At 44.3% G+C, this 144179-nt stretch overlaps 5 protein-coding genes and 2 long non-coding RNA genes across 12 annotated transcripts; 5 read left to right on the top strand and 2 right to left on the bottom strand.

Moving 5' to 3' along the window:
- The first annotated feature begins 6616 nt into the window (after positions 1–6616).
- Positions 6617–11211, top strand: LOC140461090 (probable G-protein coupled receptor 139). The gene is made up of 3 exons (XM_072555866.1): positions 6617–6762; positions 8629–8729; positions 10316–11211. Exons 1-3 carry the CDS (start codon positions 6617–6619, stop codon positions 11209–11211), a joined length of 1143 nt encoding a protein of 380 aa, XP_072411967.1.
- Positions 11212–23615: 12404 nt separating this feature from the next.
- On the bottom strand, positions 23616–87078 carry LOC140461091 (uncharacterized). Its single transcript, XM_072555867.1, has 7 exons — positions 86694–87078; positions 83622–83731; positions 71268–72349; positions 34236–34425; positions 32532–32628; positions 27566–27630; positions 23616–27471 (listed from the first exon to the last, which is right to left on the bottom strand). Exons 3-7 carry the CDS (start codon positions 72256–72258, stop codon positions 26478–26480), a joined length of 2337 nt encoding a protein of 778 aa, XP_072411968.1. The 5' UTR covers positions 72259–72349; positions 83622–83731; positions 86694–87078; the 3' UTR covers positions 23616–26477.
- LOC140460203 (uncharacterized) lies at positions 42710–50084 on the top strand. 2 transcript variants are annotated; one of them, XM_072554615.1, is made up of 2 exons: positions 42710–42837; positions 44635–50084. In XM_072554615.1, the coding sequence occupies exon 2, from the start codon at positions 44972–44974 to the stop codon at positions 45896–45898; it is 927 nt and encodes a 308-aa protein (XP_072410716.1). In that variant the 5' UTR covers positions 42710–42837; positions 44635–44971; the 3' UTR covers positions 45899–50084. The 2 variants fall into 2 exon arrangements, with proteins under 2 accessions (XP_072410716.1, XP_072410717.1); XM_072554616.1 differs by having other exon boundaries at positions 42721–42937.
- On the bottom strand, positions 56932–60256 carry LOC140460201 (uncharacterized). Of its 2 annotated transcripts, none has more exons than XM_072554610.1 (2): positions 60160–60256; positions 56932–59617 (listed from the first exon to the last, which is right to left on the bottom strand). In XM_072554610.1, exon 2 carries the CDS (start codon positions 59262–59264, stop codon positions 58116–58118), a length of 1149 nt encoding a protein of 382 aa, XP_072410711.1. In that variant the 5' UTR covers positions 59265–59617; positions 60160–60256; the 3' UTR covers positions 56932–58115. The 2 variants fall into 2 exon arrangements, with proteins under 2 accessions (XP_072410711.1, XP_072410712.1); XM_072554611.1 differs by lacking the exon at positions 60160–60256 and adding an exon at positions 59739–60147.
- On the top strand, positions 62486–66918 carry LOC140460207 (uncharacterized). The gene is made up of 2 exons (XR_011953910.1): positions 62486–62548; positions 66589–66918. It is a non-coding gene; the product is annotated as an uncharacterized lncRNA (long non-coding RNA).
- Positions 87079–87265: 187 nt separating the features above from the next.
- On the top strand, positions 87266–99768 carry LOC140460206 (uncharacterized). 2 transcript variants are annotated; one of them, XR_011953908.1, is made up of 3 exons: positions 87266–87443; positions 95869–95934; positions 97166–99768. It is a non-coding gene; the product is annotated as an uncharacterized lncRNA (long non-coding RNA). The 2 variants fall into 2 exon arrangements; XR_011953909.1 differs by having other exon boundaries at positions 98900–99768.
- A 2840-nt stretch (positions 99769–102608) lies between these two features.
- LOC140460204 (uncharacterized) lies at positions 102609–115473 on the top strand. 3 transcript variants are annotated; one of them, XM_072554618.1, is made up of 4 exons: positions 102609–102717; positions 103039–103148; positions 106086–106310; positions 114368–115473. In XM_072554618.1, exon 4 carries the CDS (start codon positions 114458–114460, stop codon positions 115184–115186), a length of 729 nt encoding a protein of 242 aa, XP_072410719.1. In that variant the 5' UTR covers positions 102609–102717; positions 103039–103148; positions 106086–106310; positions 114368–114457; the 3' UTR covers positions 115187–115473. The 3 variants fall into 3 exon arrangements, with proteins under 3 accessions (XP_072410719.1, XP_072410718.1, XP_072410720.1); XM_072554617.1 differs by lacking the exon at positions 106086–106310; XM_072554619.1 differs by lacking the exons at positions 102609–102717; positions 103039–103148; positions 106086–106310 and adding an exon at positions 103170–103242.
- The last annotated feature ends 28706 nt before the right edge of the window (positions 115474–144179 follow it).

A 144179-nucleotide genomic window follows, 5' to 3' on the forward strand; every position in this document is an offset into this window, starting at 1 on the left:
GAGTGGTCGTTTGAAATGTAACCTTTATTTCTATTGGGAGCGAACATTAAATTGACCTGGAGAAAGTCAATTACGGAGACATGGGTAGAACAGGGACAGGATTGGTTGTTGCAGGTTCTAGGGTTTAAATGTTTTAGTAGGGTCAGAGGTGGGGGTAAAAGAGGGGGAGGTGTGACATTGCTTGTCAAAGATAGTATTACAGCGGTGGAAAGGATGATGGATGAAGACTCGCCATCTGAGGTAGTTTGGGCTGAGGTTAGGAACAGGAAAGGTGAGGTCACCCTGTTAGGAGTTTTCTACAGGCCTCCTAATAGTCCGAGAGACGTAGAAGAAAGGATTGCGAGGATGATTCAGTAGAAGAGTGAAAGTAATAGGGTGGTTGTTATGGGGGACTTTAACTTTCCAGATATTGACTGGGAAAGCTATAGCTCGAGTTCATTAGATGGGTCGGTGTTTGTCCAATGTGTGCAGGAGTGTTTCCTGACACAATATGTAGACAGGCCAACAAGAGGTGAGGCCATACTGGATTTGGTTCTGAGTAATGAACCAGGCCAGGTGTTAGAATTGGAGGTAGGTGAGCACTTTGGGGACAGTGACCACAATTCAGTGACTTTTACTCTAGCGATGGAGAGGGAAAAGTGTGAACTGCAGGGCAAGATTTATAGCTGGTGGCAGCGAAATTATGATGCGGTGAGGCACGACTTAGGATGCATGGCTTGGAAAAGTAGGCTTCAAGGCAAGGGTGCAATTGTTGTAGAGCTTGTTCAAGGAGCAACTATTGAGTGTCCTTGATAAGTATGTACCTGTCAGGCAAGGAGGAAAGGGTCGTGTGAGGGAGCCGTGGTTTAATAAGGAATTGGAATCCCTTGTTAAATGGAAGAGGACGGCCTGTGTAAAGATGAGGCGTGAATGTTCAATTGGGGCGATTGAGAGTTATAAGGTATCCAGGAAGGATCTGAAGAGAGAGCTAAGAGCAGCAAGGAGGGGACATGAAAAGTCCTTAGTTGGTAGGATTAGGAAAAACCCAAAGGCTTTCTCTAGGTATGTCAGGAATAAAAGAATGACTAGGGTAGGAATAGGTCCAATCAAGGATAGTAGTGGGAAGTTGCGTGTGGAGGCTGAAGAGATTGGGGAGACACTGAATGAATAATTTTGGTCAGTATTCACTCAAGAACAGGACATTGTTGCCAATGTGAATACTGAGTCACAATTAATTAGAAGGGACGGCTTTGAGGGATGTAGGGAAGAGGTGTTGGAAATTCTGGAAAGGGTGAAAATAGATAAGTCCCCTGGACCTGATGGCATTTATCCTAGGATTCTCTGGGAAGCAAGGGAGGAGACTGCAGAGCCATTGGCCTTGATTTTTATGTCCTCGTTGTCTAAGGAATAGTTCAAGAAGACTGGAGGATCGCAAAGGTTCCCTTGTTCAAGAAGGGGATTAGGGATATCTCTGGTAACTATAGGCCGGTGAGTCTCACTTCTGTTGTGGGCAAAGTCTTAGAGAGAATTGTAAGGGATAGGATTTATGAACATCTGGATAGGAATAATGTGATCAAGGATAGTCAGCATGGTTTTGTGAAGGGCAGGTCGTGCCTCACAAACCTTATTGAATTCTTTGAGAAGGTGACTAAGTAGGTAGACGAGGGTAAAGCTGTAGATGTGGTGTATATGGATTTTAGTAAGTCGTTTCATAAGGTTCCCCATGGTAGTCTACTGCAAAAAGTACGGAGGTATGGCATTGAGGGTGAGTTGGAGGTTTGGATTAGGAATTGGCTGGCTGGAAGAAGACGAGGGTAGTAGTTGATGGCAAAGGTTCATCTTGGAGTGCTGTTACTAGCGGTGTTCCGCAAGGATCTGTTTTGGGACCATTGCTGTTTGTCATTTTTATAATTGACCTGGAGGAGGGGCTAGAAGGTTGGATGAGCAAGTTTGCGGATGATACGAAAGTCGGTGGAGTTGTTGACAGTGAGCAAGGATGTGTCAGGTTACAGTGGGATATAGATAAGTTGCAGAGCTAGGCAGAAAGGTGGCAAATGGAGTTCAATGTAGGTAAGTGTGAGGTGATTCACTTTGTAAGAGTAACAAAAAGATGGATTACTGGGCTAGTGGTCGGATACTTGGTAGTGTGGATGACCAGAGGGATCTTGGTGTCCATGTACACAGATCTCTGAAAGTTGCCACCCAGGTAAATAGTGCAGTGAAGAAGGCATATAGCGTACTGGCTTTTATTGGTAGAGGAATTGATTTCCGGAGTCCTGAGGTCATGTTGCAGTTGTATAAGACTCTGGTGCGGCAGCATCTGGAGTATTGTGTGCAGGTTTGGTCGCCATACTATAGGAGGCTGTGGAGGCACTGGAACGGGTGCAGAGGAGGTTTACCAGGATGTTGCCTGGTATGGTAGGAAGATCGTATGAGGAAAGGCTGAGGCACTTGGGGTTGTTTTCATTGGAGAAAAGAAGGTTTAGGGATGACTTGATAGAGGTGTACAAGATGATTAGGGGTTTAGATAGGGTTGACCATGAGAACCTTTTTTCCACATATGGAGTCAGCTATTACGAGGGGACATTGCATTAAAGTAAGGGGTGGTAGGACAGATGTTAGGGGTAGATTATTTACTCAGCGAGTCGTGAGTTCATGGAATGCCCTGCCAGTAGCAGTGTTGGACTCTCCCTCTTTTGGGGCATTTAAACGGGCATTGGATAGGCATATGGAGGATAGTGGGCTAGTGTAGGTTAGGTGGGCTTGGATCGACGCAACATCGAGGGCCAAAGGGTCTGTACTGCGCTGTATTTTTCTATGTTTCTATGTTCTATGACTGCAGATGCTGAAGATCAGAGCTGAAAATGCATTGCTGGAAAAGCGCAGCAGGTCAGGCAGCATCCAAGAAGCAGGAGAATCAACGTTTCGGTCATGAGCCCTTCTTCAGGAATGAGGAAAGTGTGTCCAGCAGGCTAAGGTAAAAGGTAGGGAGGAGGGACTTGGGGGAGGGGCGTTGGAAATACGGGAATTAGGGTAGGGGCGTTGGAAATGCGATAGGTGGAAGGAGGTCAAGGTGAGGGTGACAGGCCGGAGTCGGGGTGGGGGCGAAGAGGTCAGGAAGAAGATTGCAGGTTAGGAAGGTGGTACTGAGTTCGAGGGTTGGGACTGAGACAAGGTAGGGGGAGGGGAAATGAGGAAACTGGAGAAATCTGAGTTCATCCCTTGTGGTTAAATCGACCCGAACGATTTGAGAGCACTTGTCATTCTGACTTAACATCAGCGATCTTGGATTTTTTAAAAATTACACATTTTCCTATTCCGAAATATAGTGTCATTTCTAAGTATTTTTCCTCTTGTCGCTCAATCAGGCCTGTTTATTTACATTTTTATTTTAAAAGTACATTCAGTGATTGGAAACTCGTCTGTCACAACTTTTGGAACATTCCGAACTGTGTCAGAAAGTCTCCAAACGTTCAATTCACTATTCAGACCTAGCGATACAATCGATCTATCGCAATTTCTGTGACATCTCTAAATTTCCATTTATGACATCTGCAAGAAGAGTTCTCAAAACTGACGTGCATGTCTGAATATTGTCCTCGACGGTCACATATTCGAGGTTATGGTTGCACCTATGCGTTTTGTGATCTGTGTTTATTGTTGTGGTTCTGTTCGCCGAGCTGGGAACTTGTGTTGCAAACGTTTCGTCCCCTATCTAGGTGACATCCTCAGTGCTTGGGAGCCTCCTGTGAAGCGCTTCTGTGATGTTTCCTCCGGCATTTATAGTGGCTTGTCTCTGCCGCTTCCGGTAGTCAGTTCCAGCTGTTCAGGCCAATATACCGGCCACTGCAGCGGACAGCTGGAACTGACAACCGGAAGCGGCAGAGACAGGCCACTATAAATGCCGGACGAAACATCACAGAAGCGCTTCACAGGAGGCTCCCAAGCACTGAGGATGTCAACCAAACAGGGGACGAAACGTTTGCAACACAAATTCCCAGCTCGGCGAACAGAACCACAACAACGAGCACCCGAGCTACAAATCTTCTCTCAAACTTTGAAAATCTGTGTTTATTTTGTTTTACCCACAATTCTTCAACCAGCTATGAGCATCTGCCACATGCCCCTTCATTTCTGCATCAGACCTCCAATTCATTCTTCCTTTTTTCATTTAAAAGAACGTTTCTAATAACTTAGAATTTACTTATTCATTGCATTCATTACTGTATCAAATTCCCTCTTGGTTTTTATCTTTGTGAGACGAACAGAAACAATGATCTTCCGTTTTACTTTAGTTGACTAACTTTTTTTAACATTTGATAGTTCCTCGACGTCATTTACTCCTCCAACTCTGTGAGTGTTCTCAATGAGCCATGCCAGTCACCTTGTGATACCTTCCAGTGATACGGAATTATCCAGTTGCCCAAAACCGTATTCAGCCCTTGAATTGTATAGGTTCAGGTAGAAATAGACATGTTCTGCGTGGAGAAGTTGGCCGAAAATAAATATGGGTATTACAGAAGCTTGCATTTTCATTTGCTTGATTTGAAGGGAAATTTAAAGCCAAATAATAATTATGTAATGAGAAAAAAACGCATATATTATCGTGATGCTTGTGTTTTTATCCATTGTGTCCTCATTGTCGTTCTTCTTACAGAAAAATCGCTTCAATTTACTGACAACTCTCCCTAAAAAATTAAAGAACGCTTTTGTTCATTGCTTCATTTGATAGCCATGGGATCATATCCATTTTAGCAAAATAGTTTTAGTAGAGACGTGAACAATACTGGGATGTTTATAACAGAGGCAACAAAAACACATATTTGTAGAAGTCTTGCCTTAAACATGCAGGGCGCTTATGAAACCATGCCATACTAATGTATTTCGTTGACAACTGAGTATGAATCCTTGCAATCACGAATTGTTGTATTGTCAAAGTTCTCCAGGGAAAGTATTCTTCAGCTTCAGGTTCCTCTGTTGAGAGTGAGAGAAAAAATGAAGTAGTGATTTCATATTTATAACCAGTAGTTGATCATAAAGAAAGCGAATGACAATCGTACCAATTAAATTCATTGTGATGTACGGCACTGAAACAGATCAGCCTCGACGATGCCAAACACTTAGCCTATGTAAATCTGGTTCCATTTGCCAGCATTTGGTCCGTTTATACACAAACTCTTCCTATTCATAGAAACACGCAGATGCCTTTTAAAAGTAATTCTACCAGCCTCCATCTCATTCCATACACGCACCACCCTTTGTGTGGAAAAGCTGCACCTTAGGTCACTATTCAATCTTTCCCCTCTCACTTTAAAACTATGTCTTCCAGTTATGGACTCCCCCAACGCAAGGGTTGGACCTTTTCTCTGTACCCTATCCATTCCCATCATGATTTCATAAATCTCCAGTTTGGCAATAGGGTTTGTTTCCATGCTGTACCCCTATATGACTCAATGATCCCTCAGCTTCCGACAGTCCAGGGAGATTAGGCCTAACAAATTCAAACTCTTTCTGTAGGTCAAACCATCCAACCTTGACAATATCTTTATAATTTTTACGAAACTTTTTAACTTGCACATTATTCTGCATGTCGATATTTCAGGAATATTGTTTTCCATAGACGATCAAAATATTTAAAATTCATGATGTTCCGGGATTTTGCACAATGAAGCATTTGTTAATAAAGTTTGTTTGGTGTTGTGACATTCACATTGCACACTATTTTATAACTCAAGAAAAATCACTGCGAGTCTTGGACTCTGTATCTGTAGAAATGAATTAACGCACATAGGCATTAGTGAGTTTTGAGAAGATTTGTAGCTCAGATTGAGGTTTTGGATGCAGGTTTGCTCGCTGAGCTGGAAGGTTCATTTCAAGAGAGATGATTAATCACTCTACTAGTTAACGTCGCCAGTGGGCCTCCCGGCGAATCACTGATGATAATTCCTGCTTTCTATTTATATGTTTGGGTTTCTTTGGGTTGGTGATGTCATTTCATATGGTGACATCATTTCCTGTTGTGATGTCATTGCCTGTTCTTTGTTTCAGGGGGTGGTAGATGGGGTCTAACTTAATGTGTTTGTTGATAGAGTTCCAGTTGGAATGCCATGCTTCTAGGAATTCTGGTGTGTGACTGGAACGAGAAGCATGGAATTCCAACCGAAACTCTATCACCAAACACATTGAGTTAGACCACATCCACCACACCCTCAGAAAAAGAACAGGAAATGAAATCACCACACGAAATGACATCACCACAGGAAATGACATCACCAACCCAGAGTAACCCAAATATGTAAGTAGAAAGCAGGAATTATAAGCAGTGCTTCCCGGAGGCCCACTGAAGATGTTATGTAGTAGGGTGATGAAACAACTGGAAATGAACCTTCCAGGTCAGCGAGCAAACCTACATCCACTTTGGCATTGCTGCCAATAATCAATAACGTCAGTTTCCGCTTCGACTTCTTAACTCCACCTCCTCCCAAACTTTGCCACTCATTTTCGCCTACATTTCACATTGACCCACTCTTGGTTCTCATTTTGGGATTAGATTGTCTTCAATATCCAGCGCAAATTTAATTACAAACCTGTCAGACAATAACGGGAAAAAGCCACTTACTGACACAGACGCAAAAAAATGTCGATGCAAGAAGAAAACAAAGAAGGGAAGTACAGTGCAACGTTCAACAAGATGAAAGATGACAACTTCTCGTTTGCGTATTTGTCACTTCTCATAACCCCAATACTCGTGGTGAATATGTTTGTGTGTTTTCCTTTGGACGTGTAAATGTGGTTCACTTCCTCATTATGTTGCAATTAAGATGGAAAGAATTTATCAGTGGCTCAGATCGGGTAGGTCGGGAGCAAAGTCCCCCTTACTAAACGGGTCGACAACAGGCCATGGATTTTTAAGTTAAGAAGCAACAGTTTCAAAAGGGATTTGAGGAAACAAACTCTCCCAAAGGTCGTTGGGGATGCAGAACTCATTGCACACAGTGAAGGCAAGAAACTTGAAAATGTTAAAAAGTGTTTAGATGCGTACTGAATCGCAACAGCACACAAGGCAATCGGCCAAAATGGTGAAGATGGGTCCACAACAAGTAAATGTTTGATGCTGACGTTAAAATGATTGATTGAAGTGTTTTCCTTAATGGGCCCGTGGACATAAAATTACATTACCTTAGCTAAATTCCTCCGCTATCAATAGCCTGAGTGTTACCATTGAACAGAAGCTGAAATGGATATACCATTGAAATACTGAGGTTTCAAAAGCAGATCAGAGATTAGAAGCCCTTGCAGGGAGCAATTTACCTACTGATTCACCAAAGACGTTGAACTGGATGCATGTCAAAAGATTATGATGAAATAATCTCCACTTTCTTCGATAGCTCGCAGAGCACACGTCAAATTTATATAGCATTCAGAACAAAGCAGACTAGCTAATCCCACGTTGCACAGTAGCAGTTGTATCTGAAGACTCGAAATGTCAACTCGTTCCCTCTCTACATATACAGCAAGACCTGGTGAGTTTCTTCAGCACTATCTGTTTTCTTTCAGACTTCCAGCCGTCGACAAAGTGCAATCCAGAAGTTCATCAGGTCTCTTCCGAGTTCAGACTCCAAACCAACGATCACTTCCATCCAGAAGGACAAGGGCAGCGGGTACATGGGAACACCACAAACTGTGTGTTCCCATCCAATCTATATTTGCTATCTCGACTCCGAAACATTTCGCCATTACTTCAGTGTTGGTGAGTGGAGATCCTCAAACTCCCGCTGTCAGAGTTTTGGCAGAGTATTAACATAAAATATATTGCCATGGTTCCTCATCACCTTCTCACTGACAAATAGGGATGATTGATAATAAATGTTGGTTAGGTTAGCGACACGCATGCACCGTGGAGCAAACCTGTCTTCTTGCTCTTATCACCAAACGTATGTAGGTTTTATCTTTACAGTGGCCATGATTCGTTTCCTTGCACATGGTGCTGTTATATTTAAGTCGTATCTCAGTACGTACTCCCATTTGGAGCATGGACTGAGATGTTTTCGTCTTTATACTTTTGGCTGAGCCTTTCTCCATTGTTCCTACACGAGAATCATTCTCCAAAGTTCTAATGCACTTTCTGTGTGTGTGGCTTGGTCGGAGACACAAAGTTTTTCAAATATTTCTATTTTGCAGGAGTGGTTGCATTGTGTTCCACATTTGCGTTTTACACACTACCATTCAGAATTGTTCAATGATAAATATTATACATATGATAACGTCACAAACAAATAAATTACAGGAACGAACCTGATCCCCTCATTTACAGAATAATTAAGCACCAAGCCGAAAAGATGAGAAGGGGCAATATCAGGATAGTAATAGGACCTCCAGTCAGCATCTCCTATCAGACACTCCAGTTGTTAGATATACTATAAATGGATTTGGAAGAATAGCCTAAACATTCGTTGCGAGCAGTCTGGTAAAAAAAGAAAATGGAATTACTCATTTGCCAATGTTGCAAAAAGAAGTTTCATAACTGTGTGTTAATCTGTTTATTGAACTGCAACTGCGCTGCATGATGCAATTTAGATTCTCTCTGAAGACTCTCAGGTAGAATAAATAAGAGGCGCTTTGAAACTGTTGTACAATTGAATTGTGCAGCTTGGAGAATTTCATTAGTTTTGAAAGGACCATGCACGGGCCAGTGAAAGGATTGTTTTATGCCATTTGCTACCCCATTATCGCTGCTGTTGGTTTCCCAGGTAAGAAATGTGTGGCAAACGAAGTTTGAATTTATGTATAAATCTCCTCAAATCTTATCCATTTCTTTTGATAACTAGGTTGGATATTATTCTCTTAGATTCAATCCTCTCTAGATGGGAATGGACAGAAACTGGATCATGAAGTGGTATTATCATACACTTCTTACTGCGTGTTGTATGCTATTTTATTGCATAAGGGTGAAATGAAGTGCATTGCTTGTGCTTGAATCAATAGGAAATGCAAGATTACATCCAAAGTTTTCTATTGCACATTTCATCAACAAAAGTTTCTGAGATTATGTTAATACTGAAGAGTGTCTACAGCATTGTCTGAATAATCATATGTTACATTGTTTGGTATTGAATTTTATTCTGAAATAGTATAACGTTGAATCATGTTGTAGCAATGTATAAAAGTGCAGTTTCTGGCACTGATCTGTTTGTGTTAACATTGACGTGGAGAACAAGTGAGAAGAAAGCTGAATCATGGAGAAAGATGAAAGAGGCAATTGGACTACCCCAGCTCTTATTGCCTATATATTGAAGATTGAATGACTACAGCACAATAATCACGTTGGATAACATTATATATATATTATATTATATTATATTATACACAATTCTTTGCGGTGAAAATTGCAATGCGAACTCGAAAATGGTTTAACTATTCTAGAGTCTTGTGTTGTTTTTGGGCAGTCTCTAAAGTCTTAAGAATTAATTGTAGAAAAGTTACATGAAGGTGAAATAAGAAGATAATAGATTTCCATCTCTTCATAAATTGTCTGATAATGTTAGCTTTTGTGCATTTGGCATTTATTTTTGATACTTGTGTTATTTATCCTTCCACAAGTTATGATGATTACTGTCAAGGGATTTTAGAAAGACAATTGATGTAGAACTTCGCAAAGAGACTTTGGGCAAAAGAAAAGATCACAATTAAAAATGTTTGGAGTTAAGGAATGTCCTGAAGGAAGACATGAGAAGTGCTAGAGAAAGGAAGTTCCACAGTTTGGGACATCAACAGCAAAAGGCACAGCAGGAGTGATTAACATCGGGCTTAAAAATGGTTGGGATGCAGTTATTTCGAGATAAATTATGGTAACAGCATGTGAGTTCCTAATCTATGCGGCTTTTTAATTATTAGCGATGAGCTTATTAAAGCTGAGAAATTACAGGCCCTGTGCTAATGTACCTCAGCTAACTTAGATTTTCAAAGAATAAGTCTAGGTATGGAGACGGGATGTGTCACATGATTTAACTCTTACATTATTGTGGATAACTCGTCACTGGAATTAAGCCAGAGACCGAAGAACAGCATTGGTAGAGGCAGGCGCTGACTGCAATGTTCCTGATATTGCCAAATGTTTACTTCAGCATGAAATGCTGAACAAATACAAATTACTTTTGCTTAGTTGGAGGCTGGAGAGAACACAGGCTCGGACAAGGAGGGTTTCAGTGTCGGTTGGCTGAAGCAGTTGCTGATGTTTGAACTCAACTGGGCAACATCCAACTGATAAAAGTGCATGTGATGTAAAGTATAGGTATTATAATTTATATTGTACAAGTAAACTTTATGTTTGTCACAGCCAACTTGGTGTCAATTATAATACTATCCCGAGGACGATGTGGGCTCTCCAGATGTGTAACCTACTATCTAGTGGCAATAGCTGTGTCCGATTTTTTGGTCATCATCACTGGGTGCATCCTAAATCGGATCAGCCGCATCTACTTTATTTACAGTGTATTGTCCACTACCTCTGTATGCAAACTGAGCACAATCCTGGCCCGCTGCAGCCGAGAGGGCTCAGTCTGGCTGACTGTGGCCTTCACTATCGACCGTTTTGTGTCCATCTGCTGCCAAAGCCTGAAGATTGGATACTGCACCGTGAAAATTGCGTCGCTGCTCATTGGAATGATCTGTATCCTGAGTTGTGTCAAAAACTTCCCTTTGTACAATATCCTCAAACCTTTATATATTCTGAATGGTCTACCCTGGTTATGTGACATCAAATCCATCTTTTTTACTTTACCTGCCTGGCAGGCCTATGATTGGATGGAACACATTTTAACTCCCATTCTCCCTTTTCTCCTCATTCTGCTGCTTAATGCCTTGACTGTACGACATATCCTGGCCGCCAGCAAAGCAAGGAAGAAACTTCGAAACGTTCAGTGTGGTAGAGACCCAGAGGTGGAAAATCGCAGGAGATCCATCATCCTGCTCTTTGCCATCTCAGTCAGCTTCCTGCTGCTGTGGGCCACCGAAGTGGGACATTTCTTCCTCGCGCGTTTTAAAGGTGATACAGACTTCAACGGCCTGGATTTCCAAAATGTCGACTACATCTTGCAAGAAACCAATAACATGTTCCAGCTACTTAGTTCCTGCAACAACGTACTCATTTATGCAGTATCTCAGAGTAGGTTCCGCAGGGAGATCCAGACGATTCTCATGTGTCCTCTCACCATACTCGCAGTAAAATTTTAGGGAGACTTCCTCACACTGCTTAGCTTCATATTTGTGCAGCACTTACTCTTCAGTCAAGAAATAGTCAGTTTAATCTATGTTCCTTCCTTCCTTCCTTCTTTCCTTCCTCCCTGTTCATGACCGTACTTCATGGTGAATAAAGTATATTTTCTGGGAAAAAGTGTGGCATATCCAGGAAAATGTCTAAACTCATTCAATTCCTCGAAGGTCATCGAGTTGCTCACAGTTTTGTAGCAGCATGTAAATTATTCTCTCCCCTTTGAAACCCAAAATACGTTATCGTGTAACATAGGTCAGGATACAGAATACCTATTTGCCTTTTTTTAAAAAAGCAATACTCTCGACAAACTGTGTCACAACACAATTAATAAAAAAATGAACAAATTTCACTAATGCGATGTGATATACTGTAATAAAGGCAACATCTGATGCATTAATTGCAGAGACATGACCTAATAAACAAAATTGGTCTACTTTACTTCATAGCAAATCGAGTTGGAGACTCACGTTAGTTAAAGATAGGCACACTCAACGACTGAAACTGTGTCATGTGTGAAAAAAGCGAAAGCTGGTCCTTAGCTACTGACAAATAAGGGAGAGATCAGTAATAAAATTCATAATTAGTAAATACGTTGATAATGGTGTTTGCTCAAGCTTAAAACAAACAATAAAACAAACTAGAGGTCCAAAGTACTTTCTGATCATTTGTGACCGATATATAATGACATTCAGTCTCTAAAATGCTCGATATCTCTTAGCATGTGTTCCTGGCACACTGCCGAACCAGTTACACTGGAAACTTTGTTCATAATCTTCTTCACTTTTGACAATGTATTTGGATCATGAAGTGCAATGATTCCCTGAGCTCACCAAGTCCCGATTGTTTTCATGCCCGTAATTTACATATAAGTATTTATCTTCCGTGTACCATCATACGAAGTAAACAGTCAAGGCATAAGGAGTCAGATTTTCCAAGGAATACCAATTCATACAGCTTGCCACTAAGAAAATTCTTTGAAAAAAAAGAAGAGTTGATAAGGCATTACTAATGGGAAATTCCGCTCAGGCCTTGTTCAGAATGGCAGAGCAGTATTTCAAATCATATTGCGCCTGTATTTCACAGTAGTCAGCTGCTACAATCTGAAAGGTAAGGGTCCAGACAGTTACTTTGACAACTCCTCTCTGACGAGAAGCATATAACATATTTATGATAAGGCTGTTGTAATCGTATCCCTCACTGTGAGCTTAAAGGCCGAAGTTCAACTCCGAGATGCTCAGGTGGTCCTACTCTAGAGGTGTGGAATAACACCTCTGAATAGGATGATTCGAGAAAACATTTAAAAATTGAGAAAGAATGTTGGAAGGTTTGCATGGAGATGATGATCTAGAATCAGTCACTTGATGTAGACATAGGGCCAGTGAGCAGTTTGAGGTTAAAGTTCAAAGTTGCCCAACACATAGAGGCACAGGTCACTCCAGTTTTAGTTGTAAGGAAATACATGACGTTCAATATCGTCATGTAAATTCATCTCTAAATTCGGCATTTACACCTTCAATACACTTTGAGGCAGCAATGTGTATTATGTACGTGATACACTACAGGAATGCCAGAAGGCCTGCCTCTTCATAACCTTCCATACCAAGGCCTCTACCATCCGAAAGAATTCCAGATACTGTGAATGAGAGACAAAAATGAAAACTGCTGGGGAAACTCTGCAGGTCCAGCCGCATCTGTGTAGAGAAATCAGGGTTAACATTTCCGGTCGAGTGACCCTTCCTCAGATACTCCCAGACTTGCTGAGGTCTTCCAGCAGTTTCCACTTTTGCCTGTACTTTCCAATTGGTTTAGGCTAGCAAAACGTTGCAAATTCCCCCTCCAAGAAACTCACTGTCTTCACTTGAAGTCAGATTATTAATGTTGGTGGGACAAAATTAATGACAGCTCTAAATTATGGCGATGCCAGCGACGCTCACACCATATGATTGAACCAAGGAAACAATTATCTGCACTGTTTCTTTCAGTTACGAGTGTTAATAATGGAGCAGCAAAGCACATTAAACTGATACAACTCCTACAGTCTCATTAATTGGCGCACAGCTCAGATGTACTCACCTTTCACTTAACAAATTTCATAGTTTAAAATTGTGTTTTATTTCCAAGAGCCTGATGTCTTCACCTTCTATTTTGAATTTGTTCTGATTCTCCTTAGCTTATATATCCCAATCTATACTCTTACCTTTGGAGACCGTAGGTTGTAACGAGTCTATGTTCACTGGTGACCCTATTCATCCTGCCTGTCAGTTTCATATCTGTATGTAGTGCTCAGTACTGATTTCAGTATGTTGAAGTATCAGAGTGCGCTTTTTCAGAGCTGATGTGAAGATGAAGCTGTGACAACAAGAACGTACTCATCTCTGCTGGAGTTATCAGTTTAACCACAAAATGGATTGAGTGATCATCCTTCCAGACCTTTGTATTCTGCGGAATGTTTTCTCTGCTGGTCCAGGAGGAAATTCTGTGACAGTTGATTCAGTATTAATGAGAATTCTTCTCTGCCTTTTCGTTGAACGCGCGAGAGTGCGCTTTGATTTGTAGTTGCACTTATTGTTGTGAATCTGCCAACGCTAAAATTCAAAACTCTTGGTGTGAAAAGAAACGACATTGAGGCTGCGTTTCAGCTGAGTGGTTGCTGGTTTAGCCCCAGTCTGACAACTGCCTTCAGAACACATGGAACGGGAGAAACTCCAAAATCTCGGAGGCCTCATCAGTGTACAATTAGAGTCGAAGAATCATAGAGGTGTACAGCATAGAAACAGACCCTTCGGTTGACCAGAAATCCCAACCCAATCTAGTCCCACCTGCCAGCACCCGGCCCATATCCCTCCAAACCCTTCCTATTCATTTACCCATTTAAATGCCTCTTAAATGTTGCAATTGTACCAGCCTCAACCACTTCCTCTGGCAGCTCATTCCATACATGTACCACCCTCTGTGTGAAAATGTTGTCCCTTAGGTCTTTTTTCTATCTTTCCCCTCTCACCCTTAACCTATGCCTCCAGTTCTGGATTCCCCGACACCAGGGAAATGATTTTGCTTATTTATCCAACCCATGCCCCTCATAATTTTGTAAACCTCTATCAGTTCACCCCTCAGCCTCCAACGCTCCAGGGAAAACAGTCCCAGCATGTTCAGCCTCTTCCTATAGCTCAATCTTCCAACCCTGGCAACATCCCTGTAAATCTTTTCTGAATCCTTTCAAGCTTCACAACATTTTCCCAATAGGAAGGAGAGCAGAATTGCATGCAATATTCCAACAGTGGCCTAAACAATGTCCTGTACATCCGCAACATGACTTCCCAGCTCCTGTACTCAATACTCTGACCAATAAAAGAAAGCATACCAAATGCCTTCTTCACTATCCTACCTACCTGGGACTCCACTTTCAAGGAGCTATGAACCTGCACTCCAAGGTCTCTTTGTTCAGCTACACTCCCTAGGACCTTACCATTAAGTGTATAAGTCCTGCTAATATTTGTTTTCCCAAAATGCAGCACTTCGCATTTATCTGAATTAAACTCCATCTGCCACTTCTCAGCCCATTGGCCCATCTGGTCAAGATCCTGTTGTAATCTGAGGTAACCCTGTTCGCTGTCCATTACACCTCCAATTTTGGTGTCATCTGCAAACTTACTAACTGTACCTCTTATGCTCGCATCCAAATCATTTATGTAAATGACAACAAGTAGAGGACCCAGCACCGATCTTTGTGGCACTCCACTGGTCACAGGCCTCCAGTCTGAAAAACAACCCTCCACCACCACCCTCTGTCTTCTACCTTTGAGCCAGTTCTGTATCCAAATCGCTAGTTCTGTCTGTATTCCATGAGATCTAACCTTGCAAATCAGTCTCCCATGGGGAACCTTGTCAAACGCATTACTGAAGTCCATATAGATCACATCTACCACTCTGCCCTCATCAATCACTTTGTTACTTCCTCGAAAACTCAAAAATGTTTGTGAGACATGATTTCCCACGCACAAAGCCATGTTGACTATCCCTAATCAGTCCTTGCTTTTCCAAATACATGTACATCCTGTCCCTCAGGATTCCCTCCAACAACTTGCCCACCACTGACGTCAGGTCAGTGGCCTGTAGTTCTCTGGCTTGTCCTTACCACCCTTCTTAAACAATGGCACCACATTTGCCAACCTCCAGTCTTCTGGCACCTCATCTGTGACTATCGATGACACAAATATCTCAGCAAGAGGCCCAGCAATCACGTCTCTAGCTTCCCATAGAGTTCTCGGGTACACCTGATCAGGTCCTGGGGATTTATCCACCTTTATGAATTTCAAGACATCCAGCATTTCTTCCTCTGTAATTTGGACATTTTGCAATGTGTCACCATCTATTTCCCTAAGTCTATATCTTCCATATCCTTTTCCACAGTAAATACTGATGCAAAATACTCATTTAGTATCTCCCCTTTTTTTCTGTGGCTCCACACAAATGCCGCCTTGCTGACCTTTGAGAGGCCCTACTTTCTCCCTAGTTACCCCTTTGTCCTTAATGTATTTGTAAAACCCCTTTGGATTCTCCTTAATTCTATTCGCCAAATCTATCTCATGTCCCCTTTTTGCCCTCCTGATTTCCCTCTTAAGTAAGTTCCTACTGCCTCTATACTCTTCCAAGGATTCACTCGATCTATCCTGTCTCTGCCTCACGTATGCTTCCTTCTTTTTCTTAACCAAACCCTCAATTTCTTTAGTCATCCAGTATTCCCTGTACCTACCAGATTTTCCTTTCATTCTAACAGGAATATACTTTATCTGGATTCTCCTTATTACATTTCTGAAGGCTTCCCATTTTCCAGCCGTCCCTTTACCTGTGAACATCTGCCCCAATCAGCTTTCGAAAGTTCTTGCCTAATACCGTCAAAATTGGCCTTTCTCCAATTTAGAATTATCCCTATGTCTTTTGTAGGTGGAATTAGGCACAGCACTATCGGACGCCTATGCATAAAGAAAGCATAGTATCATGACCTAAATACACAAGCACACACAGAGATAGGCAAATATATATACACACACACATACACAGAGAGAGAGAGAGAGAGGGAGGGAGAGAGATAACCTTACTTCAGACATAGTCGAAGGTTTGATATGCTTTAGTGATATTCATACACAGGCAAATGGGGACGAGCAATAATTGTTGGCTGAGACAGCAAAAGACATGTCCGAAGCATAAATAAAAAAGTATAACTGCATTGGTGAGGAGGAGTAATCTTGGTTGAAATTTAAGTGAGCGCCGTTTGTGCTCATTGTATAGAACGCACAAACTGTTAAACTAAAGCAGAAAGTATGACAGCTCAACAAGAACTGACAAATAACAAAACACTTAAACCCACACGCACAAACCTTAGACATACAACCACATGCACACTCGTTCATTTAAAGTCAGCCTACTCACGCATTGCTACAGATAAGATTAGATTACTCACAGTGTGGAAACAGGCCCTTCGGCCCAACAAGTCCACACCGCTCTGCGGAAGCGCAACCCACCCAAACCCCTACATTTACCCCTTACCGAACACTACGGGCAATTTAGCATGGCTAATTCACCTGGCCTGCACATCTTTGGACTGTGGGAGGAAACCGGAGCACCCGGATGAAACCCACGCAGACACGGGGAGAACGTGCAAACTTCACACAGTCAGTTGAACCCGGGTCTCTGGCGCTGTGAGGCAGCAGTGCTAACCACTGTGCCACCGTGCCACGCAAAGACTAGGCAGGGAGCAGATGATGAATGCAAAGGGACTGAGGTGCATTTGTTTTAACACAAGAAGTGTAGTAGGTAAGGCAGATGAACAGGACTTGGATTGGTACCTGGAGGTATGATGGTATTGCTATTATGGAGACATGGCTGAGGGAGGACATGATTGCCAACAAAGTATCCCAGGATATAGTTGCTTCAGGCGAGATGGAGAAAGAGGCAAAAGGAGTGGACGAGTTGCATTACTGGCCAGAGAGGATATCACAGCTGTGCAGAAGAAGGATATGAGCACCACCAGTCTGAAAATCAACCCTCCACCACCACTCTCTGTCTTCTACCTTTGAGCCAGTTCTGTATCCAAATGGCTAGTTCTCCCTGGATTCCATGAGATCTCACCTTGCTAATCAGTCTCCCATGGGGAACCTTGTCGAACGCCTTACTGAAGTCCATATAGACCACATCTACTGCTCTGCCCTCATCAATCTTCTTTGTTACTTCTTCAAAAAACTCAATCAAGTTTGTGAGACATGATTTCCAACACACAAAGCCATATTGACTATCCCTAATCAGTCCTTGCCTTTCCAAATACATATACATCCTGTCCCTTAGTTTCTTCATCTCTTGAACTGCATTTGATGGAGATCTGCTGAGAATGCCTGACCAGCAAATTTGATTTTGAAATGCGTAAGAAGATGACACTCAGAAGGCAATATGAACAAAGCTCAGTAATGGGAAAGATGCAGTAAAAATGCTTGGATTATACTACAGGCCTCCAAGCAGTAAGCATGAGATAGAGATAGAAATATGCAAGTAGATTCTTGAAAGATATAGGAACAACAAAGTGGTGGTGAAAGGAGATTGTAGTTTTCCCAACATTGCCTGGGATTAATTCATTGTTAGAGGTCGAGATGGAGCAGAAGTTTTAAGGACCATCCAGGAGTGACTTCGAGAACAGTTAAAAGTCAAGCTCTGGCCCTGGTATTGGAGGAACGAGCCCAGCCAGGTGGTTGATGTTTCCTTCGGGGATTACTTTGGGAATAGTGATCACAATTCCGTAAGTTTTAGAATACTCTTGGATAATGATGAGAGTGGTCCTAAAGGAAGAGTACTAAATTGACGGAAGGCCAACCACACCAAAATTTGGCAACAGCTGGTGAATGTGGATTGGGAGCAGCTGTTTGAAGGTATGTGGGCATTTGATATGCGGGAGGCCTTTAAAGAGAGATTAATTAGATTTCAGGACGGACATGTCTGTGAAATTGAGGGATAGAAGTGGCAAGATTCGGGAACCCTGGGTGACAGGTGAAATCGGAGACTAGCTAAGAGGAAAAAGGAAGCATGCATAAGGGCTAGGCAACTGAAGACAGACGAAGCTTTGGACAAATACCAGGAATGTAGGACCAAACTGAAATGAGGAATCAAGAGGTCTAAAACGGGTCATGAAATATCTTTAGCAAACAGGTTTAAGGGAAATCTCAAAGCCTTTTATTCATATGTAAGGAACAAGAGGGTAACTAGAGGAAGGTTTGGCCCATTCAAAGACAAAGGAGGAAAGTTATGCGTGGAGTCATCGAAAATTGGTGTGATTCTTAATGAGTACGTTGTATTGGTTATTCAGCGAAGAGAAGAACGTGACGAATATTGAGGGTAGGGACAGATGTTTGATTATTCTAACTCAAGTTAGCATAAGAAGGAACAGGTGTTGGGTATTTTAAAAGGCATCAAGGTGGACAAGACCCCAGGTCCAGCTGGGATCTATCCCAGATTACTGAGGGAAGCGAGAGAGGAAATTTCTGGGGCCTTAACACATATATTTGCAGCACCCTTGAACACGGGTGAGGTCCTGGAGGACTGGTGAATTGCTAATGTTGTCCCTTTGTTTAAGAAGGGCAGCAAGTGTGATCTAAGTAACCATTGACCAGTGAGCCTGACGTCAGTGGTAGTGAAGTTGCTGGAGAAGTTATTGAGGGATAGGATTTATTCCCATTTGGAAGAAAATAGACTTATCGGTGACAGGCAACATGATTTTGTGCAGGGATGGTTATGTCTTACCAATTTAATAGAATTGAATAGAAGTGAGAAAGTTGATTGATGAGGGAAGGGCCATAGATGCCACATACATGGTCTTCATTAAAACGTTTGATATGTTTTCGCATGGTAGGCTGATGGAGAAAGTGAAGTCACATGGGGTCCAGGGACGTGTCAGCTAGACGGATAAAAAACTAGTTAGGCAACAGGAGACAGAGAGTAGTACAAGAAGGGAGTTTCTCAAAATGGAGATGTGTGACCAGTAGTGTTCCACAGGGATCCGTGCTGGGACTACTGATGTTTGTGAAAAACGCAAATGATCTGGAGGAAGGTATAGGTGGTCTGATTAGCAAGTTTGCAGATGACACTAAGATTGGTGGAGTAGCTGATAATGAAAGGCACTATCAGAGAATACAGCAGAATATAGATAGATTGGAGAGTTGGGCAGAGAAATGGCAGGTGGAGTTCAATCCGAGCAAATGTGAGCTGATGCATTTTAGAAGATCCAATTCAAGAGCGAAATATATGGTAAATGGAAAAGCCTTGACGAAAATTGATGGACAGAGAGATATGGGTGTTCAGGTCCATTGTACCTTGAAGGTGGCAACGCAGGTCAATAGAGTGGTCAAGAAGGCTTAGCGCATGCTTTCCTTCATCAGACAGGATATTGAGTACAAGAGTTGGCAGGTCATGTTGCGGTTGTATAAGACTTTGGTTAGGCGATATTTAGAATAGCGCATACAGTTCTGGTCGCCACATTACCAAAAAGATGTGGATGCTTTGGAGAGGGTGGAGAGTGGGTTCACCCGGATGTCGCCTGGCGTGGAAGGCGCCAGCTATATAAAAAAGGTTGCGTAGATTCGGATTATATTCATGAGAACGACGAAGGTTGAGGGGGAACCCGATGGAGTTTGACAAAATCATGAGAGGTACAGATGGGGTGGATCGTAAGAAGTTTTTCTTCCCAGAGTGGAGGACTCAATTACTAGGGGTCACGAGTTCAAAATGAGAGGGGAAAAGTTTACAGGAGATATGTAAAGGGTGATGGATGCCTGGAACACGTTGCCAGCAGAGGTGGTAGAGTTAGGGATGATAGCGTTTATTAAGACGTATCTAGACAGATGCATGAATGGGCAGGGAGCAGAGGAATACAGGTCCTTAGGAAATAAGTGACAGGTTTACATCACGGATCTGAACAGCGCAGGCTTGGAGGACGGAAGGCCCAGTTCCCGAGCTCTAATTTTCTCTGTTCTTTGCACAAATATTTAAAAACACACATACACTTACATCACAAATTCTTCACAGAAATGGAGATATGCATGACATTTACGCCCAGGCACAGAGAGGAAAAGAACTGAGAATTTGACAGACTTTGGCCACAGAAACTGCGGGGGGAAAACATTCAGCAGACATTTCAAAAACCTTTAAATAAAGTAACTGGTCAACCTTCTGAGCGTCGTCTTACACATTTCGAAATCAAATTTGCTTGTCAGACATTCTAAGCAGATCTCCATCAAGTGCACTTCAAGAGATGAAGAAACAAGCAAACACTAATCTGAAGTCAAAATTAAAGATAAGCAACCAATATTCCCCTTGCCAGCAACAGATCATTCACGATGAACAAAAAAATCGATTTTCCAAATTAAAAGAGAAATTTACAACACATAGCAGGACAAGCCAAAATGCATAATTGCTAATATATCTTGCACCTACGCTCACAGGTTTCAAATGTCTGCACAATTAAATTCGAAGATCACATTCTGACATTAAATATTCATGCAACATAATACTGTTATTATTCTAAAGAAGACTAAACACGCTGAATGGGTTTTTAAAAACTATATTGTAATGATATTTTGCCAAATATCTAACCAATCAACCTTTTATTCGTGTTCCAGCACAGATTAATAAATGAACAATATCATTTTAACATCAATATACAATTGCTCTACAAATTTGCCATCATGCCATCTAATGTCACGTAATATGACAATATTAGGACAATCACCTGATGAAGGAGCGTCGCTTCGAAAGCTAGTGTGCTTCCAATTAAACCTGTTGGACTATAACCTGGTGTTGTGTGATTTTTAACTATGACAATATACGTATTAAATGTGTTGAAATCTCTTACAATCAGAGAGCGTGGAATGCTGGAAAAGAAATTAGTCTGCTAATGAAAGGGAAGAAATTAAATTCATGCAGATTTACAACACAAAAATAAAATAACTAACTTACGATTCATTTCTTACCCAGTGCACTCATAAAGGTGAAAATAGAATGGAAATGGTAAATAAGAGCCCGTTGCCTGGTCCTATATTTTTAAAGCCATTTCTGAAGCTTCATGTTTTAGCTCAGTGACACATTCCAATCAGTCCTAAGTTATTTTAAATGAGAACCACCAGAAGGACTATTAAGGTACAGCATGTAGGTCAGTTACAGGTCCGTAAACAACTCACTGTTTCATGCCTTCCATTTCTCGAACTGACATGAGAAGCAATTAATTGTATTTGTGAATGATTTGTTCACTGCGAATTTTATATTCGTCCCACAACAAAACAGTTATTTTAACTGTTTCATCTCATTTCTGCAGCGTTCCGAATTACTCCATGCTTATAAGTGCCAGGTTATTTAACCGATTTGGCATACTGATGAGAGTTTCAGTTTATGTTGTTTTACTATTGCACAAATACTTTAAAACATTTACAGTTGAACTATTGAACATTCTTGTTGACTAACATGAGAAGGCGTCTCATAAGGAGGAAGTGAGTTCGGCAGATGCTGGAGATCAGAATCGAGAATGTGGTGCTGGAAAAGCACACAGCAGGTCAAGCAGCATCCGGCGAGCAGGAGAATCGACGTTGTCAGACGAGGGGCTTATGCCCGAAACGTCGATGCTTCTTCCTCCTTATCTCATATGGAACTGACTCGTTGGTGAAAGTGATTTGTTTCTATTCCTATGCCTTATCGTTCTTTGGTTGAAGTTCCTCCCGTCCCTCTGAGATGTAGTTCACGTCATTTCCTACTGACCCGGGGGAGTATGCAGCCAAAAAAAGCTCGTGAACCGGAATACAATCATCAGAGTCTAAATAAATGTTTTTATATTTATACAGCAGAGTTTGAAATGAAGTTTTTTTAAATCTGGAAGCACAGTCGTTTTGACGCATTTAGCATTCTTTTTTCTTAAAAATTCCTTTGTATCAAAACGGAGTGGACTGCGATTATACTGAAATCTCTTTCACCTATCAGTTACGTTTTTCTTTAAAGTGATGACAATGTAGATAGCAAGGCCAAGATTTGTTGAACGTTCTTAAGTACACTTAAGAAACACGTACTGCACTGCCTCCCTGGTCCGCTTAAATCATTACAATTGGTAGAGAATAGGATATTTGCATCTCGGTTTTACGTTTAAATGTTATTAGTGTGGGTAGTAAGTTAGCAAGAGACGTAAACAGATTTCAAAGGGATATAAAGAGGGTAAGAAAATGGGAAATAAATTCATAGACCTATTCAAAATAAGGCGAGAATAAAGTAGACTTTTCCAGTGGCAAAACAACCAGAAAGAATAGCATACATTCCAATTTTCAGAAATTATAAGATATTGATTTGATTGGAGCAATCTGAAGGGTATGTCATTCAAACCATCCAGCCTGCTCTCATTTACCTCAATGCCACTTTTCTGCACCATCTTCTTGTAATTTGATGTCATTAGTCCGAAGACATTTATCGATTTAAACCTCAAAGTCCTCTGAGATAGATACTTCGAAAGATGCACTACTTTCTGAGTGAAGAAATTCTTCATAACCTCTATGTAAATTGGCTTTTGACTCATCCCAAGATTAAGTCCACAGCTACATGAACCCCCAGGGAGTTGAAACAGCCTCCAACCATCACGCCTTGTAATGATTTTGCAAGGACCAACAAAATCGCTTCTATTTTCATGGAACACTCGAGAATACAAATTGAGTTTCAGAAAACTTTATAGCATGTTTAGACGTTGGTCATTATTTCAGGAACAATTAAGTACCCATGAAAGGTATCTTGAAGTATTAAGCATCATAGCCACACAGCATGATGAAAAACGAGAGTGGGAAACTGAAACATCATGAGGGAGAAGGAAAGAGAGAATGGGAATGTAAGAGTTGGAGTCATAGAAACAAGGGGAGTAGGAGCTGTATTTGGGGATACTCAGAGACAACGAATGACTAGAAAATGAAGAGTTATACGAATAGATTTGCTCAGTTGAAAATCTCGATAAAAGTCTATGCAGACTTCATCATGCAAGCTATGGTCTTCAGACATAACTATGTGGTTGTGTACCATCCATTTATTGTTTCAAAGTTGATGGTGTGAACATCATATGAAAGCTTCCATCCAGACCGTTTCTTCCTCTGCAGGTGATTATGAAGATCAGTACAGCAGGGTTCTTTCTGATCTACATTCCCCACAGAAGTTCCCTCCACCCTCTTAATGTATTAGTAATGTTGATGAAGAAAGGAAAGTGTGCAACATGCACTCACATGCACACACTCACATGTTGACATTCAGTCTCTCTCCCCCTCTCTCACACACAAATACACACACACAAACAAATAAGTCTATGGGGTGAATTTGCATTTGAATTATATTTGCATTCTATTTTTGCAGAAAAAGCACAACAGCTGTAGGCAGCCAATCCATATAACATTTTATAAATTCCCACTTTAGAAACAGTAACAGTCTGACTCAAGATTGGGATACAGATAGTCTCTAACCTCACACCTTTAATACATCTGAGCCGATATGTCACATGTTTTAAATAAAATGTTATCTCAAGAATGTGACTTAAGAGAAGCTCTGAGATATACATATTAATGAACCAAAACCTGCAAGCCATTCTAAAAGATGAAAGACTTAACAGCAATCTAGGTTTGTTCAATATATTATATTCATTGCATGACACTGATCTTTTCGTACAAATCCTGCATCCTATGATCCTCCTCCACTAGCTACCCGATGAAAGAGCAGTGATCTGAAAGCTAGTACTTCCAAATAAACCTGTTGGACTATGACCTGGGGTTGCGTGATTTTTAACCTTGTTCACTTCCTATCGGTTTACGCAGCCTCACTTTAATTTGAAACACCATCACTTAACAAAAATCAGTTACAAGTGGCACCTTTAAGCTCAATTTCCCACTTCTTTTCAAATGCAGGATACTTTTAGAAACCAGCAGAGCGAGATAGATATGTTGAGTGAGTAGTGAGATGTAGCAATAGATTTTTTTTTATTTGACACATGCGATAGTGGGCGTTGTTGCCTCCCATTAAAGTGATGTGTCAAAAACATTGTTGTGGTCTGGTACCACACTTGGACTTTAATGAACCAGGTGAGAGTGAGAGCTTCCTTTACTAAAGGACATTAGTGAATCAGATGACTTTCCTTTCCTAACAACTGATTTGTGGTCATCATTAATTCTTAATGCCATTTATTTTGAATGGGGACATTTGTGGGGTCACGAGGATTTTCGTGTGGGGATTAATTACTGGAGGTGGTGTGCTTTGGCAATTTGGGACATGCGTTAAGCTTGCAACAAGCGAAACTGTGGGAAAATGAAGTGTTAGGGAAGAGAGAAAATGTACTTAAGACAACTAGGAATCTGAGGAATTGCTTATTAGGAAGGGAAGCTAATGTATTAGAATGCTCAGTGGTCTGGTTGAAAGAGGGACTACCTTGGCATGTGTGAATTTAATGAGAAGCAACTTTCCTGCTCTCATCCTCACAAAAACTCCACCAGTGCAGAACAAGGGGGAAGGGAGCATCCAGAGACGTGACAACAGTTTACAAAGGGCGTTTTTTGTTTTAAATAGTTGACAGAACTTTCTTCAGGTGCTCTAGAAACGTATTCTGAGCTACACATAGATGAAGACATTGTTGGAGGAACTAAATATCTGAAACGGGTTGGTCATCGCCTGGAATATGTACTGCAGGTCACTGAATTCCAGTCCATCAAAGTAACTCTGAACTTAAAGCCTCAGGCAGATGAAGTATCTAACAAAACAGGCCCATAGAATGAGGTAGCCGTGAGATGGGAAATTGCGCAACAATGGACCTCATGCACTTACCAACGTCTGCGTATTTTCACTTCTCAACACTCCAGAGCCTCCTGTGGGCTCCATTGGCCACTAGGATGTGTTTTATGTTAGGACATTGAGCAGCACCTGTAACCATACACATCACTACCACCACCTCTGGCAGTTCATCCCACACCCCCTACACCACCATTTCCATGAATAGGTTGCCCCTCAGGTCCCTTCTAATTCTTCCCCATCCCACCTTAAATCTGTGCTCTCTAGTTTTAGTCTGCACGACTCTGGGAAAAAATGCCTTGTTGAATCGCTCTATTCATTCTCCTCATCATTTTACAAACTTCTATTTATAATGTTCTCTAGACTGAATTGCAATTGGCACAATGGTGTTGCGAATTTGGGCCGAACATCCTGTCCCGACTCAGAATATTGTGTATACTATAATGTTCAGTTAAAAAAAAGTGCAAATCACCACAGGAAATGACAGCACCAACCCAAAGAAACCCAGACAAATAAACATAAAGCAGGAATCATCAACAGTTCTTTCTCCTGAGGCTCACTGAAGATGTTACTTTGTATGGTGCCATGACATCTGAAAAATGAACCTTCCAGCTCAGCGAGCAGGGAAGCAATCAACCAAAGGGTTAATAGGAACTGAAATTATGAGAGATGCAGAAGACGTAGTTCGATAACACCATAAGAAATAGGAGCAGAAATTAGGCCACTCAGCCCATCATGTCTACTCCATCATTCAATCATGGCTAATACATTTCTCAACACCATTCTCCAGCTTTCTCCCCTCAACCCTTGACACTCAAGAAGATATCTATCTCAGTCCTAAGTATATTCACTGACCTAGACCCCACAGGCTTCTGTGGTGATGAATTCCACAGATTCACCACTACCTGGTTAATTAAGTTTCTCCTTAACTCCGTTTTAAAAAGGACGTCACTTTACTGAGAGGCAACTTTCTCACACAGAGTGGTAGCTGGAATGAGCTGCCAGAGGAAGTGGTGGAGGCTAGTACAATTGAAAGGCAACTGGATGGGTATATGAATAGGAAGGGTTTGGAGGGGTATGGGGCATGTGCGGGCAGGTGGGACTAGAGTGGGTTGGGATATCTGGTCAGCATGGATGAGTTGGGCTGTTACTGTGCTGTACATCTCTCTGACTATATTAAAGACTTTATTAAAGTCAATATAAAATGGCCAATGACAAAGGTTCATTCCTTAGTGTGAGAGTTCTTTCTGAATTTGCAGATGTGTTAGAAAACTGCAAAGCCTTTTACTCAAGCACAGCACGTGATTGGGATCCACCTAGAGTCATTTTACTGGAGTGTTTACAGTTCAAAGTCACGTCCCACATACAGAACAAGTGAATGGTCTCTCCATAAGCTGGTGTATCAGCAGGTGAGTTGACTGAGTGAATGTTTGTCCCCAGTGTGAGCTCGCTGGTGTTTCAGCAGGTTGGAGGATTGAGTAAACCTCTTCCCACAATTGGAGCAGGTGAATGGCTTCTCCCTCCCATGAATTCGCTGGTGTATGAGCAGAATGGTTGACTGAGCAAATGCTTTCCCACAATCCAAGCAGATGAATGGTTTTTCTCCAGTATGTACTCGCTGGTGTATCAGCAGTTTAGAAGAGCAATTGAATGCTTTTCCACATTCAGAACAGGAGAATCTTCTATCCCCAGTGTGAATTCTTTGGTGTATCAGCAGATTAGACGAGCAATTGAACGCTTTCCCACATTCAGAACAGGGGAATGGTTTCTCCCCAGTGTGAATTCGCTGGTGTATCACCAGATTAGATGAGCGACTGAATCCTTTTCCACACACAGAGCAGATGAATGGCCTCTCCCCAGTGTGAACTCGCTGGTGTTTCAGTAGACTGGACGATGAAGTGAATCCCTTACCGCAGTCAGAGCAAATGAATGGTTTCTCCCCAGTGTGAAGTCGCTGGTGTATCTGCAAACTAGATGACCGAGCAAATGCTTTGCCACACACTGAGCAGGTAAATGGTCTCTCTCCAGTGTGAACCCGCTGGTGTATCTGCAGGTGGGATGAGAGAATGAACCCCTTCCCACAATCAGAGCAAGTGAATGGTTTCTCCCCAGTGTGAATTCGCTGATGCATACGCAGGCTGGATGACTGAGTGAATGCTTTCCCACACACCGAGCAGGTGAATGGCCTATCCCCAGTATGAACTCGCTGGTGCACCTGCAGGCTGGATGACTGAGTGAATCCCATCCCACAATCAGAGCAGGTGAATGGCTTCTCCCCAGTGTGACTGCGTTGGTGAGTTTTCAGCTGGGAAGGGTAAAGAAATCCCTTCCCACAATCCGCACATTTCCACAGGCTCCCCCCAGTGTGACTGCGTCGACGTTTGGTCATCTCAGGTTAGATTTCACAGACTGTCCCACACACAGACGATGTGTTCTTCCCCGGTGAGAATGGTGCTTTTTCTTCGATGTTCAAAATCCTGAGATAATTACGTTGCGATAAACAGAGTGACTGCCAGATTTGGATGTGGTTTCATTTGAAGCCTGCAATTGTCAACCTTTCAAAAACAAAACAGATGTATTAGAAAAAAAAGAAGAAAACACAGGGTTGTGAAACTGATAGCAAAAGAACCTGGTCAGTTGCGGAGATGATACGGAGGCATTATCATTAAAACTGAACTGGTTCCCAGATCATCTTCAGGGAAAGGAATCGGTCAGTGTTTACTCAAAACAGAAAGCCACAGAGGAAGGAGGGGCATGCACGAAAGGTAGGCATTTTATAGATTTAGAACTCAAGCCTTTTACTGATTTCTCCCCGTACTCGTCAATCCCTCCGAAGGGTTAATAACAAGAGCAGAGTTCATTGAAAGTGGAGTTGCAGGAAAACAGATTGGTGAAGATAGCATTAGCAATGCTTGCTTTTGTCAGTCAGTGCATTGAGTAAGAGTTGGGACCTCGTGCTGTGGCTGTGTTAGTCATTTGTAAGGCCGATTTTGGAATACTGCGTTCAGTTCAGGTCTCCTTGCTGTAGAAAATATGTTTCTAAACCTGAAAGCATTCAGCAAAGATTTACAATTTTGTTGCTGGGATTGGAGAGCTGAAACATACAGAGATGCTGAATCGGCTGGGGCTTTTTTTCTTTGGAATGTCAGAGGTGGAGAAATGACCTGAGAGAGGTTTATAAGGTCATGAGTGACATGCAACGGATAGATAGCCAAGGACTTTCTTTCCTCAGGGTAAGGGAGTTCAAAACTAGCTGACATAGGCTTAAGGTGAGGGGGTAAAAAATGATTTGAAAGGGACCTGTGGGGCAATCTTTTCACACAGAGGGTGGTGCCTGTATAAAATGAGCTACCGGGGATGTAGTGGAGACAGGCACAACTGCAAAATTTAAAAGGCATCTGGATGGGGACATGAAGAGGAATATTTCGAGGGATCTGAGCCAGATGTTAGCAAATGGAACAAGATCTGTCTAACATATTTGGCTGGCACGGACAACTTGAACCAAAACGTCTGTTCATTTGCTGCATACCTACAAAATTAAGTGCTTAAACAAAATGGTGGCAAATCAGAAAATGCTGAAGACATTCAGCAGGTCTGCCAGTATCTGAAATAGTAACAGATGTAGGAACAATTGCAACCTTTTAGAAATGTTTAGTTGGTCATACAAGGCACTGCAATAAGTTACATGCTGAATGCCAGCAAATGCGAATAGACAAAATTGGTGCTTGATGACCAGCATGGATACCATGGGGATATTGCATTCAACAATTTTGTATCCGAGACCCTGAACCAATTTTGTCCCATGTAGCTCTGTGCCTCTCTATTTTAGCAAGCAGGCAGGAATGGCAAGCAATGAAGGATGCAAATGATACTTTGGCCTTCATAATGACAGTTTTTGACTAGTGGAAGAGGGTATCTTTCTGTAAGGGCTTTGGGTGAGCCCACACCTGGAGTATAGTGTGCATCTTTCTTCTTTCCCAAGGAAGGATGCCCAGTCCATTGAGAGAGAATAAAGAATGTTCACCAGACGTATCCCTGAGGCTTCAGGACTGATATACAAAGAAAAAAATCTAAAACTTGTTTAATCCTTCTTTCTTTTGTCTCTTTGAACTGCTGACTATATCAATAACTAACTGTAACTCACATTTCCTGATCTGAATCTGACCATCTAAGCCTACACTTTAGTTCCCACTTGCCTGCTATAACACATTAAAATCACCCCAACGTTATGAGCAAAAGCCCCCCAAGAGGAGATTTGTTCCATCTCTGCCTGGAGATAATGGATTAGGCTATACAAGAACCAACTCCCACAAAAACAGCCCAATGCCACCAGAATCTAAACTCTTCTGTTACATTATTTGTGCAGCCTTGCATTCATCTGATCTGTCCTCTTATTCCTACTCTTGCTAGATCTGGCACTGGGAGAAAGTCTGACATTATTCTATTTGAGGTTGGGTATTCAATGAATCTCCCATCTTCTGATATTCAGCTTTCACGTCCTCATCCCTTTGTTTATCTGTGTTGTTGGTACCTACGTGTTCCACAGCTCCTGGCTATTCACCCTCCAGCTCCAGAATGGCCAGCAGCTGCTACATGATATCCCAGATGCTGGTGCTAGAGATCTGACATACCACAGAAGTGCCTGTCTGTATCTCTGACTATTGAATCCTCTGTCACTCTAGACTTGCCATCCTTTTTCCTTCCCTTCTGTGCCGCAGACCAAATGTGGTGCCATGAAGGTGGCTGCTGCGAATTTCCCGAGGCCATCCCCAACCACTGGGGTGGCACGGTGGCACAGTGGTTAGCACTGCTGCCTCACAGCGCCAGAGGCCCAGGTTCAATTCCCGCCTCAGGCGACTGACTGTGTGGAGTTTGCACGTTCTCCCCGTGTCTGCGTGGGTTTCCTCCGGGTGCTCCGGTTTCCTCCCACAGTCCAAAGATGCGCAGGTCAGGTGAATTAGCCATGCTAAATTTCCCGTAGTGTTAGGTAAGGGGTAAATGTAGGAGTATGGGTGGGTTGCACTTCGGCGGGTCGGCGTGGACTTGTTGGGCCGAAGAGCCTGTTTCCACACTGTAATCTAATCTAATCACTCCCAACAGTAGCAAAAGCAGTATATCTATTTGACAGGAGGATGACTACTGGGTATTCCTGCACTTCCTTCCTGTGCATTTTACTTTACCTAATGGTCACCTATTCCTTTCAGCCTGTATAATTCTCACTTTGCTGCCCACGACATTCTCAGTGTGGCAGATGCTCCACAGTGTGTCCACCCACAGCTCCAGCTCTGAAAAGTGGTTGGCCAGCAGCTGTAGATGTACACACTTCCTGCATGTGTAGCAGTCAGTAACGCCAGAAGCTTCCGTTAAATCCCAGATTGTGCAATAGGTACATTCTAGAGGTCTGGGGTTTCCTGTCATTGCTTCCCTGTAAATTAACATAGTTACTCCCATTAAGAGAATTTAATTGAACAAAAGGCCTTCCTTCATTTTAAGTATTTCTATTAAAACTGAAAGCCCCTGCTTTTACAGAAGCTGATATATTATATTTCAAACCTGTGAGAAAATACTTATCACTTACCAATTGGATCTTTCCATTGGGACTGTGTCACTTTCTGAATGACCCAAACTGAGCAGGAGCACCGCACTCAATCTTTCAGCTGCGCCTTCTCCCTGTCTCGCCTCCCTCTCTGTTGTCATCCAAATCCAAAACACTCTCATTGAGCCAAGGAGTACTCAAAGTGAAGCCTTGTCATTTTCATTACCTGCTCACACCCTACATAGACTTCAGACTCCTTTACTGTTCCAAAGCACCTGAACAGCAGATCAGGGAGCAGCACCTCATCTTTCAGTTCATCCCTTTATAACCCTTCAGACTCAACATGGACTTCAGCAAGTTCAGGATTGATAAAGATTTGTCAGGATCTGGAAGATTCCACTTGAAAGGGTGCTGGAATTTAAGTCCATAAGGAATTTTAAAAGAAAGTCTATAGGTATTTACAAATGAAGAATTTATAGAATCATAGAATCCCTAGTGAGGAAACAAGCCCTTCTGCCCAACAAGTCCATAACAACCCTCCAAACAGCATCCCATCCAAAACCATTTCCTTGCCCTACTACTCTACATTTCCCCTGTTGGTTTGCTCAGCAAGTTTGCAGATGACACAAAGATTAGTGGAGTAGCAGAAAGCATAAGGGACTGTCAGAGAATACAGGAGAATATAGATAGACTGGAGAGTTGGGCAGAAAAGTGGCAGATGGCTTTCAATCCAGACAAATGTGAGGTGATGCATTTAGGCAAGTCTAATTCTAGAGCAAATTATACAATGAATGGAAGAGCCTTGGAAAAGGTTGATGGGCAGAGAGATCTGGGAGTGCAGGTCCATTGTACCCTGAAGGTTGCTGCACAGCTGGATAGAATGGTCAAGAAGCCATTTAGTATGCTTGCCTTCATCGGACAGGGTATTGAGTATAAGAGCTGTTAAGTCATGTTAAAATTGTACAAGACATTGGTTCGGCTGCATTTAGAATATTGTGTAGAGTTCTGGTCACCACATTACCAAAGGGATGTGGAAGCTTTGGAGAGGGTGCAGAGAAGGTTTATGAGGATGTTGTCTGGTATGGAAGCTGCTAGCTATGAAGAGGTTGAGTAGGTTGGGTTTATTTTCACTAGAAAAAAGAAAGGAGATTGAGGGGGGGACCTGATTGAGGTTTACAAAATCATGAAGGGGAGAGACAGGGTGGATAGAGACAAGCTTTCTCCCCAAGGTGAAGGTTTCAATAACCAGAGGTCATGCTTTCAAGGTGAGAGGTGGAAAGTTTAAGGGGGAACACGCGGCAAGTACTTCATACAGAGGGTGGTGGGCACTTGGAACACATTGCCAGCAGAGGTGGTAGAGGCAGGCACGGTGGTTTCATTTAAGATGCATCTGGACAGTTGCATGCGTAGGTGGGGAGTAGAGGGTTACAAATGCTTTGGAATTGATCGACAAGTTTAGACAGTCCATTTGGATCGGCTCAGGCTTGAAGGGCCTGTTCCTGGGCTGTAAATTTTCTTTGTTCTTTCCCCTGACAAATACACCTAACCTACACATCACTGAACACTTTGGGAGTTTAGCATGGCCAACTCACCAAACCTGGACATCTTTGGATTGCGGAAGGAAACTTGAAGCACCCAGAGGAAACCCACGCAGACACGGGGAGAATCTGCAAACTCCACACAGACAGCCACCGAAGGCAGGAATCGAGCCTGGGTCCCTGACGCTGTGAGACAGCAGTGCTAACCAGACCCACGGTCCCTCCCCGCCAACCCCCTCCCCTCCCCTCTCAAATCAAAAGTTTCTTTTCTCAGCTACAGGGCCCAGAATTGAGCATATGCCCTAAGACAAATTTGAATGTCTTGCTGATTTGGAGTTAGACATATCAAAGATGTTTTCCTGCAGCCCAGAACAGAACAAACCTTTTTTCCTTCCACAGTTAAATGCCAGTGATATTCACATCCCAATGGGTGGGCTGACAGATCTTGTTTTGAGATCCCATTACTCTCAATCAACATTCTGTAAAATGAATTCACAAAACAAAAATCACTGTCAGTTTCAGCACAGACACCTACAAAAGACATGCACTTCTCCTGGTTTCATTTTGCAGTCTCAATGCTCTTCCTCAAATCGCCCCGCCCTGACCCCGGAAGCATGCGCGTGCGCACTGCTGCATCTTGCCCCTAATAAAAATGGCCGCACCACGCCGGGGCCTATAACAACCGGAGACCAGCAGCCCGTTCCCGTTCGCTGCAAACGCGTGACCGGGAGTTTCTAATTTGGATCTTGCGACCTACGCTGGCTGTTCGTAGAACCGCACAGCCCGAACTGACTCGATTTTCCTCTCGGTGTCCGCTGTAACTCCTGCTTTTCCGTATCCGCCTCCTGTAGTCAGTCAGACGCCAATGACGGTGGCGCTGCCCCGGCATCCTTACCCATCACGCGCCGTCCTTCCCGCCCTGCCCCCTCATTCACCCCCATTGGTTGGAGGGCTAGCTGCTTCCCCTCCTATTGGTCGGTGACGCGCCGTCAATCAGCCGGGCCCCGTTGTGAAATGAGTGGTGGGATCCACCCTCCCTCTGTGTCCACCTCTGACACTTTCCTTCCCGCCCTGCCCCCTCATTCACCCCTATTGGTTGGAGGGCTAGCTGCTTCCAATTGGTCCGCCAGCCCGCTTGCTTCCCCTCCTATTGGTCAGTGACGCGCCGTCAATCAGCCTGAGACCGGCAACTCAGAAACTTAGCTAACATCCTGGGGCCTTGGGTTCAAACCCCACCAATGGCAGATGGTGGAATTTGAGTCAGGATAGAATCGGGGATGAAGGGTCTAATGATGATCATGAAATCATTGCTGATTGTCAAGAAAAAACCCATTTGGGTTCACTAATGTCCTTTCGACAAGGAAACGTCATCCTTACCTGGTCTGGCCTACATATGACTCCAGACCCACAGCGATACGGTTCGCTCTTAACAGCCCGATGGGCAAGACGTGCTGGCCCGTGCGGTGACACCCTCATCCTGTGAGTGAGTGTACCAGACCAGCAGGAGGCACTAGAACACATGCAAGGGGGTGGAACAGTAAGATCGGGCAGCACGGTGGCACAGTGGTTAGCACTGCTACCTCATAGCGCCAGAGATCCGGGTTCAATTCCCGCCTCAGGTGACTGTGTGGAGTTTGCACATTCTCCCCTTGTCTTCTCTGGTTTCCTTTTGGTGCTCCGGTTTCCTCCCACAGTCCAAAAATGCGCAGGTCAAGTAAATTGGCCATGCTAAATTGCCTGTAGTGTTGGTGTAGGGGTCTGGGTGGGTTGCGCTTCGGCAGGTCAACGTGGACTTGTTGGGCCGTAGGGCCTGTTTCCACACTGTAAGTAATCTAAGAAAAAGCTGTTGGACTATAACCTGGTGTTGTGTGATTTTTAGTTTTATTCACTACAAAGCCATGGACCCCCATGGCTACCTTCTCTACAATTCGTCACATCGCACATCCTGAAAGGAATCCATCTCATTCTCCCAGTTCCTTCACCTATGTCGCATCTATTCAGGTGATCCCACCTTCCAAAACTGATGTGGCTTGCTTCTTCTGTGATGATGTTTTCCCACCCACTGTGGTTTACCTAGCACCAGTACTTTTGCCTTTGCCCCTTCTCATCTCTCATAACAGCATGATCGGGCTCCCCGTCCTCATTTTTCATCCTTGGCTTAGCACTTATATCTTTTGCAGACCAGCTGTTGGAGGTATTCATCGACATCTTCAAACTCTCCTTCCCACATGCTGAAATCATCACCTGTTTCAAAAAGACCGCCATCATTCCAGTAACTAAGAAAGAATGCAATGTACATTAATGACCACTGCCGAGTGGCTTTGACCCCATAATCCTGAAGTGCTTCAAGAGGCTGGTCACAGCCCAGATCAACTATCGTCTCCTAACCTGCCTCAATCCCTTGCAACTTGCCTACCAGTATAACAGGTCCAAAGCAGACACCATTTCCCCAACCCTGAACTCATCCCTGGAACATTTGGATGACAAAGACACTTATATTAACCTCCTGCTCATTGACTACAGCGCCACCTTCAATTCTACTATCCCCTCCAGACTGATTTCAAACTTCCAAGACCTAGGTCTCAGCTGTAGCTCTGCAATCAGATTCTCAGATTCCTGACCCATAGACCATAGTAAAGAGAGACAACTGCAACTCCTCCACAATAACACCCAGCACTGGTACCTACACTCCCCACCTGAGTCACCCCAAGGATGTGTTCTCAGTCCCCTAACGTATTCTCTGTACACCCATGGCCTGGTTACAAAATTCTGAAAAAACACCATCTACAAGTTTCCTGACAACACCACCGTGGTAGGATGGATATCAAATTACGATGAGTCAGAATAGGGGGCTTGGTGACGTGATGAAATGATAACCTATTTCTCAATGTCAGCACAAGAGAACTGACCATTGACTTCAAAAAGAACATAGAAGAACATGCACCCGTCTACATCAATCGAACAGAGGTTGAAAGAGTTGAGAGCATTGAGTTCCTAGGTGTAACCATAACTGACAACCTGTCCTGGACGTTGTAGGTCAATGGTCAAGAAGGCACAACAATGCCTCTTCTTCCTCAGGCAGCTCAGGAAATTTGGCATAACCACCAATCTTTACAGATGCACCCGAGAGAGCACGTCAACTGGATGCATAATAGTTTGGTGTGGCAACTGCTCATCCTAGGACAGTTGGACACTGCAGAAGGTTGTGTGCACACCCCAGACCATCACAGAAGCAAACCTCCCATCCATGGACTCCATTTACACCTCTCGTTGCCGCAGGAAGGCTGACAACATCATTCAAGATCCCTCTCACCCCAGTCATGCTCTCCTAAAACCTTTTCTGTCAGGTAGAAAATACAGAAGCTTGAATGCAAGTACCAGCAGGTTCAAGAACAGCTTCTTCAATGCTGTTATCAAACTGATGAATGGACTTTATTATTTCAAATTAGGTTGATCTTGTTAATGTTGATCTTGCCTCATGCGCGTCCTGTATATCTGGTAGTGCCTGAATGCGTCACTCTGTCCAAGCATTTTTTTTAATGGTATGAACTGTATGTACTGCTTGCATAAAAGCTTTTCAGTGTACGTCGGTACAAGTGACAATAAATCAAATTGTCATCTTCTTTATTTTTTGGCATTTATATTCTGCGTTGTGGTTTATTATTCTGCGTTTTAAGATGGCACTGGAAAGTGGCGATATTATGCGATAATTTTCATTGCATTTTGTGACAAAATACATGCTCCAATAAATATAGCAAATCTCATTTAATGAAGAGATACAGATTTCTAGCTAGTAATGGATTGAAGGATTACAGAAAATGGGCAGGAAAGTCCAGTTGAGGCTGAGTTAAAGTCAATCATCATCATATTAAATGGTGGAGCAGGCTCCAGGGGCTAATTTGTCTCCTCCTGCTTCCATTTCTTACAGTAATTGACTGTGATTCTGAATGCAAAAGCCTGCATCTACACTGAAGGAGATTTGGGGAAAAGCTGAAGGATAGTCAGGTGAATTAGCAATCCAAACTTAGATAAGGGTGGAGTGTGTGGAAGATAGTGATATATACTGTCAGACTGAAAAGTATAATTACAGCATCCAGAGCAATTTATTCTCAATGGGGCCCTCCTCTAGCTCATTTCTCCACGCTTCAGGCTCACTGCCTTTATTCCTGATGAAGGGCTTTTGCCCGAAACGTCGATTTCGCTGCTCGTTGGATGCTGCCTGAACTGCTGTGCTCTTCCAGCACCACTAATCCAGTAATTTATTCTCAATGTCTGTCCTGTACTTACAATGATGCATTTTAGAAAACCCGATCTTTCACATAAACAGTCCCTGGGGTTCGCGGATGACTTTCTTCCACTCCAGCGCCGTGGATGCTGAAGTGATTCAACACTTCAGTTTTGGATCCACACTCACTGACATTGGTGGGGGCAGGTGGTATTAGCTGAGGTGAGTTGGTTGGATGCCAGCATTTTCATGGGCTCTGGTTAATGTTTATTATTGCTCCAGGATCATCAGAGATGCACAAAATGGTTGGCTTTTCATAAATGTTTCTCCAAATTAAATGCCATTGACCGAGAGATTGTCCTGAGTCGATGAGATTATTGCTTCGTTTTGACAAAAATCTGAAGAAGGTCTTGAGCCGTTTCTTCTGTCCTCCTGGATATTTCTTGCTGTGATCACGCAAATCCACATTAAAGAGTTTGGCTTGGAAATCCTGTGCTGGACAAGAACAGCAGGCCAGGCAGCATCTGAGGAGCAGGAGAATCAACATTTCGGGCATAAGCCCTTCTTCAGGAATGAGGCTGGTGTGCCAAGCGGTCTGAGATAAAAGCTGGGGTGGAATTTGGGGGAGGGGCGCTGGGAATACGATAGGTCGATAGGTGGAAGGAGGTGAGGGTGAGGGTGATAGGCCGGAGAGGGGGTGGGGGAGGAGAGGTTGGGAAGAAGATTGCAGGTCAAGGTGGAGGTGCTGAATCCGGGGGTTGGGATTCAGATAAGGTGGGGGGGAGGGGAAATGAGGAAGCTGGAGAAATCGACATTCATCCCGTGTGGTTGGAGGGTTCCTAGGTGGAAGATCAGACACTCTTCCTCCAGGCGTCGTGTGGCCGTGGTCTGGGGATGGAGGAGGCCAAGGACCTGCATGTCCTTGGCGGAGTGGGAGGGGGAGTTAAAGTGTTCAGCCACGGGGTGGTTGGGTTGGTTGGTGCGGTTGTCCCAGAGGTGTTCCCTGAAACATTCCGCAAGTAGCCTACTTGCAGAACGTTTCAGGGAATACCTCTGGGACACCTGCACCAACCAACCCAACCGCCCCGTGGCTGAACACTCCCCCTCCCACTCCACCAAGGACATGCAGGTCCTTGGCCTCCTCCATCGCCAGACCCTGGCCACATGACACCTGGAGGAAGAGGGCCTCATCTTCCGCCTAGGAACCCTCCAACCACACAGGATGAGTGTAGGTTTCTCCAGCTTCCTCATTTCCCCTACCCCCACTTTATCTCAGTCCCAACCCCCAGATTCAGCACCGCCCTCTTGACCTGAAATCTTCTTCCTGACCTCTCCGCCCCCAACCCCTCTCCAGCCTATCACCCTCACCATCACCTCCCTCCACCTATCGTATTCCCCCCCCCCACCCACCCACCTTTTATCTCAGCCTGCACACCAGCCTCATTCCTGAAGAAGGGCTTATGCCCGAAAGTGCTCCTCGGATGCTGCCTGGCCTACTGCGCTTTTCCAGCACCACACTTTTCAACTCTGGTCTCCAGCATTTGCAGTCCTCACTTCCTCCTTGGAAATCCTGTGTCAGGCTTATGAATGACATAACCTGCCAATGCAACTGACTGATCACAACCAGTGTCTTGATAATGGGGACGTTGGCCTGAGAGAGGTAGTCTATATTGGAGAGCCTGTCAACACAGTGGATTTGCAGAGGCACCATTGTTGATATTACTCATTAGTTGCACAATATGTCTCTTTACAGAGATAAACTATTGATATAGAAAATAACAGTGGTTTTCTATATCAGACCTGCAGAAACATAAAATGTCTCTGAAAATATCAGACTCAATAAGACTGGAAATCTACAAGTTAAAACCACTGACATTGTGTTCATGTGTTAATCAAGAGCACCTCATCTTCCGCCTAGGAACCCTCCAACCACAAGGGATAAACTCAGATTTCTCCAGTTTCCTCATTTCCCCTCCCCCCAACTTGTCTCAGTCCCAACCCTCGAACTCAGCACCGCCTTCCTAACCTGCAATCTTCTTCCTGACCTCTCCGCCCCCACCCCCTCTCCGGCCTATCACCCTCACCTTGACCTCCTTCCACCTATCGCATTTCCAACGCCCCTTCCCCAAGTCCCTCCTCCCTACCTTTTATCTTAGCATGCTGGACACACTTTCCTCATTCCTGAAGAAAGGCTCATGCCCGGAACGTCGATTCTCCTGCTCCTTGGATGCTACCTGACCTGCTGCGCTTTTCCAGCAACACATTTTCAGTTCATGTGTTAATCCACAGACCTTGTCTGCCCTCTAAGGATGCAATCAAATTTCCATGAAGTTCATGTTATCACCTTAGCCACTCGATGATGACACAGTCCCAATGCCCACACTGCTGTTGCCAAGGTAAGTACTATATGGGTAATGGACACCAGTGCGCAGGCACAATGCTGAACAATTTCTGGAGCATGTACAGAATGAGTGAGAGCGAGGGACACAGAGTGAGACATGGGTGCAGAAAGAGGTCATTCAATCCAACAATTCTCCTCCCATCTAATGAAAGCAAGCTGATCTGAAAATCCTTAAATCTATTTGCATGCCATTCCCAACCCTCCTCCACCTCCCTCCCGCCAACCTCTGATTCCCTTATTTATCAGTTCTGAAGAAGTTGTACCATTCCCTTTGCTTTGGCTCTGTTTTTTGAATTGAATTAGCTTTATTATCACATGCGCTCACTGACACGAATACAGTGAAAACTTTTCAAGCTGTCACTGACGGCACCATCATAGATATAAATGGACTTGGTGCAAAGCGGAAAAACGAAGAAAGAAAATTAAGAAGTTGGACATAACAGTGCTTCTTACTAAAACATAGAAAAACAACAAAGAAACACAGTTAATAGTTCAACATCACATGCATCTAGCCATACTGGGTTTGCACTCCTCACAAGGGGTCAACCTTGCCCCAATCGTTGCCTTGGGCAGCCTGCTCAACTCTTGCCACCTCGAGCTACCTGCCCCCACCCTCACCGCTGACCCCTGGGGCTGCTGACTCCCACTCTCCCTGCCTCGGACTGCTTAGGGCTGCCTGTTCCCACTCTCCCATCACTTGCGGTGACTGCTGTCCACGTTGGAGACCTCTCTTGCCATCACGTTCAGATTGCCCCCTTCACACTGTCTTGATCACTTCCAAGATACCTCCTCTGTGCTGCAAATTAGATAAAGGAGAAAAAAAGTGAAAGAAATAAAAGTAAAAGTAAAAATAAAAATGGACAGAGCAGACGAGCCACATGTGAGCAGGCACCCACTGTGCTGCTACTCTTCTGCTATCTTATGATTTTTCTCTCCATAGAAACAACCAGGCCTGCTGAGTTTTGACAGTGCTCTTTGTTCATTTCAAGTTTAGAGGTTCCCCATAATTTTGCCTTTAATCAACTCCTTTAAAATATCTGTCTCACCGCGAACGGCGGTCTCATTGAAGTACATAAGATTCGTAAGAAGCATAACGGGATAACTGCTGAAAGACTGTTTCCCTTCATGGGAGATTCTACAAGCAGAAGAGGGCAGACTCTTAGAAGAAATGGACACCAATTTAAGTCTGAGATGAGGAGGAATTTCTTCTCTCAGAGAGTTCTGAGTCTTTGGAACTCCTTTCCACAGTGAGTTGTGAAACAAAATAACTGCAGATGCTGGAATCCAAAGTAGACAGGCAGGAGATTGGAAGAATACAGCAAGACAGGTGGCATCAGGAGGTGGACAAGTCAATGTTTCAGGTGCAAGGTGGATAACTTATTCAGAGTGGGCACCTTTTGAACAGACTGTGCAGTGGAACACCTAAAACGTCGACTTGTCCACCTCCTGATGCTGCCTGGCGAGCTGTGTTCTTCCAGCCTCCTGTCTGCCTACAGTCAGCAGTGAGGGCAGAGTCTTTGTGTACTTCATGTCTGAGATGGATGGAGTCTTGATCAGTCAGGAATCAAAGGTTGCAGGGACAGGGCAGGAAAGTGGACATGAGGAATACCTGATCAGTCATGATCCTATTGAACAGAGGAGCATGCTCAATGGGCTGAACAGCATCACCCTGTTCCGATTTTTGATGGTCATATTGAACCACCTCATCCTGACAAACTTTGCAGGAATGCACTTCATACAATCACTGTCCTTTGAGAGACCAAATTCCTCATTTGTGTCTGAGAGATATCAAGTGAAGCAGAAACCACAGAGTGGGGTTTGGGCAGGGAACCAAGTTCCCAGTTTGATTTGCAGCTCCGAATCCTCACTCCAGCTCCCTCCGTCTCACCATAGACTGCAGATGCTCAGACCATCATGGGATTGAAGATGACAAAGTTAAAAAAAATCACACAACATCGGGTTATAGTCCAACAGGTTTACTTAGAAATACTAGCTTTCGGAGCACTGATCCTTCTTCAGTTGGTTGTGAAGCAGGACCAAAAGACAAAGAATTTATAGTGAAAAATTAGTGACATGCAAATAAAATGGTATATTTAACAAACCTCGATTGTTGTTAAATCTTTCATATTTTAGAATGGGTTCCAGGTTTTTGTTCATTAATATGTAAATCCCAAAAATTCTTTTAAGCCACATTCTCAAGATAAGTTGAGGTTTCATAAAATAAGGTGACATCAGCTCAGACAATGCATTAAAGGTGTGAGGTCAGAGTCTGTCTGTATCGCAATATTGAGTCAGACTGGTTCTATTTCCAAAGTGGAATTTACCAAATACTTTACAGATTGACTGTTTGTATTGACTGCCCATAGGTCGTGCATTGTTTGAGCAAAATAGAATGTATCTTTAAATATAATTCTACAAATACAAATTCACCCCATAGACTTATATCTCTGTGTGCATACAGGAGAGACAGAATATGAATGTGTGCATGTGAGCATTTGAATGCGAGTGCACATGAGAGGGTGTGTGTTTACGTGTGTGCAAGTTTGGTAAAGTGTGTGTGAGTGTGACGGGTTATAAGCCTGTGAGAAGGTGGGTGTATATGTCTGTGTGAGAGAGCGTGTGTATGACAAAGGGTCTGCATGAGTGAGTGCGTATGTGTAAGAGAGATAGTGTACAATGTAGTGGGTTCACCTGGAGTGTGACATGAACCCAAGGTCCTTAGATTCCCTACAGTGTGGAAAAAGGCCCTGCGGCCCAACCAGTCCGAAGAGCAACCCACCCAGACCCATTTCCCCTCTGACTAACATACCTAACACTATGGGCAATTTAAAATGGCCAATTCGCCTGACCTGCACATCTTTGGACTGTGGGAGGAGCAACCGGAGGAAACCCATGCAGACACAGGGAGAATGTGCAAACTCCACACAGGCAGTTGCCCAAGGCTGAAGTCGAACCTGGGACCCTGGTGCTGTGAGACAGCAGTGCTAACCACTGAGCCACCATGCCATCCTGGTTGAGGACGTCCTCAAGGGTACTAACCTTGGTTATCAACCTCAGTTTGGCCACTTTGCATTGTTGCCTGTCCCCAGGTCCACCCTGGAGGATGGCCACCTGAATGTCCGAGGGCGAATGTCCTTGACCCGCTGACGTGTTCTGCGACTGGGAGGGCACACCCCTGTCTGGTGATTGTTGTGCAGTGTCCTTTCATCCATCCTCATGGCACCTGCTTGGTTGGCTTGAGTTACTTTGTTACGATTAGATTACTTAGTGTGGAAGCAGGCCCTTCGGCCCAACAAGTCCACACTGACCCGCCGAAGCGCAACCCACCCAGACCCATTCCCCTACATTTACCCCTTCACCCACTACGGGCAATTTAGCACGGCCAGTTCACCTGACCTGCACATTTTTGGAATGTGGGAGGAAACCGGAGCAAACCCACGCAGACACAGGGAGAATGTGCAAACTCCACACAGAGAGTCGCCTGAGGCGGGAATTGAACCCAGGCCTCTGGCGCTGTGAGGCAGCAGTGCTAACCACTGTGCCACCGTGCTGCCCCCGGTGAGAACGTGACTTAAGTGAAGTTCTGGGATTTACATACTCGTGAACCAAAACCTGCAAACCATTTTAAAAGATTTAAGAACTTAACAACAATCCAGGTTTGTTAAATATATCGTTTTAATTGCATGACACTGTGATTGCTTGCTATAAGTTCTGTGTCCTCTGATCTTATTTCACTGGCTACTTGATGAAGGAGCAGCGCTCCGAAAGGTAATGCATCCAAATAAACCTGTTGGACTATAGCCTGGTGTTGGGTGAATTTCGACTTTGTCCACCCCAGAACAATGCAGGCTTGGCCACGTCATTGAAGGCAACACCCAACCAATGGGAGCAGGGGGCGGGCCTGGAGGACCGCGTGGAAGCGGCAGGTCCTCCAGCCAATCGGCGCGAACGGACGGCTGGGCACGTGACCATCCGCCACGTCGGTGTTCCCACCCCGTGCGCAAGCGGCAATGTCGTTTTAACTGAGGTCTGGGACTTGTGGGAGAGCCGAGACGTTCAAAGGTGGGAATAAGTCGAGAGCGACAAGAGTTGGAACGGATTCGACGGCTTTGTTAAACGCTGGGAAATCCTCCCGCTCGGAACGGGACGCTTGAGGCTTGAGGTTTGAAGCAGACCAGAAAATGGCGGCAGGCCTAAAGCGGGGCAGTGGCCGATTGAGGGCGGCCATCTTTATTGTGGGAAAAGTACATCGGGGCGCATGCGTAGCATTACGTCACAAGTGGGTGGGGAAAGAGGATCTGCACAGAGTGAATTCAAACCCAGAGAAATGTTCTGGATTAGTGGTGCTGGAAGAGCACAGAGAAATGTTTGTTTATTCACAATTTCTATCCAAATTTTGCAGTATTCTGATGACTTTATATATATTTTTTCTGATGATTTGCTAGCAGTGAACGCAATAGTTCCCAATTTGGAGCAGCATGAGGAGGAAAGTTCACAAGTGAGGATGTGGGTGGAAGAGGAATAAACAATAATTTCACTTTGGGGGTGGGGGGGAATGATTGAGTGATAATGTTACAGAAACAGGGCCTTCAGTCCAACTCGCCTGTGACCTCAGGATGTTGTAAATTAACCCAAACCAGTGTTCCCAAACTAAACTGGTTCCACCTGCCTGCCTGCCTTTGGTCCCTATTCATGCACTTAACTGAATACCTTTTAAAAGTTGTAACTGTACCTGCTTCCACCAGATCCTCTGGCATTTAATTCCACACATGAATGACTCTTTGAAACTTGTTGCCCTCATTCCCTTTTTAAAACTTCCTCCTCTCACCTCAGAATTATGCCCCCTGGTTTTGAACTTCTCCATCCTCGGGTAAAGACCCTTGGTATTCACCTTATCCATGCCCTGCAGGATTTTCGAAACATCTATAAGGCCACCCCTAAAACGCCTAATTCCAGTGAAAAAGGTCTCAGCCTACTTTTATAAATCAAACCCTCCAAACTCATGGGTGGCATGGTGACACAGTGGTTAGCACTGCTGCCTCACAGTGCCAGAGACACGGGTTAAATTCTCGCCTCTGGTGACTGACTGGCTGTGTGGAGTTTGCACATTCTCCCCGTGTCTGTGTGGATTTCCTCCGGGTGCTCTGGTTTCCTCCCACAGTCCAAAAATGTGCAGGTTAGGTGAATTGGCCATGCTAAATTGCCAGTGTTAGGTGAATGGGTAAATCTAAGGGAATGGGTCTGGGTGGGTTGCGCTTCAGCGGGTCGGTGTGGACTTGTTGGGCCGAAGGGCCTGTTTCCACACTCTAAGTAGTCTAATCTAAACTCCATAACATCCTGGTAAATCTTTTCTGAACCCTCTCCAATTTCATAATATTCTTCTGACAGCAGGATTACCAAAACTGCATATAACACAAGGGCTTATGCCCGAAACGTCGATTCTCCTTCTCCTTTGATGCTGTCTGACCTGCTGCGCTTTTCCAGCAACACATTTTAAGCTGTAAACGTCCTGTACAGCCTCAATATGTTGTCCCAATTCCTGTCTCCAGAGGTGTGAGCAATGAAGTACTAAATGCCTTCTTAACTACCCTCTCGATATGTGAGGCAAACTTCAAAGAGTAGTGAACCAGAACCCCTGTGTCTCCCTGCTCTACAACACTATCTTTAATTGTGTAAGTCTTGCCCTTGTTTCAATGAGGGTCTGACCTCTGGTAAGGAAGGAAATGCTAGAAGATGGGCAGAGAGTATTCACCAACAACCACTGGACAAAAAAAAAGAGGAAAAAGCACTCCATAGAAACTGGAACAGTCTGTTTTGATGTTCTACTTCTTCACTGACTTTTGTTATCTTATTTTCCAGGGGAAGCAATTGCACAGATTTGAAACTGTAGCAAAATGTCCTGTCCAGGTTCAGCAGAGTCATCAGTTCATCAGGATCTGAATATCGCCAGCCTTTTGAGTATGTAAGGAGAAACATTTGTTCTGTCTTTTGGAGAAAAGAATACAAACATCGGTGCGACTGGAAAAGCACCAAGGCAAGCGCGTCATAAGTGAGTGTTGCCAGTGTACAGACAGTGAAAGGAACTTCAGTCATTCACACAGTTAAGAGATCACCATTCGAGCAGGGAGAGACTGTACATGTTTGGACGAGTTTCGAACTAATCATTCAGCTGAAGAGGTACAAATACATCCACACCATGGAGAATTTGTGGAAATGTGAGGACTGCGGGAAGGCATTCAAATACCCATCCCGGCTGGAAATCCATCAACGCATTCACACTGGGGAGAAGCCATTCAACTGCTCCATGTGTGGCAAAGGATTTATTGAGTCAAACAAATTGGTGGCACACCAGCGAATTCATACCGAGGAGAGGCCATTCAGCTGCAGCTGCTGTACAAAAAGGTTCCGATCTTCTTCTGAGGTGAATAAGCACCAGCGAGTTCATACTGGGGAGAAGCCATTCATCTGCTCTGTGTGTGGGAAGAGATTTACTCGTTCATCTGGCCTTCGATCACACCAGCGAATTCATACTGAGCAGAAGCCATTCAGCTGCACCTCCTGCGGGAAGAGGTTCAGACACTCTTCTGTTCTCATTGTACACCAATTCACTCACACCAGGGAGAGGCCATTCACTTGCTCCTTGTGCGGAAAGGGATTCACTCAGTCATCCAAACTGCTCATCCACCAGCGAGTTCACACCGGAGAAAAACCGTTCACGTGCCCCTTGTGTGGCAAGGGATTTGCCCAGAGAGCCCACGTGCTGACACACCAGAGAATTCACAGTGGGGAGAAACCGTTCACCTGCTCGGAATGTGGGCAGGGATTCACTCGATCAGCCAGCTTGCTCATACACCAGCGGGTTCACACCGGAGAAAAACCTTTCACCTGCTCCGAATGTGGCAAGGGGTTTGCTCAGAAGATCAATCTGTCGACGCACCAGCGCGTTCACACTGGAGAAAAGCCTTTCAGCTGCATTACCTGTGGGAAGAATTTCAGGAGGAAATCCACCCTCATTGTGCACCAGCGAGTTCACTCTGGGGAGAGACCGTTCACCTGCTCCGTGTGTGGGAAGGGATTCACTCAGTCCGTCAACCTGATGTCACACGAGCGCATTCATAAGTGAACCCCAGTGCCCCACGGACTACAGCAGCTCAAGAAGAGAGTTCACCAATATCTTCTCAAAGAGGAACAGACAATAAATGCTGGCCCAGCCAGTGATTCCCTTACACCATGAAATAATGCGAAAAGAGGGGCTGCGGAATTTGGATTCTCATATTTTTGCTTCAGGACATTTTTAACATGAAGCCAACACATTCACAGAAGTATAGCTTGCAGAAGGGATTACGAGTGCTTTGTACAGCCAAGCTCTCCACGGTGATCCTGTATTGTGGAATCTGACACACCACACCCAAAATTTTTCAGGTTAAGAATGAAGTGGAAGAAAGCGACACGTAATCATCCACGTGATTTGATTTTTTTTTTCTCCCAGTTTCCTATCCTTGCTGTCCCCTGCAGATATGAAAGAAATTTATTTGGACAGCAAGTTGAAAATCAGTCCCAACTGAAAACAAGGCCAAAAATACAGTATGCTTTCAAACAGAGACTTGTCCTGCACTGAAAATGCTGTGTTAGTCACTCGCACAGAGACTCAGCTGCAAAGTCTCATGAACTTTCTGTAACTCCTTGCCTGTAAGGGAAGCTGTCTGGGACTCGGATTTACACCCAGGAAAATCCTTTTATTAAAAACTGAAATTACCTTTCTGAATACCTACCCTCGACTGTCACTGTGGACTTGAGTAAACGCCTTTACAGGATACCAGAAGGGGAGGGTTCCCTGTTCAGAATCTCAAATCAAACCTCATGTCACTCGTCAACACAGCTACTTGATCCATCAGGACTTGAATACCATTGATCTTGCAAAGTTGAAGGAGGAATGTTTATTTTGTCGGCGGGAGAGCAAATCAAATAGTCAGTGAGAATCAGTGACAGACACACAATCTAAGAGGATACTGGGGCAGCAGTGACTGTGGAATCGGTTTTTAAAAGTTTATAAGTTTTAAAAGCTTGAAAAATTACTACATCATTCACAGTGGGGAGACACAGTGTTTGTGTTACATGTCGGGTCAGGGCTTCAACTGATTGTCCAACCTGGAGAGAGACAGAAACATTGGCACCATGAACAAAATGTGGAAATGTGTGCACTGTGGTAAAGGGTTAACATCTTCGTCTTGGCTGGGAAGTTATTGATGTGGTCCCGTTGGGGGTAATCAATTTATCTATTCTGTATGTGGGAAGAGGCTTCCTCAGACATCTTCCCCCGGATGTCACAGCAGACAGTTCGCACTGAGCAGAGGCCCTGCAACTGCATTTCCAGTGGAAAGGAGTTCAACAATTCATCCAGCCATGCTGCACCCCAATGACTTTGCACAGGGGGAGACAGTGTGTGGGAAAGGATTCACTCAAACATTCGACCTGATTGGACGCCAAGGGGTTCACAGAGTAGACAGACCATTCACCTGACTTGGTTGTGGGAAGGGGTTCACTCAGTTGTTTGTTCTCCTGTCATACCACTGAGTTCACACTAAGGAGAGACAGTTCGGCGGCTCTTCCTTTTGGAAGCATTTCAGACAGTTATCCAAATCAAAGACAGGAATTACTGGAGAAACTCAGCTGGTATGGCAGCATCTGGGGAGGAAGAGCACAGAGTCAATGTTTTGGGTGCAGTGTCACTTTGTTCAGAATCCCTACGTTCAAACTGGCAAGGGACTGTTCCCGTGTTCCATGTGAAGGAACGGATGCCTCAGTTGTGATCCCTGCGGAAATGTCAGTGCGTTCATAAGTGAAAGCAGGGTTCTGATTCTGCTGCTATTGTCCACATTAACTACAGGCAGGATTCATCCTGTGAAAGCATCTAGTTTGTCTCTGCTGACATGAGCAGACCTGTAACTGGCTGGAGTTTAACATTCTGGATAACCGTGCTAACTTTAGGGGCCTCAGTGTCCAATTGTGATCCGAAATCTTTCCCCTTGTAAAATCATGGAGATGGACAGCACGGAAACAGACACTTCGATCCAACCCATCCTTGCCGACCAGATACCCTAAATTAATCTAGTCTCATTTGCCAGCACTTAGCCCACATCCTTCCTAATCATATGCTCATTCAGATGCCTTTTAAATATTGTAGTTGTACCCGCCTCCACCACTTCCTCTAGCAGCTCATTCCATATATGCACTACCCTCTGCATGAAAGAGTTGCCCCTTAAATCCCTTACAAATTGTTCCCCTCTCACCTCAACCAATGCCCTCTAATCCTGGCCTCCCCCACCCCAGGGAAAATATCATGTCTATTTATTCTATCCATGTCTCTTGCCATTTTATAAATCTCTTTCAGGTCATCCCTCAACCTCCGACAATCCAGGGAAAGTGCCCCCAGCCTATTCAGCATCTTCCTGTAGTTCAAACCCTCCAAACCTGGCAACATCCTTGTACATCTTTGCTGAGCCCTTTCAAGTTTCACAACATCCTTCCGATAGGATGGAGGCCAGAATTGCAAACAGTACTCCAAAAGTGGCCTAACCAATGTCCTGTACAGCTGCAACATGACCTCCCAAATCTTATACTCAATACTCTAATAAAGGAAAGCAAACCAAATGCCTTCTTCACTATCCTATCCACCTGCGACTCTACTTTCAGGAACTATGAATCTGCAATCCAAGGTCTCCTCATTCAGCAACATTCCCAGGACCATACCATTAAGTGTATAAATCCTGCCTTATTTGCCTTTCCAAAATGCAGCACCTCATATTCACCTAAATTAAACTCCATCTGCCACTCGTCAGCCCATTGGCCCATCTGATCAAGATTCCTTTGTATTCTGTCACCTCCAATTTTGGTGTCATCTGCAAACTTACTAACTGTACCTCCTATGTTCACATTCAATCATTTATATAAATGACAAAAAGCAGTGGACTCAGCGCTGATCCTTGTGACACACCACTTGTCACATGCCTCCAGTCTGAAAAACAACCCTCCACCATCACCCTCTCTCTCTTCTACCTTCAAGCCAGCTCTGTATCCACATGTCTCGTTCTCCCCTGTATTCCATGTGATCTAACCTTGCTAACCAGTGTCCCATGGGGAACCTTGTCAGATGCCATACTGAAGTCCATTTCAATTACATCCATCATTCTGCTCTCATGAATCCTCTTCATTACTTAGAGTCATAGAATCAAGTTTGTGAGACATGATTTCCCTTGCACAAAGCCATGTTGACTATCCCTAATCAGTCCTTGCCTTTCCAATCACATGAAATTATTGTCCCTCAGGATTCCTTCCAAAACTTACCCACCACTGATGCCATGCTCACTGGTCCACTGGTAAACACTGATGGAAAATACTTGTTAAGTATCTCCTCTATTTCCTGCAGTTCCGCACATAGGCTGCCTTGCTGATCTTTAATTGGCTCTATTCTCTCCTCAATTACCCTTTTGTCCTTAACGTATTTATAAAGTCCCTTTGAGTCCTCCTTAACCCTATTTGCCAAAGCTATCTCATGTCCCATTTTTTGTCTTCCTGATTTCCCTGTTAAGTATATTCCTACTGCCTTTATACACTTCGAAGGATTCACTCAATATCTGCTGTGTAAACCTGACATATGCTTCCTTCTGTTTCTTGACCAAAACGTCAATTTCTGTAGCCATCCAACATTCCTTTCACCTACCAGACTTGCCTTTCACAATAACAGAATCATTGTCTCTGGACTCTCATTATCTCATTTCTGAATGCTTTCCCTTTTCCAGCCGTTCTTTTACCTGCGACTATCCACCCCCAATCACCTTTTGGAATTTCTGGCCTAATACAGTCAAAGTTGGCCTTTGTCCAATTTAGAACTTTAACTCTTAGATCTGGCCCATCCTTTTCCATCAATATTTCCAAACTGATAAAATAATGGGTTGCTGGTCCCCGAAGTACTCCCCCACTGATACCTCAGTCAATTGCTGTGCTGGCCTGCCTGTTTTGAATCAACAGGATTGATTCAAAAAATCTCAGAAACCTGTTCACAGTAAAATTGTGAACTTTTCATAAATTCTAAATTGACCTTTGGCAGCCAATCTATAACTCTCAAAGGCTGTACTGATGAACGTCTCCAATGAAAAAGTGCTGATTAATCCTCTCTGAGAATTCTCGCTATTTTGCACGTTCTTGACTGTGGCGTGTCTATTGTGAAATGAAATTATGAAGGAGCATGAAATTGAAGAAGGAAGTATTTTACAGACAAATCAATAAAAAATTCATGGTGGGTGTCCTCACTGCTGTTTTTGGTCAGTTTTTGTTTTAACTTCACATTTTCTAAAGATGCTACCAGTTTTGGCTTCCCTGGACACCAATGCAGTGTTTCTAAACCCTCTTGACTGTGGGCTGAGCAGTTTATTTTGGTACAACTGCTTTTAGTACAGCCTCACCAATCCTCTGTAGAACCTCTACACATATAACAAAAGGGGAACCTTCCATTGGATTTCCTGTATACAGTGAGTTGGTTATCACAACTGAACGTGACCATTTTTGCTAGTGAACCCACAGAATCCTGCCCTCGCATCCTGCAGCATTGGGTGGATCAAATCTCAGATTCCCCCAGGTCCCTAGGCTTCCCATGTGAGCGCGCAATGCAACAACTACACATCCACCGATAACTATAGAGGTGGAGAAGAACATACGAACTGCAGTCAGTCTGGTTGCTTTACGTTTCCGTGAGGCAGGCCATCTAAAAAAAACAATCAAGTGTAGTTTCTGTGAGTATCACGGTTTAGTTTCCGAGACCCTTTGTCATATTAATGAGCAGAAAATTTTAAAGTTTAAAACCCCATTATATTTTTAGAATCTGAACACCATCACTCGTCTCATTTTAAAATACACATCAGTGCCGTCACATCACAGCTCTCATGCTCCCATCTGGATCAGAAGCGAGATGAGAATGGAGTGAGTTAGTTTGACAGCAGTGCTCCTCCCTTTTATTTCTCAATCTCTTGAGCACAGTGGTTAGCACTGCTGCCTCACAGCACCAAAGACCCGGGTTCAATTCCGGCTTCAGGCGACTGACTGTGTGGAGTTTGCACATTCTCCCCATATCTGCGTGGGTTTCCTCTGGGTACTCCAGTTTCCCCCCACAGTCCAAAAATTGCAGGTTAGGTGAATTGGCCAGGCTAAATTGCCCATAGTGTTAGGTGAAAGGGTAAAATGCAGGGGAATGGGTCTGGGTGGGTTGCTCTTCAGAGGGTCAGTGTGGAGTTGTTGGGCCGAAGTGCCTGTTTCCACACTGTAAGTAATCTAATCTAATCTAAATATTAAGAGGGGGGGGGGTCTCTCTCTCTCTCTTTCTTCCTCTGTTCAGGCACAGGGGAAGAACTCTGATCGAGTGTGTAGGATGTTCTGATAGTCGGAGAAGGAGGACTGTTCACTGGTTTGATTCTCAGGTTACCTTCAGCCTGAGTCTCCAGCTCAAGGGACATCAGTTTGTACCTGGGCTGAGTGACAATATATGGGCTGCCTGCCCCTTGAGAAATTCGAGCTGATTTATACGATGCCAGCTCTTTTTGTCTGTTCCCAGCCGTAATTTGCAAAGTGAAGGACTCAATTTCTCAAGAATCAAATAGGGCCCAGCACACTGTGGGGGAAGGAGAGATGTAGTTCAGAACACTGTCAGCATCACTGTGTCCCCTAGTTTATAGTCCACAAGGTGCACGTGTTTGTCCCACAGAACCTTCTGAGTTTGTACTGCCTTCCCCAATCTACGCGGTGCCACAATCCTGGCCCCCGAAGTCTTGCTTGGGGTCAACAGGCTCAAACTTTGGGGCGGCACGCTGGTTCAGTGGTTATCACTGCTATCTCACAGTGCCAGGGACCCAGGTTCGATTCAAACCTCAGGCGACTGTCTGTGTGGAGTTTGCACATTCTCCGCATGTCCGCATGGGTTTCCATTGCGTAACCTAGGCTTTCCTCCCACCATCTAAAGGTGTGGAAGTTAAGCGGATTGGCCACGCTAAATTGCTCATAATACTCAGGGATCTGTAGCTTAGGTGCAGTATCCATGGGAAATAAAGGAACAGGGTCGAGGGTTGGGTCTGGGTGGGATGCTCTTTGAAGGGTCAGTGTGGATATGTTGGATTGAATAGCCTGTTCCACACTGGGGATTCTATGATCGAAATGTCTCTGTCCTGTCCCTCTGTGCCATGTCATCCCTGTGAGCACTCCTTCCCTGGTTAGTATATCTGCACTTTGATTTCCGTGTTTTTCAGTGTGCTTTAACTTTCTCTAGAATGTTTTTGCCACCGTAAGCTACTTTGAATATACCACCTCTTCCTGAAAACCTCTGGTTGTTCTTCCACAAAGGTTACAGCTGCTAATTCCACACACCTTGCGGCCCCATATTTGCAGGTAGTTTATCTGCGCTCCCCACCCCAGTCAAGACCTCCAATTTGGGTCCATCATGTAAGCAGGGAGAAAGTGAGAACTGCAGATGCTGGAAGTCAGAGTCAAGTGTGTCATGCTGGAAAAGCACAGCAGGTCAGGCAGCAGCCAAGAAGCAGGAGAATCAACATTTCAGGCATAAACCCTTCGTCAGGAATGGTATTACTGCATGTGAACACCCTATATACCATTGGCCCCCCTATTTACATAAGTGGTGCTGTCCATACAATTATTTGGAATTTCCCTGTCAACCATGTCAATGCCATGAATATTGCCGCCAATATCACTCTCCACGTTCTATTTCGATTTAAAATTTTTGGTGCCAAAATTGACCATTCATGATGCAGGAAGGTGGATCTGCAGCCTGGGATTCCAAATGCAGAGTGGACTCGATGGGCCGAATGGCCTTACTTCCACTCCTATGTCTTATGGTCTTATTCTGGGTTAACCATGCCAACAGGCACTGGTCTATCTGGCCCTTCTCAAGGCAGAGTAGTGCTATAACTTCCTCTGGAGTGTCAGCTCCCAGGCGAGCACCGTGACCGATCTGGCCACTGACAAAGCTGAAATTATCACTTCGGCCCGTCCCTTGTTCTGGAGCCCTTCCTCTGCCCGACCACTCATTCCTCCAGGCCATGGGGACCATCTGTGGGGCTGCTTGTGGTTTTGATGTTGCCTGCATTTCCCTTGCCGATTTCTGGATCCTTGCTGAGCTACAAGGGCCTGATTGTGTACCTCACGCCTTTGATTCTGGCTCCTTGCCAAGCCACAGGTCCCTGTCTCTGTACCTCACGTTTTCTTTTTATTCTGAGTCCATGACTCAATCTCAGGCTCTTTGCTGAGCTACAGTCCCTGACTGTATTTTGCTCTGAATCCTGAGTAACCTTAAAGTTCTTAAATGTTTGTGCACACATGCAAACTTGAAATCTGCTGAGATGTTACAATGTGTACTCTAACCCAATTTCTGCTGGTCGAACTGGAGTTGAGCCTGTTCTTCCTGCTGCCAAGTTTCCTGTTTCTTGGTCCTGATATTCTAAGGAGTGTGTGTTGCAGACATCAAGCCTCCACTAAAAAAAACTACCTCCAGTTCAAAGACAACTATGAATGATGACTCTATTTTCTGTCACTCAGCCAGTTTCACATTAGTGTTATTGTTGTCCTTTTTATTCCTGTACATCTAGGTTTTGCTCACTCTGGAGCTTTTATCAAATACCTTTGCCTGTCCATGTTCATCCTATCAACTGAAACATCATCAACTCTCCTTGAAATCTCGAGATATAGTTCACCATGATTTTCCGTGAAAGATTCTGTCTTTGCTTTCCTGAATGAATTTACGTTTCTTCAAGTGGCTTCTCATTTTGTCCAGTATGCTTATTTCTAATGTGTCACAGCACCCAGATTTAACTGACTGCCCTGTCAGTGCTGAATTAACTGACAAAAAGTTTTCATTTGGCAAATTGAAAGGGTAGTAATGGAGATGTAGAGGCATCGAGATGTATCTAGATGCGGTGTGAACAGAATATTTAGATATCCTGAATACAATTTTTAAAAAAAAATCAGTTCATGATGGCATTGACTGCAATCATGCTTTCAGAAGCTGCCAGACCTGTTGGGTATTTGCATCTTCTTTCTGTTTTTATGTCAGATTTCCAGCATTTTGCTTCTGCATTTGTTCTTAGGACTCAAGGGATCAAAGGGTGGAGGGAGAAAACCTTCATTACTAAATCGCCCAGCTCTGCTTCCCCTCCCACCATTGCAGATACACAGGAGAGTGACAGTGGCAATATGGGAATTGTGTGAAGGGATTTTTTACCCACCCCAGCTAAAACGCACCTACACAGTCCCACTAGGGAGGAGACATTCACCTGCTCTGACTGGGGGAAAGAGATTCACATCGTCATCCAAACTGTTGACACTGGAGAGAGACCATTCATTTGCTCTCTGTGTGGGAAGGGAGTCATTTCGTCATCCACACTTCGGTTGCACCAGCAAGTTCACACTCGGGAGAAACTGCTCCCAGTCAGGGAAGGGATTCATTCAGCCATCCTCCCTGCAAAGACACCACTGAGTTCATACTGGTGAGAAACCGTTCACTTGCACCATGTGTGGGATGGATTTCACTCTCACAACTGATCTGCTGAGACACCAGTGGAGAGAAACCGTTCAATTGTGTGGAAAGGGATTCAGTCAGGCATTCAACCTGGTAACACCGAGTTCACACTGGTGAGAAACTTTTTACCTGCTCTGACTGTGGGAAAGTAAAGTATTCACTTAGTCATCCCTGGTGAGTCACCAGCGAGTTCACAAACAAGTTCAGTTGAAGGAGGTTTTCTCTTGTTAACACCAAAGAATGAACATTGGTCTTTGGCAGTTAAAATAGTGGTAATATTTTTGTAACTGGAGGACTTGGTTTTTAAATGATCACAACACCATTGTACATGCAGATATTCACACTGGACAGAGACTGTCCATCTGTGTGCTGCAATAACAAGTAAAACTGTTGAAGAAATTCAGCAGATCTAGAAGCCTCTGTGCAGAGGAATAACTGGAATTGAAACACTATCTGTTTTGCCACGGTGCTGGCAGACCTGCTGAGTTTCTCCAGCACATTTTTCAGAAACACCTTGAAAGATCCTCGTTTACTGATACCATAAGTACTGAGAGCCAGTCAAGTACTCCTGGACTCAATGGGGATAGTTTTTTTTAAAGAATTAAAACCCTTAGGATTTCAGTGTTACAACAAGAACACGACTTCATAGATATTTAAGAAAAAAAGAGAAATCAAATCCTGCAACACTGAAAAGAACACAGATGGGGATAGGTCCCATGTCATTAGAAAGTGATAAATTAAATGTAGACAGTTTTAGGTCAGACGAGTTCAAAAGGAACATTTCCCAGCACTAACACTAAACCCTATTGCACACCCTCCTGACCAGTCAATGGGTGTATTATATGTGGTTGTTTAAAAATGAAAGTGAATATTTTGCCAACTTCCCCAACTGGTCACCCTCTTGACGAAGGATAATTCCTAGCTCAGCTTGGATTGCAAAACACTGTTTTATTTTTAGCAATGTACAGGAAACAAACCTGCAGGTTCACTTCCAGTCAGGAACTGATCACAGCTTTACACTAATCTCTGATTTAAACCACATTTCCAGCACTCACTGTTCGTCCGCTGACCCTAAACCCAGTTGTAAATGAGGTTCTGTTCCACGTCTAGGAGCTCTGTGCCATGGAAGACAGTGGTTGGGACACATGTCTTACACTACCGCAGGATTAACCCACGCCAAGGCTTTGCTGTTAGAGAAGAGAAACAAGAAAGACCAAAGTGCCATTTGTCCCCCTCAGTGTGACCTGAAAGATGTGTCCAGGCTGACGTCTGTTGCTGCCGTACGATCTTCCCCCAAGTCTGTCCTTTCTGAACTCCAGGTGATATTGAACACTCGGGGGAGAAACACAACAATCCACAGCAACGTGTTTGAAACCAAGCTGATTTAATTGACATTTCTCCAGAATATTAAACTCCAGTTCAATACAACAGGTCATTAACATCAGCAGAAACCACCGTCAGTGGTCGGAATTTTAAAAATTCAAACATTACAGCACATATCAAGGCCACTTGACCTACGAGGTGTTTGTGTGGTTTATATAGAACTATCCAGCCTGACCCTATTTGGCAGATTTTAATCCATAACCCTGTCCATTCTGCATTTCAAGCATAGCCTTTCATGTTTCTTTCTAAAGTGATGAAGATTTCTGCCTTTACCACCCTGTCACTCGGTGAGTTCCAACTCCCCACTATCTCGAGGTGAAATGACCTGCCCCCGCCCCCACCCCCACTTCTGTGAATTACGTTGAATCTAAAGCCTCCAATTACTGATCTTCCTGTTAATGAATAGCTCCTTCCTGTCTACTCTATATGGACTCCTAGGAATCTTATCATTTCAATTAAATCTCACTTTTGTCTCCTGTTCCACAGAAAACAACCCCAGCCTGACCAATTTTTCGTTTCAGCTAAAATTCTCCAATCCTGAAAACATCTCATCAATCTCCTCTATATGGTCTCTGGTGTGATGACATATATCCTGGAACGTGGGGACCAGAACTCAGTGCCATGCTTTAGCTTGAGTCAAATGAATGTTCTTCTCAATCACAAGCATTGTGTCCCTGGCATCACAGAGAGACAGTGATGAAGAAGGCACTTGACATACTTGGCTTCACTGGTCACAGCACTGAGTACAGGTGTTGGGACATCATGTTACAGCTGTACAAGATATTAGTGAGGCCACATTTGAAATACTACATACATTTCTAGACACCTTGGCATAAGATGGATGTTTTTCAACTGGAAGGGGTGCAAAAAGATTTATTAGGATTTTTCCAAGTTTGGAAGGTTGGAGTTATTAGGCAGGGGAGGGGCTTGATTGCATGTGACCTATTTCTCTGGAGTGTGCAGGCTGGGGTGGGGGGGAGAAGGGGGGGGGAGGAGGGGGGGGAGGGGGGGGGAAGAGGGGGGGGAGAGGGGGGGGGAGAGGGGGGGGGAGAGGGGGGGGAGAGGGGGTGGGAGAGGGGGGGGAGAGGGGGGGAGAGGGGGGGAAGGGGGGGGGAAGGGGGAGGGACGGGGGGAAGGGGGAGGGAAGGGGGAGGGAGGGGGAGGGAGGTGGGGGGGAGGGGGAGGGGGAGGGGGGGGGGAGGGGGAAAAGATCTTAGAGGTTTATAAAATCATGATTAACATAGATAAGGTGAATAGGCAATTTTTTTTTGCCAGTGTAAAGGAGTCCAGAACAAGAGGTTGTGGGTTTAAGATGGAGAGGGGAAAGGGGAAAGATTGAATAGTTTATCGAGGAGCAACTTTATCATCTAGAGGTTGGTGTGTATAAGGAACAAGCAGCCCAAGATGGTGGTAGAGGTGGGTACAATTATAACATTTAAAAGACATTTGGACAAGTACATGGCTAGGAAAGTTACAGCGAGATATTAGCCAAACTCAGGAAAGTGGGACACATTGACTTTAGCAAACCTGGGCCGTGTGAATGAGTCGGGCCAAAGGGCCTGTTTCTGTGCTGTCGCTCTAATTGTCCTTGTTTTCCCACATGGAACTTGACGTGCAGTCCGTGAGACTGGGATTCCTTACCATGTGTTTACTTCTTAACTAATTCTAAATAAACTTCAGATTAAAATAAAAGAAAGGTTCATCAGCTACTCACTAGTCAAGTTCTTCCATTATGCAGAAGTCACCTTATTTTATTGGAAGGGAAGCAAAGCTTTTCCTTAACTATTATTATTGAAACACTGCAGATTTTAATTTGCTAATAAAGTTCAGAAATTGTTTACTGTTATAAGCTTGTAGGTTAGTCTTATCTTTATTCGCATTCAACACTGACTGTAAATACATTAATAAATTAACTTCAGTTGTATGATAATTAATCTAGTCTCAATTTCTAGTTGATTAATGTGAGGACAAGAACTGCCTTCAGTACTCCAACTGTGCAATAACTAGTGCTTTATGAAGTTCCAGCATAATCTCCATGCTCTTATATTCTAGGGTGAACCAAATGCCTTACTGACCTCGTGTAACTACCTGTCCAGCCACCTTCAGGAATTTGTGGGCATCACTCCAAGGTCTCACTCTTCGTCTACACTTCTCAATATCTGACCAATCTTTCAGCATTTTCTTTGCCCTGTTTGTCCTCGGTCTGTTGGAGTTGTCCATTGATATTATGCAGTCTGTCGCTTTATCCTTCATTGGCCACCACACGGACAACTTCTGTGATATCTACATATTTCTTCATCAGGACCACTACTTTGATGTCTAAAGCTTCGATACATTCCACAAAACTGTGGAACATCACTGGAAATCTGAAGCCAGACAAGGTTCACTCCTGGATGCAGTTAACATCAGCAATAACAGCAGTATCCAATTGCTGCTCTCGCAGGTGGAGTTGCTGGTGTCTCAGGAGGTTGTGAGATTGAGCGAATCCTTTCCCACACACGGAGCAGATGAACGGTCCATCTCCAGTGTGAATCTGTTTATGTTTCAGCAGATTCTGTTTACTTTTGAACCTCTTCTCACAGTCAGAGCATTGAAAGGGTCTCTCTTCAGTGTGAACAAGTTGGTGTGTCGTGAGATGGGATGACTGAGTGAATCGCTTGCCACACAACGAGCAGGTGTATGGTCTCTCCCCACTGTGAACTCGCTGGTGGATCAGAAGGTCGGATGAGTCAACAAACTCCTGTTTGCAGTCAGCACACGAGAACGGCCTCTCCCCTGTGTGAACTCGATGGTGTCTCAGCAAGTGGGATAATCGAGTGAATCCTTTCCCACAGATAGAGCAGGAGAATGGCCTCTCTCCAGTGTGAGTGTACTGGTGTTTAAGCAAATGCTTTCTGCATTTAAATTTCTTCTCACAGTCGGGACATCCAAAAGGCCTCTCATCAGTGTGAACAAATTGATGTGTCAGAAGGTAGGATGAACTAGTGAATCCCTTCCCACAAACTGAGCAGATGAACGGTCTCTCCCCAGTCAAAGCGCGTTGGTGGTTCAGTAAATCCTTTTTACTTTTAAAGCTCTTCAAACAATCAGAACATTTAAATGGTCTCTCATCAGTGTGAACAAGTTGGTGTGTCAAGAGGTGGGATGACTGAGTGAACCCTTTCCCACACACTTTACAGATGAACGGTCTCTCCCCAGTGTGACTGCGTTGATGTATCAATATATCCTTTCTGCTTTTAAAACTCTTCTCACAGTCAGAACATTTAAATGGTCTCTCATCAGAGTGAACCTGCTCATGGGTCCGGAGGGTTGATAAAGCATTAAATCCCTGCCCACACACAGAGCAGGTGAATGGCTTCTCCCCAGTGTGAACGTGCTGGTGAGTATAGAGGCTGGATGACTGAGTGAATCCTTTCCCACACACAGAGCAGCTGAACGGCCTCTCCCCAGTGTGACTGCGTTGATGAGTTTCCAAACCTGAAGGGTAACGGAATCCCTTCCCACAATCTCCACACTTCCATGGTTTCTCCATGGTGTCAGTGTCCTTGATTCCTTCCAGGTTCAACGATTGATTTAAACTGATCTCCGCAGACTAAATACATGGACGGTCTCTCCGTGTTGTGGATGGTGCAATTAATTTTCAGGCTGAGTAACTAGTCACTGCTCTTTCCAAAGTCACTTCAGTGGAACATTATTCCTCGAGTCCGTGTATCTTGGTGCTTTTGCAGTCAAACTGATGTTGAAACTCTTTTCTTGGAGGCAGGCGTTTCCCACTCCACATTCAGGGGCCGATGATGTTCAGATTCTGATGAACTGAGTGGCACTCAGATTTCGACGCGATGCATCATCTTGCCTTCTGGATTCAAAAAACAACCTTCAAAATGCCTGGAGAAAGAACTTAGAATGAAATAATTCGAATACAAAACAAGCAATCAGGCTATTCGGTCCATTTACTCTGTTTTTTTTAAAAAAGAAATGTTTTCCCTTCCATTTCCATCAACCTCACCTCAATTTTCTGACACATTTTTTTTCTAATCCCTTCCCCATTCCCAGACTATCCCAATTTCCTCTCCAGCTTTCTGCCTGGACTGTTTGCTGGATCCCACGCAACTGACCCCGTCCAAAAACACTTGATCACTTCAAACTGCTGCGGAGCCTCCCTTGAAGGCCGCGACCTGTTCAATCTTTCGCAAAAAGGCTGCATCGTTTTAATTCGATGAACCTCATCTGCATCGGTGCAGGACGTGGACTGGGAGAGAGGGGGCAAGCGTTGCTCTGGGGCTGCAACTTGCAGGTCCTCCCCCGCCTGGGAAAGGAGTTTGCAAAAAAAAAAACCCATCCCCGCTGCAGCTCGCTGCCCCCTCACTCTCTGCAAACCCGGGAGCGGCAGCTCCTTGCCCGGCCTTTGTAGTCACATACACACACACCCTGTTCCCGGAGCGAGCCGCCGCCGCCCCTTGCAAGCCGTCTCTCCCTCCGCCCGGGGAGTGGGGGGAGCCGCGAACTCCCCCACCGCAGTGCGCAGGCTCCAGACGCTGCGCCGGCGCATCGCCTCCCTGCGCGAAGTGCCACCGGCCACTCTCACCCCCGCGAGGGCTGATGGGTAAAGTTGCCGCCATTGGTTTGACCCAATTGCGGATGGTGACCCTTTCTTCAAAAGAATTACGGGGTGGAGACGAGGGGAAGAGGTACAATTAGTATACACAAATCCCAACTTCTTGGACTTTTCATAGTCCACAAAAAAAGGAGGAGAATGTGAATTTGTGAAGGATGAATGCACCGCCCAAACAGATCATATAAGGTGGCAGCACAGGTAGATAAGTTAGTGAAAAGACCTAAGGTATGCCTGCCTTTGTTAGTGGGGGCACTGAGAATAAGGATAGGAAAGTTAAGGTGCAGCTTTACAGAAGTTATAGTTAGGCCACACTTGGAATATTGCATACAGCTCTGATTACCACACTGCCAGAAGGATGTGGAGAGGGTACAAAAAACATTTACCAGGATGTTTCCTGGTATGGGGACTTCTAGATATGAAGAAAGATTGGATCGGCGGGCTTTGCTTTTACTGGAACACAGAAGGTTGAGGGGCGATCTGCGAGATTGCTATAAGTTTGAGAATGACATGGTAGTGTGAAAAGTATGAGAATTTTCCCAGGTCGGAGGGGTCAATTACGAGGGGACTCAGATTCAAGGTATGAATGGGGCAATTTAAAAGAGATATGCGAAACTTCACTCAATGTGTGTTGAGTGCCTGGAAGGCGTTGCCAGAGGAGTGGAAGCAAGCACATTAGCAGCATTCAAGAAACACCTGGACGAATGAATAGGAAGTGAATAGCTGAACATAGATGCTATCAGTGAAGACAGTTTAAGTATGGTATGGCAATATGTGTCAGTGAACGCTTGAAGTGCTTATTTTTTTTCCCCCCAGCACCCATGGTGTGTGTGTGTGCAGGTGTGAGACACAGTGAAAGACACAAAGTGCACGAATCTTTATTCAATTTCCACCACCAGGAAGATAGGAAAACACCCGAGTGGCCAGTGACAAGCACTGCCCTTCAAAGCAAAGGGCAAATTAACTGATTTTAAAATGAGGGAAAATCACATCCACATCTGGGCCACATTCATTACAGTGGTGAAGTGGATGGTTCACAGGATTTCTGACTGCGTGACTGGCCACTCTCATAATTTTGCATATTCCCATGGAATCGATCGACAGAACATGATGAAAGACATTTCTTTTGTCTTCGACAGTCCATAATATATTTCTTATCACTCTAATTAAGACTAAATGCGTGACTGTGTCCCATTGAGTTGACGTCATAGAGCCAGGCAAGTGGCCTCAGTTGTACTCTGTCAGTACTAATACTCCACATCACCCTCGGCCTTCCTGTCTTATCTCCTCGTATCAACAGATCCTTCTCTCTCAAATCTGAATCCAGCTTCCAGTTCTTTTCCACTCTCAACTACTCGCTGTGAGAGAGATTGTCATGTTTTCGCCCCTCACTGGGTAAAGAGGTTTCTCATGAAATCCTTGTTGGATTATTAAAGTCCTTCATCATTTAAAAGAAAATTCCACCAGATCCCCCTTGAAAAGCTTCCCAGCCTTTCCTGAGTTACATGCTCCCAGTTCTATTTTTGTTTTGTAAATTCACGTGAAACGTTTTCCCCTATTTCCTTAGTCTAAATGGAACTGGCAAATTTTGACAGCGCTCGCAGTGGAGTCAAACATTAGGTTGAAGTAAGTGAAACGGATCTTGCTCCTTTTCAGTTCTATTCCTGTCGAAAGGAAACCAAATATGGGTCATGCCTTTGCAGAAATATATTAAGTTCCTTTTTGTGACTTTAGAGACAGGAATTGTTGAAGGAAATCTCGGACGCAGACCTAAAGAACTAACCAAATTGACTAAATCTCAATATATATATTGGGAAGCAGCCAGTCCGTAAAAAACAAACGGATCGCTACTGCTTCGAAACAATATGGTTCAGCAAGGGTTTATACAGGGTAAAAACAATGACTGCAGATGCTGGAAACCAGATTCTGGATTAGTGGTGCTGGAAGAGCACAGCAGTTCAGGCAGCATCCAAGGAGCTTCGACATCGACGTTTCGGGCAAAAGCCCTTCATCAGGATACAGGGTTCAGTTGATAATTTGCTGAACTAAACGCAGTACTACAAAATAGCCACTAGATGGCCAACTTGCATTGGCTTGAAGCAAAGTTGAGGTCTTGCCAAGAGTGTACATTAAAGGTGTGATGTTCTTCGATTTAAGTTAATACTTTGTATTCACATGCTGATTAGCGACAATCTACGGATAAGGTATTCCACGAGTTTTGCAGAAAGCACAGCCAGGGTCACTTGAGGGTAAAACTCAAACCAAGGCAAGGCAGCACCAAAACTTGGGGAAAAACAGAGGCCATTTAGGAATGGACCCGAATTCTTCACTGAGCACTCTCTCTTACCCCACGAGTCACAAATTAACAGGCGGTTATATGAGTTTTACTTCTTGCTTAAGCTGACACTTAATTGCGGACGGTCATTCTATTTAGTACATTGTTGCAGGAGTACAGAGCAGAGATAAGCAGCTGTCGATTTTCGGCAATGCTTTCTCTCTTGTGGATAGACTTTATCTCCTCCCTGTGAGGTCAGGTCAAGCTGTGATACCGAAACTGTTACACGGTTAGTATCAACAATTATTTTAGTTATGATTTTCAGGGCAGCCTAGTAAGGCACAAAGAAAATGGCTTCCGGTTAGCAAGGCCACAAAATGGCTTCCACAGGAAATATGGGAATATCATCAAGGATTCGGGAGATTGGAGCAACTGATCTTCTTGTCTTTAGATCATAAGAATCATTGTGGCAGATCAGAGAGAGAGAGAGAGCCCATTCAGTCCTCTGAGGTAATGCTGGTTCTGTTTAGAACAGGTGTCAGTTCCTGTTGTATCCCAATAACCCACCGAGTTTGTATCTATCAAGGACCCTCCAATGTTTAAAAAAAAGGTATGAAATTGTTGTTCAGGATGATAAGCGAATGGAATTAGCGACATTCTACAGATAAGGTATTCCAAGAGTTTTGCAGAAAGCACAGCTAGGGTCACTTGAGGGTAAAACTCAAACCAAGGCAAGGCAGCACCAAAACTTGGGGAATTCATATTGGACATAATTCAGAAGAACCTTCCAATCTAAAATCCATCCATGTTGTTAAAGTCTGAAAAGTTGAGATGATTTGAATAAGTTGATCTCTTTCCTTGGGAATATTTGGATTGTTTGCCCTTTTTTTTGTTTTAGGAAACCACATTTGATAATCAGATCACAACCTGAAATATCAGGATCACTCGAGGAGATGCTGGCACAGACATCACTTTTGATAAATGCACCTAGAAGTCAATGTGCATCATAATGTTGGGCTAGTAGTGGATGTGCAGATGAAGTACGTTGTACTTGAAAGAAATAAAGTGCAAGTTCACGGTGAACCTGCACGACTAAACGAGCGGGTCCCAAGCACATGGCAGCTCTTCGAGAAATAGCCAGAAATGAAATGGTTAATGTGGCCGGTGGTAATGAGATAGCATTGTGAAATCTTCAAGACGATGACGGCATTCTCCCGAGAGAAACTGACTTTAATCAAACGGGAGAGAAATCAATCCATGGGCAATGGTCAGGAAGGCAACGAGTTTAATTCAGAAGGGTTTAAACTTTTTGAATTGGGCTGAATTAAAATTGAGCTGTCTAGAGGTTAGATATAGCCGAATAAACAGAATGGAGAACATTTTACATCCAGGTTTGATCTGTTGCTTGAAGATCATGTGTCTGTGGATAAGTAATTTATAACTCACGGCATTCCTTTAGGAGAAGGAAACATTGAGTCGATGTGAAGCAGCAGTGGTTACAACAGAACTGGAAAATAGCAAAGTGTAATTAAGAGGTGGGTTAGAGAGAGAGAGAGAGAGAAAAAAAAACTATACCCCTGAAGTAAGTAAATGTCCTATTCAGTTTTCTTTTTTGCCAATCAGCAGGTATTAATTGAAATACTGTCACTAGACTTTTTTTGTTTGAGTCATTAGCATCGTTGGTGAAACCAACATTTATTGCCCATCTAATTGTCCTGGAAGAAGTAATGGGAGTTGCCTATTTGAATGACTGCAGTCCATTTGTTGTTGGTAGATCCAGTGTCATTAGGTAGAGAATTCCAGGATTTTGACCAAGCGAGACTGGAGGAACAGAATATATTTCTGAGCTGGGGTGGTGTGACGCCTGGAAGGGATCTAGCATTCCTATGTACCTGTTGCTACTTTGCTTCTGGATTGCAAATGTTGCATTTTTGGAAGGTGCTGTTGGAGGATCCTTGCTGAGTAGTGTATGTTGTAGATGGAACGCACTGCTGCCACTGTGCATTAGTGGTAAAAGGAGTCTATGTACAAGGAGGTAGTTGGGACGCAGACTAAGATGGCTGCTTTGTGTTGGAGGGTGTCAAGTCTGAGGCAAGATTTTTGAAATAACAAGCAAACATTGTCCAATGAAACTGTCCACAAAGCAAACGTTTAGTTTCTGACAGTAACCTCCGGATAGGACAAGTGAATGGAAGGTGGGCAAGTTGGGAAATGATGGCAATGTAGGAATAAAGACATGTCCTGGGGATATTCACAGCAGGTTACAAATCATTAGAAAGTGATAACGTGAGACCCCTTCAGGAAAAAAAACATTCTTCCATCAACCCCTATTACACCCTTCCTGACCAATGGATGTTACCTGTGATTATTGAAAATGAAAATTAACATTTTGTCAAATGCTTCCATGTCTTCACTCTTGGTGAATGTTTACCGATAACCCAGAACTTTCTCTTACTTCTACCTGGTGCATCCTGTATGGTTTCAGCAGAAGTAGACAAAGGCTTCTCATGTCCCTGCTTCCACTGCTCCTTTGATTTGATCTCTGTGTGGTCGATTGCTCAAACATGGTTTTATCTTTACCAACTTAGGGGTTAACAAGATTCACTTCCAATCAGGAACAGATTGCAGCTTTACACTAATCTTCAATTTGAAGCATATTCCCAGCATCCAACATAGCTCTTCCTTCACAGTCATAAACAAGAGTTCTGGGTCCAGAAGGTCTGAGCCCGGGAAGACCATGGCAGGTGTACATTTCCGAGACACTGCACGATTAAATCACACCGGGCCTTTGCTATCAGCGAAGAGGGATGAGAAAGACCAAAGTTCCATTTGTTCCCCTCAATGTGCTGAGGCTCAAGTTCTGTTGCTGCAGTATGCTCCCCTGAGATTGTCCTTTCTGAGTTCCTGGTGGATGTTAAACATTCAAGCGAGAAATACAACCATCTACAGCAAGTTGCTTGAACCATCTACAGCAAGTTGCTTGAAGCAAATCGGATTTATTTGACACTTCTCCAGAATATCAAACTCCAGTCGAATTTGTAAAGTTAACACCGGAAACAAACTCCAAGGGCCAGCATAAAAACATCTGCAAGTTACAACACAGATCGAGGCCATTTGGCCCATCAAGTTTGTGTTGGCTGAAATAGAACGACACAGGCTTGACAGCTTTCTGGACTGACCACTGGACAAACAATTTAGATTGTGAATTCTGCCCCTATTTTAGTTTCATTTCTTGTTTCAATTTGTTTCTTTGTCAGCTGCTGGCACAAATTTTGTTTCTTTTTCTTCTCCAGCCCCAATCTCCATCCTCTGTGACCTTGAAAGACTAATGTTTCTGCCATTTAATCCCTTGTGCCTTCCCCCGTGACAGACCATCTTTTTTGTCCTTGTCTCAGCCCCTCTCCTCTTGCTCAAAATCTGTTACATTTCTGATGTTTCCCAGGCCTCTGTGATGTCACCGTGTCCCCTGGGTCAGTGGCACGAGTTTCAAATTCTTTTCCTCCAGAGAGGATCTGAAAACTCTGTAGGTGCAGGGTCCCCCAGATTTTAGCTTGAGAAAGTGCATTCATTTCAGAGGTGAGCATTTTGAGCCTTCACCCAAAATTTTCAGCTTTTAGAGCTGTGCTCTAGATCTAACTGTGATCCTCCCACAGTACATATGGGCAGGAGAATTGATGTTTCGGGCATAAGCCCTGATAAAGATATGTAGATTAGATGGATTGTCCCAGTGTGCAGGTTCGGTGGGTTGGGGTTAGCCATGGTAAACACAGGATTATGGGCTTAATGTGGATGAGTGGGACTGGGTGGAATGTTTTGCACAGTCAGTGCAGGAACGATGGGCTGAATGGCCTCTTTCTGCACTGTCGGGAAGCTGTGATTGTAACCAGTTGCGATCATGGTCATATTTCCTAATGTCAGCCCAACAAGTAACTATTTTCAGTTTCACATTCTTCTATTGTATTTTTGTAGGCTCGCACTCATTCTTTTACCTAAAATCAGAGGTTTCACACCATATTGGAGGGCGAAGATTCAGTTGGAAAACTTCAACCAAATAGCTTATGGAATTGCCTAACTTATTGTTACCAGAGTAACATTGGATTTTGACCATTGGAAAAAAGAAAACAGCTCCCAGGGTGAATAGAAACCATACTCATTCTCTGTGTACAGTAAAGGCTTTCGGTGTGGAAGAAATGGATTGAAATGAGTTGTCGAATTTAAGCATGCAAACATTCAATGCAATGTAATGTACATGTATTGTCGTGGATGAACAGCATAAGAATAAAGGGTTTCAAAAATGAAGGCAAACTTTGAATATTTATGGGCCATTTCTGTTGAAAGACAGAGATGTGACAATTCTCTGGCTTGAAGAGGAAAATTCTGGACATTTTTTGAAGAGCTCTCTCTTGAAAATGAATTAAATAAATAGCTTGTGAGGCCTTGGTGTTTATTTTAGAAGTTGGAACAATGGAAGCAGCAGGAATTGTGGGGGGTGGGGGGGAAAGAGGGGAGGGGCAGTCTTCCACAGAAACCAGGCTCTCAGTTTACCTTTCAGTAGTTGTTGTGATTTTGTACTTGGTTGTGGAAGCTGCCATACCTCCCTCTCTCTCTCTCTACCAGGGAGTTCTCTTGGATATTCTTGTCTCGTGAACAGGAGAAACAGCACATTTGAGATCATGTATTTACTGAATTTGCCTTTGCCAACGAGGAGTTTACGGGATTTTATGCATTTAATCAGTTGTAGCTTCGCAATTAAGTAATGCATTTGCGTGTTAAGCTTTCCACGAGTTAAAAGTTATACCAATTCATTGTTCTTTCAATTGTTTGCATTTTGACACAATAAAGTGTGTTTTGCAACCAGAATATTTCATCTTACACATGCCTTTAAAAACAATGATATTTATTTGATACTATCATGACAAATAAATGAAAAAAAACATGAGGAGGAATTTCCTTCCCTGCTAATCCTCACCATTCCTCGTTTCAAATCCTCCTAAAAGCCTATGTCCTTAACTGGACTTCAGTACACCCTCCCAAAATCTCCTTTGACTCAGCATTTTCTGAAAAGTACCTTAGGTGACTTTCCTAACGAAAGGTGTCAACTGAATGAATTAACTCAGATTTTAATAGTCTGGTGAAGGTATTTTATTTTTTAAAAATCTGTGCAAATAGGGTTTGGTTACAGGTCAGACATGACCCTCTATCAATGACAGATCTGAGTGGCACAATGACTTATTCCTTTTTCCATATTCTAAATAAACTGAACCCAAGCACAGGTAATAAGCGGAAAGTCAGGGATGACATGGTGATAAGGCAGAATATTAAACTCCCAGTCCAATTTGTGGCATTAATATCATCAGAAACAAACTCCAGTGGTCAGAATTTTAAAAAAAACTTACAACAAAAATTTGAGGCCATTTGGCCCATCGTGCTTTTGATGGCTGAAATAGAATTATCCCAGCTAATCCCATTCTGCAGTCCGCAGCCCTCTATTCTCTGGGATTTCATGTCTATGTATGTCTTTTTCATCACTGTGATGAGGGTTGCTGACTCTAACATCCTCACAATCAGAGTTCCAGTTTTAGAGTCAGAGACATACAACATGGAAAGAGACCCTTCGGTCCAACTTGTCCATGCTGACCAGCTATTGCAACCCAATCTAGTCCCACCTGCCAGCACTCGGCCCCTATCCCTCCAAACCCTTCCTATTCATATAGCCATCCAAATGCCTTTTAAATGCTGCAATTGTACCAGCCTCCACCACTTCCTCTGGCAGCTCATTCCACACACGTACCACCCTGTGTGAGAAAAAGTTGCCCCTTCGGTCTCTTTTATATCTTTTCCCCCCCCTCATCCTAAACTTAAGCCCTCTAGTTCTGTATTCCCCGACACCTGGAAAAAGACTTTGCCTATTTATCCTATCCATGCCCCTCACGATTTTGTAAACCTCTATAAGGTGATCTCTCAACCTCCGACTTCTCCACCATCTCTGGGTGAAATCAATCCTCCCCTCCCGCTCTGTGAATTACTTTCAATCTGATATCTCCAGTACTGATCTATCAAAGATTAGCTCCTTCTTATCCACTCTATCGAGACTCCTCATAATTTTAATCACATTAATTAATCTCACCACAGTCTTCTCTGTTTCACAGAAAACAACTCCAGCCTATCAAATCTTTCTCTCAGCTACAATTCTCCAATCCTGGAAACATCCTAATCAATCAGTCTCCGTTGTGTTCTCTCTAGTGTAATCACAATCGATCCTGGAACGTGGGGACCATAACTTGTACAGCACTTTCGGTGCGGTCAAACTAGTGTTCCCGACAGTTCTAGACTCACCTTCCTGTTCTTATGGTTGTCTGGACACAAGAAGTGTCATGGTTTTACCTCATGGAACTGGAGCTGTACTGTATAGTACCCCACCATTTGTTTATTTCTTAACTAAACCAAAATAAACTTCAGATTAAAATAGAGATTCGTCTCCCCAGTCAACTTCTTCCATTGTACTGAAGGCATCTTATTTTTGGGGAGTTCACTAAAATGTTTTATTATGTAAGCAGGATGGATTTTAAATTTGCCGTAAAAAATTTCAAATATCTTTACTGTTACAATTGCTTCAATCTAAATTTCTGGATTAGGAACCTAGTGATAACACGAGGCCATTGTCATTATATATTGCAATTAACTCCCTGCCATGGGGAAAAATTCCAAAACACCCTTCCTGACCACACTATGGGCATATCTACATAACAGGTACTGCAACATTTCAAGCTGCAGCTAACCATCACCTCTTCATGGGAGAAAAGACAAGCAATAAATACAGATCTATGCAATGAAGAGCAGATCACACAAATGAAGAAAAATGGTGGTTTTTAGATATATGGCGTGCTTGCACAAGCTTGGATAATTTTCTTTGGATATGGGAAGGTTAAGCAATTATTTCGTCATTATAGGTTTATTCCTCGAAGATGTCATGTGCAGAGATGGAGAAATTATTTACACTGGTAGAATGTTTGGTAACCACAAAATTCAGCTTTCAGATAATTAGCACATAACGTAATATAAAGACATGGAGCTAATTTTACTCAGCAAAGTTCAGGGAAGCTGGAAAAGACTCAATGATAAGTGCAAGCAGATTTAACTGGCATTCTGAATACCGGTTTGGAATGTCACTTAATAGGCAAACGTTTCGAGGCCACATTATCCACACAAAAAAAAACCTGCAGAGGCTGGAGTTCTGAAACAAATACATCACTGGAGAAACTTTGCAAGTCTGGCTGCATCTGTGACACAAAAACAGAGGTCAGGTTTCAGGTCCAGTGACCCTTTGTCAGAGTGGAAGGTAGCTAGGAAATGGTACTATGTATGTCGATTAATGTGGGGGAAGGGAGGCTGATGAATGGAGACAGAGCCCGAGGAAAGAGAAAGAAAGGAACACAGATTTGGAGGACTGCGGGTCAGGGAGTTGGGGTAGATTCACAGTAAATCTGGAGTGATACACTACAGTTCCAATGGACTGAATGGCCACCAGCCTCTGTGCCCAGTGATACTGCACCATTCACTGTGAACGATGAAGTTCATCCCAGGGCAGAAACAGGGAGGAATAAAACAGAAATTACCAGAGAAGCTCAACAGGTCTGGCAGCATCTGTGAAGAGAAATCAGAGTTAACATTTCAGGTCCAAAAACCTTTCCTCTGAGGAAGCTGCTGAACTTTTCATCAGAACTGGTTGACCAATGAGTTCCCAAGTAACTGGAGAATTTCTGTTGGTTTTTGTTTTGAACTCCAGCTTCCACATTTCTTTGTGCTCACGGGAAGCATACTGATTATCCCATTCTGAGTGACAAAAAAAAACTCCAGGAGATCCCCACACTTGTCGGAGGTAAGGATGGAGGAAACAGGGGAGATGGACAGCCTTTCAAAGTATTTGAGACTGTTTTAGCAATAAGGTAAAGAGTTCATGTACACTAGCTTAACAAGAAAAAAAAACTGATCCGTATCACTTTTCTTGCAAATATGTAAAAGGACATGTGCTGTTTACAAACATCAGAAACAGGCCCAGAGAACATGGTATGGATTTTAGAATTAAAATCCCTACAGTGTGTGGAAACAGGCCCTTTGGCCCAACAAGTCCACACTGACCCGGTGAAGAGTAACCCTCTGAAACCACTATATTTACCACTGACTAATGCACCTAGCCGACACATCACTGAACACCATGAGCAATTCAGCATGGCCAATTCACCTAACCCACACATCTTTGGGTTGTGGGAGGAAACCGGACGGAGCACCCGGGGAAACCCACACAGATACTGGGAGAATGTGGAAACTCCACACAGGCAGATGCCCATGGCTGGAATTGAACCCAGGTCCCTGGGGCTTTGGGACAGCAGTGTGAGCTACTGAGCCACCGTAGCATTATGAATCAATTCCTCCAGTTACTTGGGAACTCATTGGTTAACCAGTTCTGATGAACCACTTTTCATATACCGTGTAGATGGACACTCTGTACTCAGTTAACAAACATTACCCAGACCTACACTACAGGGATACAACTGCTATGAACATTTTATTTACAAATTCAGCAGCTTTAATTGAGCAGGGGTTAATAACAGCAGTAGAAATAGCCCAAAGACCACAGTTCATTCCTTACTTTGAGCTCGAGCAAAATCCTTCAACTGTGGTTGTTTTTTTATGGATTTGCTGGTGCGTTAACAGTTTGGATGACCGAGTGAATCGCCTGCCGCACAAGGAGCAAATGAATGGCCTCTCCCCAGTGTGAACTCGCTGGTGTATCAGCAGGGAGGTGGAGTCAGCAAAGCCTTTTCCACACGCAGAACAGGTGAATGGCTTCTCTCCAGTGTGAATTCGCTGGTGTATCAGGAGGTGAATGGTCTGAGTGAATGCTTTCCCACACTCCGAACAGGCGAATGGCCTCTCCCCGGTGTGAACCCGCTGGTGTCTCAGCAGGTTTGAGGAGTGAGTAAATCCCCTCCCACATTCCGAACAGGTGAACGGCTTCTCTCCGGTGTGAACTCGCTGGTGTACCAGTAGTTTAGACGAGCGAGTGAATCCTTTCCCACATTCAGAACAGGTGAAAGGTCTCTCTGTCGTGTGAACCCGCTGGTGTTCCAACAGGTAGGATGACTGAGTGAATCCTTTCCCACACACAGAGCAAGTGAATGGCTTCTCTCCAGTGTGAACACGCTGGTGTCTCAGCAAGCTCGACGACAAAGTGAATCCTTTACCACACGTGGAGCAAGTGAATGGCCTCTCCCCATTGTGAATTCGCTGATGTATTAGTAGGCTGGACGACAAAGTGAATCCTTTTCCACACGTGGAGCAAGTGAACGGTCTCTCTCCAGTGTGAACGAGCTGGTGTTTCAGCAGGTGAGTTGTCTGAGTGAATCCCATCCCACACACAGAGCAAGTGAAGGGCCTCTCTCCAGTGTGAACCCGCCGGTGTTTGAGCAGGTTGGAGGAGAGCGCAAATCCCATCCCACAATCAGAGCAGGTGAATGGTTTCTCCCCCGTGTGGCTGCGTTGGTGAATTTTCAGCTGGGATGGGTAAATAAATCCCTTCCCACAATCCCCACATTTACACAGTCTCTCCCCAGTGTGACTGCGCTGACGTACGGACATTTCAGATTAATCTTCCAGGACCTTTCCGCGCACAGATGATACGTGTTTCTCCCTAGTGGAAATGGTGCTTTTTCCTTCCGTGTTCAAGATCCTGAGGTAAATAGATCGAGATAAACAGAGTGACTGTCAGAACTGGATGTGGCTTCATTCGAGATCTCTAACTGCAAATTAAACTTTTAGTTGAAAATAAAAGTAGGGAGAGAGAGAGAGAGAGAGAGAGAGAGAGAGAGAGAGGGAGAGAGAGAAAGAAATCAGAAGAACATACACAGGTTGTGAAACTTAGAAGTTAATTTGCTAAATTGTGGAGCCAACATTTGGAGAAACTGGTGGTTTATCACGAAAACTGAACTGGTTCCTAAATGCCTTCAGGGAAGGGAAGCAGTCCGTGCTTACACAAAATTACAGAGAGAGAGAGAAAACAAAAAAGGTGGAAGGAAAGTCACATGGATCTTGCAGCTACTCCTGAACTGCAGGCTTTTCTTGTGAAGTTCCTCTGGTTTTTGTAATAGCAGAAGCTCAAAATTAGTTTTTCAGCTTTTATATTCAAATAAAAAGCGAAGGAAAATAATGCAGAGGAATTTTTTTCTCCCACGTGGAGTGCGGGGAGAGGTAGTTCTATGTGTTGTTGAGTGTCGATGGCTCTGGAGAGAGATTTTATTTTCTGTTTATTCGAAAAACAATGTGACGATAAAAATGACTTGAGATTGTAGAAAAGGTCTGTCCACGTGTCTGTTTGACAGCTCTGGAGATAGATTTTTTTTCCCCCTCTGTTTTCACAGATAGCAGACTTGAGGAGGAAGCTTTTTTTCCAGTTCATGTGGGTTTCAGCTAAGGGCCTGACTATTTTAAAAATTTTAAATGTTTAACGTTCTTTCTCTTTCACATGCTCAAGATTAAGTTCTGTCGGTTAGGAAGGGTTTGTTTAAAAAAAATACACACAAGGTTCTTTAAAGAGTTTCTTCTTTTCAATCCTAATGTCACAGAGCATACATGAGACAGTGTGATAGTCAGTAGATTCAGACAAGTGGTTATATAGCAGGATCAGTCAGATAGTTAGTGGCTGTCATGAAAGGTAAGAAAGTAATTCAGAAGTCTGCTGTGGTTATTCCTCCTTCAAACAGATATTCCATTTTGGATACTGTTGAAAGGGACAGTTCTCAGGAGGCAGTCAGATCTTGGGCGCGAAGAATGAATCTTATGTTCAGCAAGGTTTTTCCAAGAGATAAAAGAATTATTGTTACAGGGGACTGTCCAGTCAGGGGCACAGATTTTGCAGCCATGAGCTTGAATCACGAGGGTAAGAAAAGGTAGCAAAGAGGCACTTTATCTGAATGCTTGTAACATCTGTGACAAGATTGAGTTAATGGCACAAATCATCTCCTTCAACAGTGCCCAAAATGGAATATCTGTTTGAGGGGGGGGGGGAATAACCACAGCAGACTTGTGAATGAGTTTCTTACCGTTCATGACAGTAACCAACTATCTGACTATGAAAGAATCAAAAAAGGAAGGATAACTCAGGAGATATTATTTGAGATGTTGGAAATCATGAGGGTAAGAAAGTGAGCATAAAGGCACTTTAACAGGATGCTCACAGCACTCGTAACAAGATTGAAGGGTTAACGGCACAAATCATTGCAAATGAATAGGATTTGGAGACCAATACGGAGACATGGTTCCAGGATAGTCACGACTGGGAGTTAAATATCCAGGGGTACCAGACTATTCAGAAGGGCAGACAGGAAGGTAAAGGAGGTGGTATAGCTCTGATATTCAAGGACGATATCAGGGTGGTGCTGCGAAATGATATAGGTTCTATGGAGAATGAGTCTGAATCCATTTGGGTGGAAATTAAAAATTCTAAGAGGAAAACGTCACTGGTCGGCATAGTCTACAGGCCACCAAATAACATCATCACATTGGGGCAGGCAATAAACAAAGAAATAACTAATGCCTGTAAAAATCTTTTGAAATTCTCTGAAGGCATTACAATAAAGGTGGACAACGGAGACCCAGTGGATGTGGTGTACTTAGATTTCCAAAAGCCTTCGATAAGATGCCGCACATGAGGCTGCTGCATAAGATAAGGATGCATGGCATTACAGGCAAAGTATTAGCATGGATAGTGAATTGGTTGACTAACAGGAAGCAAAGAGTTTGGATAAATGAGTGTTATTCTGGCTGGCAATCAGTGACTACTGGTGTGCCTCACAGATTGATGTTGGAACTGCAACTCCTTACAATTTATATCGATGAGTTGGAGTTTGGGACCACAGGAAGGGGATCAAAGTTTGCAGATGACACTAAGACGAGTGGCAGAGCTAAGTGTGCAGAGGGCTGTGAAACTTGGCAGAGGAACATAGATACATTGAGTGAGTGGGCAAACATCTGACGGATGGAGTACAATGTTAATAAATGTAAAGTCATACATTTCGGTCGGAGTAACAGTAAAAAGGAATATTACTTGAATGGTAAAAAGTTGCAGTGTGCTGCTATGCAGAGGGACCCTGGGTGTCCTTGTGCATGAATCACAGAAGGTTGGTCTGCAGGTACAACAGTAATTAGGAAGGCAAATGGAATTTTGTCTTTCATTGGTAAAGGGATTGAGTTTATGTTGCAAGGCAAGGCCACACTTGGAGTACTGTGTGCAGTTTTAGTCTCCTAACTTGAGAAAGCATGTACTGGCACTGGAGGGAGTGCAGAGGAGGTTCACTATGGAGTTGAGAGGGTTGACTTATGGGGACAGACTGAGTAGACTGGCATTATATTCATTGGAATTCAGAAGAATGCTGGGGGGGGGATGGATTTTGTCAAAACATATAAAATTATGGATAGAATAGATTACATCAAAGTAGAGTGGGAGCAGCGGCCAAGTAAAAGTGAACCCGGGAGACTACAGCTAAGTAAGACAGTTTGTTTTAAAATTACTTACCTGTAGCGGGCAGCAGTGTTTTCTTTCTCTCTCTCTTCACAGAAAGAGCGGGAGCAGCAGAGGAAGTGACGGCAAGCAGAGGGGCAGCCGGGAAGGAGAACAGGGAGTATAAATACTCACCCTTTAACACCAAAGGTCATTTGAGTGGGAGCAGCGGCCGAGTAAAAGCGAACAGCTTTGGAAACTGTTGGGGGGGACAGCCTTGCAGATGTAAGCTGCAGTGAAGGGGTCTGTGGCGTGAGGTCTGGCTCTGAGACTCAGAAGGGAAAAGGGGGAGAGGAGGAGAGCGCTAGTTATAGGAGACTCTCTAGTTAGAGGGATGGACAGGCGGTTCTGTGGACATGGGCGAGACTCTCGGATGGTTTGTTGCCTCCCGGGTGCCAGGGTCCAAGACGTCTCGGACCGCGTCTTCAGAATCCTTAAGGGGGAGGGTGTGCAGCCAGAAGTCGTGGTACACATTGGCACCAACGACATAGGTAGGAAGAGAGGTGGGGAGGTCATTCAAGAGCTCAAGGAGTTAGGCTGGAAGCTAAAAGCTAGGACAGACAGAGTCATCATCTCTGGGTTGTTGCCGGTGCCACGTGACAGTGAGGCAAGGAATAGGGAGAGAGTGCAGTTGAACACGTGACTGCAAGGATGGTGTAGGAGGGAGGGCTTCAGGTATTTGGACAATTGGACTGCATTCTGGGGAAGGTGGGACCTGTACAAACAGGACGGGTTGCACCTGAACAAGAAGGGCACCAATATCTTGGGGTGTAGGTTTGCTAGCACTCTTCGGGGGAGGTTAAACTAATTTGGCAGGGGAATGGGATCCGGACTTGTAGTCCGGCAAGTAAGCTAGCTGTGTGTCAGGATGTCCAAGACTGTAGGGAGGCTGTGGAGAAGGTAGCACTGACAGGGAATACTTGCTGACACAGAGATGGGCTCAAGTGCGTATACTTCAACGCAAGGAGTATCAGAAATAAGGTGGGTGAACTTAAGGCGTCGATCGGTACCTGGGACTACGATGTTGTGGCCATCACGGAAACATGGATAGATGAGGGACAGGAATGGCTGTTGGAGGTTCCTGCTTACAGATGTTTCAGTAAGATTAGGGAGGGTGGTAAAAAAGGAGGGGGGGGGGTGGCATTGCTAATTAGAAATAGTATAACAGCTGCAGAAAGGAAGTTTGAGGGGGATCTGCCTTTGGAGGTAGTATGGGCTGAAGTCAGAAATAGGAAAGGTGCAGTCACCTTGTTGGATGTTTACTATAGGCCCCCAAATAGCAGCAGAGATGTGGAGAAACAGATTGGGAAACAGATTTTGGAAAGGTGCAGAAGCCACAGGGTCGTAGTCATGGGCGCCTTCAACTTCCCAAATATTGATTGGAAGCTCTTTAGATCAAGTAGATTGGATGGGGCGGTGTTTGTGCAGTGTGTCCAGGAAGCTTTTCTAACTCAATATGTAGATTGTCCAACCAGAGGGGAGGCCATATTGGATTTGGTACTCGGTAATGAACCGGGACAAGTGATGGGCTTGTTAGTGGGTGAACATTTTGGTGATGGTGACCACAATTCTGTGACTTTCACCTTGGTTAGGGAGAGAGATAGGTGCGCACAACAAGGTAGATTTTACAATTGGGGGAAGGGAAATTACGATGCTGTAAGACAGGATTTGAGGCGCGTAAGTTGGGAGCATAGGCTGTCAGGGAAGGATGTAGTGGAAATGTGGAACTTTTTCAAGGAGCAGATACGACGTGTCCTTGATATGTATGTACCTATCAGGCAGGAAAGAAATGGTCGTGTGAGGGAGCCTTGGTTGACGAGGGAGGTTGAATGTCTAGTAAAGAGGAAGAAGGAGGCTTACATAAGGTTGAGGAAACAGGGTTCAGACAGAGCAGTGGAGGGATACAGGATAGCCAGAAGGGACCTGAAGAAAGGGATTAGAAGAGCTAAGAGAGGGCATGGAAAATCCTTGGCGGATAGGATCAAGGATAACCCCAAGGCATTTTATGCGTATGTGAGAAACCTGAGAATGACGAGAACGAGGGTAGGTCCGATCAAGGACAGTAGTGGGAGATTGTGTATTGAGTCGGAAGAGATAGGAGAGGTCTTGAAAAAGTACTTCTCTTCAGTATGTACAAACGAGAGGGACCGTATTGTTGAAGAGGAGAGTGTGAAACGGACTGGTAAGCTCGAAGAGATACTTGTTCGGAAGGAAGATGTGTTGGACATTTTGAACAACTTGAGGATAGACAAGTCCCCCGGGCCTGACGGGATATATCCTCGGATTATGTGGGAAGCAAGAGAGGAAATTGCAGTACCGTTGGCAATGATCTTCTCGTCTTCACTGTCAACGGGGGTGGTACCAGGGGACTGGAGAGTACCGAATGTTGTGCCCCTGTTCAAAAAAGGGAATAGGGATAACCCCGGGAATTACAGGCCAGTTAGTCTTACTTCTGTGGTAGGCAAAGTAATGGAAAGGGTACTGAGGGATAGGATTTATGAGTATCTGGAAAGACACTGCTTGATTAGGGACAGCCAGCACGGATTAGTGAAGGGTAGGTCTTGCCTTACAAGTCTTATTGAATTCTTCGAGGAGGTGACCAAGCATGTGGATGAGGGTAGAGCAGTGGATGAAGTGTACATGGATTTTAGTAAGGCATTTGATAAGGTTCCCCATGGTAGGCTTATGCGGAAAGTCAGGAGGCATGGGATAGAGGGAAATTTGGCCAATTGGATCGAAAACTGGCTAACCGGTCGAAGTCAGAGAGTGGTGGTAGATGGTAAATATTCAGCCTGGAGCCCAGTTACAAGTGGAGTTCTGCAGGGATCATTTCTGGGTCCTCTGCTGTTTGTAATTTTTATTAATGACTTGGATGAGGGAGTCGAAGGGTGGGTCAGTAAATTTGCAGATGATACGAAGATAGGTGGAGTTGTGGACAGTGAGGAGGGCATTTGTCATTTGCAAAGGGACTTAGATATGATGCAGAGCTGGGCTGAGGAGTGGCAGATGGAGTTCAACCCTGCCAAGTGTGAGGTTGTCCATTTTGGAAGAACAAATAAGAATGCGGAATACAGGGTTAATGGTAGGGTTCTTAGTCAGGTGGAGGAACAGAGGGATCTTGGGGTCTATGTACATAGATCTTTGAAAGTTGCCACTCAGGTGGATAGAGTTTGTAAGAAGGCCTATGGTGTATTATCGTTCATTAGCAGAGGGATTGAATTCAAGAGTCGTGAGGTGATGTTGCAGCTGTACAGCACTTTGGTTAGGTCACATTTGGAGTACTGTATGCAGTTCTGGTTGCCTCACTTTAGGAAAGTTGTGGAAGCTTTGGAGAGGGTGCAGAGAAGATTTACCAGGATGTTGCCTGGAATGGAGAATAGGTCGTACGAGGATAGGTTGAGAGTTCTAGGCCTTTTCTCGTTGGAACGGCGAAGGATGAGGGGTGACTTGATAGAGGTTTATAAGATGATCAGAGGAATAGATAGAGTAGACAGTCAGAAACTTTTCCCCTGGGTACAACAGAGTGTTACAAGGGGACATAAATTTAAGGTGAAGGGTAGAAGGTATAGGGGAGATGTCAGGGGTGGGTTCTTTACCCAGAGAGTGGTGGGGGCATGGAATGCGCTGCCCGTGGGAGTGGTAGAGTCAGAATCATTGGCGACCTTTAAGCGGCATTTGGATAGGTACATGGATGGGTGCTTAATCTAGGATAGAAGTTCGGCACAACATCGTGGGCCGAAGGGCCTGTTCTGTGCTGTATTGTTCTATGTTCTATGTTCCAGAGAGGATGTTTCCACTGGCAGGTGAAACTAGGACAAGAGGGCAGAGCCTCAACATTAGTGGGAGCAGATTTAGGACTGAATTAAGAAGAAACTTCTTCACCCAGAGTCATCAATCCATGGAATTGCCTGCCCAGTGAAGTAGTCGAAGCTACTTCAGTAAACATTTTTTAAGCTGAGGTAGATTTTTACTGAACAATAAAGCAATGAAGGGATACAGTGAGAGCGCAGGTAAGTGGATCTAAGTCCATGTAAAAATCAGCCATGATCTTATTGAATGGCAGAGTAGGCTCAAAGTGCTGGATAGCCTACATCTGCTCCTAGTTTTTATGTTCCGACAGTACATTACTTCCTGGTGCGAAGGTCATTAAATAATTGAAGCATATTGTCAAAGGAGAGTGAGGGGCCCAAAGTTGTTGCACACATTGGTAAGAGTGGCATAGCTATTGAAAGAGTTAAGGATTTGCAGAGTGAATCTGGGAGATTAGGTAGAAAGTTAAAAAGCAGAACCTCAAAAGCATTTTAAAATCTCTGGTTGACCCTCAGAGAGCAAAAAAGCAATACCAGAGGAAATAGGGTCCATTAAAGGTCAACGAGGTTAAGTAGCCTTTGAACCTCAGGAGATGGGAGAGATAACAAATTAATATTTTGTGTCAGTTTTTACTGAGCAGAAAAAAATGGAGGCTGGAAAACTCAGGGAAATAAATATTGCTGCTCTGAAGACAGTTCATGTTAAAGAACAGGAAGTGGTAAGCGTTCTTGTAAACAATGGTGGATAAATCTCTGGGAAGGGAATTGCAGGGCCCTTAGTATATCATCTATCACCGTGGATAAGGTGCCAGAGGACTGAGGGGTGAGTAATATTGCACCTTTATTTAATAAAGGAGAAGCCTGGGAACTGTAGACCTGTCAGTCTGACAAGAGCGGTGGGTACATTTTTGGAGGAGATTCTGAAAGAGGGAACTTACATCAACTTGGAGAGGCAAGGTCTGATTGAGGCTAGTCAGCACGGCTTTTTGCTTGGGGACAGCCTACCGGGGAAAGCCATAGTTGTCACGTCTCTGTTGGCACTGTGGCTCAGAGGCGGTGGGGGTGGGAGAAAATAGAAAACCTCGTGGTAGGGGACTCAAGAGTTAGACGGATTGACAGGAGAATTTTGTGGTCAGGAACTGGACTCCCGGAAGGTACGTTGCCTCCGTGGTGCCAGGGTCCGGGATGTTGCCGATCGGGTTTACAAGATTCCGAAGGGGGAGGGCGAGCAGCCAGAAATCGTGGTACATATTGGCACCAATGATATAGCCAGGAAAGGGATCGAGGATCTGAAAAGTGACTACAGAGAGTTAGGTTGGAAGGTGAAGAGCAGGACAAATAGAGTAGTGATCTCAGGTTTGCTACCAGTGCCATGAGATAGTGAGATGAGGAACAGTCAGCGAATGCAGCTAAACACGTGGCTGCGAGGCTGGTGCAGGAGGAAGGGCTTCAGATACATAGACCGTTGGGATACCTTCTGGGGAAGTGGGACCTGAACATGAAGGATGGGTTGCACCTGAACTGGAAGGGCACAAATGTCCTGGGTGGGTTAGTTGCTCATGAGATTCAGGAGGATTTAAACTAGTTTGGCAGGGGAGTGGGAATCAAAGCCACATGTCTGAGACGGGATCAGTTGCAGACGGGACAGTGACAGGATATATTGAATCTATCAGGAAGGTTTCTCACGCGATGAAACAAAGGGATTGGTTAAAGTGTGTCTGCTTTAATGCAAGGAATGTCCGAAATAAGAGTGACGACCTTAGAGCATGGATCAGTACTTGGGGCTATGATGTTGTGGCCATAACAGATGTGGCTTTCAGAGAGGTCGGAATGGTTGCTTGATGTTCCAGGGTTTAGAACATATAGAAAGAACAGGGAGGGTGGAAAAAGAGGAAAATAGTGTAGCATTGCTAATCAGAGAGTGCATCACAGCTCCAGAAACAAAGGTTGTTGAGGAAGGTTTGTCTACTGAGTCAGTATGGGTGGAAGTTAGGAACAGCAAGGGAGCAGACCACCTAATAGTTGTAGAGAGATTGAAGATCTCATAGGTGAGCAGATTCTGGAAAAATGCAAAAGTAGCAGGGTTGTTGTAATGGGTGATCTCAACTTTCCCAATATCGACTGGAACCTCCTAAGTGCACATGGCTTGGATGCAGCCGTTTTTATCAGGTGTGTTCAGGAGGGTTTCCTTACTCAGTATGTAGACAGACCGACGAGGGGAGACACCATTTTGGATTTGGTGCTCTGCAACGAGCCAGAACAGGTGTCAGACCTCACGGTGGGAGAGCACTTTGGTGAAAGTGATCCCAATTGCCTCACATTTAGCATAGCCTTAGAGCGTGAAAGGAGCAATTACCAAAGGAAGATACTTAATTGGGGAAAAGGGAATTATGACGCTATCAGACAGGAGTTGGGAAGTACAGACTGGGAGCAATTGTTCCACAGGAAGGGCACAGCAGACATATGGGAGACTATTTAAGGAGCAGTTGTTGCGAGTGATGCACAAATTTGTTCCTCTGAGACAGGTAAGAAGGGGTAAGATTACGGAAACTTGGATGACGAGAACAGAGGAACTTCTCGTTAAAAAGAAGTCAGCTTACCTAAGGTGGAGGAAGCGAGGATCTAGCATAGCTTTACAGGATTACAGGCTAGCTAGAAAGGAGCTCAGAATTGGACTGAGGAGAGCCAGGAGGGGGCAAGAGAAAGGCATGACAAGGAGGATTAGGGAGAACCCAAAAGCATTTTACTCATACGTGAGAAATAAGAGAATGATCAGGGAGAAGGTAGGGCCGATCAGGAATAGCGTAGGGAACTTGTGCAGCGTAGGGAACTTGTGCATGGAGTCTAAGCAGATAGGGGAAGCCCTAAGTGAGTTTTTTGCTTCGGTTTTCACCAAGGAAAGGGAACTTGTTGAAAATGAAAACTTAATAGGAGCTGGGATATAGTCTTGACCAGATCAAGATTTGAAGTTGAAGTGCGAGAAATTTTGGAAAACATTAAGATTGATAAGTTTCCAGGGCCAGACCTAGGCTGCTCCAGGAAGCGAGAAAGGAGGTTGCTAAGCTGCTGGCGAGGATCTTTGCCTCCTCACTCTCCAAAGGAGTTGTACCGAAGGATTAGAAGGAGCCGAATGTTGTTACTCTTTTCAAGAAGGGTAATAGGGAAATCCCTGGCAATTATAGACCAGTCAGTCTCATATCTGTGATCAGCAAAGATTTGGAAAGAATGCGGTGGCGGGCATGTTGTTGGAGGGAATCCTGAGGGACAGGATGTACATGTATTTGGAAAGGCAAGAACTGATAAGGGATAGTCAACGTGGCTTTGTGCGTGGGAAATCATGTCTCACAAACTTGATTGAGTTTTTTGAAGAAGTAACAAAGAAGATCGATGAGGGCAGAGCAGTAGATGTGATCTATACGGACTTCAGTAAGGTGTTCGACAAGGTTCCCCATGGGAGACTGGTTACCAAGGTTAGAAATCATGGAATACAGGGAGAACTAGCCATTTGGATACAGAACTGGCTCAAAGGAAGAAGACAGAGGTGGTGTTGGAGGGTTGTTTTTCAGACTGGAGGCCTGTGACCAGTGGAGTGCCACAAGTTTCGGTGCTGGGTCCTCTACTTTTTGTCATTTACATAAATGATATGGATGCGAGTATAAGAGGAACAGTTAGTAAGTTTGCAGATGACACCAAAATTGGAGGTATAGTGGACAGCAAAGAGGGTTACCTCAGATTGCAACAAGATCTGGACCAGATGGGCCAACGGGCTGAGAAGTGGCAGATGCAGTTAAATTCAGATAAATGCCAGGTGCTACATTTTGGGAAAGCAAATCTTAGCAGGACTTATACACTTAATGGTAAGGTCCTTTTCCCCAGGGCAGGACTGATTGGTACGAGAAGTCATAGTTTGAAAATATTAGGAGGAAGGTATAAAGGAGACGTCAGAGGTAGGTACTTTATGCAAAGAGTTGTGAATGCATGGAATGCGTTGCCAGCTGTGGTGATGGAAGCAGATTTACTGGGGACATTTAAGCGACTGCTGGACATGCACATGGATAGCAGTGAGTTGAGGGGTACGTAGGTTAAGTTACTATATTTTACATTAGGATTAAATCTCGGCACAACATCGTGGGCCAAAGGGCCTGTTCTGTGCTGTACTTTTCTATGTTCTAAACCATGTCTCTCAAACTTTATTGAAGGTTCATGGAGGAACTGACCAAAATGATTAATGAAGGCAAAGTAGCAGACATGGTTTAAATGGACTTTAGTAAAGCGTTCGACAAGTTTCCACATGGTAGACTAATTAGATCACATGGGATTCAAGAATGTGTGCCAATTGTATACAAAAATTATCTTGATGATAGAAGATAGAGTGCGGTGAAGGAGGGTTGTATTTTGAACTGAAGGCCTGTGACCAGTGTTGTTCTACAGGTGTTGATACTGTGTGCACTTTTTCCTTTTCATTGACGTAAACAATTCGGATGAGAATGTACGAGTGTGAGAAAATCTGACCAAAACTGACACAAAAACTGTGTGGAAGCCATTTTTGTTACAAAGCAAGCTTTGCAGTAAAATGGAGCCTGCTAGCATAGTGCCGTTTGAGCCCTGGCTGAGGAATTCTGTTAGGATAAACTGACCTTGCAACTGCAGACTGTCTCTGTTCCTCTGGCCCCTGAGACAATTTTGCTTCATAGAATAATGTATTGCTTCACTATGTCCCTTATCAGTTGTTTTTGCCTAGCTGAACCTGCAATGAAAGATAACATTTAGTTTTGTAGTCATTAATGCAAGTCTGGAAAATATATGGACCTTACAACTACCCCTTAGTTTGCACAGTTAATGGGCAGTGGGCTTGTGATATCCTATATAACCAGTAACACTCTATTTCATTGGACTTCTTTGATCGAAGATAGATTTCCCATGGCCACGATAAAGCTAGTTAGTTGCTCAAGGTCTCGTCTCCTGGCTATTTTGTTTCAAATGATTCAGCACAAGATTTAATGCTCCCCAACAATGAGGCATCATTAGTAAGTTTGCAAATGATTCCAGAATTGGTGATAGACAGAGCGTTTTTCACAGTCCACTCTAAGATTACAAAGAAATCTTGATCTATTCGGTCAATGGGCTGAGGAGTGGTAGGTGCAGTTTAATTTGGATAAATGTGAGGTACTGCCTTTTGGTAAAACAAACAAGGGCAGGACTTATACAATTCGTGGTAGGGCCTTGGGTAGTGTTGTAGATCAGAGTGTTCTCGGATTTCTGGTACAAAAGTCATTGAAATTTGGGTCACAGACAGGGTGGTTAAGGCGGCATCGAGAATGCTTGCCTTCATCGCTCAGTTAATTGAGTATAGGAGTTGGGACGTCATGTTGAGATTGTACGGGACGCTGGTAAGGCCTTTTAGAAAACTACAGTTCTGGTCACCCTGCTGTGGGAAGGATATTACTAATTGGATAGGATTCAGAAAACATTTACCAGGATTTGCCAGGAATGGAGAGCTCAAGGTAAAACGATAGGGTGGGAATTTTATTACAATGGTGTGGCGGAGGTAGACGGGTGACTTTACAGATGATTCCAAAATTATTAGGAGCATAAACAAGATGAATAGCAAGGGTCTTTTCCCTCAAATGGGAGCATTCAAACCCAAAGGAGCATATATTTAAGATGAAGAAAACAATTTTATAAAGGATGTGAGATGCAATTTTTGTTTTAAAAACAGTGGTTCACATGTGGAATGAACTGCCAGAGGAAGTGATGGATGCAGGTACAGTTACAACATTTAAAGGACATTTGGATAATTACATGACCAGGATACATTTTGAGGGATATCGGCCAAATGCAGGCAACTGCGACGAGCTTAGTTTGGGAACATACTTAGTTGGACCGAAGGGACTGTTCCCATCCTACATGACTGTCTCAATCGGTCGAAGAGGCAGGAATGGAGGAGAGGCATTTTATCAATCTGCAACTCAACCCTGTTCCTGTTTTCTCCCCATCCCTTTCAATACTTCCTAATATTCGATCTCCCATTTTCTGATCTGAGTCTGACACATCTAAGGTGGCACTTCAGCTCCCATCCCGCTAGCCACACTAGTTTAAAACCTCACCAATGGAACTAGCAAAAGCTTTGATGAGGAGATTTATCCAATTCTGCCTGGGGCAACCAGTCAGGCTTGTACAGGCTTCACCTTCCCCAGGAACTGTCCCCAGGCCTCAAGATGCTAAATCCTTGTCTTGTTCATTTCTCCAGACATGCATTCACCTTTATCCTCTTAACTGTGCTGTCTATGATATTCTCAGTATTGCAGGTGCTCCACAATTAGTCCACCCACAGCTCCATCTCTGAAAAACCAGTTTTTGCAGATGTTAACACTTCCTGTATACATAGCCATCTCGAACACTGGAAGCGTTACTTATTGTACACATTGTGCAACATGGGAACATTCCCACACCAGAGTTCTGAGCTCCCTTGTCCGGTCTTCTCTCAAGATTATCCTACCCTTGAAGAAAACTTAATTGAGCCTTTATTTCAAACGTAATCAAAAACTTCTAACTGGACATCCGCTGAATACTGTACTTTAAAAACAGTAAAAATATACTCTACAAGTATCACTTAACAATTGGCTATTTCCAATGGGATTGTGTCACTCTCAAAATTGGCCAAACTGAGACTGACCGGATAGAATCTTTCAGCTTCACTTTCTCCATCTCAACTCAATCTGCTTTCACCCATCACTAATGCACTCTAATTGAGCTAAGCAGCATTCACAGTGCTGCCTTGTCAATGTAAGTGTCTGCTCACACCTACTCTGACCACAGCCTTCAGTAGTGTTCCAATGCAGTTCCTTCGGTGATGAAGGAACGACACTCCGAAAGCTAGTGTGCTTCCAATTAAACCTGTTGGACTATAACCTGGTGTTGTGTGATTTTTAACTCTGTGCACCCTAGTCCAACACCGGCTCCTCCAAATCATTTTCAACATGAACTTCAACATGTTCAGGATCAACAGAGAGTTGTCAGTATCTGGAACATTCCACCTGAAAGGGTGCTGGAATTCAAGTCATAGAGTCTGAGAGAAGTACAGCATGTAAATACAGCCTTTGGTCCAACTCATCCATGCCGACCAGATACCTTAACCTAATTTAGCCCCATTTTACAGCACTTCCCCATATCATCAAAATCCTTCCTATTCACATATCCATCCAGATGCCTTTTAAAAGGTGCAATTATACCAGCCTCCACCACTCATCTGGCAGCTCATTCCATACATGCACCACCCTCTGTGAGAAAAAGGTGCCCCTTAGATTTCATTTATATCTTTCCCCTCTCACCCTAAACCTATGCCCTCTAGTTCTGGACTCCTCCTATCCCTGTCTTGCTTTTCCAAAATGCAGCACCTTGCAGTTATATAAATTAAACTTCATCTGCCACTTGCATAAGGAATTTAAACGGAAGTTTGCAGGTACTGTAGAATGAAAAATTTATAGGTTAAAATCAAGGAGTGGGTGATGGGGGACTAAACATGACAGTTCTTGCAAAGAGACGAGGCATTATTTGGATCAATCTGTGCCTCGCTCGAGCCTATGTCTCCTTCCTCAGCTGCAGGGCTCACAACTGAACACACAGGGGGTGTAACATCACCAAGAATTTGAACATCTTGCTGCTTCTAGAGTTACAAACACATTGGAATAACCTTCGCACAGACCAACCTGCTTCCTCCCACAGCTGGGAGGCAATGACATTCGGGTCCTTGATCACTCTGCTGACCAGGAGAGAGCGAGGACTGCAGATGCTGGGGACCAGAGCTGAAAAACGTGTTGCTGGAAAAGCGCAGCAGAAGGGGCTTTCCTGAAGAAGGGCTTGTGCCCGAAACGTCGATCCTCCTTCTCCTCTGATGCTGCTCTGCTGCACTCTGCTGTCTGTCAGAAATGGTTTTCAGATTCCGTTCGCAATTAACACTCTGCGAAACGAATTCAGAAAAGAAGAAAATAAAAATCACCGCCAGTCCAGTTGCAGAAATCCAAAACAAACACGTCCCTGGGGTTTCAGCTCGGTTTGTGGAAATTCCCCACTTGCAGTCAGTCAATCAGGAACATGCGCATGCGCGTCCCGCCCCAGACGGTCAATCGGGAAGATGCGCATGCGCGTCCTGCCCACAGCCAATCAGGAACACGAGCGTCCCGCCCCCAGCCAGTCAATCAGGAACTTGCGTGTCTCGCCCCCCGAGCCAGGCAATCAGGAACATGCGCATGCGCGTCCAGCCCCAGTCAGTGAATCGGTAACATGCGCATGCGCGTTCCTGCACCTTGCCCCTACAAAAGATGGCGGCAGCGACACACGGCTGACCACCACCTGCGGCCCACAGCCGTTTTCCCGTTTGCTTCAAACGCGGATTCGAAATTTTACAATTCAGCTCTACCGGCCCACACCGAGTGTTTGTGAAAGCGCCCATATCCAGAGTGAGTCCATTTTGTTTTCTCTCTCTCTCGCTCTCTCTCTCTCCTAGTCTCCGCTGTATGCCCTCACCTCTCACGCGTTCGCTCAGGCACCAGTCACAGCGACACTACACCGGAAGCGTTAACGGTGACCCCGCTCCTCCTCCTCCTCTCTCATTGGATGGAGGACCAGCTGCACCGCGCATGGTCCTCCTGCCCCGCCCACTCCGCTCCTATTCGGCGGGGACCGGACGTCAATCAGATGAGCCAATTGTTTCGTCACTGGAGGGACTTTCCCTGTCTCTGCCATCATCATCCACAGGGAGTGCTACAGTGTCACAGAGTCTAAGAATTGGTGGCCATTCAGCCCATTCGACTGTGCTCTCACGCGAGAAACGCTGCAAATCTACTCAAATCCCCTGCCCTTCAGCTCACAGCCCACCAAATTTTTACTAAATTCCAAATTTTTTTTGAGACTAGGCAATGAATTTGCACCCGACTGCCGTTCAGACTGTTCCATACCCTCTGAACTTGCTGAGTAAAATAATTATCACATCTTCAATGTGCATTATTTGCCACATTGTCTGAAAACTGGTGTTGTGTGGATACCAAAGGTAACTGCTATGCTCTTTGCAAATGAAGTATCCTGAAAACAAAATCACCGTTTCACGTTCTCAGCTCTAAAGATTCCGATATCTCTCAACAAAACCGAAGCCTATTTTAGTTTTAATTTATTCATGGGGTGTGGTTTTTGTTGCCCAGACCATTACTTATTGTCCATCTTTAACTTGTTTGGAGAAAGTGGTAATGAATCTTCTTGAACTGTAAGTAAACCACACTGCTGTTTGGTCAGTAATCTGCAGTCTCACAACTCTCCCTCTCGGTGCAGTCCCGTCCAGTCTCTCAATCCTCTGTAATCCCCACCAACCTTACAATCCTCGATATCTGTATAAACTTCTGACTCACAACTGTCCTTGTCTCTGCAATTTCGTCCAACCTCACAATCCTCTGACCTCTGTAATTTCCTCCAGCTTCACAAATCTTTTTATCTCTGTTAGAGAGCATAAAGTTCAGGGAAAGCACAGCCGCAGCATGTATACGACTATAAATCGTCGGAGCAGAAATTAGGCCAGTCGGCCCATCATTCAATCATAGCTGCTAAGTATTTTTTTCAACCTCATTCTCTGGCTTTCTTCCCATAACCTTTGATTCCCTTGACAATCGATCCGTTGCTCCCGATGCGGTCTCCTCTACACTGGGGAGACTGGGCGCCTCCTAGCAGAGCGCTTTAGGGAACATCTCCGGGACACCCGCACCAATCAACCACACGGCCCCGTGGCCCAACGTTTCAACTCCCCCTCCCACTCTGCTGAGGACATGGAGGTCCTGGGCCTCCTTCACCGCCGCTCCCTCACCACCAGACGCCTGGAGGAAGAACGCCTCATCTTCTGCCTCGGAACACTTCAACCCCAGGGCATCAATGTGGACTTCAACAGTTTCCTCATTTCCCCTTTCCCCCCACCTCACCCTAGTTCTAAACTTCCAGCTCAGTAACTGTCCCCGTGACTTCTCCTACCTGCCTATCTTCTTTTCCACCTATCCACTCCACCCTCTCCTCCTTGACCTATCACCTTCATCCCCTCCCCCACTCACCCATTGTACTCTATGCTACTTTCTCCCCGCCCCCACCCTCCTCTAGCTTATCTCTCCACTCTTTCGGCTCACTGCCTTTATTCCTGATGAAGGGCTTTTGCCCAAAACGTCGATTTCGCTGCTAGTTGGATGCTGTCTGAACTGCTGTGCTCTTCCAGCACCACTAATCCAGAATCAAGAGCCTATGTCTGTTCTAAATATACTGAATGGCCTGCTCTCCACAGCCTTCAGTGGCAATGAATTCCACAAAATCATCACTCTCTGCCTTATCTCCTTACTCAATGGCTGTGCCCTTGAGTCCTTGTTTCTCCTGCCAAGAGAAACACTTTCCCAATGTCCATTCTGACAAGGCCATTCAGCATTCTGTAAGTTTTGATTAGATCACCTCTCATCCTTTAAAAATTGATTGTGCATAGTCTCAGCCTTCAACTATTCCTCATATCTTTAAGCCTTTCATTCCTCCAATCATTTTCGTGAACCTCCTATGGACCAGCTCCAGGGCCAGTACACCCTTTCTGAGGTATGAGGCCTAAAATTGCTCACACAATGTAAAGATGGTCTGACCAGAGCTTTATACAGCTTGAGAAGTACACCCCTGCTTTAAAATTCTTGTCCTTTCGAGATGAATGACACCGTTGGGTGGCTCAGTGGTTAGCACTGCTGCCTCACAGTGCCAGGGACCCAGGTTTGATTCCTGCCTCAGATGACTGTGGAGTTTGTACATTCTCCCTGTGCCTGTGTGGGTTTCCTCCCACAATCCAAAATGTGTAGGTTAGGTGAATTGGCAATGAGAAATTGCCCATAGTATTAGATGCATTAGTCAAAGGGAAATAGTTCTGGGTGGGTTAGTGTTCAGAGTCGGTGCGGGCTTGTTGGGCCAAGTGGCCTGTTTCCACAGGGAATCTAATCTAATACTGTGTTTGCTTTCCTAACTCCTAACTCAACCTGTAAGTTTACCTTAAGAGAACAGTGGACAAGGACTCCCAAGCACCTTTGCAGTTCAGCTTTCTGAATTTTCTCCCAATTTTGAAAATAGTCCATGTCCCTATTCTTTCTGCCAAGGTGCATGACTTCACATTTTTCCACACTGTGTTCCATCGGCCACTTCTTTGCCCACTCTCCTATTCTGTGTCATAGAGTCATAGAGTCATAGAGATGTACAGCATGGAAACAGACCCTTCGGTCCAACCTGTCCATGCCGAACAGATATCCCAACCCAATGTAGTCCCACCTGCCAGCACCCGGCCCATATCCCTCCAAACCCTTCCTATTCATATACCCATCCAAATGCCTCTTAAATATTGCAATTGTACCAGCCTCCATCACTTCCTCTGGCAGCTCATTCCATACATGTACCACCCTCTGCGTGAAAAAGTTGCCCCATAGGTCTCTTTTATATCTTTGCCCTCTCACCCTAAACCTATGCCCTCTAGTTCTGGACTCCCTGACCATAGGGAAAAGACTTTGTCTATTTATCCTATCCATGTTCCTCATAATTTTGTAAACATCAATAAGGTCACCCCTCAGCCTCCGACGCTCCAGGGAAAACAGCCCCAGCCTGTTCAGCCTCTCCCTGTAGCTCAGATCCACCAACCCTGGCAACATCCTTGTAAATCTTTTTCTGAACCCTTTCTAACTTTCACAACATCTTTCCGATAGGAAGGAGACCAGAATTGCACGCAATATTCCAACAGTGGTCTAACCAATGTCCTGTACGGCTGCGACATGACTTCCCAACTCCTGTACTCAATACTCTGACCAATAAAAGAAAGCATACCAAACACCACCTTCACTATCCTATCGACCTGCGACTCTACTTTCAAGGAGCTATGAATCTGCACTCCCAGGTCTCTTTTGTTCAGCAACACTCCCTAGGACCTTACCATTAAGTGTATACATCCTGCTAAGATTTGCTTTTCCAAAATGCAGCACCTCGCATTTATCTGAATTAAACTCCATCTGCCACTTCTCAGCCCGTTGGCCCATCTGGTCCAGATCCTGTTGTAATCTGAGGTAACCCTCTTCACTGTCCACTACACCTCCAATTTGTATGTAATTTGCAAACTTACTAATTGTACCTCTTATGCTTGCATCCAAATCATTTATGCAAAATGACAAAAAGTAGAGGGCCGGAGCACACCGGGGGTCTAAGGTTTCCTGTCATGACTTCTCTTTAAATTAAGCTCATTACTCTCTTTGCACAGAATTCAATAGAGCCAGTGTTCTTCCTTCACTTTAAAAAAAATTCTAATATAATCACTGCTTCTACCTGTACTTTAGCTGATATATTATACTTGATAAACTCTTAAGAAAATACTCTCTCAATATTACCTACCAACTGATTGTTTCAACTGGGCCAGTGTCACTTTCTAAACTTCAGACTGCGGGCACTGCATTCAATCTTTCAGTTTGACCTTCTCTATGTCTCACTCACTGTTTCCACCCAACTCTCATTGTGCAATGCAGCACTCACAGTGCAGCCTTTATTATTCTAATGGCCTTGTCACACCCACTCTGACCCAAGACTCCTGTACTGTTCCAATGCAGCTCAATGGGAGCTCAGGGAACAGCATCTCATCTTTCAGTTCAGCACTTCATAATGCTTAGGACTCAAAGATCTGTATCGTTCCACCTGAAAGGGAGTAGGAACATAAGCCCATAAGGAATTTTACAAGCAAGTATGCAGGTGTTTGAGAATGAGGGATTTAAAGGTTAAAATTATGAAGTGGGGACAAAATGGGACAAACTATGATGTGGAGGGATCCAGCATTGCACTGGGATGGTCAAAGTTAAATTGATGTGGAGGAACTGGTATTGGACTGGAGTGGATGAAGTTTAAAAAATGACTCCATTGTGACGAGGAATGTTCCCGGTTCAACTCGTCCATGGTGCTGAGTCTCTGTAAGAAATCCATAGTGTTGCAACAGAAGCTGGGAGTCGTGATGGAAGCCGAGATGATATATCAATTCGGTTGCATGACACTGTTATCTTTTGCTGGAATTGTGTGTCTTATGATCCTGTTCCACAGCTACCTGTGGAAGCAGCAGCGCTCAGCAAGCTAGTGCTTCCAAGCAAACCTGTTGGACTATAAACTGGTGTGATTTTTAACTTTGTCCACTCCAGTCCAACACTGGCTCCTGCACACCACAGGTCAATATCTCCTTCTTTATCTGCAGGGTGGAGAACTGACCACATGCGTTCGGGGTGATCTAGCCACGAATTTGAATATCTTGTGTTTTTTTGAGTTACAAAGATATCCGAAATATTTTTCCAACAGACATAACAGAACAATTTTTTTTTCCTTCAACAGCTGAGTGCCAATGATATTCAAATCCTGCTGACTCCGCTGATTCTGTTCAAACTTGTTTTTTGAGATCTTGGTCTGCAAGTTATTCTCAATTAGTATTCTGTAAAATGAATTCCCGAAAGAAAAATCACTGCCAGTTCAAGATTGAAATCTAGAAAAGACAAACATTCATGCCTCAGCCTTTCCATTTCTCTTGGAGTTCAGGTTCATAGCTCCTTGAAAGTGGAGTCGCAGGTAGATAGGATAGTGAAGAAGGCGTTTGGTATGCTTTCCTTTTTTGGTCAGAGTATTGAGTGTAGGAGTTGGGAGGTCATGTTGTGGCTGTACAGGACATTGGTTAGGCCACTTTTGGAATATTGCGTGCAATTCTGGTCTCCTTCCTATCAGAAAGATGTTGTGAAACTTTGAAAGGGTTCAGAAAAGATTTACAAGGATGTTGCCAGGGTTGGAGGATCTGAGCTACAGAGAGAGGCTGAACAGGCTGGGGCTGTTTTCCCTGGAACATCAGAGGCTGAGGGGTGACCTTACAGAGGTTTACAAAATTATGAGGGGCATGGATAGGATAAATAGACAGTCTTTTCCCTGGGGTCGGGGAGTCCAGAACTCGAGGGCATAGGTTTAGGATGAGAGGGAAAACATATAAAAGAGACCTCATGGGCAACTTTTTCACGCAGAGGGTAGTACGTGTATGGAATGAGCTGCTAGAGGAAGTGGTGGAGGCTGGTACAATTGCAACATTGAAGAGGCATTTGGATGGGCATATGAATAGGAAGGGTTTGGAGGGATATGGGCTGGGTGCAGGCAAGTGGGACTAGATTGGGTTGGGATATCTGGTCAGCACAGGTGGGTTGGACAGAAGGGTCTGTTTCCATGCTGAACATCTGTATGACTCTGACTCTCTGACCTCGGAGGGAGGAAATCATTCACCTACAGCCACTGAAGGTCGTCCATCAGGTAGCTAGTGGCCTGTTGGACTATATCCTGGTGGTGTGATTTTTAACTTTGTCCACCCCAATCCAACACCAGCACCTCTTCATGGCTTTTTATAGAGAGGCCACAGGTACAGGAAGTGAATGTAGTGAGGGAACAGACTCTTACATTTATTGTCATTATTCCTCTCTCAGCTGCACACATTTATTTGCCTGCTTAAAACCTGTGGCCTCTTTATAAATTTAAAAATCACACAACACCAGGTTATAGTCCAGCTGGTTTACTTGGAAGTAGTGGCTTTCATAGCGCTGCTCCTTCCAGGTAGCTAGTGGCCTTTTGGACTATATCCTGGTGTTGTGTGATTATTAACTTGGTCCACCCAGTCCGACACCAACACCACCTCATCGTGGCTGTTTATAAATGTTCACAATCATATGATTTCTATCAGAGATGGTCAGGATTTATGGGGCAGTAAATTTAGAAGCAATTAGTCTCATCCACCCTCGAAAGACTGATGGCATTGCAAGTTTATTTCCTTTTAAGTACACCATCCAATAAATTTTGAAATAATCTATCACCTCCACTTCTAGAGATGACTTTGGAAAATTCCCTTTTCAGGGCACTGTTGAATACGCAGGATAGGATTTGCAGACATAACTCTCAAAACAAGCTTGACGTGAAGATCTGACGGAGTCACTCAACCCATCGGCTATGAATGTCATTGAGCTTTTAATCTGAAAGGTGAAAAAATTAACTATTCTGTCAGCTGCAGACTGCACTGTGACTGGAAAACGACACGCTTCAGACTGCAGCTACTGCCTCTGTGCCCAATCTTGGGAGGGAAGTTGGAATATGTTCATTGGCAGCTACCAAAGGGAAAGCAAGTGAATCGAGGAGAGTGCAGATTTTGGAAATGTTGGTTCCTATTCCTGTCCTTCTTATAGACACTGACATCTTTTACTATCACATTTTGATATATTTCCTTGTTGACTAAAAGGATAGCCCCCTTCTTAATATTCACAATTAAAAGAATGATTTATTCTGGGAAAAGCTGATATTTAAGGAGACTGTATAATTTTGGTATTTCTTGTGTTATTACTTGATAAATATTCAAACTTTTTTTGTAGGTTTATAATTGTTTGAGATTATCATTGGTTCTAGTTTTGGTTCCAAGTGAGAAGCCAAGACTTCAATTTAACTCCACAATCTCCTGTGATTTCTTGCAATTTTCCTTCAGGCAACAGACTTGTTTGTTTAATAATAAGCTGAAATTATTTAGATTACTGAGTCCCAGTCATTCACTAAGAGTTATCATTAGTTGACTATTCAAATGTTGGCCCCATGTGGGTCTGAGTTCTACCACCAAGTTGTCAAAATAATGGAGATTGACCAATGGGAAATGGAGGAAGACCAAAAGCACTCTGATTTTTCCAGCCAGTCATTGCCAGAACAGCCCCACTCTGTGATTTGGATTAGGAAGGCAGCACCCTATTTTTCTATTGACTGAAGGTTGCAAATGTTATGGGTTTTTGGTCCAAAAGACCCACCTGATTCCATGTTTCACCAAACACTGTCATCTTCAGTAATGTGACCAATGGGAAAAGCTGGCGGTTTGGAGGCACTTTGGATCTCTAGCCAATCAGTGGCTTGGTGGCACAGTGGCTCAGTGGCTAGCACTGCTGCCTCACCGCACCAGGGACCCGGGTTTGATTCCAGCCTCGGGTGACTTTCTCTGTGGAGTTTGCACATTCTCCCCATGTCTGCATGGGTTTCCTCTGGGTGCTCAAGTTTCCTATCACAATCCAAAGGTATGCAGGTCAAGTGAATTGGCTCTGCTAAATTGGCCAGAGTGCATTAGTCTGAGGTAAATATAGTGTAGGAGAATGGGTCTGAATGGGTTACTCTTCAGAGGGTTGGTGTGGACTTGTTGGGCCAAATGGCCCCTTTCCATACTGTCTTCTCATCAGAACTCCCTTATTGTTCTCTGCTCAGTAACATATGAGGAACGGCTGAGGATCCTGGGATTGTATTCATTGGAGTTTAGAAGATTAAGGGGACACTTAATAGAGATGTAAAGGATGATACATGGCTTGGAAAGGGTGGACGCTAGGAAATTGTTTCCGTTAGGTGAGGAGACTAGGACCCGTGGACACAGCCTTAAAATTAGAGGGGGTAAATTCAGAACAGAAATGCGGAGACATTTCTTCAGCCAGAAAGTGGTGGGCCAGTGGAATTCATTGCCGCAGAGTGCAGTGGAGGCCGGGATGCTAAATGTCTTCAAGGCAGAGATTGATAGATTCTTGTTGTCTCGAGGAATTAAGGGCTACGGGGAGAATGCGGGTAAGTGGAGTTGAAATGCCCATCAGCCATGATTGATTGGCGGAGTGGACTCGATGGGCCGAATGGCCTTACTTCCACTCTTATGTCTTCTGGTCTTGTGGTCTTATTGTCTGTGAGTGAACATGGGACAATAATCTTCTGAAGCTGCTGCTCCTGCTCCTCCCTCTAAATGAAGAGTGAGCTTCACCCAGACTGAACCTCCATCCTTTTTCTCAACAGAGTCAGAGTCATTGAGATGTACAGCATGGAACAGAGCCTTCAGTCCAACCCATCCATGCCGACCAGGTATGCCAACCCAATCTAGTCCCACCTGCCAGCACCCAGCCCATATCCCTCCAAACCCTTCGTATTCATAAACCCATCCAGATACCTTTTAAATGTTGTAAATGTACCAGCCTCCAGCACATCCTCTGGCAGCTCATTCCATACCACACCACCCTCTGCGTGAAAAAGTTGCCCCTTGAGTCTCTTTTATATTTTTCTCCCCTCGCCCTAAACCTATGCCCTTCTAGTTCTGGACTCCCCCACCTCAGGGAAAAGACCTTCTCTATTTACCCTATCCATGTCCTTCATGATTTTATAAACCTCTATAAAGTCACCCCTCAGCCTCCGACACTCCAGGGAAAACAGACCCAGCCTATTCAACCTCTCCCTGTAGCTCAAATTCTCCAACCCTGGCAATATCTTTGTGAATCTTTTCTGAACCCTTTCAAGTTTCACAACAGCCTTCTGATAGGAAGGAGACCAGAATTATATGCAATATTCCAAAAGTGGCCTAACCAACATTCTGTACAGCTGCAACATGACCTCCCAATTCCTATACTGAATGCTCTTCCTAATAAAGGAAAGCATACCAAACTCCTTCTTCACTATCCTATCTACCTGTGTCTCTACTTTCAAGGAGCTATGAACCTGCACTCCAAGGTCTTTGTTCAGCAACACTCCCTAGGACCTTACCATTAAGTGTATGAGTCCTGCCAAGATTTGCTTTTCCAAAATGCAACACCTCGCATTTATGTAAATTAAACTCCATCTGTCACTCCTCAGCCCATTGGCCCATCTGATCAAGCATCTGTCTGCTATCTTCCTTTCCATTTAAAAAGATAAGTCTTGGGTTGTTAAAACGGAAGGAAGTGATCCTAGAAAGGGTGCCGATTCCGTCCACGACAGGAAGTGGTGAGCACTGAACATTTTATCAACACCTTCCAGAGAATGGGCAGGGCATATATTAGCAACTGCAGAGTGAGAATGTTGAAAGACAGTGTGGAGTGTAAATTTACAGATTTACTCACTTTATCTGATGAAGGACCAGTGCTCTGAAAGCCTGTGATTTCAAATAAACTTATTGGACTATAACCCTGTGTCCTGCGACTTCTGAATTTGTCCACCACAGTCCAACTCTGGCATCTTTACAGGTTTGGGGGATGAGAAAGGAAAAATAAGACTCCCAGAGAAACTAGAATTATCTTCTGAATTTCTAATCTGAATTTTTAATACTTTATAATTCCTTCCGCAGGATTTTAGGGGGTTAAGATTTGCAGATGCATATCTCAAAACAGACATCAGGTGCAGAAAGATACAAAACTAACCAGAACCTGAAGAACCACAGATGGAGAAATGTCGATTTGTTCTGTCTACATTAAAGGTTTTAAACATCTATTGCACTGGAAAAGCACTAAGATGCACCCCATCCCCCACCTCCCCAGTGAACTGACATGGAAAGCCTTTAACCTATGACACAGCCAGAAAAGGCATTGTACTATTCACAGTAGGGAGACACCATACCAGCTGATTGTTGAGCTTTCAATACCGTCATATGAAAAAAAAAACTGTAGAAATGTGAGGACTGCCTGAAGGGAGAGGCCATTCACCAGCTCTGAATGTGGGAATGAATTCACTGACTCATCTGCCCTGCAGAAAGGTCAGCCTGCTGCCACTGGAGAAAGGGCATTTGCCCGCTCTGAATCTGGAAAGAAACTCTGTTAATATTTCAATGGATATACTGAGACACCAGTGAGGTCACACTGGGGCCAACTATCCAGCTGGTCGGCATGCGGGAACGTATTCACGCAGTTGTCCAGTACGCATGTACGCCAGTGGGTTCAAACCAGGGAGAGGCCATTTCAGTGTTCTGACTTTCTAGAAGAATTCACTCAGGCATCACACCTGTGGAAAGATCAGCAAATCCATTCGTGAATACAACAATTGGATCTGCTGTTAGTCAGGAACAACACCCATGCTGTTGGGCCACAGTTGTGAGACCATTGTCACCTGCAAACTCTCCATGTTGCACACACCATCCTCACTTGGAACTATACCGGCTGTTGCTGGGCAAAAATTCTGGAACTCCTCCCTCACAGCATTGTGGGTTTCTCCACACCACAAGGACTGTAGATGCAGAAGACAGCACACCATCACCTTCTCAAGGAGGACAATTAGGGATGAATAGTCAATGCTGACCGACGCTTTGATGCTATATCCCATGAATTGATTTTAAATGTGAGGGAAAATTCCCAAACAGGGCTAAGCCATATTTGTTTTGAGAGTGGGGTGAAGTACTAGGTTCAGAGGGTTTCTATCTGCTGGACTGGCCAACCTCACCAGTTTGCTTCCAGTAAGGCTAATGCTCTTTGTGCTTGGGACTGCTCATTCCCAGAAAAATGATCAGCAAAAGCTGTTCAGGAACATTGATCCTGATCTTCAGGAATTTCTTCATTCCTGAAGAAGGGCTCATGCCCGAAACGTCGATTCTCCTGCTCCTTGGATGCTACCTGACCTGCTGCGCTTTTCCAGCAACACATTTTCAGCTCTGATCTCCAGCATCTGCAGTCCTCACTTTCTCCTCGAAGAATTTATCCTGATCTGTCAATAATGTTTTCATGCCCATTGCAAAATCTGAAATAAACACGTGTCTGAATCATTGACTGTGCAGCACAGCACCAAGCCAGTCAGCTAATTTGGTCTCTGCCAATGGTATGCTCCATTTGAGCATCTATCTACCCAGCTTCATCTCCCTCACCAGCAGTTCCTTCCATTCTGGCTCATGAATGTGTCCAGCAGCTGTCCTGCTCCTTCACGTTGTTGGAAGCTGAGTGCTTGAAAGGTTCCTGCACAGTTCTCATCAGGTCAAAAGTGTACAAAATAGCTATCCTTCAGTCCCTCCCTGAGTTGCACCTTCACATAGAAGCCAGGGTATTTTTGAGATGTTCTCTCAAACTCTCTTGATTTTTGTTTAATGTCAATTTCACAGGATTTTAAAAGGGAGGATCTGATCGCATCGCCCAGCTTATCACAAACAGATCATCGTCAGGAATTGAATATGGAACAAGAAAGGTCCATCCACCAGTGAGCAACCAGGCCTCAGCCAGTGATACTCACATATCATGAACAAATAGGAAAGAAAAACACCCACTGTTGTTGGTTGAGGATTTCCAGGATTTTCACCCAGTCGTAATGAAGGTGCGAAGATGTCTGCCTTTGACTGAGCAGAACAAAATGGCTGCCCATGGCCAATGCAGCAGAACATGGCTGACAGTAATTTGAGAGCTTGGGAAGATAGTGGCTTAAAGTTGTCTTCGCAAGTCCAACAATAGTAGCTTTGTCGACTCAAGGTCAGCTGCAGTCATTAACGCATAAGACATAGACCAGAACACTTCATACTAATCTCTCTTGAATAATTTAATCAATCTCTTCATAACTTGTTAGTTAAAGAATTCTAACAGCTAGTTGTAACCATATAACTTTGATATTATAAGAATTAATAAAATTCAGTACTCTTTTGTATTTTCTGCAATGAGGTTAACAAGGAACTTAAAAGGTCCTTCAGTGATATGCAAGTATCCAATTAATTGGCAGTTAACATGGTGCAGCTGGCAAGTGCCTGGGAAGGAATGTGCTTGAATGCAGCAGATATATTGAAATTGTTGAGTGCAGCAGCATTGCCTTCGGGTTAAAGATAAAAGAGCATAGTTACAAAGGGACAACTCAGTGCTGCTCACCAAGAGTAAACAAAGGGAGGTCGGGGTGTGGGGAAGGGTGGCGTGTGCGTGTTGAGCTTCAGCTGTATAAAATAACCCACTTAGCAACTGTTTGCCCGTCTTATTACTCTGCTGCAACTTACGGGTGGTTCGCAATAAAGGTTGCATAAACCTTCTGCTAAGCTCAGACTCTCATTGATAACTATGAGATCTAACACGGTGCAAGTGAGTAGAACACGGAAACGGGAACCAGTCCTCATCCAGAATACCAACAGAGAGGGTACTGTCAGAGGGTCAGGGCTGAGAGAGCGGATGCTGTCAGATGCTTCATACTGAGGGAGTGCTCACTGCCGGAGGGTCGGGGCTGAGGCAGTGTTTCCTGTCGAAGGGTCGATGTTGAGTGAGCAGACACTGCTGGAGGGTCAGCGCTGAAGAATTATATTTAATATAATTCTTCCTGCTACTTCCAGATAAACAATATGAATTGATAACGGGATATTCAAACTTTCCATTGAAAAGTTCAATGGTAAATCTAACGATATTTCATCAACTAAAATCCTCCTGTATTTGGAGACTCTTACTGTCAATCTCAAAGACACACTCTCTCTTTCAGAGACACGGATTCTCTCACACACTCTCACAGATTGTTGATTTTTCTCTCTCTCTCTCAGACAAACACAGATGCTTCGTCTCAGTCTCTCTTTCTCAGGCAGCCTATCTCTTCGGCATTCTCTTTCTTTTCTTTCTTTTCTTTCTCTCTCTCACACAGACATGCAGTCTCTCTCTCACACATACGTTGACAATCTCCCTCACTTTCTCACTCACTCACTCACACACAGTCAGTCCCTCTCTCACAAAGAGACCAACACTATGTTTTTTCTCTCTCTCTCTCTGAAATCTCTCTTTCCATTGACAATGTTGTGTCTTATCTGGCTGGATGTACCGTCTCTTCCAGAAACAAAGTTTATTCATCAGCTTCAATTTATCAGTCACACTGAAAATCTCTCTGTCCTATTTTTCGCTCCCTCTATCTGTGTCTCTCCTCTTTCTCTCTGTCCATCTTCCAAGTCAAATAATGATGGACAATATTGATTATTTATTATCACATTAATATAGTGAAAAGCTTTGTTTACGAGCAGTACGGCCAAATCTTACATGGTAAGGGAGAGTGAAAAAAAATCTTAGAGACATACAGAATAAGTATGGCCTGGGCAGCAAAAAAAACCATACTCCATGAAAAAATTAAATTAGGATGGGATTTCTGGTTCTGGAGAGGCAGCAGAAGATCAGTTAATTCTCAATGGAGCTGAGGACATTCAGCAGTGATCTAATCAAGGTGTAGATTTATTTTCAAGATATTTCATTTACAGACAGAGCAAAATTATTAACATTGTCACAATGCAGGAACAATTGACTGCAGTTGCTGGAATATGTATTGAAAACAACAAATGCTGGAGATTACAGCAGTTTAGACTGGGTCCATGGAGAAAGAGTAAACTAACATTTTGTGTCTCGATGACTCTTCATCAGAGCAGAAGTAAAGTGTTGTGGCAATAGCATTTATGGTATAGTTTGGGTGGGGAGCTGGGGGTAGTAGCTGTAAAAGAAAGGGGAGAAATGTTCACAATTCACGGGTTGAATTCCATATTAAATTCAGAAGGCTGTAAAGTGCTAAACCTGAAGATGAGATATTCTTCCAGTTTGCATTGTTATTCACTGGAACATTGCAGCATGCTGAGTACGGACGAGTGTCCTGCTTGTGCACAGAGCAGAGGTGTTCAGCAAAGCAGTCACCCAATCTGCAGTTGGTTTCTCCAGTTGTAGAGTAGACAACATTGGATCCAGTGAATACGATACACAAGATTGGAGGAGGTATAGGTGTAATGCTGCCTTCATTTGGAAAGACTGTCTTAGGCCCTTGGTTGGTGAGCAGGGATGAGGTGAAGGGGCTGGTGTTGCACCTTCTGCAGCTACATGGGAAGGTGCCATGGAGGTGATGTTGATGGTTGTAGAATGGACTAGGGTGCCAGGCCAGGAACAATGCCTGTGAAATGCAGACAGGGGACTGAGGGCAAGATATATTCAGTCATGGTGTGCTGCTCGAGTTGCATAAAATGCTGGAGCACGATCTTTTGAACATGGAGGCTGGTGGAATGCAAACTGAGGACAGGAGACTCTCGATCAAGCTGTGAGTGATGGGAAGGGGCAAGGATGGAAGCACGGGCGATAGGTTGGGTGCGTTTTGAGCGCCCTTTCAACCACAGTGGGTGGGAAACCACAGTCATGGAAGACGAAAACCATGGCAGCCAGTGGTGTTTTGGAAGGTGGCACGTCACCCCAACAGATGCGGCGTACACAAAGGAAGTGGGAGACTGAGATGGCGCCCTTGCAGGATGTGGGGTGTGATGAGCTGCATTGAAGGTAGCAATAGGAGCCAGTAGCTTTCTGGTGGAATGTTTTGGTAGACAAAAATCACAACTTTCAGACAATTGGCAGATAACGCAGGGTGAAAAATGTGAAGACCATGGCACGATCTGGAACAGTCTGAACAGCAGCTGGATGCAGATTCAAAAAGCAGTATTGGAATTTAACGTTTTAAGGAAATATTTTGGCAATGGGGAAACGGGGAGGGGAGTTGGTATAAATTTGCCACCTTTCTCGCGTGGGACAGTACTGCCCCAACTGGCTGAATGGCCACCAAATCCAGAGATACAACATTCCCAAAATAAAAACACCTGATGAAGGAGCAGCGCTCCGAAAGCTAGTGCTTCCAATTCAACCCGTTGGACTATAACTTGGTGTTGCGTGATTTTTAGCCAAAGAAAAAGCCGCAGTGATTTAATCATTTATTCACAATGATTGACAGTAGCTTCAGACCAGCAGCAGCAGCAGCGGTGGGCGGGGCTGGCGGACCACGCGGAAGCGGCTGGTCCTCCGACCAATGGGAGTGAACGAGAGGGCGGGGCGAGCAGGGTGGCACGTGACCCACAGCGCCGCTGGGCGCAGGCTCGGTGCGACTGCCTCCTGTGGCTGCTTGGGAGCTGCGCCCGGGAAAGTGGGCAGCCCGGCGTTAACCGGGAGGAAGAAATGGGTGAGTTTGTACTGGGGATCCTCTGATTGCGCGGGACGCAAGACCCGAGTTAGAAACTCGCGGTACCGCTTTTGCACCAAGGAGAAAACGGCTGCTGGCTTGAGGCGGTGTCAGGCCTCAGTTTGAAGATCGCCATCTTTGTTAGGGGCAATGTGTGGCAGGGCGCATGCGTATTCTCCTCCCTTGGCACGGGGCGATTTGAAGAGGAGCATTCACGCAGCAACCTTGCAAGAGAAATATTTGTTTCATTTGTAGATGTCTATCCTGGACTGACAGCGATTTCTTTTTTATTTTTGCTTTTTATCAATCTTGCTTTTGCAGGATATTAATTGAGAATAGGTTGCAGACCGGGATCTCCAAACAAGTTCTGACAGTCAGTGGAGTCATCACGATCTGAATACCACCGGCACTTAACTGTGCAAGGATAAAAGGTTTGTTCTTTTCTGCTTGTGGGAATATAACTCCGAAGCGTTTGTAACTCGAAAGCAGCAAGCTGTTGCAATTCGTGAAGAGGTCGCCCCTGAGGTATGTGCTGAGTTTTGCAATTGAGAACATAAGAAGCAGGAGCAGGCAGTCCGGCCCATTCCATAATGGGTCATCTTATCGTGGACTCAGATCCACTTATCCAGGCTCTCACTATATCCCTTAGTTACTGTGCTTTTTTTAGGAAAAAAGTCTACCTTAAAATGTTTAATGAAGTAACTGAACTACTTCACTGGGCAAGGAATTCCATAGGTTAATAACCCTCTCAATTCAGCAGGCCAGGCAGCATCCGAGGAGCAGGAAAATCGACGTTTCGGGCAAAAGTCTTTCATCAGGGCTGAAGGCAGGGAGCCTCCAGGGTGGAGAGATAAATGGGAGGGAAGTGGGGGTGGGGAGAAGGTAGCAAAGAGTACAATAGGTGGATGGCCGTGGGGGATGACGGTGATAGGTTAAAGAGTAGCTTCAGGACAGAGATGACCTGGGGATTGTGGTGAGAGAGAGATTCACTCAGATTCTTGTGGAGAGAGGACGAGAACTTCTTCACGGCAAAGTTAAAAATCTGATAATGTGTTGCTGGAAAAGCGCAGCAGGTCAGGCAGCATCCAAGGAACAGGAGAATCGACGTTTCGGGCATCAGCCCTTCTTCAGATGCCCGAAACGTCGATTCTCCTGTTCCTTGGATGCTGTCTGACCTGCTGCGCTTTTCCAGCAACACATTTTCAGCTCTGATCTCCAGCATCTGCAGTCCTCACTTTCTCCTCAAAGTTAAAAATCTCACAACACCAGGTTATAGTCCAACAGGTTGAATTGGAAGCACACTAACTGTCGGAGCGTCGCTCTGTCATCAGGTGGTAATGGAGGGCGCAATCCTAACAGAATTTATAGCAAAAATGAAAAGTGTAATGTAACTGAAATTATACATTGAAAAATTGATTGTCTGTTAAGCCCTTCATCTGTTAAAATACCATGATGGTTTCACTTCTTTCATGCGTAAATCACAAAACCTTTTTTAAAAAAAAGTTATATTCTCAGGTTAGCTGTTAACAATGGTGATAGCGAGATAATATGTTGAAGGTGTTAGCCCCCTGTGTTCTCTGTCTATGCCATGATGTTTGGATTGATTCTAATCTTAAAAAGTGAGATAATGGAGTTTTACATGAAGTCATGCAGTTTTTGAGCAAAATACAGTGTAACCCTGCAAGTACAAATTCACCCCACAAAATAGGTGTGCATGTGGGTCTTTGTCTATCTGTGTGTGTGTTTGTCTGTCTGGGTTGGGGGTTATGAGTGTGAGAAAGTGAAAGTGTACGTGTGTGTGTGTGTGTAGTGAGTGCAGAGTATCTTAAGTCTGTGAGGGGGTGCATATGGGAGTGTGTGTCTGGAAGGGTATGTGTGTGTATAGTGCAATGGTGATCACCTGTAATGTGACATGAACCCAAGGTCCTGGTTGAGGCCTTCCCTATGGGTACTAAACTTGGCTATCTGCCTCTGCTCGGCCACTTTTCACTGCTGCCTGTCCCAAAGTCCTCCTTGGAGGATGGTCACCCGAAGGTCCAAGGTCGAATGTCCTGGACCACTGAAGTGTTCCCCAACTGGGAGGGAACACTGCTGTCTCTTGATTGTTGTGCGGTGCCCATTCATCCGTTGTCGTAGCCTTTGCTCGGTTTCCCCAATGTACCATGCCTCTGGGCATCCTTGCCTGCAACGTATAAGATAGACAACGTTGGCTGAGTCACATGAGTACCTGCCATGTACAAAGTGGGAGGTGTCCTCACGTGTAATGCTGGTATCTATGTCCACACTCCGACACGTCTTGCAGCACCTACCGTGACAGGGTTGTATGGAGTTGTCCTGAGAGCTAGGCAGCTTGCTACAAACAACGACCTGTTTGAGGTTTGGCGGTTGTTTAAAGGCTACTATCCTACAACTCATCCGCTTTATCCTTGATCACAACTTCTTCACCTTTGACGTCCAGTTCTCCATCCAGACACATGGAACAGCTATGGGGATCAAATTTGCACCCCAATATGCCAACACTTTTATGCACAGGTTCGAACAAGGCTTCTTCTCTATGCAGGATCTTCAACTAACACTATGCATCAGTTACATTGACAACATTTTTCTTCCTCTGCACCCATGGCGAAGAGTCACTGATAAAACTACACAGTGACATCAACAAGTTTCATCCCACCATCAAACTCACCATGGACTACTCTCGACTATCCGTCTCAATCTTGGACACATGCATCTCCATCAAGGAGGGACAGCTCTGCACCACACTCTACCGCAAACCCATAGACAACCTCACAATACTACACTTCTCCAGCTTCCACCCAAAACATTAAAACAGCCATCCCCTATGGACAAGCCCTACGCGTACACCGGCTGTGCTCAGATGAGGAGGAACGTGACGGACACCTGGAAGTACTCAGGGATGCCCTCACAAGAACATAGTATGATGCCCAACTCATCGGCCAGTTCCAACGTGCCACAGCAAGGAACCGTAATGACCACCTCAGGAGACAGACACGTGCTGCAACTGACAGGGTACCCTTCATTGTTCAGTATTTCCCAGGAGCTGAAAAACTACGCCATGTTCTTCATGACCTGCAACACATTATCGATGAGGATGAGCACCTCACCAAGACCTTCCCCACACTTCCACTACTAGCTTTGAACAACCGCCAAACCTCCAAATAGATCATTGTTCGTAGCAAGCTGCCCGGCCCTCAGAGCAACACCATACAACCCTGTCACTGTAGGCACTGCAAGTCTGTCAGAGTGTGGACATAGACACCACAGTTATGCGTGGGGACACCTCCCACCTTGTACATGGCAGGTACTCATGTGACTCAGCCAACCGTTGTCTATCTTATACGTTGCAGGCAAGGATGCCCGGAGGCATGGTACATTGGGGAAACCAAGCAAAGGCTACAACAACGGATGAATGGACACCGCACAACAATCAAGAGACAGGAGTGTTCCCTCCCAGTTGGGGAACACTTCAGTGGTCCAGGACATTCGACCTCGGACCTTCGGGTGATCATCCTCCTAGGCGGACTGCGGGACAGGCAGCAGAGGAAAGTGGCCGAGCAGAGGCTGATAGCTAAGTTCAGTACCCATAGGGAGGGCCTCAATCGGGACCTTGTGTTCATATCACATTCCAGGTGATCACCATTGCACTATAAACACACACACTCACACGCACATGCGCATGCACAGACACCCACACACACCCTTACAGACACACTCACTCCCACACTCTCACATGCACACCCTCACTGACTTAAGACACTCTGCACTCACGACACACACACATACACTTTCTCACGCTCTCAACCCCCAACCCAGACAGACACACACACAGATATATTCTGTGGGGTGAATGTGTACTTTCAGGGTTACATTGTACTTTGCTCAAAAACTGCATGCATTCATGTAAAACTGCTACCTCACTTTTTAGATTAGAATCAATCTGAACATCATGGCGTTGGCAGAGAACATAGGGGGCTAACACCTTCAATATATTGTCTAGCTGTATCGCCATTGTTAACACTGAAAAATTGCTTTGAAAGCCCTCCACTGAGGAAGGTGATATTGGACTGAGAGGGATTCCTCCCTGCCTGTCACTCCTGCCTGCTTCCGAAAAGAGAGAGTGGCAGAGAAACACAGAACAAAAGTGTCCAAGTATCAGATATACAAATGTTGAACACAATGTCCTCCTCATATCCGTGCTGGTCATCAAGCATCTATTTATTCTGGTCTCATTTTCTGGCACTCTACATGTGACCAACATTGGTAGTGCCTTGTATGATTTAGCTAAACGCTTCTTCAAGGTTAGAACATAGAACGTTACAGCGCAGTCCAGGCCCTTCAGCCCTCAATGTTGTGCCGATTTGTGGAACTGATCTGAAGCCTACCTAACTACACTCTTCCATTGTCATCCATATGTTCATCCAATGACCATTTAAATCCCCTTGAAAGTTGGTGAGTCTACTACTGATGCAGGCAGGGCATTCCATGCCCTTACTACCCTCTGATGAAATAACCTACCTCTGACCTATATCTGCCACCCTTCACTTTAAAACGATGTCCCCTTATGCTAGTCATCACAATCAGAGGAAAAAGGCTCTCACTGTCCACCCTATCGAATCCTCTGATCATCTTGTCTGTCTCTATTAAGTCACCTCTTAACCTCCTCCTCTCGAACAAAATCAGCCTAAAGTCCCTTAGCCTTTCCTCATAAGCCCTTTCCTCCATTCCAGGCAACCTTCTGGTAAATCTCCTCTGCATCCTTTCCAAATGCTTCCATGTCCTTCCTATAATGCAGTGACCAGAACTGTACGCAATAGTCCAAGTTTAGCCGCACCAGAGTTTTGTACAGCTGCAACATGACCTCATAGCTCCAAAATTCAATCCCTCTACCAATAAAAGCTAACACACCGTACACCTTAACAACCCTGTCAACCTGGGTGGCAACTTTTGGGGATCTATTCACATGGACGCTGAGATCTCTCTGCTCATCTACACGACCAAGAATCTTACCATTAGCCCAGTACTTTGTGTTCCTGTTACTCCTTTTGAAGTGAATCACTTTACACTTTTCTGCATTAAACTCCATTTACCACCACCAGTCTATCTCTGCAACTTATCCATATCCCTCTGTAACCTGCAACAGCCTTCCGCACTGTCTACAACTCCACCGACTTTAGTGTCATCTGCTCATTTACTAACCCATCCTTCTACGCCCTCATCCAGGTCATTTATAAAATGACCAACAGCAGTGGCCCCAAAACAATCCTGCGGTTTACCACTGGTAACTAAACTCCAGGATGAACATTTCCCGTCAGTCACCTTTCTTTCAGCCAGCCAATTTCTGATCCAAACTGCGGAATCGCCCTTAGTTCCATGCTTCTGTATTTGCGCAATAGCCTACCGTAGCGAACCTTAACAAATGCTTTACTGAAATCCATAAACACCACATCAAAGAACAAAGAAAATTTACAGCCCAGGAACAGGCCCTTCGGCCCTCCAAGCCTGAGCCGATCCAAATGTACTGTCTCAACCTGTCGGTCAATTCCTAAGCATCTATACCCCTCTGCTCCCCACCTACTCATGCAAGTGTCCAGACGCATCTTAAATGAAGCTACCATGCCTGCCTCTACCACCTCTGCTGGCAACGCATTCCAAACGCCCACCACTCTCTATGTGAAGCACTTGCCACGTGTATCCCCCTTAACTTTCCACCTCTCACCTTGAAAGCGTGACCTCTCGTTATTGAACCCTTCACCCTGGGGAAAAAGCTTCACCCTATCTATACCTTTCATGATTTTATAAACCTCAATTTCCTTTTGTTTTCTCGTGAAAATAAACCTAACCTGCTCAACCTCTCTTCATAGCTAGCACCTTCCATACCAGGCAACATCCTCGTAAACCTTCTCTGCACCCTCTCCAAAGCGTCCACATCCTTTTGGTAATTTGGCGTCCAGAACTGTACGCAGTATTCTAAATGTGGCCGAACCAATGTCTTGTACAATTTTAACATGACTTGACAGCTCTTATACTCCATACCCTGTTCAATGAAGGCAAGCATACTATATGCCTTCTGGACCACCCTATCTACCTGTGCAGCAGCCTTCAGGGTACAATGGACCTGCACTCCCAGATCTCTCTGCCCATCAACTTTTCCAAAGGCTCTTCTATTCATTGTATAATTTGCTCTAGAATTAGACTTGTCTAAATGCATCACCTCACATTTGTCTGGATTGAAAGCCATCTGCCACTTTTCCGCCCAACTCTCCAGTCTGTCTGTATTCTCCTGTATTCTCTGACAGTCCCTTATGCTTTCTGCTACTCCACCAATCTTCGTGTCATCTGCAAACTTACTGATCATACCAACAGTACCCTTTTCTAGATCATTTATGTATATTACAAACAACAGTGGCCCCAATACTGACACCTGTGGAACACCACTGGTCACCTTTCTCCATTTTGAGAAACTCCCTTCAACTGCTACTCTGTCTCCTGTTGCTCAACCAGTTCTTTATCCACCTAGCTACAACATGCTGCACACCATGTGACTTCACTTTCTCCATTAGTCTACAATGGGGAACCTTATCAAACACCTAACTAAAGTCCATGTATATGACATGAACAGCCCTTCCTTCATCTATCAACTTGGTCACTTCCTCGAAGAACTCTATCAAGTTGGTAAGGCACGATCTCCCCAGCACAAAACCATGTTGCCCATCACTGATAAGCTCATTCCTTTCCAAATATAAATAGATCCTACCCCTCAGTGCCCTCTCCAACAACTTCCCCACCACCAACGTCAGGCTCATTGGTCGGTAGTTACCTGGAATATCTCTACTACCCTTCTTGTACAGGGGGACAACATGAGCAACCTTCCAGTCCGCCAGTACCTCACCTGTATTTCAGGATGCCACAAAGATATCTGTCAGAACCCCAGCTATTTCCTCTCTCCCCTCCCTCAGCAACGTGGGATAGATCCCATCCGGTCCTGGGGATTTGTCCACCTTAATAACCTCTAGCATACCCAACACATCTTCCCTACTTATGCAAACTTCTATCTCTAATCTCAAGATTCATCACGTTCCTCTCCTCAGTGAACACTGATGCAAAGTAATCATTCAGAATCTCACCCATTCTCAGGTTCGGCACACAGCCTTCCTTCGTTATCTTTTAGTGGACCAATCCTTTCTCTAGCTACCCGCTTGCTTCTTATATAAGAATAAAATGCTTTGGGATTTTCCTTAATTCTGCTAGCTAAAGCTATTTCATGACCCCTTTTAGCCCGCTTGATTCCTTGTTTAAGACTTGTCCGACTCTTCTGATATTCCTTCAGGGCACATTCTGTTCTTAGCTGTTTGAACTTATGTACACTTCCCTTTTCCGTAGTCGTACAATTTCATCCATGGTTCACTAATCTTGCCCTTCCTATCCTTTGCCTTCAACAGGACATGCCTATCCTGCACTGCTGTTAAGCTATCTTTGAAAGTCTCCCACATCTTAAATGTGGACTTCCCTTCAAATAACTGTGTTCAATCCCCATTTCCCAGCTCCTGCCTAATTTTGATATAATTGGCCTTGGCCCAGTTTAGCACTCTTCCCTTAGGGCTGCTCTCTTCTTTATCTACGAGTTTTATAAAACGTACAGATTTCTGGTCACTGTTCCCAAAGAAATCCCCCACCGCAACTTCTCCACTTGACCTGTCTCATTCCCCAGTACCAGGTCCAATATGACCCCTTCCCTCGTCGGACTGTTGACATACTGGATGCTCTCCTGGATGCTTCGTACAAATTCCCCTCCATCCAGACCTCTGACGCTAAGTGTATTCCAGTCAATGTTGGGAAAATCAAAATCTCCCATCACCACTACCCTATTGCCTATGCATCTCTTCATAATCTGTTTACCTGTTTGTTCTTCTACCTCACGCGCACTGTTGGGCAGTCTGTAATACAGCCCCAACAATGTAACTGCACCCTTCTTATTTCTCAGCTCCACCCATAATGCCTCACTACCCAAGACCGCCATAGTGTCCTCCTTTAGCACAGCCGTGATCTCGTCCCTGACCAGCAATGCCAGTCCACCCCCCACTTTTACTTCCCTCCCTATCCTGTCTGAAGTGTCTATGTCCTGGAACATTTAGTTGCCAATTATCATGCCCTTCCTTCAACCAAGTCGCTGTGATGACAAGAATGTCATACTCCCAGGCACTAATCCAAGCCCCAAGTTCATCCGCCTTACACACTATACTCCTTGCATTAAAGTAGATGCATTTCAGGCCACCAGTTCTTTTGCGCTCACCTGCTGTCTGCCTATTCTTCCCTTTATTAATGCTATCTTCATAATTCTTACAGTCTCCAGTCTCCACCTTGCTGCCTACTTGTTTTCTCTTCTGGTTCCCAGTCCCCTGCCACATCAGTTTAAAACCTCCCCAATAGCAGTAGCAAAAACTCCCCCAAGGACATTGAGGGAGTTACCCTTCCCCCTCATCCACCTGTTTGATCACCTTCTGAAAGAACACAATAAGGTTTGTGAGGCACGACTTACCCTTCACAAAGCTATGTTGACTATCCCTAATCAAATTATTCCTTCCTAGATGATTACCAATCCTATCTCTTATAATCCTTTCCAACACTTTACCTAGAACCGAAGGCTCACTGGTCTGTAATTACCAGGGTTGTCTCTACTCCCCTTCTTGAACACGGGAACAAAACTTGCTATCCTCCAGTCTTCTGGAACTATTCCTGTAGACAATGATGACATAAAGATCAAAGCCAAAGGCTCAGCAAACTCCTCCCTGGCTTCCCAGAGAATCCCAGGATAAATGCCATCCGGCCTAAGGGACTTAACTGTTTTGACTCTTTCCAGAATTGCTAACATCTCCTCCTGATGAACCTCAATCCTGTCTAGTCTAGTAGCCTGTATCTCCGTATTCTCCTCGACAACGTTTTCTTTTTCCTCTGTGAATGCTGACGAAAAATATTCACTTAGCGCCTCCCCGATCTCTTCGGACTCCACGCACAACTTCCCGCTATTGACCTTGACAGGCCCGAACTGTCTCTTTTATTCCTGACGGAGAAGAGAAAGCTTTAGGATTTTATTTGATCCTGCCTGCCATAGACTTCTCATATGCCCTTCTGGCTCTTCTTCGTGCTCTCTTTCTGTCCTTCCTGGCTAACTTGTAACAGTCAAGTGCCCTAACTGAGCCTTCGTGTCTCATCTTTACATAATCCTCCTCCTTCCTCTTGATAAAGAGATTCAACGTCTTCAGTAAACCACGGTTCCCTCTCTTGACCGCTTCCATCCTGCGTGACATGTACATACTTATCAATAGATGTTCCTTGAACAGGCTCCATATTTCAATTGTGCCCAGGCCCTGCAGTTTCCTTTCCCATCCAATGCATCCTAAACCCTACCTAATCATGTCAAAATTGTCTTTCCCCCAGTTATAATTCTCGCCCTGTGGTATTTACCTATCCCTTTCCATCGCTAAAGTAAACAACTGAACTGTGGTCACTAGCACCAAAGTGCTCACCTATCTCCAAATGTAACACCTGCCCTGGTACATTACCCAGTACCAAATCCAATATGGCTTTGCCTCGAGTTGGCCTATCTACATACTGTGTCAGGAAACCCTCATGTATACATTGGACAAAAACTGACCTATCTAAGGTACTCAAAATATGGTGTTTCCAATCAATATTAGGAAGGTTAAAGTCCCCCGTAACAACTACCATGTTACCCTCGCTCCCATTGAGGATCATCTTTGCATCTTTTCCTCGACATCTCTGGAATTTTTCAGAGATTTTTGAAAACTCCCAACAGGGTGACCTGTCCTTGCCTGTTTCTACCCTCAGTCCATATTACCTCAGTAGATGAGTCCTCATCAAACGTCCTTTCTGCCACCATAAATACTGTCCTTAACCAACAATGCCGCCACCTCCACTTTTCCCACCTTTCCTGCTGTTCTGTGGTTTAGATGTTTCATTAACTTGCAACAACCATTTCTGTTCCTGCTCTATCCATGTCTCCGAAATGGCCGCAACATCGAAGTCCCAGGTACCAACCCATGCTGCACCTTTATTCCAGATGCTTCTGGCGTTGAAGTAGACACATTTCAAACCACCTTCCTGCTTGCCAGTACACTCCTGTGACCTTGGAGCCTCATTCATGACCTTCGAACACTCAACCTCCTGTACAGTGGAGCCACAATTCAGGTTCCTCCCGCTGACTTAGTTTAAATCCTCCTGAAGAACATTTAGCAAACCTCCACCGCTCACCTGCCTCCCCAGGATATTGGTACCCCTCTGGTTCAGGTGTAGACTGTCGCATTTTTCGAGGTCCCACCCCACCCCAGAATGAGCCCCAATTATCCAGGGTATCTGAATTCCTCCCTCCTGCACCATCTCTTTAGCCATGTGTTCAACTCCTTTCTCTCCCTGTTCCTCACCTCGCTAGCAGGTGGCACGGGTAACAAACCAGAGACAACAACTCTCTTAGAGCTAGAACAAAGATTGTAATGATTCCTGCATCTGTCACCATTTTAAGTACTGCCAGACCTGCTGAACATCTCCAGCATTTTCAGATCTTAGTCTGGATTTCTGCCATTTTGCACAAGCACTTTGTGTCAGAGAATTAGCAAACAAACAGACTCATTGGTCTAACTTTTCCATACTGACCGGTTCTAAACTGATCTACCCCAATTAGCCAGCTTTGGCTTATATCCCCTTAAACGCTCACTGTTCATGTACCCATCCAGATGCCTTTTAAATGTTGTAATTGTCCGGGTCTCCTCTGCTCACTCATTTCATATGCAAATCATCCTCTGTGTGGAAAAAATTGCCCCTCCGGTCTCTTTCAAATCTTTCCCCTCCCACCTTAAACCTATATCCACTAGTTTTAAGCCCCCTTACCCCGGTGAAAAGGATGTTGGCTACTCACCCAATCCACGCTCTTCATGATTTTATAAACCTCAACAAGATCATTCCTCAGCCTCTGACACTCCACGCAAAAAGAGCCGCAGCCTATTCAGCCTTTTCCCTATAGCCCAATTCTAAATCCCAGCAATAAATCTTTTTTCTGAATGTTTAAGTTTCACAATACCTTTCCTACTGCAGGGAGAGCAGAACTGCATCTTCCAAACCAGCGTCTAATGCCGCCACAACCTGACCTCCCAACTCCTACAGTCAGTGCGCTGACCAATAAAGGCAAGTATTCCAAATGCTGCTTTCACCACCCTGTCTGCTTGCAACTCCACTTCCAAGGAACTGTGTACTTGTTCTTAGCCCTTGGGGTGGATTAAAGGGGCAGGGGAGAAAACAGGAACAGGACTGAGTAGTTGTGTAAAACATGTCTGCTTCATACCTGTCTCTCCCACCTTCATCACTATCTGTTGTTTTCTGCAGTGACTGGTTTCCTTCCCTGTAGGACATTTATTTAACCAGTTTGTTTTAATGAAATCCCAGCAGTTTCCCTCGGTATCATCTCCACAAATTGCTCTCTGTTTCATAGCTTGTGTTTTCCTCTAATTTCTCTTCATGCTTTTGTTTTGTGTTTGTGATTTGCAATCGGAGACTTCAAATGAAACCACATCCGGATCTGACTGCCACTCTGTTTCATCATAACCTAATTTTTCCTCAGGATTTTGAACATTGAAGGAAAAAGCATTGTTCACAGCGGAAGAAACGCGCGTCGTCTGCACGTGGAAGAGTCGGTGAGGGCTCATCTGACATGTCCAAACGCCAGCGCAATCACCCGCGGGAGAGACGGTGGAAATGTGAGGATTGTGGGAAGGGATTTCTTTACCCATCCCAGCTGAAAACTCACCAACGCAGCCACACTGGGGAGAGCCTGTGGAAATGTGGGGATTGTGGGCGGGGATTTCTTTACCCATCAGAACTGGAAACTCACCAACGCAGCCACACTGGGGAGAAACCATTCACCTGCTCTGATTGTGGGATGGGATTCAGTCAGTCATCCCACTTGCGAATACACCAGCGGGTTCACACTGGGGAGAGACCATTCACCTGCTCCGTGTGCGGGAAAGCGTTCTCTCAGTCGTCTGACCTGCGGATCCACCAGCGCGTTCACACTGGGGAGAGGCCGTTCACTTGCTCCGACTGTGGGAAAGGATTCACTTCTTCTTCCAGCCTGCTGAAGCATCAACGAATTCACACTGGGGAGAGGCCATTCACCTGTTCTGAATGTGGGAAAGGGTTCAACTACACGTCTAAACTACTGATACACCAGCGGATTCACACTGGGGAGAAACCATTCACCTGTCCTGAATGTGGGAAAGGATTCAATCGCTCCTGTAATCTGCAGATACACCAGCGCATTCACACCGGGGAGAGACCATTCACGTGTTCGGATTGTGGGAAAGCATTCAATTGCTCATCGAGACTGCTGATACACCAGCGAGTCCATACCAGAGAGACACCATTCAGCTGCCCTGATTGATTGATTGATTGTGTAAAGCATTCACTCAGTCAAGCATCCTGCTGAGACACCAGCCCATTTACTCTGTGGAGAGACTGTTCACTTCACTTGTTCTGTAAATGGGAAGAGATTTTGAACTGTTAGCACCACAGTGAAACGACACTGGGTGGATCCTGTTCACCACCTGTTCTGCTTGTGTAAACATCTTTGCTGTTTGCGAGCACGTCAGCAAATTCAAAAGAGCCATAGGTGAAGGGTTTTGCTTTTTCCACACATTAAGGAATAAACCTTGGTCATTGAGCCATGTACATTCATGTTATTAAACCCTGATCCATTTAAAGGGCTGATATTCTGGATAAATCACTGATGCAATTGGGTAGGATGGGTTTGAAAATAATCAAAATGTTACTCTATATCAACACAAGATTGTCCACCCACATATTGTTTACATAGGCGGCCGTTCGGCCCTTTGTGTCTGTTCCAGCATTCATCACGATCGTGGCTGATCTTCCTACTCAATAGCCCTACTTTTCTGTTCTCCCCATAAACCTTGATCCCATTAGCCCCAAGTGCTGTATCTAGCTGCCTCTTGAATACATTCAATGTCTTGGCATCAACTACTTCCACAAGCTCACCACTCTTTGGGTGCAGAAATGTCACCTCATCTCCAACCTAAACGGTCCACCCGGAGTCCGCAGACTGTGGAAGCACCCACCATTGGGAATATCTTCCCTGTCTCGTCCTGTTAGAATTTTATAAGTGACTATTAGATTCTTACCCCTCACCCCCCACCATTCATCTGAACTCCAGTAAAAGCAATCCTAACCTAATTGATGTGTCCTTATACGTCAGTCCAGCCATCCCCGGATCAGGCTGGGTAAACCTTTGCTGCACTCCCGCGAGAGCCCGAGCATCCTTCCTCAGAAAAAGCAAGCAAAACTGTTCACAATATTCTCGGTGTGGCCTCCCCACCACCCTGCATAACTGTCGTGACACATCCCTGCTCCTGTACTCTTTGCCTTCTTTCCGAAGGGATTTTGAAGTTCATCTGGATTGCCTAAACAAAACGAGTTCCCTTGTAACTGTCAACGTTGGATGTTAATGCATTTGGGGTTTATATCTAAACCGTGCTTTCTGGAGCGATTTCTGATGATCTTTGTAAAACGTCACAGGTTCAGTTACCTATGTGTGATTTAAAAATAGTACAAATCAGCTGTTTGTTAAAATAAGTTGCATCAGGTCTTTTTTTTTCCCTACTTGTGAAGGTCTTAGCGATAAGCAAATCAGCACCCTTCACATGAGCGGTTGGGAGAAAGAGCCTGAAAAGCTGCAAGTTTAGTTACAAGTACTGTTGACAAGTAGGTGAGATCCAGAGAAAATGGACAAAATGTAAGAAGAGAAGAATCAATGAGTGAGCAAGGAAGGCATCAATATTACAGGCCAGTTCATGTACAAAGGAGTTAGGGTCGAGTCATAGAGATGTACAGCACAGAAACAGACCCTTAGTTCAACTCGTCCATGGTGACCAGGTATCCTAACCTAATCTAGTCCCATTTGCCAGTACCCGGCCCATATCCCTCCAAACCCTTCCTATTCATATACGTCCAAATGCCTCTTAAATGTTTCAATTGTACCAGCCTCCACCACATCCTCTGGCAACTCAATCCATACTCATACCACCCGCTGTGTGAAAAAGTTGCCCCTTAGGTTTTTTTTATATCTTTCCACTCTTACCCTAAACCTATGCCCCTCTAGTTCTGGACTCCCCGCCCCCAGGGAAAAGATCCTATCCGTGCCTCTCATAATTTTGTAAACCTCTGTGAGGTCACCCCTCAGCCTCTGACGCTCCAGGGGAAACAGCCCCAGCCTGTTCAGCCTCTCCCTGTAGCTCAAATCCACCAACCCTGGCAACATCTTTGTAAATCTTTTCTGAACCTGTTCAATTTTCACAACATCTTTCCGTTAGGAAGGAGACCAGAATTGCATACAATATTCCAACAGTGGCCTAACCAATGTCCTGTGCAGCTGCAACATGACCTCCCAACTCCTGTACTCAATACTCTGACCAATAAAGGAAAGCATACCAAACACCTTATTCACTATCCTATCCACCTGCGACTCCACTTTCAAGGAGCTATAAACCTGCACTCCAACATCTCTTTGTTCAGCAACACTCCCTAGGACCTTACTATTAAGTGTATAAGTCCTGCTAAGATTTGCTTTCCCAAGATGCAGCACCTTGCATTTATCTGAATTAAATACTTGGCCCATATCCCTCTAAATCCTTCCTATTCGTACACCCATCCGGATGCCTGTTAAATGCTGTAATTGTGCCAGCCACCACCACTCCCTCTGATAGCTCATTCCGTACACACACCACCCTCTGCATGCAAAAGGTGCCCCTTAGGTCCTTCTATTATATCATTCCCCTCTCACTCTAAAGCTGGTTTGACGTGGTTGAATCGCATTGATTTTAACACTTGCGGTTTAATGAACAAGGCCGATGAGTTGAGGACACAAATTAAAAATGGAATGTGATGACACTGCTCTCACTGAGACATTGTTGAGGTCGAGACAGGGTTTGAAGCTCAATATCCAGGAAACGGGATATTCATGTGAGACAAGTGAATGAGGCAAAAGAAGAGGTGTCTCTGTTTGTGATGTTTAGGGAATGTTAGACTGCCTGTAACTGAGTAGTACAAACTGGGTTGTTATGACTGGCCAAACTGAGTAGCATAGGCTGGCTGCACACAACTGTTGCTGACAGCAGGATTTTATTGAGGTGGCCATTAATAGCATTTGACTCTGTAAGCCGTAGAGAAAACAATTAACATTTGCACCTAACACAAAAGGTGACAACATTAGACACATGACAATAGGGATGAAGGGCTTTTGCCCGAAACGTCGATTTCGCTGCTCCTTGGATGCTGCCTGAACTGCTGTGCTCTTCCAGCCCCACTAATCCAGAATCTGGTTTCCAGCATCTGCAGTCATTGTTTTTACCAAAATGACAATAGGTGCTGGAGTAGGCCATTCGGCCCTTCAAGCCAGCACCACCCATTCATTATGATTATGGCTGATCATCCACAATCAGTATCCTGTTCCTGCCTTATCCCCATAACCCCAAAACACGTGATGAGTCCGCAAAAGGATTCAAACCAGACCACGAACAGTTAAGCAAGCAGAGCGCAAACGCTTAATTCTCTGCCTCTCTCCGCTCGTTTAAGATATGGGAATCCGTTCGACCTCACGACATTGTTGAAAATGATCCAAAGTCAATGTTCTTTTGTCTTCCCTGGAATGAGGAATTTCTAATTAATTGTCAGTTTCGGCAAATGTTTCTCTTGACAGCAGTCATTGTTAAAGTTTCAACAACATCATTGTGACTGTGATTGGGCTCGGGGCCTGTCAATCTCATTGAAAATGCTGTGTGTGTGTGAAAGACAGCCAAAGACCGAGCAACAGCTCGGCTTTGCTGACCAATAGTCATCAAAGTGGGGTGGGGCGTGTGTTCTCGAAGTTGAAATGAAAGACCTTCTGAAGCCTGTGGGTGTGTCTTTTTTTGTGTGTGACTTTGGTGCCGCTTTGTTTTCCTGAGTGCTGTCACTGAGCTGTAACTAAGCAAAAAAAAAAGTAACATTTTGAATCCGCCCCGCATCTGGTACGCTCTTTGAAAGATATGATATCAGGGGATTTGTTACAATGATGAGAGATGATATCTGAGAAAATGCTTTAATCAAACTCCTGTGGGTACAGTTTGTAGAGCTGGTAAAGAGGCAATTTTCGGGAAAATCTAAACATAAGATCGTGATAGTGGGGGATTTTTAACTTCCCCAACATTAACTGTGGTCACCCCTCTGTGAAAGGTTTAAAGGAAATTTTAAAATGGGTGCAGGACAGCAGCTGAGGCCAGTTATATAGAAATCCCAACCAGGAAGGGGGAGCTCTTACAACCAATTTTAGATCACAAAGACAGACAAATCTTTAAAATAGCGCGTTGGGTGGGGGGGGTGGGGGGGGGGGGGGGTGGGGGGGGTGGGGGGGGGGGGTGGGGGGGGTGGGGGGGGGTGGGGTGGGGAAGCGATTCAGGAATGTTTTGGAGAAAGAAAAACAAAGATGGACCTCACATCAGAGTTGTAATAAGGTTGATTTTAATAAGATCAGGCATGATTTGGTCGGAGTGTACAGGGAGCAGATATTGTCAGGTAAATGTGCATCAGGGAAATCAAATGGGGAGATATGGAGAACTAGAAGGGGCTGTAGCGATGGGAGGAGCATACAAAGGCAGACAGGGTTTTCGACGGGGTAGGATATTACTTTATGAAAATGTTGAGCAACTGAAGGAAGATACAGAGATTGGGAGGACTGGAGGTATTGGAGCAGGTTTGACATATATGAAGTGATGTAGAGTTTTAAGGAGGAGGTTATCGTGATAGGGAGCACTGCCAGATCCTGAGTAAGTTACGGAGGGTTGTGGGGATTGAAGGAGGTTACGGAGATAGTAAACTGAAGGAAAATGCTCAGTTGTTTTAAAGGTACATTAATGGTTAAAGGATAACAAAGTAAAAAGTAGTGCCCATTAAATCCAAGCACATATTCTCCCTGATTTGTCTTTATCACAAGTGAGCACTGATGCAAAGTATTCGTTCAGAACTAGGCCTACATGGTACATAGAACATAGAACAATACAGCGCAGAACAGGCCCTTCAGCCCTCAATATTACACCAACCTGTGAAATATTCTCAGCTCGTCCCCCTACACTATCCCATCATCATCCATGTGCTTATCCAAGGATTGTTTAAATCTCCCTAATGTGGCTGAGTTAACTGCATTGTCAGGCAGGGGATTCCACGCCCTTACCACTCTCTGTGTGAAGAGTCTGCCTCTGACATCTGTCTTAAATCTATCACCCCTCAATTTGTAGTTATGTCACCTCGTACAAGCTGACATCATCATCCTAGGAAAAAGACACTCACTGTCTACCCTATCTAATCTGATGTATGCCTCTATCAAATCCCCTCTTCGCCTTCTTCTTTCCAATGAGAACAGACCCAAGTCTCTCAGCCTTTCCTCATAAAACCTCATAAGATATCCTTTGGGTCCACGCAGATTACTGCTGTGGTTCCTGAAATAAAATAGCATAAAGCTGAAGAAGGTTTGAAGTAGTCTGGCTACCTTAAATTAGAATAAACGTCCAGAGTCTAGGTGAAATGGATCCTATACTGTTGGGAGAAGTTGTTGGAACAAAATAGCAGGGATGCATGCAAAAATTCCAATTCCCTGCTGACCACAGGAAAGGGCTGTAGGACTGAAGGATTGTCAAAATGCAACTTTCAATCAAGAAGGCAGCAAGGGATAAATTGAGAAACTACGAGCCAGTCGGTCTCACTGTAACGATGGGTAAACTATTGGAAGGACAGAATTAATTCAGAAGCATTAGTAGCTTTTTGTTTAGAGTCTCATGGGATAACTGTGCAGTGAGCAACCTTTGAGTGAAATTGTTTTGCAGCCAAAACCCCCATTGACAATCCAGGCCTGAGTCACAGAGTATGCTGATAGGAATACGAAATAGGCTTCCTTCTCTGGCTGGTCGATTAATCACTAATGTTCTGATTAACACCCAAATGCAATGGTAAAATATCCTGTCCAAAAATGTTGCTTCTCACTGATCCAGATCGAATTCAGTTTACCACTGCTCAACCCATCTAAACCAGCCTGTCTTTATCCTCCAGTAAACTCAGGCTATCCTCCTCACTACTTGTCATCAATTACTTTTGTATCGTCTGCAAACTAACTGAATAACCCTCTGCATTTAAGTCTAAATCATTTATAGAAACCAAAAACAACAAGGGCTCGCCACAGAGCACTGTGGTACTCTCACTAGACAGGAGGTTCCAATCAGAAAATTAACTCTGAACCGTCACTCCCTGCTTCCGGCCACTCAGCCAATTGTGGTTCCAACTTGCCAAATTTCAAAGATACAAATCACACAACACACGGGTTATAGTCCACCATGTTTAATTGGAAGCACTAGCTTTTGGAGCTCTGCTCCTATGTCAGGTGGTTCATCACAACCAACTGATGAAGAACAGCCCTCTGAAAGCTACTGTTTCCAATTAAACCTGTTGGACTATAACCTGGTGTTGTGTGATTTTGTTTAAACTTTGTACACCCCAGTCCAACACCAGCATCTCCAAACCGTGCCTAATGTCAATACATCCCATGGGCTCTTACCTTTGTCATCTATTTTCCTTGCAGGACCATCCCAAATGCATTGCTGATGTCCAAGGAGACTTGCTTAAAAATGTTGACCTCGTTGACACAACTGGATAGCTCACCAAAAAAATTAAATCAAGTTGGTCAGATGTGAGCACCCATTTAGAAAATGCTCTCCATAAATCCCCTTGCTTAACCTGTGTTTGATTCCAAATGCTGAAAGTCACCATCCCACATTCTCTGCCTTTTTTTCTCGTACTCATTCACCAGAAGGCAAAAAAAAAAATCATGTTGCTCACACATATCTCTGCTCAGTACTCAATACTGAGGAAGGATCACTGGACCTGAAACTTTGATTTTAGTTCGCAGATGCTGCCAGACCTGCTAAACCTTTCCAGAAATTGCTGCTTTTGTTTCTGATTTCCAGCATCTGCAATTGTTTCATTGCAACTGCTCAGTTCTTGCTGTCCAAGACACATAGGTGGGAAAATATTCATGCTGGCTCCAACACAAAATGTATATGCATAGATAAGTGCACCATATACCTTTTTTTATATGCAGTGTGTTATTTCTAACTTACTGCACTTTAAATCCTGATTATCTCTGATAGAAATCCTGTAATGAAGAAAGATGCCACACTTTTAAGGAAGGCAAGTAAATGAGTGAAGCTGAGAGAACAAATAATTATAATAAATATAAGAGACATACCAGGACCAACATTTCCAGACTATGCTCCTTCCCTTCTATTGTTGCACATGAACAGTATTCCCTGCCCCTCCCAGGATGAGAAATGAAATGGAAAGGTGGAGACATTGATTTGCTCCCAGATTTGCAAATAGGAGGGAATCTCATGCTGGTGGCTCAGTGGTTAGCACTACTGCCTCATAGTGCTGGGACCCAGGTTCGATTTCAACCTCGGGCAACTGTCTGCGTGGAGTTTGCACATTCTCCCTGTGTCTGCGTGAGTTTCCTCTGGGTGCTACTGTTTCCTCCCACAGTCCGAAGATGTGCAGGTCAGGTGAATTGGCCATGTTAAATTGCCCATAGTGTTAGGTGCCATAGTCAGAGGGAAATAGGTCGGGGTGGGTTACTCTTTGGAAGGTCAGTGTGGATGTGTTGGGCTGAAGGGCCTGTTTCCACACTGTAGGGAATCTAATCTAATCTAATTTAATCACAACGGGTCAGACAGCATCCATGGAGAGCGAACAAGCTAACATCTTGAGTCGAGATGGCACTTTATCAGAACTGAAGTGAAGTTTGGGGGGAGTGTAGAGTGTTGGCAGAGAAAAGATGTTGACACTTCAGCTTAACTGAGTCGAATGTGAGAATTGCAGAACAATGATGTGTCGATCTGCCAGGTTTGAAAGAGCAAGCATGTCCGAGTGGGATGGTTTGGGACGGAGGGGAGAGAAACATGGTAACAGAAAATGTAACAAGTAAAGATCAAAAGGGAAGAAATTGGAGAATGATAACAAGTAAAGCTAAGAGAAATGGAAGAAATGGGAGTTGGTTCGCAACTTGAAGGTGTTTAACTCATTATTGAGTCCGGAAGATTGTAAAGTGCTTCGTCTGAAGACGAGATGTCATTCCTCAAGTTTTCACTGCGATTCACATGCCAAGGCCAGACATGTGGGCATGCGAGCAGGATGCTGTGTTAAAATGATAAGCTACAGGAAGGTTGGGGTCATGCTTGCGCACAGACAAGAGTTGTTCTGTAAAGTAGTCACCCAGTCTGCATGCCATTTCCCCAATGTAGAGTAGACCACATTGGCTGCAGCAAATGCAATACACAAGTTTGGAGGAGGTACAGGTGAAATACTGCTTCACCTGTAAAAACTGTTTAGGCTCTTGGATGGTGAGTAGGGAGAAAGTGAGGGGGTAAGAGTTGCACGTTCTGTGGTTACATGGGAAGGTGCTGTGGAAGGCTGGGTAGTGTTGGTAGTTAACAAATGGACAGGAGTGTATTGGAGGGAATGATCCCTGTGAAATAGGTGGAACCAGGAAATCCACACCCTACTGAAGGTCAGACGTGCAGCATTCAAGTCAGAGGACCCAGAAAAATACAGGGAATAAAGATAAGACCTTCAGAAAGCCACCAGTATTGCCAAGAGGCAATACCAGATCATGATAGAGGACAAAATGAGCCACATCGAATCCTGCTGCCTAAGGCGAGGTGTAAACAAAATTATAGGATATGAAATGAAGCAGAGCAAGATAGCAGACAAAGCCACATCCCTCCCTGACATGCTCAATGCTTTCTTTATTCAGTCTGAGCAGAATGCCAGCGGGATAGTGACACCTGCCCAGTCAGATCTGTTCTACTGGTCACCGATGTGGGCATCAGATCAGTCTTCCTGAGGTCAATGCACGGAAATGACAGGCATGGACTGTGTCCTTGGCCGAGCACTCAGATCCTGTGCTGTCTAGCTGGTGGAGGTATTTATAAACATCATCAACCTCTCCCTCCTCAAAGGTGAAGCCCCCACCTACTTCAAGAAAGCCACCATAATCCCCGTACCTAAGAAAACACATGCAATGTGCCTGAATGACAACTGCCCAGTGGCTCTGACTGCAATAATCGTGAAGTACTTCCAGAGGCTGGTCATGGCCCACATTGAGCCCAGTCTCACAGGCTGACTTGATCCCCCACAATTTGTCTACTGGTTCAACAGGTCCACAGCATATGCTATATTCCGAGCCCGGCACTCATCCCTAGAACGTCTGGACAACAAGAATTCTTACATCCAACTCCTGCACATTGATTGATGCTCCACCTTCAAACACCGTTATTCCCTCTGAAGTGTTCCTAAATCTCTGCGACCTTGGTCTTTGCTCTATCCTCCACAACTGGATCTTCAGCTTTCTGACCCACAGGCTGAAATCCATGATTATAGGTAGCTGAACCTCAGTTACAATAACAACTCAAGCCACATCCCTCCTTGACATGCTCAATGCTTTCTTTATTCAGTCTGAGCAGATGTACTCCCTGTACACCACAACTGTGTTGCCAAACCAACGCCATCTTCAATTCATGGACAATACAATCGTGCAATAGATATCTAACAATGATGAGTCAAAATGCAAAAGGGAGATAGAAGGCTTATGGTGCAATGAGAACAATCTTTCTCTCAGTGTCAACAAAACTAAAGCAATGACCACTGACTTCAGAAAAAAAGGGGCAGAACATGCCTCCATTTACATCAACAGAACTGAGGTTGAGAGGGTGGAGAGTGTCAGGTTCCTCAGAGAGATGATAACAGACATCCCCTACTGGGTTTCCCTTGTGGATGCGACAGTCACGAAGCCACGACCATGCCTTTTCTGCCTCAGGCAACTTAGGAAATCTGGCATATCCATAAAAAAAACCATGACCTACATCGACAGATGCACCATTGAGAACCTTATGCCCGGGTGCATAATGGTCTGGTATGGCAACTGCTCTGCCCAGGATCATAAGAAACTACAGAAGGTGAAGTGCACAGTCCAGAACATCATGGAGGCCAACCTTCCATCCATAAACTATATTGAACGGTTACCAACATCATCAATGGCACATTACACCCCAGTAATGAACTGCTACAACCACTTCCATCAGGCAGAAGATAGAGAAGCCTGAATGCACCCACCAGCTGGTTCAGGAACAGCTTCTTCCCGGTCATTATGAGACTGATGAATGAAATGGACTGAGAAGTGGCAGATCGAGTTTAATTCGAAAAAATGCAAGTTGCTGCATTTTAGGAAAGCAAATCTTAGCAGGACTTGTACACGTAATGGTAAGGTCTGAGGCAGTGTTGCTGAACGAACAGACCTTGGAGTGCAGGTTCATAGCTCCTTGAATATGGACTTGCAGAAAGATAGGACAGTGAAGAAGGCGTTTGGATGCTTTTCTATATTGAGTACAGGAGTTGGCAGGACATTAGTTAGGCCACTGTGGAATATTGCATGCAATTCTGGTTTCCTTCCAATCAGAAAGATGTTGCGAAACTTGAAAGGGTTCAAAAACATTTACAAGGATGTTGCCAGAGTTGGAGGATTTGAGCTACAGGGAGAGATTGAATAGGCTGGGCTTGTTTTTCCTGGAGCGCAGAGGCTGAGGTGTGACCTGATAGAGGTTTATAAAATCATGAGGGGCATGGATAGGATAAATAGACATAGTCTTTTCCCTGGGGTGGGGAATCCAAAACTAGAAGACATAGGTTTAGGGTGAGAGGGGAAAGATATAAAAGAGGAGTGTTTGGAATGAGCTGCCAGAGGAAGTGATGGAGGCTGGTACAATTGCAACATTTAAAAGGCAACAGGATGGGCATATGAATAGGAAGGATTTGGAGGGATATGGGCCAGGTGCTGGCAAGTGGGACTAGATTGGGTTGGGATATCTGGTCGGCATGGACAAGTTGGATTACAGGGTCTGTTTCCGGGCTGTACCTCTCTATGACTCTATGACTCTGGCTCTGTGACTCTCTAACTGAAATAATGCAGATCCTACTAACGCTGATCTTGCACAGTGCATGCTGTGTTCAATGTAACTTGTATGCCTCTGTCTAAGTCTTTTTGATCTGTGCATCTGTGCTTACTATGATATGCTGGTACTGCTCGTAAACCAAGCTTTTTAATTGTACCTCAGTACCTTTTGACAATCAATCAGTCAATCAGTCAAAATTCAGATGGGGAGTGAGAGGAAGATGTGTTCTTGTTAGTGGTGTTCTACTGAAATGGAGGAGATTGATCCTTTGAATGGAAGGAGTTGTTGGATGAGAAGGGGGGCCCAATCATTCTATTGTGAGTGATGAGAAGGGGCAAGAAAACAAAACATGGCTGCAAGGTCGGATGTGCTTGGGAGTCCTGGCAACCACTATAAGTGGAAAACTGCGGTCATGGAAGAAGAAAACCATGTCAGTTGCGTTGTTTGCAAAGGTGGCATCATCCAATGAGATGCGACGCTGGTGAAGGAACTGGGAGAATGGAATGGACTCCTAACAGGACACGGTATGCGAAGAGCTGAGGTGAAGGTAGCGATGTGAGTCACTGGTTTTCTAGTGCGCAGATTATTTTCTGAAATGGAATTGGAGAGGTCAAGGGAAGGAAGGGAAATGGATGATGTGAAAGTTATAGAGGTGTGTAAATTGAAAGCAGAATTATCCAATTGCTCAAGATCCAGGCTGGAGCACGAAGTGGTACTTTGATTAGATTACTTACAGTGTAGAAACAGGCCCTTCAATCCAACAAGTCCACACTGACCCTCCGAACAGCAACCCATCCCACCACTTCACCTAACACTACAGGCAGTTTAGCATGGGCAATTCACCTAACCTGCACATTTTTGGACTCTGGGAGGAAACCCACGCAGACACGGGGAGAATGTGCAAACTACACGCAGACAGTTGCCTGAGGCGGGAATTGAACCCAGGTCTCTGGCGCTGTGAGGCAGCAGTGCTAACCACTCTGCCGCCCATAAGGAGCTGTTGATGTATCGAAGTGACATTTGTACATCTGGGCCAGTGTCGGACTGGAATAAGGATTATTCCAAGTACATCACAAAGAGGCAGGCACAACTGGGACCCATGCGGGGCCCATGGCCACTCGTTTCACTTGACAGAAGTGAGATAAATTAAAGGAGAAGTTGTTCAGTGAGAGAAAACTTTCAGCCAGGCAGAGGAGAGTGGTGATGGATGGAAATTATTCAGGCATGTGGTCGAGAGAGAAGCCGAAGGCTCTCGGATCATCCTTATGGCAAATAGAGGTATAGAGAGATTGGACATGAATGGTGAAGAGGAGACAGTTAGAGACAGGGAACTGGAAGTTGTCATTATAGCAGAGGGCATTAGTGGAATCATGGAGGTTGGTTGGCAAAGTCTGGACAAGTGGAGAGAAGATGGAGTCTAGGTATGAGGAAATTAGCTTGGTATGCGCAGGAAGAGTCTGATTCGATGGTCCTACTTGGGAAGTTTGGTTTGTGGATTTTGTGAAGCAGATAAAAGCTGGATGTCGGGGATTGGGAGGCTATCCGGGTGGAAACCATGGGGCGGGGGGGTGGTGGTAGTCCCCAGAGGTAATGAGGGAGGTGACAGTTTTGGCAACCATGGTTTGATGTCTGGATGTGGGGAGGTGCATGGGGAGGATGGGAAGAATTCTCTGCCAATTGCATTGGTCCTCCACACAATACATAAGGGTGCACCAGACAACGCTAGCACTATCTTTATCGAAAGATTTGATAACAAAGTTGGGGTTCGACCTGAAAGAGCAAAATACAGCCCTTTCAGAGACAGACAGATTAGAGTGGTGAGAGGAACAATAAAATTGGGATTGTCAATGTCATGCCATTGGCTTTCAGTTTACACCTATACAGTGAATATTGGGAAATCACATTATACAGAATCGATTTTCACCAGTGCACCTCAGTAGCATGGGAAATATTGGTGTTCACAGTTCATTCTCTCAACCATTGTGACAAAATCTGAGAACACATCGCTCAAACGAACCGTTCTGTAGAGGAGTCATAACAGACTCGAAAAGTTAACACTATTTCTCTCTTGAAAGATATTGCCAGATCTATTGAAGCTCGGTAGCTGTTTCTGATTTTATTTCACATTTCTCAACGATTGCATCATCGTATCATTCCTACGCACTTTATGATTGAACTTCATTTTTTGTGTGAATACAAAGCAGTCTTTGCAGAGACCTTGAAAAATTGCTATGATTGAATTTATTTCAAGTCGGGGGGTGGGGGTGGGGGGGGGGGGGTAGAAAGTGAGGACTCCATCATTCCTGAAGAAGAGCATAAGCTCAAAACATCAACTCTCCTGATCCTTGGTTGCTTGGATCTGCTGTGATTTTCCAGTGCCACACTTTTGACTTTATTTCAAGTCGCCACAGCAGGGTATTGTGTGAAGTTTTCCATAAGCAACAATCATGCCTCGGTTAAACTTCTTTTAATTTCAAAAAATATAGTTTATTCATAAAACAAATCGCTTTGTGTATATACATTCAACCCAAAAACTTCACTTCTGCACAGTTGCATATCAAGTAAACGCAAAGAACATTCGAGTTTGATCATACACAAAACCAAAGGCCTCTCTTGCACAAACATTACTATTATTTATATATTTTTGACACACTAAGAGAGTCCAATATTTGAATTGACACCCATTTACCTTCAACAGGAAGGCCTCAGACGGTGTCTTGGCAGTAGCTGCCCCAAACTTTGATGTGGACCTCAGCATGTAGTCCTGGTCATTGGAATATGTCAACCTGCAACACTCGAATGGAGTTAACTCTTTGTTCTGGAAGACGAACAAGGCTCGAATGTCTTTCAATGTTTTTTCAATGGTCCTCAAGATGTAGTTGATGCTTGTAAAGGTGTGTTTCCGAGGGAACAGACTGTAGACTACATGGAGCTGCCCAGGAGGAACCGCAACAAAAACCGTTGTATTTTCCTCCAAACTTACTTGGCAAAGGCTAATTTCAGCAGGAGGTGTGCGACAGCCTCAACCCCTCAGCAGCTGGTTCAAGGGCAGTGTCCGGTGATACAGGTAGACCATGGATGCATGGTAGTGCTCCTCTCACCACCAGCCAAGTCATGTCTTCCAATAGGGACTGTACTGAAAATGTTGGTTCAGTTCTGAGGAAGGGGCACGGGACACAAAATGTAAACGCCGATTTCTCTGCACAGATGCCACCAGACCTGCTGAGCGTTTCCAGCGACTCCCGTTTTTGAATCAGTGTCAGTCCATTTGTTTACTGACCCACAAGGGAAACCTCACTGCAGTCTCTGATAAGTGTCCAGACCGTTAGATGAGCAGAATCCTAGAAGAGTTATGTATCCAAAAATAAACTAAATCGATTTGAAAATTCCAAATATCGGGATTACAATATTACATGTAACTTTCTCTCAAAGTAAATCACCATCTCACCTTGAATATATTCTTTCAGTGTCGCTGCGTCAAAATTGTGGAACTCCCATGCTAACACCATCTGAAGGAGTTCAGCGATCCAAGATCACCTTCACTTTGTGGTCACAAGTCGCATTCGGTTTCTCTTAAATGTCGCCAGAGGGAGGAGAGGACACCTCGAGTCCTTATGCAACTTTATCAGATGTGAACGATTGGGAAACACTACGGGCAATTTAGCATGGCCAATTCACCCGGACCTGCGCATCTTTGTGACTGTGGGAGGAAACCAGAGCACCTGGAGGGAACTCCACACAGTCAGTCGCCTGAGTCGGGAATTGAACGTGGGTCTCTGGCGCTGTGAGGCAGCAATGCTAACCACTGTGCCACCGTGCCGTCAAAAGTAACGACCTGCTGTATTTTCTACATCGCTCATAGTAGTAAACGCAGAAGACTTTGTTACATTTCAAAAGACATGAAACCATGAGTTCACTTTTCATTCACTAAAACTGACAGTTTTAGTTTATTTCAATAATATATTTAAAACGAATGAAGTTTTGTATTCAAATCAAAAAATATCAGATATCACCGTGAATTTGCGAACCCTTTCAGATCCACTCCTGATCTCACCTTTTGCCTGACACACTGTCATGTTCAGTGACTCCCTGACCGTTTTTGTACAGGGCCAGCCCAGTACTGAGACTCCGTGGGGCTCACTGCACAGTAGTACACTGCAGAGTCTGCCAGTTCTGTTTTCACCACTTTCAGCTTGATGGTGCGGTTCACATGATCGAGCTCTGAGGACAACCGGTCTCCGTGAAACTTCTCTGCGTCCCCGTCAAATTTGTTTCTCTTGAGCAGGAACTCCATGGAACCACTGGACTGAAGAATGTACCAGAACAGGTTAGGAGTGCTGCTTGTTGTAGTATAATTACAGAACAACCGGACACTGTTCCCCTCATTCACTGCGATCGAAGCCGGTGTCTGTGAGACAGAATCTCCTCGACCAAGTCCTGTAAAATTGATTGACCAATTTATTTGATTGGTTAATTGATCGACTTATTCACACGTGCGCTTCAGCGCAGTGTAAAGCTTTGTTTACGAGCGGTACAGGGAGATCATAGTAAGAAAGGATTTACAGATCATAAAATGGGAAGAACAAACTTCGACAGAGGCATACAGGTTATGTCGCAAAGGTCAACATTAAGAAGATCAGCACTTGAAGACTCCAGGAGAATCCAGAAATTACAGAAAACACCTCAATATTCTTATGCCACAGTCATCCTGTCACCTTGAACAATTCCCTGAGAAATAAATCAGAGGAGATAAACAGGAATTAATTTCATGCAACTCAGCAGATGTGTTGGTAAACGGCTTTGACAGATTAAATAAAACCTCCTTCAGTAAACAGATCATTTTCCATTTCGTTCCGTATCCCGAAGGGAAAACTGCAGACCGTACGTGAGTTTAAAGCTCTCAACTCTGTCAAAGGATCTGAATGGGTCCAGTCCTGCTTAACTCCCAGCCTAACTCCTCCACTGAATTTCACTCGGGGACGTTCGCTAACTCATCCCAAACAGTGCTGGGGTTGGAAAAGTTTGGCTCCACGTGAATATTTTCATTTGGAGAGAATGTATCGGTGCGCTCTGTGTTGAATGAACTGCGGGTTAAATGTAGTTGCCGCTGCGGATCTGAAGCAGAAAGATCCTGAAAGTATCGAACCTACCCGTTAGAACAGCTGCAGCTGCGAGGAACAAACACATTGATCCTGGCGACATTGTTAAAGAGAGATCACAGTGAATGTGAGCAGAAGTGGGCGAAGCTAAAATAATTTTACTCAAGAATTGCTAACATTTCCGGATCTCTGCCCATTGGTCCATTGTTGACAAAGGCATCAGGTGGCAACCAATGAGTTTCAAACGCCTTTGTTCTTCAATTCAACCAATCAGATTCAAGCACCTTGAACTTCAGTTCAGATGACCACAAGAGAAGGGAACTCGATGAAATTATTCACCAGACAACGGGGTTTTACAGGGACTTTAAATCAACTTTGACGTTTGACAGCTTTATTTGGCCGCAGGCGAAGTCAGAGAAGGAGCACAGTTCACATTGTTCGATTTGGAGATGCCGATGTTGGACTGGAGTGCACAAAGTTATAAATCACACAACACCAGGTTGAAGTCCAACAGGTTTATTTGGAAGCACTGGCTTTTGGAGTGCTGCTCCTTCAACACGTGGTTGTGGAGTATAAGATCGTAAGACACAGAGTTGCTAGCAAAAGGTTACAGTGTGATGTAAAATAAATTATGTTTTGAAAAAGGTATTGTGCCGTCATGGCACCAATTGTTAAAGTTCACTTGAGACTGTAACTTTAAAAAAAAAGCACAAATGAGAGAACGAAAACCAACATGTTAATTCTAAAAGATAAGAGGCTTAACAAACAATCCAGGCTTTTTATCAATACATAACTTCAGTTACATCACACTGGAAACTTTTACTATAAATTCTGTATCTTACGAACTTACACTCCACAACCACCTGATGAAAGACAGCGCTCAGAAAGTTAGTGCTTCCAAATAATCCTATTAGGCTATAACCTGGTGTTGTGTGACTTTAAAATGTGTTGTTGGAGTATCAGAACTGGAGTTCCCCAGTTAAGAGAACGGCTCTCTGACGTTTTGAAAACTTACTTTAGCTGAAGGTCAGTGTGTATGCGGTATTTGGAGACAGTGATGATATCAACTTTTTTTAAAAAACTACATTTTCAGTTACTTAAATGGTAGAGTGGAATGTTGATTTAGCCGCATTTTCTGATAAGATTCATAGCTATCGACATTCCTTTAATTTTACATTGTTCCATATCCAAACCGGATACATTCCAGCACCTAGAGAAAATGATTCAATGCCACATTTTGAAGGCTTATTAGTGATGCGCGCCAGAAATGCATGCGGCACCCAAATTCTATAATTGATATTTAAAAGAAAGACATGATGATTCACTTTCTCTAACAGTCTGCATGGGAATGGCGAGAGAGCAGGGGTACGCATTAATACAAATCTTGACTGAAGAGAATGTATTTTGCCAAAGACACAAAACGAAATGGCAAGGCAAGTGATGAGGTTGGCACAAAGAGTGGAAGAAGGGCAGAAAGAGTTTAAGAGAGTGGGACTACCGCTTCCTCTGGCGGGATATCTAAAAGATATTTCCTTGCACCACAAAGAAATGAGCAACTCAATCAATTGGATGATATCGAATGATTTAGCTTTTTGGAATCATTTTTGAGATGACTGGATTGTGTAACTGTTAATGAAATGTGAATGATGTTAAAAGGAATTGTTACGTTATTTCTGCGCTTTCTCTCTTCTTTTATTTCCCTGACGTTAGCATATGTGAGTTTGCTTGCCCAGATTTCCATTTCTCTTCACTTTTTCCACTCTTTACATCTTGCTCGGCTATATTATCTCTTTTTCTTTGTTACAACATTCCCATCATCGTCGAATCATAGAGCCCTGAAATAATAACATTGATTGGCGACCCGCCAACTTGGTATAGGTTTTTGTCCCGACTCTCCCTCTGTTTGTAACACTGTGCCCCCATTGGCGCAGAGATAGACGGCGGTGTCGTTAAGTCTAGTGTCTCTCACACTGAGGACAGTGTGTTTGTAGTCCGTACCGACTGAAGCGGAGATCCTGTCCTGTTGATCGGTTTCTCTTTTGGCCATCACCAGATACTGGGGCGGCTGGTTCCGGAACTGTCTGTACCAATACACTGTGCGAAATCTCGTTGTTGTGGAGCACTCTATGGAAGCATTTTCTGACTCCTTAACAACTGTCCACTGAGCAAGTTGCGTGACTTCATCCTCTCCAGCTTCTACCTTGTAGATCAGAGAGGAAAGCAGGAAAAGAACTCGGTAAATTTGAGACATCATCAAGTTACATGAAGCGTAAGGTCCACCGAGTTCTGTTGGGGGAAAAAAACGAGTTAACAATGAGAAAAAAACACTGTTTTCATGTCGAACATCCTGCTGCCTTCTTTCAAAGTTGTGAAATAAGTTATGTCTTCGAGTTTATCTTTCCGTACCAGGCCTTTGGCACACAGAGCTGCTCACAATGTGTGTAATGGCACTCCACCCTCTCATTTAATATATGTCAACGATTCAGCCTGCCCTCTAGTGGTTACGTCTGGAAATAGCGACGTAAATGTTCTGACCGCAATTGAATTCAGACGATCTTGGTCAATGAAAAGGAAAATATCCGCCTCCTCCTGCAACCCCCCACCCCCCAACATCCTTGCCTGGTTTGCCCTGCACCTTTTATTTGAAATGCAGTACCCAACGATTTCGGAGTATTTTCTTCACGCATTGCAACTGAAACTGTATTCCACACTTCGATCAGCCTGACTAAACTAAGCAAAAGATCTCAACATTAATCCGAACGTTTTGACTTGTGATGTGAAACGGCGCGTCACCTCAGCGTGATGGAATGTGATACACACACACACACACACACACACAAACACAAACACGCACCTTCACCCCGATGGGGTCTGGCCAAAACCAGGCAAGTATCTCTGAAATCTCATTCTATTGGAAGATGCTGTCCATTCATTATGCTGGCGCTTCAGAAGTTGAAACTAAATGGTGCAGCCGCACTTGGAGTGTTGCACATAGTTCCGGTCACCACATTAGGAAGGATGTGGAAGCTTTGGAAAGAGTTCAGAGGAGGTTTACTGGGATGTTGCCTGTCATGGATGGGAGGTTTTACGAGGAAAGGCTGAGGGACTTGAGGATGTTTTCATTGGAGAGAAGAAGGTTGAGAGGTGAATTAATTGAGACATAGAAGATAACCAGAGGGTTGGATGGAGTGGTCAGTGAGAGCTTTTTTCCTCAGATGGCGATGGCTAGCACGACGGGACATGGCTTTAAACTGAGGAGTGATAGATATAGCCCAAATAGCAGCGGTAGTTTCTTTACTCAGAGAGTCGAAGGGGCGTGGAACGCACTTCCTGCAACAGTAGCAGACTCGCCAACTTTAAGGGCATTTAAATGGCCATTGGAGAGGCATGTGGACGAGTAATGTAGGTTAGACGGGCTTCAGATTGGTTTCACAGGTAGGCGCAACATCGAGGGCCGAAGGGCCTGCACTACGCTGGAATGTTCCATGTCCTAAATCTGGACAGAATTGCAGCGAGAGATAGCGTGCAAAATGAAAAGGAGCAGGGCACTTGCTAAATTTTAGGTTTTTGCTTTTGTGTGTGCGTGCGTGCCTCTGGGTGTGTGCGTGTCTTTGTATTTATAATTCTGTCTGCGCATCTATTTATGTATGTTGCGGCCTGCGTATATGTGAACTTTGATGTGGCTACTAATGTGTATTTCTGTGTGTTCATGTGCATGTCTTTTTGTGTGTTTACATGTGTGTGTGTGTCTGTGTTTATCTTTGTCTGTTGGTGTTTGTGTGTGTGTGCGCGCACTTGCGTGTGAGTGGATGTGTCCATCTCCTTGTGTAAAGGAAATTACTTCCGGCTTGATGTTGAAAATATTACAGTGTCGAAGTTCTCTGCTTGTTGCTGTCTTCCGAATAAGATCATATAGTTCCACCATCCGCTCTCGAATCAGGCATTTCAAAAACCATCACATTCTTTTAAGAAGGCTCAGATTGGGAAGTTTTCAAGGGCTACTTTCTAATATTCATGACGTACTAGAACGAGGGGTGATAGTTGAAATTCATCCATTTTTAAACAGCTAGCCAGTGTTCTGAGATCAATGATTTGGATGAGAATGTTCAAGGCATGAACAGTAAGTTTGCAGATGACACTAACATCGGAGGTATGGTGGACAGTGAGGAAGGTCGTCAGGAATTGCAGCAGGACCCTGATCAGTTGGGGAACTGGGCCAGAAATGGCAAATGGAATTTGATATAAGGGCTTGCATTTTGGAAAGCTAATTCAAAGCAAGAGCTTCATGATGGAGGGTAGTGCCTTAAGGAGTGTGGTGCAACGGACCTTGGTGTTCAGGTGGACTGTTCTCTGAAACTCACAGTTAGACAGGACAATTAACAAAAAAGCTTTTGGCACACAATCCTTCATCAGTCAGGGAATTGAGTATAGAAGCTGTGAAGTTATGTTGCAATTGTACAGGAGATGATGAGGCCATACTTGGAGTATTGTGCTCAGTATGGTAACCTTGCTATATGAAGGATTTGTTAAAATGGAAACAGTGTAGAAGAAATTTACAAGCATGTTGCCTGGACTCAATGGTCAATTTAGAAGGAGAGGTTGGACAAACTAGGGCTTATATCTTTAGTGTGTAGGGGACTGAGGGGAACGGGGATGAGCATGTGGATCTTATCGAGGTGTATGAGAGGCATGAACAGTGTGAGTGAACTCAATCTTTTTCCCAGGGTTGGGGAATCAAGAACTAGAGGGCATCAGTTCAAGGGGACCGAATAAAAGGGAAACCTAAGGTCAACATTTTTAACACAGGTGTTGGTACTCATGTGGAATGACATGCCAGTGGAAGCGGTTGAGGCAGGTACATTCACAACATTTAAAGGGATTTAGATAAGGACATGGATAGGAAAGGATTAGAGGGATAAGGGCCAAGTGCAGGAAAATGATGTTAGCACGGACAGACATCATGGACCATTTCAGTCAGAGGACATGTTTCCGTGCTGTAGGACTCTATGACTCTCTCCATTTTTCAATCAGAGACGAGAGAAAACTTATCTGTCAGAGCATTGTGAGACTTGGGAATGTTCTTCCTCAAAAGGCAGTGATCTTTACTTGACAGATGTCTCGAACTGATTCTGAATATTTTCACCGTAACTGAGGGATGGACACTTCCAAAATACTTGTCATGCAGAAGGATGATACATTCCAGGCGCTTTACTGTTGTTCAAAAACTGACTTTTTGAAGCGTAGACAGTGTATTTAGGAAATCGGGAATCTAATTTAAGTGTCACGGATATTGATGCATATACAGATTTATTAAAATGAAACAGTGCTGAAGGAATTTGCACGCATATTGCCTGGACTCAATGGTCTAAATTAGAAGATTTCCCATGACAGAAGAAATTTAAATATTTACATTTCCGAATGCAGATGGATTATTGGAATGCCTGAACAGCCACATGACCTGCAGTTCCTGGAGGTATCCCAAATGTTCAATAATTTATCAAAGTTCAAAAATATTCGGATTTACCGGCCATTTATTCCCAAATTAACAGACAGCCAGGCCCGGGTTTCTGTACTTAACATAAATTATTATTCATTATCAATTAATATATTCCAGATGCAGGTTAACAATTATGAACTGATGATATATAATTCAATCGGTTGCAACTCTTACTGACAAATACACCCAGTATTCGTTTAACGCAGAGAAACTAGGCATTCAAAATATTTGTGCCACTGGTAACAGAAAAAAAACCGGGCTGGCATTTTAATAGCTGCTGTTACAGTGTTTGCTGCATTGACATTTCTGGTTGTAGGACTTGTTGCTGCTTAATCTGTCTTCTGTATGCACATTTGCTGAAGGTGGCACATAATGTTTCACACTGATCACGCCTGTCACGCACACACGGACTGAGTGTGTGTGTAGATGCTGTTGTAGATTTGAACAGGGCAGTGCATTGCTGCCATTCCTCTGACGTAATCCTCAACGACTTTTCCACTCTGCCATTGCTGTGGCGTGTAGCCGCCAGGAGAGGGTGGCATTGCATCACTTTCAGCACAGAGAACCAGGGAGAGCGGCTTTGACCAAACAGAACTGTCTGGCAGAACGTGATGGTGACCTGCCTTCTTGAATGTCTGCACTACTTGCTGAGTTGGGGCACCCACATTGTTGTTAGCAAGAGATTTCCAGGGTCTTGACCAAGTGATCATGAAAGAGTGCGAGTAGGTCCATGTCATGGCCGAGTATGGCCGGAGAGTGAAGTGGTCCCATGCATCTACTGTCTTTTTTTTCTAGGTGGTGGAGTTCATGAGAATGTTCTGCTGTAGGGCACTTAGTGAATTTCTGCAATGCATATTGTGGCCACCCTTCTGCAACTGTGTAATAGTGATAAGGCAGTGAGTATTGGAATTGATTGCCTCGGTGTCAATCCAAAATGTTTTTGTATTTTTCTGCATTTCATCTGTGTAAGCACGTTCTGCAGTCCACATTTGTGATTCCTCTGAGATTCAGTGCATCTTCCCTTTTCCACTTTAATCAGTCTTTTGGTCATCCTTTCTTTAGTTTTAAATTGCTTTCAATCTTTCCTTGCGGTCTTCAAAAACCATGAAAGATAGGTATCTTCAATCTTTCGTTAGCCACAGATAATTTATTTTTCCAGCCATATGTTTCTATTTTCGTGGAACAAATAATAGTTACAGACTGTATAATACCTCTTCAACCACTCAGTACTGGCTGTGAACTTCCAAATCATTTTGTGTATTTTGGCAATTTTCATAGTTTCCATTTTTCAGGTTTCAGACTCTATTTCCAGAATGACTGGTGCGACTTTGAAATTTGATTAAAAATTGCACAACATTACGTTCTCTATTCAACAGGACTTCTGAAGAGCAAGGTTACTGTGGCCGGAAGTGTCATCTGAAATAATGAACATATGATGGACACAAACACACTTTGCACGGAGTTAGAAAAGATGAATGATTGTTAATACGTTCTGGGAAATCGATCCTGAGCCTTCACTAAAGTGACTGTGCTAATCTACATGCTGCACAATCCGGATCGGCTGCAGCTGCCCATAGAGGTTTGCAAACAAACCTGACAGCTGCAGACCCTGCAATACACACCTGAAGTTGGACTTGAATGTGATAATGCAATGTCGCCCTCGGGACAATTGGGAGCAGGAGGTCATTCGCGAGACAGAGAGGCGCCTAGCACCCTTTGAGTCATAGAGATGTACAGCATGGAAACAGACCCTTCGGTCCAACCTGTCCATGCCAACCAGATATCCCAACTCAGTCTCGTCCCACCCAGCCCATATTCCTCCAACCTCTTCCGATTCATATACCCATCCAAATCCCTCTTAAATGTTGCAATTGTACCAGCCTCCACCACTTCCTCTGGCAACTCATTCCATACACGTACCACTCTCTGTGTGAATAAATTGCTCCTTAGGTCTCTTTTATATCTTTTCCCTCTCACCCTAAACCTATTTTCTCTCCCCGACCAGAGGAAAAGACTGTCTATTTATCGTATTCATGCCCCCTCATGATTTTATAAACCTCTATAAGGTCACCCCTCAGCCGCCGACGCTCCAGGGAAAACAGCCCCAGCCTGTTCAGCCTCTCCCTGGAGCTCAAACCCTCCAACCCTGGCAATATCTTTGCAAATTTTTTCTGAACCTGTTCAAGTTTCACAACATATTTCCGATAGGAAGGAGACCAGAATTGCACACAATATTCCACCAGTGGCCTAACCAATGCCCTGTACAGTCGCAACATGACCTCCTAACTCCTACACTCAGTACTCCGACCAATAAAGGAAAGCATACCAAACGCCTTCTTCACTGTCCTATCTACCTGCGACTCCACTCTCAAGGAGCTATGAACCTGTACTCCAAGGTCTTTTTGTTCAGTTACACTCCCTGGGACCTTACCATTAAATGTATAAGTCCTGCTAAGATTTGCTTTCCCAAAATGCAGTACCTCTCAGTTATCTGAATTAAACTCCATCTGCCACTTCTCAGCCCATTGGCCCATCTGGTCAAGATCCTGTTGGAATCTGAGGAAACCCTCTTCACTGTCCACTCCACCTCCAATTTTGGTGTCATCTGCAAACTTACGAACTGTACCTCTTATGCTCGCATCGAAATCATTTATGTAAATGATTAAAGTAGAGGACCCAGCACCGATCCTTGTGGCACTCTACTGGTTACAGGCCTTCAGGCTGAAAAACAACCCTCTGCCACCACCCTCGATCTTCTACCTTTGAGCCCGTTCTTTATCCAAATGGCTAGTTCTCCCTGTATTCCATGAGATCTAACCTTGCTAATCAGTTTCCCATGGGGAACCTTGTCAAACGCCTTTCTGAAGTCCATATAGATCGCATCTACTGCTCTGCCCTCACCAATCCTCTTTGTTACTTCTTCAAAAAACTCAATCAAGTTTGTGAGGTATGATATCCCACGCACAAAGCCATGTTGACTATCCTGAATCAGTACTTGTCTTTCCAAATACATGTACATCCTGTCCCACAGGATTCCCTCCAACAACTTTCATACCACCGAGGTCAGGCTCACCAGTTTATAGTTCCCTGGCTTGGCTTTACTGCCCTTCTTAAACAGTGGCACCATGTTTGCCAACCTCCAGTCTTCCGGCACCTCACCTGTGACTATCAATGATACAAATATCTCAGCAAGAGGCACAGCAATCACTTCTCTAGCTTCCCAATGGGTTCTCGGGTACACCTGATCAGGTCCTGGGGATTTATTCACCTTTGACCTTTTCGAGACATCCATCACTTCCTCCTCTGTAATCTGGACATATTGCAAGATGTCACCATCTATTTCCCTACAGTCTTTATCTTCCATCTCCTTTTCCACAGTAAATACTGATGCGTAATATTCATTTAGTATCTCCCCCCATTTTCTGTGGCTCCACACAAAGATCGCCTTGCTGATCTTTGAGAGGCCCTTTTTTCCTTAATATATTTGTAAATTCTTTTGGATTCTCCTTAATTCTATTTGCCAAAGCTATCTCATGTCCCCTTTTTGCCCTCCTGATTTCCCACTTAAGTATACTCCTACTGCCTTTGTACTCTTCTTAGTATTCACACCATCTATCCTGTCTATACCTGACATATGCTTCCTTCTTTTTCTTAACCAAACCCTCAATTTCTTCAGTCATCCAGCATTCCATATACCTACCAACCTTTCCTTTCACCCTGATAGGAATCAACTTTCTCTGAATTCTTGTTATCTCTTTTCTGAAGGCTTCCCATTTTCCAGCAGTCCCTTAACCTGCAGACATCTGCCTCCAATCAGCTTTCGAAAGTTCTTGCCTAATACCGTCAAAATTGGCCTTTCTCCAATTTAGAGCTTTAACTTTTAGATCTGGTCTATCCTTTTCCATCATTATTTTAAAACGAATAGAATTATGGTCGCTGGCCCCAAAGTGCTCCCCCACTGACACCTCAGTCACTTGCCCTGCCTTATTTCCCAAGAGTAGGTCAAGTTTTGCACCTTCTCTAGTATGTACATCCACATACTGAAGCAGAAAATTGTCTTGTACGCTCTTCACAAATTCCTTTCCATCTAAACGTTTAACACTATAGCAGTCCCAGTCGATGTTTGGAAAGTTAAAATCCCCTACCAAAACCACCTTATTATTCTTACAGATAGCTGAGATCTCCTTACAAGTTAGTTTCTCAATTTCACTCTTACGATTAGGGGGTCGATTATACCATCCTAATAAGGAGATCGTCCCTTTCATATTTCTCAGTCCTACCCAAATAAATTCCCTGGATGTATTTCCGGGAATATCCTCCCTCAATACAGCTACAATGCTATCCCTTATCAAAACCTCGCCCCTACTCTCCCCTCCTCTCTTGCCTCCCTCTCTGTCCTTCCTGCAGCATTTCTATCTCGGAAAATTAAACTGCCAGTCCTGCCCATCCCTGAGCCATGGTTCCGTAATTGCTATGATATCCCAGCCCCATGTTCCTCACTACGCCCTGAGTTCATTTGTCTTCCCTGTTAGGCCCCTTGCATTGAATTAACTGCAGTTTAATTTATTAGTCCTACCTTGTCCCTGCCTGCCCTGACTGTTTGACTCATTTCTGTTCTCAACTGTACTATTCTCAGATCGATCTCTTTCCTCACGATCTCCCTGGGGCCAACCCCCTACCTTACTAGTTTAAATCCTCCCAAGCAGTTCTAGCAAATTTCCCAGCGTGTATATTAGTTCCCTTCCAATTTAGGGTGCAATCCGTCCTTCTTGTACAGGTCACTTCTCCGCCAAAAGAGATTCCAATGATCCAAAAATGTGAATCCTTCTCCCATACACCAGCTCCTCAGCCATGCATTCATCTGCTCTAAAATCCTATTCCTGCCCTCACGAGCTCGTAGCACTGGGAGTAATCCAGATATTACCAGCCTTGAGGACCTCCTTTTAAAATTTCTGCCTAACTCTATGTAATCTCACTTCAGAATCTCAACCTTTTCCCTTTCTATATGGTTGGTTCCAATGTGGACAATAACCTCTTACTGGCCCCTCTCCCCCTTGAGAAGATTCTGCACCCTCTCTGAGACATCCTTGATCCTGGCACCAGGGAAGCAACATACAATTCTGTTTTTTCTCTGCTGGCCACAGAAATATCTGTCTGTACCTCGGACTACAGAATCCCTTAACACAATTGATCGCTTGCAAGCCAACGTACCCCTCGTTGCATTAGAGCCAGTCTCAACACCAGAAACTCGGCTGTTCGTGCGACATTCCCCTGAGAATCCACCAACCCCTATCTTTTCCAAAACAACATACCTGTTTGAAATGCATGTATCAACAAAAGGCTCCTGTCCTAGGTGCCTACCTCTCTTAGGAGAAAGTGAGGAATGCAGATGCTGGAGATCAGAGCTGAAAATGTGTTGCTGGAAAAGCGCAACAGATCAGGCAGCATCCAAGGAACAGGAGAATCGAGGTTTCGGGCATAAGCCCATCTTCAGGAATGAGGAAAGTGTGTCCAGCAGGCTAAGATAAAAGGTAGGAAGGAGGGACTTGGGGAGGGGCGTTGGAAGGAGGTCAAGGTGAGTGTGAAAGGCCGGAGTGGGGTGGGAGGTGGAGAGGTCAGGAAGAAGATTGCAGGTTAGGAATGCGGTGCTGAGTTCGAGGGATTTGACTGAGACAAGGTGGGGGGAGGGGAAATGAGGAAACTGGAGAAATCGGAGCTCATCCCTTGTGGTTGGAGGGTTCCTAGGCGGAAGATGAGGCGCTCTTCCTCCAACCGCCGTGTTGCTATGGTCTGGTGATGGAGGAGTCCAAGGACCTGCATGTCCTTGGTGGAGTGGGAGGGGGAGTTGAAGTGTTGAGCTACTCACCCTCACCTTGACCTCCTTCCACCAATCGCATTTCCAACGCCCCTCCCCCAAGTCCCTCCTCCCTACCTTTTATCTTAGCCTGCTGGACACACTTTCCTCATTCCTGAAGAAGGGCTTATGCCCGAAACGTCGATTCTCCTGCTCCTTGGATGCGGCCTGACCTGCTGCGCTTTTCCAGCAACACATTTTCAGCCTACCTCTCTTACCCTTCCTGGAGTTAACCCATCTATGTGACTGAATCTGAGACTTTCCCCCCTTCCTATAACTGCCACCCATCACATACTGTTGCTGTTGCAAATTCCTCATCGCTTCGATCTGTCTCTCCAACCAATCGACTCGATCTGATAAGATTCGCATCCAACAGCATTTATGGCAGATATAATCTGCAGTGACCCTTAAACTCTCTTTAACATCCCACATCTGACAAGAAGTATACATCACTGCACTAAAGGCCATGTTTGTTCCTTCACAATCTACAGGCCCAGAAAATAACACCGTCTTATTCCTTTACAAAATACTGCACTAGGTCAAATTAATAGTTATGGCTTATATTTTAAGTTTAATCAAGAGACTTATCGCCAAAAACATATCATCAAGGAGGAACCCACTGTACTCACTAATGCAGCCTTTCTCTTGGACAGGCAAAAAACAACAATTAACTAACCTGATTGTGTGTTGTGAACTTCGCCCAAACCGGTTCCTCCAAGGTTAGTTGTGAAATCCACTGTTTGTTCATTTTACCAGATGCACTCCAATGTCCAGCGACACATGAATTCAAAAACAGCAAAGGTCTGTTATTTGGAGGAGGTTGCATGCACCCAGCACCTATCATTTTGGACGCCTAAGGGCCACCCTGCCATCAACGTGCCAACACTTGGTTGAGTCTGATCGATCAGGGTAAACAAACCTAATCAGTCCGTTGGCAGATCCTCAAAACCCTCCCACAAAGCGTGAAGACTCGGAAGGATCACAGACACCGCAAAACCCCAGTCAGATGTTAACTCGAGAATAACACTTGAAGGAGAAGGCAACTTCAAGACCACCAGTAAAAAGGAAAACATCACCACATGGAGCCTGTCCAAGTTCGAGTGTGGTGGTATACGAATATGCAAAGTTAAATTAAAGCATAAGACATTTCGTACTGTTTTTTCGTTAGTTTCTGGTTTTCATATTAATTGAGTCCAATAAATGAATATTATTGTCTGTAAGAATCAACTGATAGATCTTTTGTTGAATATAAGAATTTAATCACATGCACAGCATTATTAATTGCCCACTCTCTTTAACAAATGCTAAAGCTAAAACAAGCTGATTTTAATTTGGTCTTTCACGTTTTGCTTCAGAAACTTTCACAACGAACTCCAAACATTGATCTCCCATGAAATTCGTCAATAGATTTCCAGCTAGGATGGGCCATGGTTCCTCCTTGACAACATCGTCTTTGTGTCTGTCGAAGAGGTGATCAATTGAATCCATGACCACGCACAGGTTGAGCATCGTATCTCCCTGATGCATATGCTTGTCAAACTTCTTGATGAGTTAAAATTCCTTTCTCAGGAAGGCTGTGATCAGATTCACAATATGAATCATAACTGTGGATGCTGGAGATCTGAAACATGCAGTCGGTTATGTTTATGATTTGTTCCTAACTGAAAGTAAAGTGGCAGGTTTAACTTTCCAGTTTGAAAATGGCACTTGATAATTCTCCAACATTTGTACCTGTTTGTGTTACCATCATGATTTATGTGGAAAAGCACATTTGAACGTAATTAGTTCAAATCTGTCGTAAAATTGCAGGTGGAAGTGTCAGTGAAATTGATCTGTTAAGATTCTTCGGTATGATAATAGTTTGAATACTCGATAAAGAAGGACAT

The sequence above is a fragment of the Chiloscyllium punctatum genome, chromosome 36 (assembly GCF_047496795.1).
Source record: "Chiloscyllium punctatum isolate Juve2018m chromosome 36, sChiPun1.3, whole genome shotgun sequence".
NCBI lineage: Eukaryota > Metazoa > Chordata > Chondrichthyes > Orectolobiformes > Hemiscylliidae > Chiloscyllium > Chiloscyllium punctatum.

What these genes read in the sequence shown, in the direction of transcription:
- LOC140460204 (XM_072554618.1), top strand. Translation starts at nt 114,458, where the DNA reads ATGTCCAAACGCCAGCGCAATCACCCGCGGGAGAGACGGTGGAAATGT.
- LOC140460203 (XM_072554615.1), top strand. Translation starts at nt 44,972, where the DNA reads ATGGAGAATTTGTGGAAATGTGAGGACTGCGGGAAGGCATTCAAATAC.
- LOC140461090 (XM_072555866.1), top strand. Translation starts at nt 6,617, where the DNA reads ATGTCGATGCAAGAAGAAAACAAAGAAGGGAAGTACAGTGCAACGTTC. An exon ending in GTGTGTTTTCCTTTGGACGT is followed by an intron (nt 6,763 to 8,628) that starts GTAAATGTGGTT and finishes TGAATTGTGCAG; the next exon opens with CTTGGAGAATTTCATTAGTT. An exon ending in CGCTGCTGTTGGTTTCCCAG is followed by an intron (nt 8,730 to 10,315) that starts GTAAGAAATGTG and finishes TGTTTGTCACAG; the next exon opens with CCAACTTGGTGTCAATTATA.
- LOC140461091 (XM_072555867.1), bottom strand. Translation starts at nt 72,258, where the DNA reads ATGTCCGTACGTCAGCGCAGTCACACTGGGGAGAGACTGTGTAAATGT. An exon ending in GAGAAGGGGCAAAGGCAAAA is followed by an intron (nt 32,629 to 34,235) that starts GTACTGGTGCTA and finishes TTCATTTTACAG; the next exon opens with AATGTTGATTGAGAGTAATG. An exon ending in TAACTGTGGAAGGAAAAAAG is followed by an intron (nt 27,631 to 32,531) that starts GTTTGTTCTGTT and finishes TGTTTTTGAAAG; the next exon opens with GTTGACAATTGCAGGCTTCA.
- LOC140460201 (XM_072554610.1), bottom strand. Translation starts at nt 59,264, where the DNA reads ATGGAGAAACCATGGAAGTGTGGAGATTGTGGGAAGGGATTCCGTTAC.